Source organism: Ammospiza nelsoni, chromosome 15, assembly GCF_027579445.1.
Source record: "Ammospiza nelsoni isolate bAmmNel1 chromosome 15, bAmmNel1.pri, whole genome shotgun sequence".
NCBI classification, from domain to species: Eukaryota; Metazoa; Chordata; class Aves; order Passeriformes; family Passerellidae; genus Ammospiza; species Ammospiza nelsoni.
The window spans coordinates 20,011,248-20,152,510 of NC_080647.1; positions in this window are offsets into that span (position 1 = coordinate 20,011,248).

Consider the following 141,263-nt stretch of genomic DNA (forward strand, 5'->3'; position numbering starts at 1 on the left):
TAGGGCTAGGATTTTTAAAACTAGGAAGCCCTTAGCTCCAGGCACACTGCAGCTGTTCAAGGCATCCCAAGGGGAGTACAAAAGTGCAACAACATGGCAGCTTTCACAGCTTTTTCCTTGGCACCATCCCTATACCTAGGCTGATTTATCTGCCTAGGGTTAGGGTTAGGGTTAGGGTTCAGCCTAGGGCTTGGATTTCTTTAACCAGGAAGCCCTGAGTTCCAGGCTTACTTCATCTGCCAAAGGCATCCCAAAGGGAGTGCAGAAGTGCCACAACATGGCTGCTTTCACGGCTTTTCCCTTAGGAAGAACCCTAATACCCGGCTGATTTACCTTCCTAGGGTTACTGTTAGGCTTAGGCCTAGGACTTTTAAAACCAGGAAGCCCTGGGCTCCAGGCACACTGCAGCTGCGAAAGGCATCCCAAGGGGAGCGCAAAAGTGACGCAACTTGGCTGCCACCACTGATATTTCCATGAGAGCATCCCGAACCATAGGCTGATTTTCCTTCCTAGGGTTAAGGTTTGAGTTACGCCTAGGGTAAGGGTTCTATTAACCAGAAAGCCCTGAGTTCCAAGAACACAGCAGCTGCGAAGGACTAGCCAAGAAGAGCGCAAAAGTACCACAACATGCCTGCCTCCACAGCTTTTTCCTTGGGGACATGCCTAATTCCTGGCTGATTTGCCTTTCTCGTCTTAGGGTTGAGGTTCGGCCTAGGGCTAGGATTTTTAAAATCAGGAAGCCCTGAGTTCCAGGCACACTGGAGCTGTGAAAGGCATCCAAAAGGGAGTGCAAAAGTGCCACAACATGGCTGCTTTCACGGCTTTTTCCTTGGCAAGAAGCCTAACACCAGGCTGATTTCCCTTCCCAGGGTTACTGTTAGGCTTAGGCCTAGGGCTAGGATTTTTAAAACTAGGAAGCCCTTAGCTCCAGGCACACTGCAGCTGTTCAAGGCATCCCAAGGGGAGTACAAAAGTGCAACAACATGGCAGCTTTCACAGCTTTTTCCTTGGCACCATCCCTATACCTAGGCTGATTTATCTGCCTAGAGTTAGGGTTAGGGTTCAGCCTAGGGCTTGGATTTCTTTAACCAGGAAGCCCTGAGTTCCAGGCTTACTTCATCTGCCAAAGGCATCCCAAAGGGAGTGCAGAAGTGCCACAACATGGCTGCTTTCACGGCTTTTCCCTTAGGAAGAACCCTAATACCCGTCTGATTTACCTTCCTAGGGTTACTGTTAGGCTTAGGCCTAGGACTTTTAAAACCAGGAAGCCCTGGGCTCCAGGCACACTGCAGCTGCGAAAGGCATCCCAAGGGGAGCGCAAAAGTGACGCAACTTGGCTGCCACCACTGATATTTCCATGAGAGCATCCCGAACCATAGGCTGATTTTCCTTCCTAGGGTTAAGGTTTGAGTTACGCCTAGGGTAAGGGTTCTATTAACCAGAAAGCCCTGAGTTCCAAGAACACAGCAGCTGCGAAGGACTAGCCAAGAAGAGCGCAAAAGTACCACAACATGCCTGCCTCCACAGCTTTTTCCTTGGGGACATGCCTAATTCCTGGCTGATTTGCCTTTCTCGTCTTAGGGTTGAGGTTCGGCCTAGGGCTAGGATTTTTAAAATCAGGAAGCCCTGAGTTCCAGGCACACTGGAGCTGTGAAAGGCATCCAAAAGGGAGTGCAAAAGTGCCACAACATGGCTGCTTTCACGGCTTTTTCCTTGGCAAGAAGCCTAACACCAGGCTGATTTCCCTTCCCAGGGTTACTGTTAGGCTTAGGCCTAGGGCTAGGATTTTTAAAACTAGGAAGCCCTTAGCTCCAGGCACACTGCAGCTGTTCAAGGCATCCCAAGGGGAGTACAAAAGTGCAACAACATGGCAGCTTTCACAGCTTTTTCCTTGGCACCATCCCTATACCTAGGCTGATTTATCTGCCTAGGGTTAGGGTTAGGGTTCAGCCTAGGGCTTGGATTTCTTTAACCAGGAAGCCCTGAGTTCCAGGCTTACTTCATCTGCCAAAGGCATCCCAAAGGGAGTGCAGAAGTGCCACAACATGGCTGCTTTCACGGCTTTTCCCTTAGGAAGAACCCTAATACCCGGCTGATTTACCTTCCTAGGGTTACTGTTAGGCTTAGGCCTAGGACTTTTAAAACCAGGAAGCCCTGGGCTCCAGGCACACTGCAGCTGCGAAAGGCATCCCAGGGGGAGCGCAAAAGTGACGCAACTTGGCTGCCACCACTGATATTTCCATGAGAGCATCCCGAACCATAGGCTGATTTTCCTTCCTAGGGTTAAGGTTTGAGTTACGCCTAGGGTAAGAGTTCTATTAACCAGAAAGCCCTGAGTTCCAAGAACACAGCAGCTGCGAAGGACTAGCCAAGAAGAGCGCAAAAGTACCACAACATGCCTGCCTCCACAGCTTTTTCCTTGGGGACATGCCTAATTCCTGGCTGATTTGCCTTTCTCGTCTTAGGGCTGAGGTTCGGCCTAGGGCTAGGATTTTTAAAATCAGGAAGCCCTGAGTTCCAGGCACACTGGAGCTGTGAAAGGCATCCAAAAGGGAGTGCAAAAGTGCCACAACATGGCTGCTTTCACGGCTTTTTCCTTGGCAAGAAGCCTAACACCAGGCTGATTTGCCTTCCCAGGGTTACTGTTAGGCTTAGGCCTAGGGCTAGGATTTTTAAAACTAGGAAGCCCTTAGCTCCAGGCACACTGCAGCTGTTCAAGGCATCCCAAGGGGAGTACAAAAGTGCAACAACATGGCAGCTTTCACAGCTTTTTCCTTGGCACCATCCCTATACCTAGGCTGATTTATCTGCCTAGGGTTAGGGTTAGGGTTAGGGTTCAGCCTAGGGCTTGGATTTCTTTAACCAGGAAGCCCTGAGTTCCAGGCTTACTTCATCTGCCAAAGGCATCCCAAAGGGAGTGCAGAAGTGCCACAACATGGCTGCTTTCACGGCTTTTCCCTTAGGAAGAACCCTAATACCCGGCTGATTTACCTTCCTAGGGTTACTGTTAGGCTTAGGCCTAGGACTTTTAAAACCAGGAAGCCCTGGGCTCCAGGCACACTGCAGCTGCGAAAGGCATCCCAAGGGGAGCGCAAAAGTGACGCAACTTGGCTGCCACCACTGATATTTCCATGAGAGCATCCCGAACCATAGGCTGATTTTCCTTCCTAGGGTTAAGGTTTGAGTTACGCCTAGGGTAAGGGTTCTATTAACCAGAAAGCCCTGAGTTCCAAGAACACAGCAGCTGCGAAGGACTAGCCAAGAAGAGCGCAAAAGTACCACAACATGCCTGCCTCCACAGCTTTTTCCTTGGGGACATGCCTAATTCCTGGCTGATTTGCCTTTCTCGTCTTAGGGTTGAGGTTCAGCCTAGGGCTAGGATTTTTAAAATCAGGAAGCCCTGAGTTCCAGGCACACTGGAGCTGTGAAAGGCATCCAAAAGGGAGTGCAAAAGTGCCACAACATGGCTGCTTTCACGGCTTTTTCCTTGGCAAGAAGCCTAACACCAGGCTGATTTCCCTTCCCAGGGTTACTGTTAGGCTTAGGCCTAGGGCTAGGATTTTTAAAACTAGGAAGCCCTTAGCTCCAGGCACACTGCAGCTGTTCAAGGCATCCCAAGGGGAGTACAAAAGTGCAACAACATGGCAGCTTTCACAGCTTTTTCCTTGGCACCATCCCTATACCTAGGCTGATTTATCTGCCTAGGGTTAGGGTTAGGGTTCAGCCTAGGGCTTGGATTTCTTTAACCAGGAAGCCCTGAGTTCCAGGCTTACTTCATCTGCCAAAGGCATCCCAAAGGGAGTGCAGAAGTGCCACAACATGGCTGCTTTCACGGCTTTTCCCTTAGGAAGAACCCTAATACCCGGCTGATTTACCTTCCTAGGGTTACTGTTAGGCTTAGGCCTAGGACTTTTAAAACCAGGAAGCCCTGGGCTCCAGGCACACTGCAGCTGCGAAAGGCATCCCAGGGGGAGCGCAAAAGTGACGCAACTTGGCTGCCACCACTGATATTTCCATGAGAGCATCCCGAACCATAGGCTGATTTTCCTTCCTAGGGTTAAGGTTTGAGTTACGCCTAGGGTAAGAGTTCTATTAACCAGAAAGCCCTGAGTTCCAAGAACACAGCAGCTGCGAAGGACTAGCCAAGAAGAGCGCAAAAGTACCACAACATGCCTGCCTCCACAGCTTTTTCCTTGGGGACATGCCTAATTCCTGGCTGATTTGCCTTTCTCGTCTTAGGGCTGAGGTTCGGCCTAGGGCTAGGATTTTTAAAATCAGGAAGCCCTGAGTTCCAGGCACACTGGAGCTGTGAAAGGCATCCAAAAGGGAGTGCAAAAGTGCCACAACATGGCTGCTTTCACGGCTTTTTCCTTGGCAAGAAGCCTAACACCAGGCTGATTTGCCTTCCCAGGGTTACTGTTAGGCTTAGGCCTAGGGCTAGGATTTTTAAAACTAGGAAGCCCTTAGCTCCAGGCACACTGCAGCTGTTCAAGGCATCCCAAGGGGAGTACAAAAGTGCAACAACATGGCAGCTTTCACAGCTTTTTCCTTGGCACCATCCCTATACCTAGGCTGATTTATCTGCCTAGGGTTAGGGTTAGGGTTAGGGTTCAGCCTAGGGCTTGGATTTCTTTAACCAGGAAGCCCTGAGTTCCAGGCTTACTTCATCTGCCAAAGGCATCCCAAAGGGAGTGCAGAAGTGCCACAACATGGCTGCTTTCACGGCTTTTCCCTTAGGAAGAACCCTAATACCCGGCTGATTTACCTTCCTAGGGTTACTGTTAGGCTTAGGCCTAGGACTTTTAAAACCAGGAAGCCCTGGGCTCCAGGCACACTGCAGCTGCGAAAGGCATCCCAAGGGGAGCGCAAAAGTGACGCAACTTGGCTGCCACCACTGATATTTCCATGAGAGCATCCCGAACCATAGGCTGATTTTCCTTCCTAGGGTTAAGGTTTGAGTTACGCCTAGGGTAAGGGTTCTATTAACCAGAAAGCCCTGAGTTCCAAGAACACAGCAGCTGCGAAGGACTAGCCAAGAAGAGCGCAAAAGTACCACAACATGCCTGCCTCCACAGCTTTTTCCTTGGGGACATGCCTAATTCCTGGCTGATTTGCCTTTCTCGTCTTAGGGTTGAGGTTCAGCCTAGGGCTAGGATTTTTAAAATCAGGAAGCCCTGAGTTCCAGGCACACTGCAGCTGTGAAAGGCATCCAAAAGGGAGTGCAAAAGTGCCACAACATGGCTGCTTTCACGGCTTTTTCCTTGGCAAGAAGCCTAACACCAGGCTGATTTCCCTTCCCAGGGTTACTGTTAGGCTTAGGCCTAGGGCTAGGATTTTTAAAACTAGGAAGCCCTTAGCTCCAGGCACACTGCAGCTGTTCAAGGCATCCCAAGGGGAGTACAAAAGTGCAACAACATGGCAGCTTTCACAGCTTTTTCCTTGGCACCATCCCTATACCTAGGCTGATTTATCTGCCTAGGGTTAGGGTTAGGGTTCAGCCTAGGGCTTGGATTTCTTTAACCAGGAAGCCCTGAGTTCCAGGCTTACTTCATCTGCCAAAGGCATCCCAAAGGGAGTGCAGAAGTGCCACAACATGGCTGCTTTCACGGCTTTTCCCTTAGGAAGAACCCTAATACCCGGCTGATTTACCTTCCTAGGGTTACTGTTAGGCTTAGGCCTAGGACTTTTAAAACCAGGAAGCCCTGGGCTCCAGGCACACTGCAGCTGCGAAAGGCATCCCAAGGGGAGCGCAAAAGTGACGCAACTTGGCTGCCACCACTGATATTTCCATGAGAGCATCCCGAACCATAGGCTGATTTTCCTTCCTAGGGTTAAGGTTTGAGTTACGCCTAGGGTAAGGGTTCTATTAACCAGAAAGCCCTGAGTTCCAAGAACACAGCAGCTGCGAAGGACTAGCCAAGAAGAGCGCAAAAGTACCACAACATGCCTGCCTCCACAGCTTTTTCCTTGGGGACATGCCTAATTCCTGGCTGATTTGCCTTTCTCGTCTTAGGGTTGAGGTTCGGCCTAGGGCTAGGATTTTTAAAATCAGGAAGCCCTGAGTTCCAGGCACACTGGAGCTGTGAAAGGCATCCAAAAGGGAGTGCAAAAGTGCCACAACATGGCTGCTTTCACGGCTTTTTCCTTGGCAAGAAGCCTAACACCAGGCTGATTTCCCTTCCCAGGGTTACTGTTAGGCTTAGGCCTAGGGCTAGGATTTTTAAAACTAGGAAGCCCTTAGCTCCAGGCACACTGCAGCTGTTCAAGGCATCCCAAGGGGAGTACAAAAGTGCAACAACATGGCAGCTTTCACAGCTTTTTCCTTGGCACCATCCCTATACCTAGGCTGATTTATCTGCCTAGGGTTAGGGTTAGGGTTAGGGTTCAGCCTAGGGCTTGGATTTCTTTAACCAGGAAGCCCTGAGTTCCAGGCTTACTTCATCTGCCAAAGGCATCCCAAAGGGAGTGCAGAAGTGCCACAACATGGCTGCTTTCACGGCTTTTCCCTTAGGAAGAACCCTAATACCCGTCTGATTTACCTTCCTAGGGTTACTGTTAGGCTTAGGCCTAGGACTTTTAAAACCAGGAAGCCCTGGGCTCCAGGCACACTGCAGCTGCGAAAGGCATCCCAAGGGGAGCGCAAAAGTGACGCAACTTGGCTGCCACCACTGATATTTCCATGAGAGCATCCCGAACCATAGGCTGATTTTCCTTCCTAGGGTTAAGGTTTGAGTTACGCCTAGGGTAAGGGTTCTATTAACCAGAAAGCCCTGAGTTCCAAGAACACAGCAGCTGCGAAGGACTAGCCAAGAAGAGCGCAAAAGTACCACAACATGCCTGCCTCCACAGCTTTTTCCTTGGGGACATGCCTAATTCCTGGCTGATTTGCCTTTCTCGTCTTAGGGTTGAGGTTCGGCCTAGGGCTAGGATTTTTAAAATCAGGAAGCCCTGAGTTCCAGGCACACTGGAGCTGTGAAAGGCATCCAAAAGGGAGTGCAAAAGTGCCACAACATGGCTGCTTTCACGGCTTTTTCCTTGGCAAGAAGCCTAACACCAGGCTGATTTCCCTTCCCAGGGTTACTGTTAGGCTTAGGCCTAGGGCTAGGATTTTTAAAACTAGGAAGCCCTTAGCTCCAGGCACACTGCAGCTGTTCAAGGCATCCCAAGGGGAGTACAAAAGTGCAACAACATGGCAGCTTTCACAGCTTTTTCCTTGGCACCATCCCTATACCTAGGCTGATTTATCTGCCTAGAGTTAGGGTTAGGGTTCAGCCTAGGGCTTGGATTTCTTTAACCAGGAAGCCCTGAGTTCCAGGCTTACTTCATCTGCCAAAGGCATCCCAAAGGGAGTGCAGAAGTGCCACAACATGGCTGCTTTCACGGCTTTTCCCTTAGGAAGAACCCTAATACCCGTCTGATTTACCTTCCTAGGGTTACTGTTAGGCTTAGGCCTAGGACTTTTAAAACCAGGAAGCCCTGGGCTCCAGGCACACTGCAGCTGCGAAAGGCATCCCAAGGGGAGCGCAAAAGTGACGCAACTTGGCTGCCACCACTGATATTTCCATGAGAGCATCCCGAATCATAGGCTGATTTTCCTTCCTAGGCTTAAGGTTTGAGTTACGCCTAGGGTAAGGGTTCTATTAACCAGAAAGCCCTGAGTTCCAAGAACACAGCAGCTGCGAAGGACTAGCCAAGAAGAGCGCAAAAGTACCACAACATGCCTGCCTCCACAGCTTTTTCCTTGGGGACATGCCTAATTCCTGGCTGATTTGCCTTTCTCGTCTTAGGGTTGAGGTTCGGCCTAGGGCTAGGATTTTTAAAATCAGGAAGCCCTGAGTTCCAGGCACACTGGAGCTGTGAAAGGCATCCAAAAGGGAGTGCAAAAGTGCCACAACATGGCTGCTTTCACGGCTTTTTCCTTGGCAAGAAGCCTAACACCAGGCTGATTTCCCTTCCCAGGGTTACTGTTAGGCTTAGGCCTAGGGCTAGGATTTTTAAAACTAGGAAGCCCTTAGCTCCAGGCACACTGCAGCTGTTCAAGGCATCCCAAGGGGAGTACAAAAGTGCAACAACATGGCAGCTTTCACAGCTTTTTCCTTGGCACCATCCCTATACCTAGGCTGATTTATCTGCCTAGGGTTAGGGTTAGGGTTCAGCCTAGGGCTTGGATTTCTTTAACCAGGAAGCCCTGAGTTCCAGGCTTACTTCATCTGCCAAAGGCATCCCAAAGGGAGTGCAGAAGTGCCACAACATGGCTGCTTTCACGGCTTTTCCCTTAGGAAGAACCCTAATACCCGGCTGATTTACCTTCCTAGGGTTACTGTTAGGCTTAGGCCTAGGACTTTTAAAACCAGGAAGCCCTGGGCTCCAGGCACACTGCAGCTGCGAAAGGCATCCCAGGGGGAGCGCAAAAGTGACGCAACTTGGCTGCCACCACTGATATTTCCATGAGAGCATCCCGAACCATAGGCTGATTTTCCTTCCTAGGGTTAAGGTTTGAGTTACGCCTAGGGTAAGGGTTCTATTAACCAGAAAGCCCTGAGTTCCAAGAACACAGCAGCTGCGAAGGACTAGCCAAGAAGAGCGCAAAAGTACCACAACATGCCTGCCTCCACAGCTTTTTCCTTGGGGACATGCCTAATTCCTGGCTGATTTGCCTTTCTCGTCTTAGGGCTGAGGTTCGGCCTAGGGCTAGGATTTTTAAAATCAGGAAGCCCTGAGTTCCAGGCACACTGGAGCTGTGAAAGGCATCCAAAAGGGAGTGCAAAAGTGCCACAACATGGCTGCTTTCACGGCTTTTTCCTTGGCAAGAAGCCTAACACCAGGCTGATTTCCCTTCCCAGGGTTACTGTTAGGCTTAGGCCTAGGGCTAGGATTTTTAAAACTAGGAAGCCCTTAGCTCCAGGCACACTGCAGCTGTTCAAGGCATCCCAAGGGGAGTACAAAAGTGCAACAACATGGCAGCTTTCACAGCTTTTTCCTTGGCACCATCCCTATACCTAGGCTGATTTATCTGCCTAGGGTTAGGGTTAGGGTTAGGGTTCAGCCTAGGGCTTGGATTTCTTTAACCAGGAAGCCCTGAGTTCCAGGCTTACTTCATCTGCCAAAGGCATCCCAAAGGGAGTGCAGAAGTGCCACAACATGGCTGCTTTCACGGCTTTTCCCTTAGGAAGAACCCTAATACCCGGCTGATTTACCTTCCTAGGGTTACTGTTAGGCTTAGGCCTAGGACTTTTAAAACCAGGAAGCCCTGGGCTCCAGGCACACTGCAGCTGCGAAAGGCATCCCAAGGGGAGTGCAAAAGTGACGCAACTTGGCTGCCACCACTGATATTTCCATGAGAGCATCCCGAACCATAGGCTGATTTTCCTTCCTAGGGTTAAGGTTTGAGTTACGCCTAGGGTAAGGGTTCTATTAACCAGAAAGCCCTGAGTTCCAAGAACACAGCAGCTGCGAAGGACTAGCCAAGAAGAGCGCAAAAGTACCACAACATGCCTGCCTCCACAGCTTTTTCCTTGGGGACATGCCTAATTCCTGGCTGATTTGCCTTTCTCGTCTTAGGGTTGAGGTTCGGCCTAGGGCTAGGATTTTTAAAATCAGGAAGCCCTGAGTTCCAGGCACACTGGAGCTGTGAAAGGCATCCAAAAGGGAGTGCAAAAGTGCCACAACATGGCTGCTTTCACGGCTTTTTCCTTGGCAAGAAGCCTAACACCAGGCTGATTTCCCTTCCCAGGGTTACTGTTAGGCTTAGGCCTAGGGCTAGGATTTTTAAAACTAGGAAGCCCTTAGCTCCAGGCACACTGCAGCTGTTCAAGGCATCCCAAGGGGAGTACAAAAGTGCAACAACATGGCAGCTTTCACAGCTTTTTCCTTGGCACCATCCCTATACCTAGGCTGATTTATCTGCCTAGGGTTAGGGTTAGGGTTAGGGTTCAGCCTAGGGCTTGGATTTCTTTAACCAGGAAGCCCTGAGTTCCAGGCTTACTTCATCTGCCAAAGGCATCCCAAAGGGAGTGCAGAAGTGCCACAACATGGCTGCTTTCACGGCTTTTCCCTTAGGAAGAACCCTAATACCCGTCTGATTTACCTTCCTAGGGTTACTGTTAGGCTTAGGCCTAGGACTTTTAAAACCAGGAAGCCCTGGGCTCCAGGCACACTGCAGCTGCGAAAGGCATCCCAAGGGGAGCGCAAAAGTGACGCAACTTGGCTGCCACCACTGATATTTCCATGAGAGCATCCCGAACCATAGGCTGATTTTCCTTCCTAGGGTTAAGGTTTGAGTTACGCCTAGGGTAAGGGTTCTATTAACCAGAAAGCCCTGAGTTCCAAGAACACAGCAGCTGCGAAGGACTAGCCAAGAAGAGCGCAAAAGTACCACAACATGCCTGCCTCCACAGCTTTTTCCTTGGGGACATGCCTAATTCCTGGCTGATTTGCCTTTCTCGTCTTAGGGTTGAGGTTCGGCCTAGGGCTAGGATTTTTAAAATCAGGAAGCCCTGAGTTCCAGGCACACTGGAGCTGTGAAAGGCATCCAAAAGGGAGTGCAAAAGTGCCACAACATGGCTGCTTTCACGGCTTTTTCCTTGGCAAGAAGCCTAACACCAGGCTGATTTCCCTTCCCAGGGTTACTGTTAGGCTTAGGCCTAGGGCTAGGATTTTTAAAACTAGGAAGCCCTTAGCTCCAGGCACACTGCAGCTGTTCAAGGCATCCCAAGGGGAGTACAAAAGTGCAACAACATGGCAGCTTTCACAGCTTTTTCCTTGGCACCATCCCTATACCTAGGCTGATTTATCTGCCTAGAGTTAGGGTTAGGGTTCAGCCTAGGGCTTGGATTTCTTTAACCAGGAAGCCCTGAGTTCCAGGCTTACTTCATCTGCCAAAGGCATCCCAAAGGGAGTGCAGAAGTGCCACAACATGGCTGCTTTCACGGCTTTTCCCTTAGGAAGAACCCTAATACCCGTCTGATTTACCTTCCTAGGGTTACTGTTAGGCTTAGGCCTAGGACTTTTAAAACCAGGAAGCCCTGGGCTCCAGGCACACTGCAGCTGCGAAAGGCATCCCAAGGGGAGCGCAAAAGTGACGCAACTTGGCTGCCACCACTGATATTTCCATGAGAGCATCCCGAATCATAGGCTGATTTTCCTTCCTAGGCTTAAGGTTTGAGTTACGCCTAGGGTAAGGGTTCTATTAACCAGAAAGCCCTGAGTTCCAAGAACACAGCAGCTGCGAAGGACTAGCCAAGAAGAGCGCAAAAGTACCACAACATGCCTGCCTCCACAGCTTTTTCCTTGGGGACATGCCTAATTCCTGGCTGATTTGCCTTTCTCGTCTTAGGGTTGAGGTTCGGCCTAGGGCTAGGATTTTTAAAATCAGGAAGCCCTGAGTTCCAGGCACACTGGAGCTGTGAAAGGCATCCAAAAGGGAGTGCAAAAGTGCCACAACATGGCTGCTTTCACGGCTTTTTCCTTGGCAAGAAGCCTAACACCAGGCTGATTTCCCTTCCCAGGGTTACTGTTAGGCTTAGGCCTAGGGCTAGGATTTTTAAAACTAGGAAGCCCTTAGCTCCAGGCACACTGCAGCTGTTCAAGGCATCCCAAGGGGAGTACAAAAGTGCAACAACATGGCAGCTTTCACAGCTTTTTCCTTGGCACCATCCCTATACCTAGGCTGATTTATCTGCCTAGGGTTAGGGTTAGGGTTCAGCCTAGGGCTTGGATTTCTTTAACCAGGAAGCCCTGAGTTCCAGGCTTACTTCATCTGCCAAAGGCATCCCAAAGGGAGTGCAGAAGTGCCACAACATGGCTGCTTTCACGGCTTTTCCCTTAGGAAGAACCCTAATACCCGGCTGATTTACCTTCCTAGGGTTACTGTTAGGCTTAGGCCTAGGACTTTTAAAACCAGGAAGCCCTGGGCTCCAGGCACACTGCAGCTGCGAAAGGCATCCCAGGGGGAGCGCAAAAGTGACGCAACTTGGCTGCCACCACTGATATTTCCATGAGAGCATCCCGAACCATAGGCTGATTTTCCTTCCTAGGGTTAAGGTTTGAGTTACGCCTAGGGTAAGGGTTCTATTAACCAGAAAGCCCTGAGTTCCAAGAACACAGCAGCTGCGAAGGACTAGCCAAGAAGAGCGCAAAAGTACCACAACATGCCTGCCTCCACAGCTTTTTCCTTGGGGACATGCCTAATTCCTGGCTGATTTGCCTTTCTCGTCTTAGGGCTGAGGTTCGGCCTAGGGCTAGGATTTTTAAAATCAGGAAGCCCTGAGTTCCAGGCACACTGGAGCTGTGAAAGGCATCCAAAAGGGAGTGCAAAAGTGCCACAACATGGCTGCTTTCACGGCTTTTTCCTTGGCAAGAAGCCTAACACCAGGCTGATTTCCCTTCCCAGGGTTACTGTTAGGCTTAGGCCTAGGGCTAGGATTTTTAAAACTAGGAAGCCCTTAGCTCCAGGCACACTGCAGCTGTTCAAGGCATCCCAAGGGGAGTACAAAAGTGCAACAACATGGCAGCTTTCACAGCTTTTTCCTTGGCACCATCCCTATACCTAGGCTGATTTATCTGCCTAGGGTTAGGGTTAGGGTTAGGGTTCAGCCTAGGGCTTGGATTTCTTTAACCAGGAAGCCCTGAGTTCCAGGCTTACTTCATCTGCCAAAGGCATCCCAAAGGGAGTGCAGAAGTGCCACAACATGGCTGCTTTCACGGCTTTTCCCTTAGGAAGAACCCTAATACCCGGCTGATTTACCTTCCTAGGGTTACTGTTAGGCTTAGGCCTAGGACTTTTAAAACCAGGAAGCCCTGGGCTCCAGGCACACTGCAGCTGCGAAAGGCATCCCAAGGGGAGTGCAAAAGTGACGCAACTTGGCTGCCACCACTGATATTTCCATGAGAGCATCCCGAACCATAGGCTGATTTTCCTTCCTAGGGTTAAGGTTTGAGTTACGCCTAGGGTAAGGGTTCTATTAACCAGAAAGCCCTGAGTTCCAAGAACACAGCAGCTGCGAAGGACTAGCCAAGAAGAGCGCAAAAGTACCACAACATGCCTGCCTCCACAGCTTTTTCCTTGGGGACATGCCTAATTCCTGGCTGATTTGCCTTTCTCGTCTTAGGGTTGAGGTTCGGCCTAGGGCTAGGATTTTTAAAATCAGGAAGCCCTGAGTTCCAGGCACACTGGAGCTGTGAAAGGCATCCAAAAGGGAGTGCAAAAGTGCCACAACATGGCTGCTTTCACGGCTTTTTCCTTGGCAAGAAGCCTAACACCAGGCTGATTTCCCTTCCCAGGGTTACTGTTAGGCTTAGGCCTAGGGCTAGGATTTTTAAAACTAGGAAGCCCTTAGCTCCAGGCACACTGCAGCTGTTCAAGGCATCCCAAGGGGAGTACAAAAGTGCAACAACATGGCAGCTTTCACAGCTTTTTCCTTGGCACCATCCCTATACCTAGGCTGATTTATCTGCCTAGGGTTAGGGTTAGGGTTCAGCCTAGGGCTTGGATTTCTTTAACCAGGAAGCCCTGAGTTCCAGGCTTACTTCATCTGCCAAAGGCATCCCAAAGGGAGTGCAGAAGTGCCACAACATGGCTGCTTTCACGGCTTTTCCCTTAGGAAGAACCCTAATACCCGGCTGATTTACCTTCCTAGGGTTACTGTTAGGCTTAGGCCTAGGACTTTTAAAACCAGGAAGCCCTGGGCTCCAGGCACACTGCAGCTGCGAAAGGCATCCCAGGGGGAGCGCAAAAGTGACGCAACTTGGCTGCCACCACTGATATTTCCATGAGAGCATCCCGAACCATAGGCTGATTTTCCTTCCTAGGGTTAAGGTTTGAGTTACGCCTAGGGTAAGGGTTCTATTAACCAGAAAGCCCTGAGTTCCAAGAACACAGCAGCTGCGAAGGACTAGCCAAGAAGAGCGCAAAAGTACCACAACATGCCTGCCTCCACAGCTTTTTCCTTGGGGACATGCCTAATTCCTGGCTGATTTGCCTTTCTCGTCTTAGGGCTGAGGTTCGGCCTAGGGCTAGGATTTTTAAAATCAGGAAGCCCTGAGTTCCAGGCACACTGCAGCTGTGAAAGGCATCCAAAAGGGAGTGCAAAAGTGCCACAACATGGCTGCTTTCACGGCTTTTTCCTTGGCAAGAAGCCTAACACCAGGCTGATTTGCCTTCCCAGGGTTACTGTTAGGCTTAGGCCTAGGGCTAGGATTTTTAAAACTAGGAAGCCCTTAGCTCCAGGCACACTGCAGCTGTTCAAGGCATCCCAAGGGGAGTACAAAAGTGCAACAACATGGCAGCTTTCACAGCTTTTTCCTTGGCACCATCCCTATACCTAGGCTGATTTATCTGCCTAGGGTTAGGGTTAGGGTTAGGGTTCAGCCTAGGGCTTGGATTTCTTTAACCAGGAAGCCCTGAGTTCCAGGCTTACTTCATCTGCCAAAGGCATCCCAAAGGGAGTGCAGAAGTGCCACAACATGGCTGCTTTCACGGCTTTTCCCTTAGGAAGAACCCTAATACCCGGCTGATTTACCTTCCTAGGGTTACTGTTAGGCTTAGGCCTAGGACTTTTAAAACCAGGAAGCCCTGGGCTCCAGGCACACTGCAGCTGCGAAAGGCATCCCAAGGGGAGCGCAAAAGTGACGCAACTTGGCTGCCACCACTGATATTTCCATGAGAGCATCCCGAACCATAGGCTGATTTTCCTTCCTAGGGTTAAGGTTTGAGTTACGCCTAGGGTAAGGGTTCTATTAACCAGAAAGCCCTGAGTTCCAAGAACACAGCAGCTGCGAAGGACTAGCCAAGAAGAGCGCAAAAGTACCACAACATGCCTGCCTCCACAGCTTTTTCCTTGGGGACATGCCTAATTCCTGGCTGATTTGCCTTTCTCGTCTTAGGGTTGAGGTTCGGCCTAGGGCTAGGATTTTTAAAATCAGGAAGCCCTGAGTTCCAGGCACACTGGAGCTGTGAAAGGCATCCAAAAGGGAGTGCAAAAGTGCCACAACATGGCTGCTTTCACGGCTTTTTCCTTGGCAAGAAGCCTAACACCAGGCTGATTTGCCTTCCCAGGGTTACTGTTAGGCTTAGGCCTAGGGCTAGGATTTTTAAAACTAGGAAGCCCTTAGCTCCAGGCACACTGCAGCTGTTCAAGGCATCCCAAGGGGAGTACAAAAGTGCAACAACATGGCAGCTTTCACAGCTTTTTCCTTGGCACCATCCCTATACCTAGGCTGATTTATCTGCCTAGAGTTAGGGTTGGGGTTCAGCCTAGGGCTTGGATTTCTTTAACCAGGAAGCCCTGAGTTCCAGGCTTACTTCATCTGCCAAAGGCATCCCAAAGGGAGTGCAGAAGTGCCACAACATGGCTGCTTTCACGGCTTTTCCCTTAGGAAGAACCCTAATACCCGGCTGATTTACCTTCCTAGGGTTACTGTTAGGCTTAGGCCTAGGACTTTTAAAACCAGGAAGCCCTGGGCTCCAGGCACACTGCAGCTGCGAAAGGCATCCCAAGGGGAGCGCAAAAGTGACGCAACTTGGCTGCCACCACTGATATTTCCATGAGAGCATCCCGAACCATAGGCTGATTTTCCTTCCTAGGGTTAAGGTTTGAGTTACGCCTAGGGTAAGGGTTCTATTAACCAGAAAGCCCTGAGTTCCAAGAACACAGCAGCTGCGAAGGACTAGCCAAGAAGAGCGCAAAAGTACCACAACATGCCTGCCTCCACAGCTTTTTCCTTGGGGACATGCCTAATTCCTGGCTGATTTGCCTTTCTCGTCTTAGGGTTGAGGTTCGGCCTAGGGCTAGGATTTTTAAAATCAGGAAGCCCTGAGTTCCAGGCACACTGCAGCTGTGAAAGGCATCCAAAAGGGAGTGCAAAAGTGCCACAACATGGCTGCTTTCACGGCTTTTTCCTTGGCAAGAAGCCTAACACCAGGCTGATTTCCCTTCCCAGGGTTACTGTTAGGCTTAGGCCTAGGGCTAGGATTTTTAAAACTAGGAAGCCCTTAGCTCCAGGCACACTGCAGCTGTTCAAGGCATCCCAAGGGGAGTACAAAAGTGCAACAACATGGCAGCTTTCACAGCTTTTTCCTTGGCACCATCCCTATACCTAGGCTGATTTATCTGCCTAGAGTTAGGGTTAGGGTTCAGCCTAGGGCTTGGATTTCTTTAACCAGGAAGCCCTGAGTTCCAGGCTTACTTCATCTGCCAAAGGCATCCCAAAGGGAGTGCAGAAGTGCCACAACATGGCTGCTTTCACGGCTTTTCCCTTAGGAAGAACCCTAATACCCGGCTGATTTACCTTCCTAGGGTTACTGTTAGGCTTAGGCCTAGGACTTTTAAAACCAGGAAGCCCTGGGCTCCAGGCACACTGCAGCTGCGAAAGGCATCCCAGGGGGAGCGCAAAAGTGACGCAACTTGGCTGCCACCACTGATATTTCCATGAGAGCATCCCGAACCATAGGCTGATTTTCCTTCCTAGGGTTAAGGTTTGAGTTACGCCTAGGGTAAGGGTTCTATTAACCAGAAAGCCCTGAGTTCCAAGAACACAGCAGCTGCGAAGGACTAGCCAAGAAGAGCGCAAAAGTACCACAACATGCCTGCCTCCACAGCTTTTTCCTTGGGGACATGCCTAATTCCTGGCTGATTTGCCTTTCTCGTCTTAGGGCTGAGGTTCGGCCTAGGGCTAGGATTTTTAAAATCAGGAAGCCCTGAGTTCCAGGCACACTGGAGCTGTGAAAGGCATCCAAAAGGGAGTGCAAAAGTGCCACAACATGGCTGCTTTCACGGCTTTTTCCTTGGCAAGAAGCCTAACACCAGGCTGATTTGCCTTCCCAGGGTTACTGTTAGGCTTAGGCCTAGGGCTAGGATTTTTAAAACTAGGAAGCCCTTAGCTCCAGGCACACTGCAGCTGTTCAAGGCATCCCAAGGGGAGTACAAAAGTGCAACAACATGGCAGCTTTCACAGCTTTTTCCTTGGCACCATCCCTATACCTAGGCTGATTTATCTGCCTAGGGTTAGGGTTAGGGTTAGGGTTCAGCCTAGGGCTTGGATTCCTTTAACCAGGAAGCCCTGAGTTCCAGGCTTACTTCATCTGCCAAAGGCATCCCAAAGGGAGTGCAGAAGTGCCACAACATGGCTGCTTTCACGGCTTTTCCCTTAGGAAGAACCCTAATACCCGGCTGATTTACCTTCCTAGGGTTACTGTTAGGCTTAGGCCTAGGACTTTTAAAACCAGGAAGCCCTGGGCTCCAGGCACACTGCAGCTGCGAAAGGCATCCCAAGGGGAGCGCAAAAGTGACGCAACTTGGCTGCCACCACTGATATTTCCATGAGAGCATCCCGAACCATAGGCTGATTTTCCTTCCTAGGGTTAAGGTTTGAGTTACGCCTAGGGTAAGGGTTCTATTAACCAGAAAGCCCTGAGTTCCAAGAACACAGCAGCTGCGAAGGACTAGCCAAGAAGAGCGCAAAAGTACCACAACATGCCTGCCTCCACAGCTTTTTCCTTGGGGACATGCCTAATTCCTGGCTGATTTGCCTTTCTCGTCTTAGGGCTGAGGTTCGGCCTAGGGCTAGGATTTTTAAAATCAGGAAGCCCTGAGTTCCAGGCACACTGGAGCTGTGAAAGGCATCCAAAAGGGAGTGCAAAAGTGCCACAACATGGCTGCTTTCACGGCTTTTTCCTTGGCAAGAAGCCTAACACCAGGCTGATTTGCCTTCCCAGGGTTACTGTTAGGCTTAGGCCTAGGGCTAGGATTTTTAAAACTAGGAAGCCCTTAGCTCCAGGCACACTGCAGCTGTTCAAGGCATCCCAAGGGGAGTACAAAAGTGCAACAACATGGCAGCTTTCACAGCTTTTTCCTTGGCACCATCCCTATACCTAGGCTGATTTATCTGCCTAGGGTTAGGGTTAGGGTTCAGCCTAGGGCTTGGATTTCTTTAACCAGGAAGCCCTGAGTTCCAGGCTTACTTCATCTGCCAAAGGCATCCCAAAGGGAGTGCAGAAGTGCCACAACATGGCTGCTTTCACGGCTTTTCCCTTAGGAAGAACCCTAATACCCGGCTGATTTACCTTCCTAGGGTTACTGTTAGGCTTAGGCCTAGGACTTTTAAAACCAGGAAGCCCTGGGCTCCAGGCACACTGCAGCTGCGAAAGGCATCCCAAGGGGAGCGCAAAAGTGACGCAACTTGGCTGCCACCACTGATATTTCCATGAGAGCATCCCGAACCATAGGCTGATTTTCCTTCCTAGGGTTAAGGTTTGAGTTACGCCTAGGGTAAGGGTTCTATTAACCAGAAAGCCCTGAGTTCCAAGAACACAGCAGCTGCGAAGGACTAGCCAAGAAGAGCGCAAAAGTACCACAACATGCCTGCCTCCACAGCTTTTTCCTTGGGGACATGCCTAATTCCTGGCTGATTTGCCTTTCTCGTCTTAGGGTTGAGGTTCGGCCTAGGGCTAGGATTTTTAAAATCAGGAAGCCCTGAGTTCCAGGCACACTGGAGCTGTGAAAGGCATCCAAAAGGGAGTGCAAAAGTGCCACAACATGGCTGCTTTCACGGCTTTTTCCTTGGCAAGAAGCCTAACACCAGGCTGATTTCCCTTCCCAGGGTTACTGTTAGGCTTAGGCCTAGGGCTAGGATTTTTAAAACTAGGAAGCCCTTAGCTCCAGGCACACTGCAGCTGTTCAAGGCATCCCAAGGGGAGTACAAAAGTGCAACAACATGGCAGCTTTCACAGCTTTTTCCTTGGCACCATCCCTATACCTAGGCTGATTTATCTGCCTAGGGTTAGGGTTAGGGTTCAGCCTAGGGCTTGGATTTCTTTAACCAGGAAGCCCTGAGTTCCAGGCTTACTTCATCTGCCAAAGGCATCCCAAAGGGAGTGCAGAAGTGCCACAACATGGCTGCTTTCACGGCTTTTCCCTTAGGAAGAACCCTAATACCCGGCTGATTTACCTTCCTAGGGTTACTGTTAGGCTTAGGCCTAGGACTTTTAAAACCAGGAAGCCCTGGGCTCCAGGCACACTGCAGCTGCGAAAGGCATCCCAAGGGGAGCGCAAAAGTGACGCAACTTGGCTGCCACCACTGATATTTCCATGAGAGCATCCCGAACCATAGGCTGATTTTCCTTCCTAGGGTTAAGGTTTGAGTTACGCCTAGGGTAAGGGTTCTATTAACCAGAAAGCCCTGAGTTCCAAGAACACAGCAGCTGCGAAGGACTAGCCAAGAAGAGCGCAAAAGTACCACAACATGCCTGCCTCCACAGCTTTTTCCTTGGGGACATGCCTAATTCCTGGCTGATTTGCCTTTCTCGTCTTAGGGTTGAGGTTCGGCCTAGGGCTAGGATTTTTAAAATCAGGAAGCCCTGAGTTCCAGGCACACTGCAGCTGTGAAAGGCATCCAAAAGGGAGTGCAAAAGTGCCACAACATGGCTGCTTTCACGGCTTTTTCCTTGGCAAGAAGCCTAACACCAGGCTGATTTCCCTTCCCAGGGTTACTGTTAGGCTTAGGCCTAGGGCTAGGATTTTTAAAACTAGGAAGCCCTTAGCTCCAGGCACACTGCAGCTGTTCAAGGCATCCCAAGGGGAGTACAAAAGTGCAACAACATGGCAGCTTTCACAGCTTTTTCCTTGGCACCATCCCTATACCTAGGCTGATTTATCTGCCTAGAGTTAGGGTTAGGGTTCAGCCTAGGGCTTGGATTTCTTTAACCAGGAAGCCCTGAGTTCCAGGCTTACTTCATCTGCCAAAGGCATCCCAAAGGGAGTGCAGAAGTGCCACAACATGGCTGCTTTCACGGCTTTTCCCTTAGGAAGAACCCTAATACCCGGCTGATTTACCTTCCTAGGGTTACTGTTAGGCTTAGGCCTAGGACTTTTAAAACCAGGAAGCCCTGGGCTCCAGGCACACTGCAGCTGCGAAAGGCATCCCAAGGGGAGCGCAAAAGTGACGCAACTTGGCTGCCACCACTGATATTTCCATGAGAGCATCCCGAACCATAGGCTGATTTTCCTTCCTAGGGTTAAGGTTTGAGTTACGCCTAGGGTAAGGGTTCTATTAACCAGAAAGCCCTGAGTTCCAAGAACACAGCAGCTGCGAAGGACTAGCCAAGAAGAGCGCAAAAGTACAACAACATGCCTGCCTCCACAGCTTTTTCCTTGGGGACATGCCTAATTCCTGGCTGATTTGCCTTTCTCGTCTTAGGGTTGAGGTTCAGCCTAGGGCTAGGATTTTTAAAATCAGGAAGCCCTGAGTTCCAGGCACACTGGAGCTGTGAAAGGCATCCAAAAGGGAGTGCAAAAGTGCCACAACATGGCTGCTTTCACGGCTTTTTCCTTGGCAAGAAGCCTAACACCAGGCTGATTTCCCTTCCCAGGGTTACTGTTAGGCTTAGGCCTAGGGCTAGGATTTTTAAAACTAGGAAGCCCTTAGCTCCAGGCACACTGCAGCTGTTCAAGGCATCCCAAGGGGAGTACAAAAGTGCAACAACATGGCAGCTTTCACAGCTTTTTCCTTGGCACCATCCCTATACCTAGGCTGATTTATCTGCCTAGGGTTAGGGTTAGGGTTCAGCCTAGGGCTTGGATTTCTTTAACCAGGAAGCCCTGAGTTCCAGGCTTACTTCATCTGCCAAAGGCATCCCAAAGGGAGTGCAGAAGTGCCACAACATGGCTGCTTTCACGGCTTTTCCCTTAGGAAGAACCCTAATACCCGTCTGATTTACCTTCCTAGGGTTACTGTTAGGCTTAGGCCTAGGACTTTTAAAACCAGGAAGCCCTGGGCTCCAGGCACACTGCAGCTGCGAAAGGCATCCCAAGGGGAGCGCAAAAGTGACGCAACTTGGCTGCCACCACTGATATTTCCATGAGAGCATCCCGAACCATAGGCTGATTTTCCTTCCTAGGGTTAAGGTTTGAGTTACGCCTAGGGTAAGGGTTCTATTAACCAGAAAGCCCTGAGTTCCAAGAACACAGCAGCTGCGAAGGACTAGCCAAGAAGAGCGCAAAAGTACCACAACATGCCTGCCTCCACAGCTTTTTCCTTGGGGACATGCCTAATTCCTGGCTGATTTGCCTTTCTCGTCTTAGGGTTGGGGTTCGGCCTAGGGCTAGGATTTTTAAAATCAGGAAGCCCTGAGTTCCAGGCACACTGGAGCTGTGAAAGGCATCCAAAAGGGAGTGCAAAAGTGCCACAACATGGCTGCTTTCACGGCTTTTTCCTTGGCAAGAAGCCTAACACCAGGCTGATTTCCCTTCCCAGGGTTACTGTTAGGCTTAGGCCTAGGGCTAGGATTTTTAAAACTAGGAAGCCCTTAGCTCCAGGCACACTGCAGCTGTTCAAGGCATCCCAAGGGGAGTACAAAAGTGCAACAACATGGCAGCTTTCACAGCTTTTTCCTTGGCACCATCCCTATACCTAGGCTGATTTATCTGCCTAGGGTTAGGGTTAGGGTTCAGCCTAGGGCTTGGATTTCTTTAACCAGGAAGCCCTGAGTTCCAGGCTTACTTCATCTGCCAAAGGCATCCCAAAGGGAGTGCAGAAGTGCCACAACATGGCTGCTTTCACGGCTTTTCCCTTAGGAAGAACCCTAATACCCGGCTGATTTACCTTCCTAGGGTTACTGTTAGGCTTAGGCCTAGGACTTTTAAAACCAGGAAGCCCTGGGCTCCAGGCACACTGCAGCTGCGAAAGGCATCCCAGGGGGAGCGCAAAAGTGACGCAACTTGGCTGCCACCACTGATATTTCCATGAGAGCATCCCGAACCATAGGCTGATTTTCCTTCCTAGGGTTAAGGTTTGAGTTACGCCTAGGGTAAGGGTTCTATTAACCAGAAAGCCCTGAGTTCCAAGAACACAGCAGCTGCGAAGGACTAGCCAAGAAGAGCGCAAAAGTACCACAACATGCCTGCCTCCACAGCTTTTTCCTTGGGGACATGCCTAATTCCTGGCTGATTTGCCTTTCTCGTCTTAGGGCTGAGGTTCGGCCTAGGGCTAGGATTTTTAAAATCAGGAAGCCCTGAGTTCCAGGCACACTGGAGCTGTGAAAGGCATCCAAAAGGGAGTGCAAAAGTGCCACAACATGGCTGCTTTCACGGCTTTTTCCTTGGCAAGAAGCCTAACACCAGGCTGATTTCCCTTCCCAGGGTTACTGTTAGGCTTAGGCCTAGGGCTAGGATTTTTAAAACTAGGAAGCCCTTAGCTCCAGGCACACTGCAGCTGTTCAAGGCATCCCAAGGGGAGTACAAAAGTGCAACAACATGGCAGCTTTCACAGCTTTTTCCTTGGCACCATCCCTATACCTAGGCTGATTTATCTGCCTAGGGTTAGGGTTAGGGTTCAGCCTAGGGCTTGGATTTCTTTAACCAGGAAGCCCTGAGTTCCAGGCTTACTTCATCTGCCAAAGGCATCCCAAAGGGAGTGCAGAAGTGCCACAACATGGCTGCTTTCACGGCTTTTCCCTTAGGAAGAACCCTAATACCCGGCTGATTTACCTTCCTAGGGTTACTGTTAGGCTTAGGCCTAGGACTTTTAAAACCAGGAAGCCCTGGGCTCCAGGCACACTGCAGCTGCGAAAGGCATCCCAAGGGGAGCGCAAAAGTGACGCAACTTGGCTGCCACCACTGATATTTCCATGAGAGCATCCCGAACCATAGGCTGATTTTCCTTCCTAGGGTTAAGGTTTGAGTTACGCCTAGGGTAAGGGTTCTATTAACCAGAAAGCCCTGAGTTCCAAGAACACAGCAGCTGCGAAGGACTAGCCAAGAAGAGCGCAAAAGTACCACAACATGCCTGCCTCCACAGCTTTTTCCTTGGGGACATGCCTAATTCCTGGCTGATTTGCCTTTCTCGTCTTAGGGTTGAGGTTCGGCCTAGGGCTAGGATTTTTAAAATCAGGAAGCCCTGAGTTCCAGGCACACTGGAGCTGTGAAAGGCATCCAAAAGGGAGTGCAAAAGTGCCACAACATGGCTGCTTTCACGGCTTTTTCCTTGGCAAGAAGCCTAACACCAGGCTGATTTCCCTTCCCAGGGTTACTGTTAGGCTTAGGCCTAGGGCTAGGATTTTTAAAACTAGGAAGCCCTTAGCTCCAGGCACACTGCAGCTGTTCAAGGCATCCCAAGGGGAGTACAAAAGTGCAACAACATGGCAGCTTTCACAGCTTTTTCCTTGGCACCATCCCTATACCTAGGCTGATTTATCTGCCTAGAGTTAGGGTTAGGGTTCAGCCTAGGGCTTGGATTTCTTTAACCAGGAAGCCCTGAGTTCCAGGCTTACTTCATCTGCCAAAGGCATCCCAAAGGGAGTGCAGAAGTGCCACAACATGGCTGCTTTCACGGCTTTTCCCTTAGGAAGAACCCTAATACCCGTCTGATTTACCTTCCTAGGGTTACTGTTAGGCTTAGGCCTAGGACTTTTAAAACCAGGAAGCCCTGGGCTCCAGGCACACTGCAGCTGCGAAAGGCATCCCAAGGGGAGCGCAAAAGTGACGCAACTTGGCTGCCACCACTGATATTTCCATGAGAGCATCCCGAACCATAGGCTGATTTTCCTTCCTAGGGTTAAGGTTTGAGTTACGCCTAGGGTAAGGGTTCTATTAACCAGAAAGCCCTGAGTTCCAAGAACACAGCAGCTGCGAAGGACTAGCCAAGAAGAGCGCAAAAGTACCACAACATGCCTGCCTCCACAGCTTTTTCCTTGGGGACATGCCTAATTCCTGGCTGATTTGCCTTTCTCGTCTTAGGGTTGAGGTTCGGCCTAGGGCTAGGATTTTTAAAATCAGGAAGCCCTGAGTTCCAGGCACACTGCAGCTGTGAAAGGCATCCAAAAGGGAGTGCAAAAGTGCCACAACATGGCTGCTTTCACGGCTTTTTCCTTGGCAAGAAGCCTAACACCAGGCTGATTTCCCTTCCCAGGGTTACTGTTAGGCTTAGGCCTAGGGCTAGGATTTTTAAAACTAGGAAGCCCTTAGCTCCAGGCACACTGCAGCTGTTCAAGGCATCCCAAGGGGAGTACAAAAGTGCAACAACATGGCAGCTTTCACAGCTTTTTCCTTGGCACCATCCCTATACCTAGGCTGATTTATCTGCCTAGAGTTAGGGTTAGGGTTCAGCCTAGGGCTTGGATTTCTTTAACCAGGAAGCCCTGAGTTCCAGGCTTACTTCATCTGCCAAAGGCATCCCAAAGGGAGTGCAGAAGTGCCACAACATGGCTGCTTTCACGGCTTTTCCCTTAGGAAGAACCCTAATACCCGTCTGATTTACCTTCCTAGGGTTACTGTTAGGCTTAGGCCTAGGACTTTTAAAACCAGGAAGCCCTGGGCTCCAGGCACACTGCAGCTGCGAAAGGCATCCCAAGGGGAGCGCAAAAGTGACGCAACTTGGCTGCCACCACTGATATTTCCATGAGAGCATCCCGAACCATAGGCTGATTTTCCTTCCTAGGGTTAAGGTTTGAGTTACGCCTAGGGTAAGGGTTCTATTAACCAGAAAGCCCTGAGTTCCAAGAACACAGCAGCTGCGAAGGACTAGCCAAGAAGAGCGCAAAAGTACCACAACATGCCTGCCTCCACAGCTTTTTCCTTGGGGACATGCCTAATTCCTGGCTGATTTGCCTTTCTCGTCTTAGGGTTGGGGTTCGGCCTAGGGCTAGGATTTTTAAAATCAGGAAGCCCTGAGTTCCAGGCACACTGGAGCTGTGAAAGGCATCCAAAAGGGAGTGCAAAAGTGCCACAACATGGCTGCTTTCACGGCTTTTTCCTTGGCAAGAAGCCTAACACCAGGCTGATTTCCCTTCCCAGGGTTACTGTTAGGCTTAGGCCTAGGGCTAGGATTTTTAAAACTAGGAAGCCCTTAGCTCCAGGCACACTGCAGCTGTTCAAGGCATCCCAAGGGGAGTACAAAAGTGCAACAACATGGCAGCTTTCACAGCTTTTTCCTTGGCACCATCCCTATACCTAGGCTGATTTATCTGCCTAGAGTTAGGGTTAGGGTTCAGCCTAGGGCTTGGATTTCTTTAACCAGGAAGCCCTGAGTTCCAGGCTTACTTCATCTGCCAAAGGCATCCCAAAGGGAGTGCAGAAGTGCCACAACATGGCTGCTTTCACGGCTTTTCCCTTAGGAAGAACCCTAATACCCGTCTGATTTACCTTCCTAGGGTTACTGTTAGGCTTAGGCCTAGGACTTTTAAAACCAGGAAGCCCTGGGCTCCAGGCACACTGCAGCTGCGAAAGGCATCCCAAGGGGAGCGCAAAAGTGACGCAACTTGGCTGCCACCACTGATATTTCCATGAGAGCATCCCGAACCATAGGCTGATTTTCCTTCCTAGGGTTAAGGTTTGAGTTACGCCTAGGGTAAGGGTTCTATTAACCAGAAAGCCCTGAGTTCCAAGAACACAGCAGCTGCGAAGGACTAGCCAAGAAGAGCGCAAAAGTACCACAACATGCCTGCCTCCACAGCTTTTTCCTTGGGGACATGCCTAATTCCTGGCTGATTTGCCTTTCTCGTCTTAGGGTTGAGGTTCAGCCTAGGGCTAGGATTTTTAAAATCAGGAAGCCCTGAGTTCCAGGCACACTGGAGCTGTGAAAGGCATCCAAAAGGGAGTGCAAAAGTGCCACAACATGGCTGCTTTCACGGCTTTTTCCTTGGCAAGAAGCCTAACACCAGGCTGATTTCCCTTCCCAGGGTTACTGTTAGGCTTAGGCCTAGGGCTAGGATTTTTAAAACTAGGAAGCCCTTAGCTCCAGGCACACTGCAGCTGTTCAAGGCATCCCAAGGGGAGTACAAAAGTGCAACAACATGGCAGCTTTCACAGCTTTTTCCTTGGCACCATCCCTATACCTAGGCTGATTTATCTGCCTAGGGTTAGGGTTAGGGTTCAGCCTAGGGCTTGGATTTCTTTAACCAGGAAGCCCTGAGTTCCAGGCTTACTTCATCTGCCAAAGGCATCCCAAAGGGAGTGCAGAAGTGCCACAACATGGCTGCTTTCACGGCTTTTCCCTTAGGAAGAACCCTAATACCCGTCTGATTTACCTTCCTAGGGTTACTGTTAGGCTTAGGCCTAGGACTTTTAAAACCAGGAAGCCCTGGGCTCCAGGCACACTGCAGCTGCGAAAGGCATCCCAAGGGGAGCGCAAAAGTGACGCAACTTGGCTGCCACCACTGATATTTCCATGAGAGCATCCCGAACCATAGGCTGATTTTCCTTCCTAGGGTTAAGGTTTGAGTTACGCCTAGGGTAAGGGTTCTATTAACCAGAAAGCCCTGAGTTCCAAGAACACAGCAGCTGCGAAGGACTAGCCAAGAAGAGCGCAAAAGTACCACAACATGCCTGCCTCCACAGCTTTTTCCTTGGGGACATGCCTAATTCCTGGCTGATTTGCCTTTCTCGTCTTAGGGTTGGGGTTCGGCCTAGGGCTAGGATTTTTAAAATCAGGAAGCCCTGAGTTCCAGGCACACTGCAGCTGTGAAAGGCATCCAAAAGGGAGTGCAAAAGTGCCACAACATGGCTGCTTTCACGGCTTTTTCCTTGGCAAGAAGCCTAACACCAGGCTGATTTCCCTTCCGAGGGTTACTGTTAGGCTTAGGCCTAGGGCTAGGATTTTTAAAACTAGGAAGCCCTTAGCTCCAGGCACACTGCAGCTGTTCAAGGCATCCCAAGGGGAGTACAAAAGTGCAACAACATGGCAGCTTTCACAGCTTTTTCCTTGGCACCATCCCTATACCTAGGCTGATTTATCTGCCTAGAGTTAGGGTTAGGGTTCAGCCTAGGGCTTGGATTTCTTTAACCAGGAAGCCCTGAGTTCCAGGCTTACTTCATCTGCCAAAGGCATCCCAAAGGGAGTGCAGAAGTGCCACAACATGGCTGCTTTCACGGCTTTTCCCTTAGGAAGAACCCTAATACCCGTCTGATTTACCTTCCTAGGGTTACTGTTAGGCTTAGGCCTAGGACTTTTAAAACCAGGAAGCCCTGGGCTCCAGGCACACTGCAGCTGCGAAAGGCATCCCAGGGGGAGCGCAAAAGTGACGCAACTTGGCTGCCACCACTGATATTTCCATGAGAGCATCCCGAACCATAGGCTGATTTTCCTTCCTAGGGTTAAGGTTTGAGTTACGCCTAGGGTAAGGGTTCTATTAACCAGAAAGCCCTGAGTTCCAAGAACACAGCAGCTGCGAAGGACTAGCCAAGAAGAGCGCAAAAGTACCACAACATGCCTGCCTCCACAGCTTTTTCCTTGGGGACATGCCTAATTCCTGGCTGATTTGCCTTTCTCGTCTTAGGGCTGAGGTTCGGCCTAGGGCTAGGATTTTTAAAATCAGGAAGCCCTGAGTTCCAGGCACACTGGAGCTGTGAAAGGCATCCAAAAGGGAGTGCAAAAGTGCCACAACATGGCTGCTTTCACGGCTTTTTCCTTGGCAAGAAGCCTAACACCAGGCTGATTTGCCTTCCCAGGGTTACTGTTAGGCTTAGGCCTAGGGCTAGGATTTTTAAAACTAGGAAGCCCTTAGCTCCAGGCACACTGCAGCTGTTCAAGGCATCCCAAGGGGAGTACAAAAGTGCAACAACATGGCAGCTTTCACAGCTTTTTCCTTGGCACCATCCCTATACCTAGGCTGATTTATCTGCCTAGGGTTAGGGTTAGGGTTAGGGTTCAGCCTAGGGCTTGGATTCCTTTAACCAGGAAGCCCTGAGTTCCAGGCTTACTTCATCTGCCAAAGGCATCCCAAAGGGAGTGCAGAAGTGCCACAACATGGCTGCTTTCACGGCTTTTCCCTTAGGAAGAACCCTAATACCCGTCTGATTTAACTTCCTAGGGTTACTGTTAGGCTTAGGCCTAGGACTTTTAAAACCAGGAAGCCCTGGGCTCCAGGCACACTGCAGCTGCGAAAGGCATCCCAAGGGGAGCGCAAAAGTGACGCAACTTGGCTGCCACCACTGATATTTCCATGAGAGCATCCCGAACCATAGGCTGATTTTCCTTCCTAGGCTTAAGGTTTGAGTTACGCCTAGGGTAAGGGTTCTATTAACCAGAAAGCCCTGAGTTCCAAGAACACAGCAGCTGCGAAGGACTAGCCAAGAAGAGCGCAAAAGTACCACAACATGCCTGCCTCCACAGCTTTTTCCTTGGGGACATGCCTAATTCCTGGCTGATTTGCCTTTCTCGTCTTAGGGTTGAGGTTCGGCCTAGGGCTAGGATTTTTAAAATCAGGAAGCCCTGAGTTCCAGGCACACTGCAGCTGTGAAAGGCATCCAAAAGGGAGTGCAAAAGTGCCACAACATGGCTGCTTTCACGGCTTTTTCCTTGGCAAGAAGCCTAACACCAGGCTGATTTCCCTTCCCAGGGTTACTGTTAGGCTTAGGCCTAGGGCTAGGATTTTTAAAACTAGGAAGCCCTTAGCTCCAGGCACACTGCAGCTGTTCAAGGCATCCCAAGGGGAGTACAAAAGTGCAACAACATGGCAGCTTTCACAGCTTTTTCCTTGGCACCATCCCTATACCTAGGCTGATTTATCTGCCTAGAGTTAGGGTTAGGGTTCAGCCTAGGGCTTGGATTTCTTTAACCAGGAAGCCCTGAGTTCCAGGCTTACTTCATCTGCCAAAGGCATCCCAAAGGGAGTGCAGAAGTGCCACAACATGGCTGCTTTCACGGCTTTTCCCTTAGGAAGAACCCTAATACCCGTCTGATTTACCTTCCTAGGGTTACTGTTAGGCTTAGGCCTAGGACTTTTAAAACCAGGAAGCCCTGGGCTCCAGGCACACTGCAGCTGCGAAAGGCATCCCAAGGGGAGCGCAAAAGTGACGCAACTTGGCTGCCACCACTGATATTTCCATGAGAGCATCCCGAACCATAGGCTGATTTTCCTTCCTAGGGTTAAGGTTTGAGTTACGCCTAGGGTAAGGGTTCTATTAACCAGAAAGCCCTGAGTTCCAAGAACACAGCAGCTGCGAAGGACTAGCCAAGAAGAGCGCAAAAGTACCACAACATGCCTGCCTCCACAGCTTTTTCCTTGGGGACATGCCTAATTCCTGGCTGATTTGCCTTTCTCGTCTTAGGGTTGGGGTTCGGCCTAGGGCTAGGATTTTTAAAATCAGGAAGCCCTGAGTTCCAGGCACACTGGAGCTGTGAAAGGCATCCAAAAGGGAGTGCAAAAGTGCCACAACATGGCTGCTTTCACGGCTTTTTCCTTGGCAAGAAGCCTAACACCAGGCTGATTTCCCTTCCCAGGGTTACTGTTAGGCTTAGGCCTAGGGCTAGGATTTTTAAAACTAGGAAGCCCTTAGCTCCAGGCACACTGCAGCTGTTCAAGGCATCCCAAGGGGAGTACAAAAGTGCAACAACATGGCAGCTTTCACAGCTTTTTCCTTGGCACCATCCCTATACCTAGGCTGATTTATCTGCCTAGAGTTAGGGTTAGGGTTCAGCCTAGGGCTTGGATTTCTTTAACCAGGAAGCCCTGAGTTCCAGGCTTACTTCATCTGCCAAAGGCATCCCAAAGGGAGTGCAGAAGTGCCACAACATGGCTGCTTTCACGGCTTTTCCCTTAGGAAGAACCCTAATACCCGTCTGATTTACCTTCCTAGGGTTACTGTTAGGCTTAGGCCTAGGACTTTTAAAACCAGGAAGCCCTGGGCTCCAGGCACACTGCAGCTGCGAAAGGCATCCCAAGGGGAGCGCAAAAGTGACGCAACTTGGCTGCCACCACTGATATTTCCATGAGAGCATCCCGAACCATAGGCTGATTTTCCTTCCTAGGGTTAAGGTTTGAGTTACGCCTAGGGTAAGGGTTCTATTAACCAGAAAGCCCTGAGTTCCAAGAACACAGCAGCTGCGAAGGACTAGCCAAGAAGAGCGCAAAAGTACCACAACATGCCTGCCTCCACAGCTTTTTCCTTGGGGACATGCCTAATTCCTGGCTGATTTGCCTTTCTCGTCTTAGGGTTGAGGTTCGGCCTAGGGCTAGGATTTTTAAAATCAGGAAGCCCTGAGTTCCAGGCACACTGGAGCTGTGAAAGGCATCCAAAAGGGAGTGCAAAAGTGCCACAACATGGCTGCTTTCACGGCTTTTTCCTTGGCAAGAAGCCTAACACCAGGCTGATTTCCCTTCCCAGGGTTACTGTTAGGCTTAGGCCTAGGGCTAGGATTTTTAAAACTAGGAAGCCCTTAGCTCCAGGCACACTGCAGCTGTTCAAGGCATCCCAAGGGGAGTACAAAAGTGCAACAACATGGCAGCTTTCACAGCTTTTTCCTTGGCACCATCCCTATACCTAGGCTGATTTATCTGCCTAGGGTTAGGGTTAGGGTTCAGCCTAGGGCTTGGATTTCTTTAACCAGGAAGCCCTGAGTTCCAGGCTTACTTCATCTGCCAAAGGCATCCCAAAGGGAGTGCAGAAGTGCCACAACATGGCTGCTTTCACGGCTTTTCCCTTAGGAAGAACCCTAATACCCGGCTGATTTACCTTCCTAGGGTTACTGTTAGGCTTAGGCCTAGGACTTTTAAAACCAGGAAGCCCTGGGCTCCAGGCACACTGCAGCTGCGAAAGGCATCCCAAGGGGAGCGCAAAAGTGACGCAACTTGGCTGCCACCACTGATATTTCCATGAGAGCATCCCGAACCATAGGCTGATTTTCCTTCCTAGGGTTAAGGTTTGAGTTACGCCTAGGGTAAGGGTTCTATTAACCAGAAAGCCCTGAGTTCCAAGAACACAGCAGCTGCGAAGGACTAGCCAAGAAGAGCGCAAAAGTACCACAACATGCCTGCCTCCACAGCTTTTTCCTTGGGGACATGCCTAATTCCTGGCTGATTTGCCTTTCTCGTCTTAGGGTTGGGGTTCGGCCTAGGGCTAGGATTTTTAAAATCAGGAAGCCCTGAGTTCCAGGCACACTGCAGCTGTGAAAGGCATCCAAAAGGGAGTGCAAAAGTGCCACAACATGGCTGCTTTCACGGCTTTTTCCTTGGCAAGAAGCCTAACACCAGGCTGATTTCCCTTCCCAGGGTTACTGTTAGGCTTAGGCCTAGGGCTAGGATTTTTAAAACTAGGAAGCCCTTAGCTCCAGGCACACTGCAGCTGTTCAAGGCATCCCAAGGGGAGTACAAAAGTGCAACAACATGGCAGCTTTCACAGCTTTTTCCTTGGCACCATCCCTATACCTAGGCTGATTTATCTGCCTAGGGTTAGGGTTAGGGTTCAGCCTAGGGCTTGGATTTCTTTAACCAGGAAGCCCTGAGTTCCAGGCTTACTTCATCTGCCAAAGGCATCCCAAAGGGAGTGCAGAAGTGCCACAACATGGCTGCTTTCACGGCTTTTCCCTTAGGAAGAACCCTAATACCCGTCTGATTTACCTTCCTAGGGTTACTGTTAGGCTTAGGCCTAGGACTTTTAAAACCAGGAAGCCCTGGGCTCCAGGCACACTGCAGCTGCGAAAGGCATCCCAGGGGGAGCGCAAAAGTGACGCAACTTGGCTGCCACCACTGATATTTCCATGAGAGCATCCCGAACCATAGGCTGATTTTCCTTCCTAGGGTTAAGGTTTGAGTTACGCCTAGGGTAAGGGTTCTATTAACCAGAAAGCCCTGAGTTCCAAGAACACAGCAGCTGCGAAGGACTAGCCAAGAAGAGCGCAAAAGTACCACAACATGCCTGCCTCCACAGCTTTTTCCTTGGGGACATGCCTAATTCCTGGCTGATTTGCCTTTCTCGTCTTAGGGCTGAGGTTCGGCCTAGGGCTAGGATTTTTAAAATCAGGAAGCCCTGAGTTCCAGGCACACTGGAGCTGTGAAAGGCATCCAAAAGGGAGTGCAAAAGTGCCACAACATGGCTGCTTTCACGGCTTTTTCCTTGGCAAGAAGCCTAACACCAGGCTGATTTGCCTTCCCAGGGTTACTGTTAGGCTTAGGCCTAGGGCTAGGATTTTTAAAACTAGGAAGCCCTTAGCTCCAGGCACACTGCAGCTGTTCAAGGCATCCCAAGGGGAGTACAAAAGTGCAACAACATGGCAGCTTTCACAGCTTTTTCCTTGGCACCATCCCTATACCTAGGCTGATTTATCTGCCTAGGGTTAGGGTTAGGGTTAGGGTTCAGCCTAGGGCTTGGATTCCTTTAACCAGGAAGCCCTGAGTTCCAGGCTTACTTCATCTGCCAAAGGCATCCCAAAGGGAGTGCAGAAGTGCCACAACATGGCTGCTTTCACGGCTTTTCCCTTAGGAAGAACCCTAATACCCGGCTGATTTACCTTCCTAGGGTTACTGTTAGGCTTAGGCCTAGGACTTTTAAAACCAGGAAGCCCTGGGCTCCAGGCACACTGCAGCTGCGAAAGGCATCCCAAGGGGAGCGCAAAAGTGACGCAACTTGGCTGCCACCACTGATATTTCCATGAGAGCATCCCGAACCATAGGCTGATTTTCCTTCCTAGGGTTAAGGTTTGAGTTACGCCTAGGGTAAGGGTTCTATTAACCAGAAAGCCCTGAGTTCCAAGAACACAGCAGCTGCGAAGGACTAGCCAAGAAGAGCGCAAAAGTACCACAACATGCCTGCCTCCACAGCTTTTTCCTTGGGGACATGCCTAATTCCTGGCTGATTTGCCTTTCTCGTCTTAGGGCTGAGGTTCGGCCTAGGGCTAGGATTTTTAAAATCAGGAAGCCCTGAGTTCCAGGCACACTGGAGCTGTGAAAGGCATCCAAAAGGGAGTGCAAAAGTGCCACAACATGGCTGCTTTCACGGCTTTTTCCTTGGCAAGAAGCCTAACACCAGGCTGATTTGCCTTCCCAGGGTTACTGTTAGGCTTAGGCCTAGGGCTAGGATTTTTAAAACTAGGAAGCCCTTAGCTCCAGGCACACTGCAGCTGTTCAAGGCATCCCAAGGGGAGTACAAAAGTGCAACAACATGGCAGCTTTCACAGCTTTTTCCTTGGCACCATCCCTATACCTAGGCTGATTTATCTGCCTAGAGTTAGGGTTGGGGTTCAGCCTAGGGCTTGGATTTCTTTAACCAGGAAGCCCTGAGTTCCAGGCTTACTTCATCTGCCAAAGGCATCCCAAAGGGAGTGCAGAAGTGCCACAACATGGCTGCTTTCACGGCTTTTCCCTTAGGAAGAACTCTAATACCCGTCTGATTTACCTTCCTAGGGTTACTGTTAGGCTTAGGCCTAGGACTTTTAAAACCAGGAAGCCCTGGGCTCCAGGCACACTGCAGCTGCGAAAGGCATCCCAAGGGGAGCGCAAAAGTGACGCAACTTGGCTGCCACCACTGATATTTCCATGAGAGCATCCCGAACCATAGGCTGATTTTCCTTCCTAGGGTTAAGGTTTGAGTTACGCCTAGGGTAAGGGTTCTATTAACCAGAAAGCCCTGAGTTCCAAGAACACAGCAGCTGCGAAGGACTAGCCAAGAAGAGCGCAAAAGTACCACAACATGCCTGCCTCCACAGCTTTTTCCTTGGGGACATGCCTAATTCCTGGCTGATTTGCCTTTCTCGTCTTAGGGCTGAGGTTCGGCCTAGGGCTAGGATTTTTAAAATCAGGAAGCCCTGAGTTCCAGGCACACTGGAGCTGTGAAAGGCATCCAAAAGGGAGTGCAAAAGTGCCACAACATGGCTGCTTTCACGGCTTTTTCCTTGGCAAGAAGCCTAACACCAGGCTGATTTCCCTTCCCAGGGTTACTGTTAGGCTTAGGCCTAGGGCTAGGATTTTTAAAACTAGGAAGCCCTTAGCTCCAGGCACACTGCAGCTGTTCAAGGCATCCCAAGGGGAGTACAAAAGTGCAACAACATGGCAGCTTTCACAGCTTTTTCCTTGGCACCATCCCTATACCTAGGCTGATTTATCTGCCTAGGGTTAGGGTTAGGGTTAGGGTTCAGCCTAGGGCTTGGATTTCTTTAACCAGGAAGCCCTGAGTTCCAGGCTTACTTCATCTGCCAAAGGCATCCCAAAGGGAGTGCAGAAGTGCCACAACATGGCTGCTTTCACGGCTTTTCCCTTAGGAAGAACCCTAATACCCGGCTGATTTACCTTCCTAGGGTTACTGTTAGGCTTAGGCCTAGGACTTTTAAAACCAGGAAGCCCTGGGCTCCAGGCACACTGCAGCTGCGAAAGGCATCCCAAGGGGAGCGCAAAAGTGACGCAACTTGGCTGCCACCACTGATATTTCCATGAGAGCATCCCGAACCATAGGCTGATTTTCCTTCCTAGGGTTAAGGTTTGAGTTACGCCTAGGGTAAGGGTTCTATTAACCAGAAAGCCCTGAGTTCCAAGAACACAGCAGCTGCGAAGGACTAGCCAAGAAGAGCGCAAAAGTACCACAACATGCCTGCCTCCACAGCTTTTTCCTTGGGGACATGCCTAATTCCTGGCTGATTTGCCTTTCTCGTCTTAGGGTTGAGGTTCGGCCTAGGGCTAGGATTTTTAAAATCAGGAAGCCCTGAGTTCCAGGCACACTGCAGCTGTGAAAGGCATCCAAAAGGGAGTGCAAAAGTGCCACAACATGGCTGCTTTCACGGCTTTTTCCTTGGCAAGAAGCCTAACACCAGGCTGATTTCCCTTCCCAGGGTTACTGTTAGGCTTAGGCCTAGGGCTAGGATTTTTAAAACTAGGAAGCCCTTAGCTCCAGGCACACTGCAGCTGTTCAAGGCATCCCAAGGGGAGTACAAAAGTGCAACAACATGGCAGCTTTCACAGCTTTTTCCTTGGCACCATCCCTATACCTAGGCTGATTTATCTGCCTAGAGTTAGGGTTAGGGTTCAGCCTAGGGCTTGGATTTCTTTAACCAGGAAGCCCTGAGTTCCAGGCTTACTTCATCTGCCAAAGGCATCCCAAAGGGAGTGCAGAAGTGCCACAACATGGCTGCTTTCACGGCTTTTCCCTTAGGAAGAACCCTAATACCCGGCTGATTTACCTTCCTAGGGTTACTGTTAGGCTTAGGCCTAGGACTTTTAAAACCAGGAAGCCCTGGGCTCCAGGCACACTGCAGCTGCGAAAGGCATCCCAAGGGGAGCGCAAAAGTGACGCAACTTGGCTGCCACCACTGATATTTCCATGAGATCATCCCGAACCATAGGCTGATTTTCCTTCCTAGGGTTAAGGTTTGAGTTACGCCTAGGGTAAGGGTTCTATTAACCAGAAAGCCCTGAGTTCCAAGAACACAGCAGCTGCGAAGGACTAGCCAAGAAGAGCGCAAAAGTACCACAACATGCCTGCCTCCACAGCTTTTTCCTTGGGGACATGCCTAATTCCTGGCTGATTTGCCTTTCTCGTCTTAGGGTTGAGGTTCGGCCTAGGGCTAGGATTTTTAAAATCAGGAAGCCCTGAGTTCCAGGCACACTGGAGCTGTGAAAGGCATCCAAAAGGGAGTGCAAAAGTGCCACAACATGGCTGCTTTCACGGCTTTTTCCTTGGCAAGAAGCCTAACACCAGGCTGATTTCCCTTCCCAGGGTTACTGTTAGGCTTAGGCCTAGGGCTAGGATTTTTAAAACTAGGAAGCCCTTAGCTCCAGGCACACTGCAGCTGTTCAAGGCATCCCAAGGGGAGTACAAAAGTGCAACAACATGGCAGCTTTCACAGCTTTTTCCTTGGCACCATCCCTATACCTAGGCTGATTTATCTGCCTAGGGTTAGGGTTAGGGTTAGGGTTCAGCCTAGGGCTTGGATTTCTTTAACCAGGAAGCCCTGAGTTCCAGGCTTACTTCATCTGCCAAAGGCATCCCAAAGGGAGTGCAGAAGTGCCACAACATGGCTGCTTTCACGGCTTTTCCCTTAGGAAGAACCCTAATACCCATCTGATTTACCTTCCTAGGGTTACTGTTAGGCTTAGGCCTAGGACTTTTAAAACCAGGAAGCCCTGGGCTCCAGGCACACTGCAGCTGCGAAAGGCATCCCAAGGGGAGCGCAAAAGTGACGCAACTTGGCTGCCACCACTGATATTTCCATGAGAGCATCCCGAACCATAGGCTGATTTTCCTTCCTAGGGTTAAGGTTTGAGTTACGCCTAGGGTAAGGGTTCTATTAACCAGAAAGCCCTGAGTTCCAAGAACACAGCAGCTGCGAAGGACTAGCCAAGAAGAGCGCAAAAGTACCACAACATGCCTGCCTCCACAGCTTTTTCCTTGGGGACATGCCTAATTCCTGGCTGATTTGCCTTTCTCGTCTTAGGGCTGAGGTTCGGCCTAGGGCTAGGATTTTTAAAATCAGGAAGCCCTGAGTTCCAGGCACACTGGAGCTGTGAAAGGCATCCAAAAGGGAGTGCAAAAGTGCCACAACATGGCTGCTTTCACGGCTTTTTCCTTGGCAAGAAGCCTAACACCAGGCTGATTTCCCTTCCCAGGGTTACTGTTAGGCTTAGGCCTAGGGCTAGGATTTTTAAAACTAGGAAGCCCTTAGCTCCAGGCACACTGCAGCTGTTCAAGGCATCCCAAGGGGAGTACAAAAGTGCAACAACATGGCAGCTTTCACAGCTTTTTCCTTGGCACCATCCCTATACCTAGGCTGATTTATCTGCCTAGGGTTAGGGTTAGGGTTAGGGTTCAGCCTAGGGCTTGGATTTCTTTAACCAGGAAGCCCTGAGTTCCAGGCTTACTTCATCTGCCAAAGGCATCCCAAAGGGAGTGCAGAAGTGCCACAACATGGCTGCTTTCACGGCTTTTCCCTTAGGAAGAACCCTAATACCCGGCTGATTTACCTTCCTAGGGTTACTGTTAGGCTTAGGCCTAGGACTTTTAAAACCAGGAAGCCCTGGGCTCCAGGCACATTGCAGCTGCGAAAGGCATCCCAAGGGGAGCGCAAAAGTGACGCAACTTGGCTGCCACCACTGATATTTCCATGAGAGCATCCCGAACCATAGGCTGATTTTCCTTCCTAGGGTTAAGGTTTGAGTTACGCCTAGGGTAAGGGTTCTATTAACCAGAAAGCCCTGAGTTCCAAGAACACAGCAGCTGCGAAGGACTACCCAAGAAGAGTGCAAAAGTACCACAACATGCCTGCCTCCACAGCTTTTTCCTTGGGGACATGCCTAATTCCTGGCTGATTTGCCTTTCTCGTCTTAGGGTTGAGGTTCGGCCTAGGGCTAGGATTTTTAAAATCAGGAAGCCCTGAGTTCCAGGCACACTGCAGCTGTGAAAGGCATCCAAAAGGGAGTGCAAAAGTGCCACAACATGGCTGCTTTCACGGCTTTTTCCTTGGCAAGAAGCCTAACACCAGGCTGATTTCCCTTCCCAGGGTTACTGTTAGGCTTAGGCCTAGGGCTAGGATTTTTAAAACTAGGAAGCCCTTAGCTCCAGGCACACTGCAGCTGTTCAAGGCATCCCAAGGGGAGTACAAAAGTGCAACAACATGGCAGCTTTCACAGCTTTTTCCTTGGCACCATCCCTATACCTAGGCTGATTTATCTGCCTAGAGTTAGGGTTAGGGTTCAGCCTAGGGCTTGGATTTCTTTAACCAGGAAGCCCTGAGTTCCAGGCTTACTTCATCTGCCAAAGGCATCCCAAAGGGAGTGCAGAAGTGCCACAACATGGCTGCTTTCACGGCTTTTCCCTTAGGAAGAACCCTAATACCCGGCTGATTTACCTTCCTAGGGTTACTGTTAGGCTTAGGCCTAGGACTTTTAAAACCAGGAAGCCCTGGGCTCCAGGCACACTGCAGCTGCGAAAGGCATCCCAAGGGGAGCGCAAAAGTGACGCAACTTGGCTGCCACCACTGATATTTCCATGAGATCATCCCGAACCATAGGCTGATTTTCCTTCCTAGGGTTAAGGTTTGAGTTACGCCTAGGGTAAGGGTTCTATTAACCAGAAAGCCCTGAGTTCCAAGAACACAGCAGCTGCGAAGGACTAGCCAAGAAGAGCGCAAAAGTACCACAACATGCCTGCCTCCACAGCTTTTTCCTTGGGGACATGCCTAATTCCTGGCTGATTTGCCTTTCTCGTCTTAGGGTTGAGGTTCGGCCTAGGGCTAGGATTTTTAAAATCAGGAAGCCCTGAGTTCCAGGCACACTGCAGCTGTGAAAGGCATCCAAAAGGGAGTGCAAAAGTGCCACAACATGGCTGCTTTCACGGCTTTTTCCTTGGCAAGAAGCCTAACACCAGGCTGATTTCCCTTCCCAGGGTTACTGTTAGGCTTAGGCCTAGGGCTAGGATTTTTAAAACTAGGAAGCCCTTAGCTCCAGGCACACTGCAGCTGTTCAAGGCATCCCAAGGGGAGTACAAAAGTGCAACAACATGGCAGCTTTCACAGCTTTTTCCTTGGCACCATCCCTATACCTAGGCTGATTTATCTGCCTAGGGTTAGGGTTAGGGTTAGGGTTCAGCCTAGGGCTTGGATTTCTTTAACCAGGAAGCCCTGAGTTCCAGGCTTACTTCATCTGCCAAAGGCATCCCAAAGGGAGTGCAGAAGTGCCACAACATGGCTGCTTTCACGGCTTTTCCCTTAGGAAGAACCCTAATACCCGGCTGATTTACCTTCCTAGGGTTACTGTTAGGCTTAGGCCTAGGACTTTTAAAACCAGGAAGCCCTGGGCTCCAGGCACACTGCAGCTGCGAAAGGCATCCCAGGGGGAGCGCAAAAGTGACGCAACTTGGCTGCCACCACTGATATTTCCATGAGAGCATCCCGAACCATAGGCTGATTTTCCTTCCTAGGGTTAAGGTTTGAGTTACGCCTAGGGTAAGGGTTCTATTAACCAGAAAGCCCTGAGTTCCAAGAACACAGCAGCTGCGAAGGACTAGCCAAGAAGAGCGCAAAAGTACAACAAAATGCCTGCCTCCACAGCTTTTTCCTTGGGGACATGCCTAATTCCTGGCTGATTTGCCTTTCTCGTCTTAGGGTTGAGGTTCAGCCTAGGGCTAGGATTTTTAAAATCAGGAAGCCCTGAGTTCCAGGCACACTGGAGCTGTGAAAGGCATCCAAAAGGGAGTGCAAAAGTGCCACAACATGGCTGCTTTCACGGCTTTTTCCTTGGCAAGAAGCCTAACACCAGGCTGATTTCCCTTCCCAGGGTTACTGTTAGGCTTAGGCCTAGGGCTAGGATTTTTAAAACTAGGAAGCCCTTAGCTCCAGGCACACTGCAGCTGTTCAAGGCATCCCAAGGGGAGTACAAAAGTGCAACAACATGGCAGCTTTCACAGCTTTTTCCTTGGCACCATCCCTATACCTAGGCTGATTTATCTGCCTAGGGTTAGGGTTAGGGTTCAGCCTAGGGCTTGGATTTCTTTAACCAGGAAGCCCTGAGTTCCAGGCTTACTTCATCTGCCAAAGGCATCCCAAAGGGAGTGCAGAAGTGCCACAACATGGCTGCTTTCACGGCTTTTCCCTTAGGAAGAACCCTAATACCCGGCTGATTTACCTTCCTAGGGTTACTGTTAGGCTTAGGCCTAGGACTTTTAAAACCAGGAAGCCCTGGGCTCCAGGCACACTGCAGCTGCGAAAGGCTTCCCAAGGGCAGCGCAAAAGTGACGCAACTTGGCTGCCACCACTGATATTTCCATGAGAGCATCCCGAACCATAGGCTGATTTTCCTTCCTAGGCTTAAGGTTTGAGTTACGCCTAGGGTAAGGGTTCTATTAACCAGAAAGCCCTGAGTTCCAAGAACACAGCAGCTGCGAAGGACTAGCCAAGAAGAGCGCAAAAGTACCACAACATGCCTGCCTCCACAGCTTTTTCCTTGGGGACATGCCTAATTCCTGGCTGATTTGCCTTTCTCGTCTTAGGGTTGGGGTTCGGCCTAGGGCTAGGATTTTTAAAATCAGGAAGCCCTGAGTTCCAGGCACACTGGAGCTGTGAAAGGCATCCAAAAGGGAGTGCAAAAGTGCCACAACATGGCTGCTTTCACGGCCTTTTCCTTGGCAAGAAGCCTAACACCAGGCTGATTTCCCTTCCCAGGGTTACTGTTAGGCTTAGGCCTAGGGCTAGGATTTTTAAAACTAGGAAGCCCTTAGCTCCAGGCACACTGCAGCTGTTCAAGGCATCCCAAGGGGAGTACAAAAGTGCAACAACATGGCAGCTTTCACAGCTTTTTCCTTGGCACCATCCCTATACCTAGGCTGATTTATCTGCCTAGGGTTAGGGTTAGGGTTCAGCCTAGGGCTTGGATTTCTTTAACCAGGAAGCCCTGAGTTCCAGGCTTACTTCATCTGCCAAAGGCATCCCAAAGGGAGTGCAGAAGTGCCACAACATGGCTGCTTTCACGGCTTTTCCCTTAGGAAGAACCCTAATACCCGGCTGATTTACCTTCCTAGGGTTACTGTTAGGCTTAGGCCTAGGACTTTTAAAACCAGGAAGCCCTGGGCTCCAGGCACACTGCAGCTGCGAAAGGCATCCCAGGGGGAGCGCAAAAGTGACGCAACTTGGCTGCCACCACTGATATTTCCATGAGAGCATCCCGAACCATAGGCTGATTTTCCTTCCTAGGGTTAAGGTTTGAGTTACGCCTAGGGTAAGGGTTCTATTAACCAGAAAGCCCTGAGTTCCAAGAACACAGCAGCTGCGAAGGACTAGCCAAGAAGAGCGCAAAAGTACCACAACATGCCTGCCTCCACAGCTTTTTCCTTGGGGACATGCCTAATTCCTGGCTGATTTGCCTTTCTCGTCTTAGGGTTGGGGTTCGGCCTAGGGCTAGGATTTTTAAAATCAGGAAGCCCTGAGTTCCAGGCACACTGGAGCTGTGAAAGGCATCCAAAAGGGAGTGCAAAAGTGCCACAACATGGCTGCTTTCACGGCTTTTTCCTTGGCAAGAAGCCTAACACCAGGCTGATTTCCCTTCCCAGGGTTACTGTTAGGCTTAGGCCTAGGGCTAGGATTTTTAAAACTAGGAAGCCCTTAGCTCCAGGCACACTGCAGCTGTTCAAGGCATCCCAAGGGGAGTACAAAAGTGCAACAACATGGCAGCTTTCACAGCTTTTTCCTTGGCACCATCCCTATACCTAGGCTGATTTATCTGCCTAGAGTTAGGGTTAGGGTTCAGCCTAGGGCTTGGATTTCTTTAACCAGGAAGCCCTGAGTTCCAGGCTTACTTCATCTGCCAAAGGCATCCCAAAGGGAGTGCAGAAGTGCCACAACATGGCTGCTTTCACGGCTTTTCCCTTAGGAAGAACCCTAATACCCGGCTGATTTACCTTCCTAGGGTTACTGTTAGGCTTAGGCCTAGGACTTTTAAAACCAGGAAGCCCTGGGCTCCAGGCACACTGCAGCTGCGAAAGGCATCCCAAGGGGAGCGCAAAAGTGATGCAACTTGGCTGCCACCACTGATATTTCCATGAGAGCATCCCGAACCATAGGCTGATTTTCCTTCCTAGGGTTAAGGTTTGAGTTACGCCTAGGGTAAGGGTTCTATTAACCAGAAAGCCCTGAGTTCCAAGAACACAGCAGCTGCGAAGGACTAGCCAAGAAGAGCGCAAAAGTACCACAACATGCCTGCCTCCACAGCTTTTTCCTTGGGGACATGCCTAATTCCTGGCTGATTTGCCTTTCTCGTCTTAGGGTTGGGGTTCGGCCTAGGGCTAGGATTTTTAAAATCAGGAAGCCCTGAGTTCCAGGCACACTGGAGCTGTGAAAGGCATCCAAAAGGGAGTGCAAAAGTGCCACAACATGGCTGCTTTCACGGCTTTTTCCTTGGCAAGAAGCCTAACACCAGGCTGATTTCCCTTCCCAGGGTTACTGTTAGGCTTAGGCCTAGGGCTAGGATTTTTAAAACTAGGAAGCCCTTAGCTCCAGGCACACTGCAGCTGTTCAAGGCATCCCAAGGGGAGTACAAAAGTGCAACAACATGGCAGCTTTCACAGCTTTTTCCTTGGCACCATCCCTATACCTAGGCTGATTTATCTGCCTAGAGTTAGGGTTAGGGTTCAGCCTAGGGCTTGGATTTCTTTAACCAGGAAGCCCTGAGTTCCAGGCTTACTTCATCTGCCAAAGGCATCCCAAAGGGAGTGCAGAAGTGCCACAACATGGCTGCTTTCACGGCTTTTCCCTTTGGAAGAACCCTAATACCCGGCTGATTTACCTTCCTAGGGTTACTGTTAGGCTTAGGCCTAGGACTTTTAAAACCAGGAAGCCCTGGGCTCCAGGCACACTGCAGCTGCGAAAGGCATCCCAAGGGGAGCGCAAAAGTGACGCAACTTGGCTGCCACCACTGATATTTCCATGAGAGCATCCCGAACCATAGGCTGATTTTCCTTCCTAGGGTTAAGGTTTGAGTTACGCCTAGGGTAAGGGTTCTATTAACCAGAAAGCCCTGAGTTCCAAGAACACAGCAGCTGCGAAGGACTAGCCAAGAAGAGCGCAAAAGTACCACAACATGCCTGCCTCCACAGCTTTTTCCTTGGGGACATGCCTAATTCCTGGCTGATTTGCCTTTCTCGTCTTAGGGTTGGGGTTCGGCCTAGGGCTAGGATTTTTAAAATCAGGAAGCCCTGAGTTCCAGGCACACTGCAGCTGTGAAAGGCATCCAAAAGGGAGTGCAAAAGTGCCACAACATGGCTGCTTTCACGGCTTTTTCCTTGGCAAGAAGCCTAACACCAGGCTGATTTCCCTTCCCAGGGTTACTGTTAGGCTTAGGCCTAGGGCTAGGATTTTTAAAACTAGGAAGCCCTTAGCTCCAGGCACACTGCAGCTGTTCAAGGCATCCCAAGGGGAGTACAAAAGTGCAACAACATGGCAGCTTTCACAGCTTTTTCCTTGGCACCATCCCTATACCTAGGCTGATTTATCTGCCTAGGGTTAGGGTTAGGGTTAGGGTTCAGCCTAGGGCTTGGATTTCTTTAACCAGGAAGCCCTGAGTTCCAGGCTTACTTCATCTGCCAAAGGCATCCCAAAGGGAGTGCAGAAGTGCCACAACATGGCTGCTTTCACGGCTTTTCCCTTAGGAAGAACCCTAATACCCGGCTGATTTACCTTCCTAGGGTTACTGTTAGGCTTAGGCCTAGGACTTTTAAAACCAGGAAGCCCTGGGCTCCAGGCACACTGCAGCTGCGAAAGGCATCCCAAGGGGAGCGCAAAAGTGATGCAACTTGGCTGCCACCACTGATATTTCCATGAGATCATCCCGAACCATAGGCTGATTTTCCTTCCTAGGGTTAAGGTTTGAGTTACGCCTAGGGTAAGGGTTCTATTAACCAGAAAGCCCTGAGTTCCAAGAACACAGCAGCTGCGAAGGACTAGCCAAGAAGAGCGCAAAAGTACCACAACATGCCTGCCTCCACAGCTTTTTCCTTGGGGACATGCCTAATTCCTGGCTGATTTGCCTTTCTCGTCTTAGGGCTGGGGTTCGGCCTAGGGCTAGGATTTTTAAAATCAGGAAGCCCTGAGTTCCAGGCACACTGCAGCTGTGAAAGGCATCCAAAAGGGAGTGCAAAAGTGCCACAACATGGCTGCTTTCACGGCTTTTTCCTTGGCAAGAAGCCTAACACCAGGCTGATTTGCCTTCCCAGGGTTACTGTTAGGCTTAGGCCTAGGGCTAGGATTTTTAAAACTAGGAAGCCCTTAGCTCCAGGCACACTGCATCTGTTCAAGGCATCCCAAGGGGAGTACAAAAGTGCAACAACATGGCAGCTTTCACAGCTTTTTCCTTGGCACCATCCCTATACCTAGGCTGATTTATCTGCCTAGGGTTAGGGTTAGGGTTAGGGTTGAGCCTAGGGCTTGGATTTCTTTAACCAGGAAGCCCTGAGTTCCAGGCTTACTTCATCTGCCAAAGGCATCCCAAAGGGAGTGCAGAAGTGCCACAACATGGCTGCTTTCACGGCTTTTCCCTTAGGAAGAACCCTAATACCCGGCTGATTTACCTTCCTAGGGTTACTGTTAGGCTTAGGCCTAGGACTTTTAAAACCAGGAAGCCCTGGGCTCCAGGCACACTGCAGCTGCGAAAGGCATCCCAAGGGGAGCGCAAAAGTGACGCAACTTGGCTGCCACCACTGATATTTCCATGAGAGCATCCCGAACCATAGGCTGATTTTCCTTCCTAGGGTTAAGGTTTGAGTTACGCCTAGGGTAAGGGTTTTATTAACCAGAAAGCCCTGAGTTCCAAGAACACAGCAGCTGCGAAGGACTAGCCAAGAAGAGCGCAAAAGTACCACAACATGCCTGCCTCCACAGCTTTTTCCTTGGGGACATGCCTAATTCCTGGCTGATTTGCCTTTCTCGTCTTAGGGCTGAGGTTCGGCCTAGGGCTAGGATTTTTAAAATCAGGAAGCCCTGAGTTCCAGGCACACTGGAGCTGTGAAAGGCATCCAAAAGGGAGTGCAAAAGTGCCACAACATGGCTGCTTTCACGGCTTTTTCCTTGGCAAGAAGCCTAACACCAGGCTGATTTCCCTTCCCAGGGTTACTGTTAGGCTTAGGCCTAGGGCTAGGATTTTTAAAACTAGGAAGCCCTTAGCTCCAGGCACACTGCAGCTGTTCAAGGCATCCCAAGGGGAGTACAAAAGTGCAACAACATGGCAGCTTTCACAGCTTTTTCCTTGGCACCATCCCTATACCTAGGCTGATTTATCTGCCTAGGGTTAGGGTTAGGGTTAGGGTTCAGCCTAGGGCTTGGATTCCTTTAACCAGGAAGCCCTGAGTTCCAGGCTTACTTCATCTGCCAAAGGCATCCCAAAGGGAGTGCAGAAGTGCCACAACATGGCTGCTTTCACGGCTTTTCCCTTAGGAAGAACCCTAATACCCGGCTGATTTACCTTCCTAGGGTTACTGTTAGGCTTAGGCCTAGGACTTTTAAAACCAGGAAGCCCTGGGCTCCAGGCACACTGCAGCTGCGAAAGGCATCCCAAGGGGAGCGCAAAAGTGACGCAACTTGGCTGCCACCACTGATATTTCCATGAGAGCATCCCGAACCATAGGCTGATTTTCCTTCCTAGGGTTAAGGTTTGAGTTACGCCTAGGGTAAGGGTTCTATTAACCAGAAAGCCCTGAGTTCCAAGAACACAGCAGCTGCGAAGGACTAGCCAAGAAGAGCGCAAAAGTACCACAACATGCCTGCCTCCACAGCTTTTTCCTTGGGGACATGCCTAATTCCTGGCTGATTTGCCTTTCTCGTCTTAGGGTTGGGGTTCGGCCTAGGGCTAGGATTTTTAAAATCAGGAAGCCCTGAGTTCCAGGCACACTGGAGCTGTGAAAGGCATCCAAAAGGGAGTGCAAAAGTGCCACAACATGGCTGCTTTCACGGCTTTTTCCTTGGCAAGAAGCCTAACACCAGGCTGATTTCCCTTCCCAGGGTTACTGTTAGGCTTAGGCCTAGGGCTAGGATTTTTAAAACTAGGAAGCCCTTAGCTCCAGGCACACTGCAGCTGTTCAAGGCATCCCAAGGGGAGTACAAAAGTGCAACAACATGGCAGCTTTCACAGCTTTTTCCTTGGCACCATCCCTATACCTAGGCTGATTTATCTGCCTAGGGTTAGGGTTAGGGTTAGGGTTCAGCCTAGGGCTTGGATTTCTTTAACCAGGAAGCCCTGAGTTCCAGGCTTACTTCATCTGCCAAAGGCATCCCAAAGGGAGTGCAGAAGTGCCACAACATGGCTGCTTTCACGGCTTTTCCCTTAGGAAGAACCCTAATACCCGGCTGATTTACCTTCCTAGGGTTACTGTTAGGCTTAGGCCTAGGACTTTTAAAACCAGGAAGCCCTGGGCTCCAGGCACACTGCAGCTGCGAAAGGCATCCCAAGGGGAGCGCAAAAGTGACGCAACTTGGCTGCCACCACTGATATTTCCATGAGAGCATCCCGAACCATAGGCTGATTTTCCTTCCTAGGGTTAAGGTTTGAGTTACGCCTAGGGTAAGGGTTCTATTAACCAGAAAGCCCTGAGTTCCAAGAACACAGCAGCTGCGAAGGACTAGCCAAGAAGAGCGCAAAAGTACCACAACATGCCTGCCTCCACAGCTTTTTCCTTGGGGACATGCCTAATTCCTGGCTGATTTGCCTTTCTCGTCTTAGGGTTGGGGTTCAGCCTAGGGCTAGGATTTTTAAAATCAGGAAGCCCTGAGTTCCAGGCACACTGGAGCTGTGAAAGGCATCCAAAAGGGAGTGCAAAAGTGCCACAACATGGCTGCTTTCACGGCTTTTTCCTTGGCAAGAAGCCTAACACCAGGCTGATTTCCCTTCCCAGGGTTACTGTTAGGCTTAGGCCTAGGGCTAGGATTTTTAAAACTAGGAAGCCCTTAGCTCCAGGCACACTGCAGCTGTTCAAGGCATCCCAAGGGGAGTACAAAAGTGCAACAACATGGCAGCTTTCACAGCTTTTTCCTTGGCACCATCCCTATACCTAGGCTGATTTATCTGCCTAGGGTTAGGGTTAGGGTTCAGCCTAGGGCTTGGATTTCTTTAACCAGGAAGCCCTGAGTTCCAGGCTTACTTCATCTGCCAAAGGCATCCCAAAGGGAGTGCAGAAGTGCCACAACATGGCTGCTTTCACGGCTTTTCCCTTAGGAAGAACCCTAATACCCGGCTGATTTACCTTCCTAGGGTTACTGTTAGGCTTAGGCCTAGGACTTTTAAAACCAGGAAGCCCTGGGCTCCAGGCACACTGCAGCTGCGAAAGGCATCCCAGGGGGAGCGCAAAAGTGACGCAACTTGGCTGCCACCACTGATATTTCCATGAGAGCATCCCGAACCATAGGCTGATTTTCCTTCCTAGGGTTAAGGTTTGAGTTACGCCTAGGGTAAGGGTTCTATTAACCAGAAAGCCCTGAGTTCCAAGAACACAGCAGCTGCGAAGGACTAGCCAAGAAGAGCGCAAAAGTACCACAACATGCCTGCCTCCACAGCTTTTTCCTTGGGGACATGCCTAATTCCTGGCTGATTTGCCTTTCTCGTCTTAGGGTTGGGGTTCGGCCTAGGGCTAGGATTTTTAAAATCAGGAAGCCCTGAGTTCCAGGCACACTGGAGCTGTGAAAGGCATCCAAAAGGGAGTGCAAAAGTGCCACAACATGGCTGCTTTCACGGCTTTTTCCTTGGCAAGAAGCCTAACACCAGGCTGATTTCCCTTCCCAGGGTTACTGTTAGGCTTAGGCCTAGGGCTAGGATTTTTAAAACTAGGAAGCCCTTAGCTCCAGGCACACTGCAGCTGTTCAAGGCATCCCAAGGGGAGTACAAAAGTGCAACAACATGGCAGCTTTCACAGCTTTTTCCTTGGCACCATCCCTATACCTAGGCTGATTTATCTGCCTAGAGTTAGGGTTAGGGTTCAGCCTAGGGCTTGGATTTCTTTAACCAGGAAGCCCTGAGTTCCAGGCTTACTTCATCTGCCAAAGGCATCCCAAAGGGAGTGCAGAAGTGCCACAACATGGCTGCTTTCACGGCTTTTCCCTTAGGAAGAACCCTAATACCCGGCTGATTTACCTTCCTAGGGTTACTGTTAGGCTTAGGCCTAGGACTTTTAAAACCAGGAAGCCCTGGGCTCCAGGCACACTGCAGCTGCGAAAGGCATCCCAAGGGGAGCGCAAAAGTGACGCAACTTGGCTGCCACCACTGATATTTCCATGAGAGCATCCCGAACCATAGGCTGATTTTCCTTCCTAGGGTTAAGGTTTGAGTTACGCCTAGGGTAAGGGTTCTATTAACCAGAAAGCCCTGAGTTCCAAGAACACAGCAGCTGCGAAGGACTAGCCAAGAAGAGCGCAAAAGTACCACAACATGCCTGCCTCCACAGCTTTTTCCTTGGGGACATGCCTAATTCCTGGCTGATTTGCCTTTCTCGTCTTAGGGCTGGGGTTCGGCCTAGGGCTAGGATTTTTAAAATCAGGAAGCCCTGAGTTCCAGGCACACTGGAGCTGTGAAAGGCATCCAAAAGGGAGTGCAAAAGTGCCACAACATGGCTGCTTTCACGGCTTTTTCCTTGGCAAGAAGCCTAACACCAGGCTGATTTCCCTTCCCAGGGTTACTGTTAGGCTTAGGCCTAGGGCTAGGATTTTTAAAACTAGGAAGCCCTTAGCTCCAGGCACACTGCATCTGTTCAAGGCATCCCAAGGGGAGTACAAAAGTGCAACAACATGGCAGCTTTCACAGCTTTTTCCTTGGCACCATCCCTATACCTAGGCTGATTTATCTGCCTAGAGTTAGGGTTAGGGTTCAGCCTAGGGCTTGGATTTCTTTAACCAGGAAGCCCTGAGTTCCAGGCTTACTTCATCTGCCAAAGGCATCCCAAAGGGAGTGCAGAAGTGCCACAACATGGCTGCTTTCACGGCTTTTCCCTTAGGAAGAACCCTAATACCCGGCTGATTTACCTTCCTAGGGTTACTGTTAGGCTTAGGCCTAGGACTTTTAAAACCAGGAAGCCCTGGGCTCCAGGCACACTGCAGCTGCGAAAGGCATCCCAGGGGGAGCGCAAAAGTGACGCAACTTGGCTGCCACCACTGATATTTCCATGAGAGCATCCCGAACCATAGGCTGATTTTCCTTCCTAGGCTTAAGGTTTGAGTTACGCCTAGGGTAAGGGTTCTATTAACCAGAAAGCCCTGAGTTCCAAGAACACAGCAGCTGCGAAGGACTAGCCAAGAAGAGCGCAAAAGTACCACAACATGCCTGCCTCCACAGCTTTTTCCTTGGGGACATGCCTAATTCCTGGCTGATTTGCCTTTCTCGTCTTAGGGTTGGGGTTCGGCCTAGGGCTAGGATTTTTAAAATCAGGAAGCCCTGAGTTCCAGGCACACTGGAGCTGTGAAAGGCATCCAAAAGGGAGTGCAAAAGTGCCACAACATGGCTGCTTTCACGGCTTTTTCCTTGGCAAGAAGCCTAACACCAGGCTGATTTCCCTTCCCAGGGTTACTGTTAGGCTTAGGCCTAGGGCTAGGATTTTTAAAACTAGGAAGCCCTTAGCTCCAGGCACACTGCAGCTGTTCAAGGCATCCCAAGGGGAGTACAAAAGTGCAACAACATGGCAGCTTTCACAGCTTTTTCCTTGGCACCATCCCTATACCTAGGCTGATTTATCTGCCTAGGGTTAGGGTTAGGGTTAGGGTTCAGCCTAGGGCTTGGATTTCTTTAACCAGGAAGCCCTGAGTTCCAGGCTTACTTCATCTGCCAAAGGCATCCCAAAGGGAGTGCAGAAGTGCCACAACATGGCTGCTTTCACGGCTTTTCCCTTAGGAAGAACCCTAATACCCGGCTGATTTACCTTCCTAGGGTTACTGTTAGGCTTAGGCCTAGGACTTTTAAAACCAGGAAGCCCTGGGCTCCAGGCACACTGCAGCTGCGAAAGGCATCCCAAGGGGAGCGCAAAAGTGACGCAACTTGGCTGCCACCACTGATATTTCCATGAGAGCATCCCGAACCATAGGCTGATTTTCCTTCCTAGGGTTAAGGTTTGAGTTACGCCTAGGGTAAGGGTTCTATTAACCAGAAAGCCCTGAGTTCCAAGAACACAGCAGCTGCGAAGGACTAGCCAAGAAGAGCGCAAAAGTACCACAACATGCCTGCCTCCACAGCTTTTTCCTTGGGGACATGCCTAATTCCTGGCTGATTTGCCTTTCTCGTCTTAGGGCTGAGGTTCGGCCTAGGGCTAGGATTTTTAAAATCAGGAAGCCCTGAGTTCCAGGCACACTGCAGCTGTGAAAGGCATCCAAAAGGGAGTGCAAAAGTGCCACAACATGGCTGCTTTCACGGCTTTTTCCTTGGCAAGAAGCCTAACACCAGGCTGATTTCCCTTCCCAGGGTTACTGTTAGGCTTAGGCCTAGGGCTAGGATTTTTAAAACTAGGAAGCCCTTAGCTCCAGGCACACTGCAGCTGTTCAAGGCATCCCAAGGGGAGTACAAAAGTGCAACAACATGGCAGCTTTCACAGCTTTTTCCTTGGCACCATCCCTATACCTAGGCTGATTTATCTGCCTAGGGTTAGGGTTAGGGTTAGGGTTTAGCCTAGGGCTTGGATTCCTTTAACCAGGAAGCCCTGAGTTCCAGGCTTACTTCATCTGCCAAAGGCATCCCAAAGGGAGTGCAGAAGTGCCACAACATGGCTGCTTTCACGGCTTTTCCCTTAGGAAGAACCCTAATACCCGGCTGATTTACCTTCCTAGGGTTACTGTTAGGCTTAGGCCTAGGACTTTTAAAACCAGGAAGCCCTGGGCTCCAGGCACACTGCAGCTGCGAAAGGCATCCCAGGGGGAGCGCAAAAGTGACGCAACTTGGCTGCCACCACTGATATTTCCATGAGAGCATCCCGAACCATAGGCTGATTTTCCTTCCTAGGGTTAAGGTTTGAGTTACGCCTAGGGTAAGGGTTCTATTAACCAGAAAGCCCTGAGTTCCAAGAACACAGCAGCTGCGAAGGACTAGCCAAGAAGAGCGCAAAAGTACCACAACATGCCTGCCTCCACAGCTTTTTCCTTGGGGACATGCCTAATTCCTGGCTGATTTGCCTTTCTCGTCTTAGGGCTGAGGTTCGGCCTAGGGCTAGGATTTTTAAAATCAGGAAGCCCTGAGTTCCAGGCACACTGGAGCTGTGAAAGGCATCCAAAAGGGAGTGCAAAAGTGCCACAACATGGCTGCTTTCACGGCTTATTCCTTGGCAAGAAGCCTAACACCAGGCTGATTTCCCTTCCCAGGGTTACTGTTAGGCTTAGGCCTAGGGCTAGGATTTTTAAAACTAGGAAGCCCTTAGCTCCAGGCACACTGCAGCTGTTCAAGGCATCCCAAGGGGAGTACAAAAGTGCAACAACATGGCAGCTTTCACAGCTTTTTCCTTGGCACCATCCCTATACCTAGGCTGATTTATCTGCCTAGGGTTAGGGTTAGGGTTAGGGTTCAGCCTAGGGCTTGGATTCCTTTAACCAGGAAGCCCTGAGTTCCAGGCTTACTTCATCTGCCAAAGGCATCCCAAAGGGAGTGCAGAAGTGCCACAACATGGCTGCTTTCACGGCTTTTCCCTTAGGAAGAACCCTAATACCCGGCTGATTTACCTTCCTAGGGTTACTGTTAGGCTTAGGCCTAGGACTTTTAAAACCAGGAAGCCCTGGGCTCCAGGCACACTGCAGCTGCGAAAGGCATCCCAAGGGGAGCGCAAAAGTGACGCAACTTGGCTGCCACCACTGATATTTCCATGAGAGCATCCCGAACCATAGGCTGATTTTCCTTCCTAGGGTTAAGGTTTGAGTTACGCCTAGGGTAAGGGTTCTATTAACCAGAAAGCCCTGAGTTCCAAGAACACAGCAGCTGCGAAGGACTAGCCAAGAAGAGCGCAAAAGTACCACAACATGCCTGCCTCCACAGCTTTTTCCTTGGGGACATGCCTAATTCCTGGCTTATTTGCCTTTCTCGTCTTAGGGTTGAGGTTCGGCCTAGGGCTAGGATTTTTAGAATCAGGAAGCCCTGAGTTCCAGGCACACTGGAGCTGTGAAAGGCATCCAAAAGGGAGTGCAAAAGTGCCACAACATGGCTGCTTTCACGGCTTTTTCCTTGGCAAGAAGCCTAACACCAGGCTGATTTCCCTTCCCAGGGTTACTGTTAGGCTTAGGCCTAGGGCTAGGATTTTTAAAACTAGGAAGCCCTTAGCTCCAGGCACACTGCAGCTGTTCAAGGCATCCCAAGGGGAGTACAAAAGTGCAACAACATGGCAGCTTTCACAGCTTTTTCCTTGGCACCATCCCTATACCTAGGCTGATTTATCTGCCTAGAGTTAGGGTTAGGGTTCAGCCTAGGGCTTGGATTTCTTTAACCAGGAAGCCCTGAGTTCCAGGCTTACTTCATCTGCCAAAGGCATCCCAAAGGGAGTGCAGAAGTGCCACAACATGGCTGCTTTCACGGCTTTTCCCTTAGGAAGAACCCTAATACCCGGCTGATTTACCTTCCTAGGGTTACTGTTAGGCTTAGGCCTAGGACTTTTAAAACCAGGAAGCCCTGGGCTCCAGGCACACTGCAGCTGCGAAAGGCATCCCAAGGGGAGCGCAAAAGTGACGCAACTTGGCTGCCACCACTGATATTTCCATGAGAGCATCCCGAACCATAGGCTGATTTTCCTTCCTAGGGTTAAGGTTTGAGTTACGCCTAGGGTAAGGGTTCTATTAACCAGAAAGCCCTGAGTTCCAAGAACACAGCAGCTGCGAAGGACTAGCCAAGAAGAGCGCAAAAGTACCACAACATGCCTGCCTCCACAGCTCTTTCCTTGGGGACATGCCTAATTCCTGGCTGATTTGCCTTTCTCGTCTTAGGGCTGGGGTTCGGCCTAGGGCTAGGATTTTTAAAATCAGGAAGCCCTGAGTTCCAGGCACACTGGAGCTGTGAAAGGCATCCAAAAGGGAGTGCAAAAGTGCCACAACATGGCTGCTTTCACGGCTTTTTCCTTGGCAAGAAGCCTAACACCAGGCTGATTTCCCTTCCCAGGGTTACTGTTAGGCTTAGGCCTAGGGCTAGGATTTTTAAAACTAGGAAGCCCTTAGCTCCAGGCACACTGCATCTGTTCAAGGCATCCCAAGGGGAGTACAAAAGTGCAACAACATGGCAGCTTTCACAGCTTTTTCCTTGGCACCATCCCTATACCTAGGCTGATTTATCTGCCTAGGGTTAGGGTTAGGGTTAGGGTTCAGCCTAGGGCTTGGATTTCTTTAACCAGGAAGCCCTGAGTTCCAGGCTTACTTCATCTGCCAAAGGCATCCCAAAGGGAGTGCAGAAGTGCCACAACATGGCTGCTTTCACGGCTTTTCCCTTAGGAAGAACCCTAATACCCGGCTGATTTACCTTCCTAGGGTTACTGTTAGGCTTAGGCCTAGGACTTTTAAAACCAGGAAGCCCTGGGCTCCAGGCACACTGCAGCTGCGAAAGGCATCCCAAGGGGAGCGCAAAAGTGACGCAACTTGGCTGCCACCACTGATATTTCCATGAGAGCATCCCGAACCATAGGCTGATTTTCCTTCCTAGGGTTAAGGTTTGAGTTACGCCTAGGGTAAGGGTTCTATTAACCAGAAAGCCCTGAGTTCCAAGAACACAGCAGCTGCGAAGGACTAGCCAAGAAGAGCGCAAAAGTACCACAACATGCCTGCCTCCACAGCTTTTTCCTTGGGGACATGCCTAATTCCTGGCTGATTTGCCTTTCTCGTCTTAGGGTTGGGGTTCAGCCTAGGGCTAGGATTTTTAAAATCAGGAAGCCCTGAGTTCCAGGCACACTGGAGCTGTGAAAGGCATCCAAAAGGGAGTGCAAAAGTGCCACAACATGGCTGCTTTCACGGCTTTTTCCTTGGCAAGAAGCCTAACACCAGGCTGATTTCCCTTCCCAGGGTTACTGTTAGGCTTAGGCCTAGGGCTAGGATTTTTAAAACTAGGAAGCCCTTAGCTCCAGGCACACTGCAGCTGTTCAAGGCATCCCAAGGGGAGTACAAAAGTGCAACAACATGGCAGCTTTCACAGCTTTTTCCTTGGCACCATCCCTATACCTAGGCTGATTTATCTGCCTAGGGTTAGGGTTAGGGTTCAGCCTAGGGCTTGGATTTCTTTAACCAGGAAGCCCTGAGTTCCAGGCTTACTTCATCTGCCAAAGGCATCCCAAAGGGAGTGCAGAAGTGCCACAACATGGCTGCTTTCACGGCTTTTCCCTTAGGAAGAACCCTAATACCCGTCTGATTTACCTTCCTAGGGTTACTGTTAGGCTTAGGCCTAGGACTTTTAAAACCAGGAAGCCCTGGGCTCCAGGCACACTGCAGCTGCGAAAGGCATCCCAAGGGGAGCGCAAAAGTGACGCAACTTGGCTGCCACCACTGATATTTCCATGAGAGCATCCCGAACCATAGGCTGATTTTCCTTCCTAGGGTTAAGGTTTGAGTTACGCCTAGGGTAAGGGTTCTATTAACCAGAAAGCCCTGAGTTCCAAGAACACAGCAGCTGCGAAGGACTAGCCAAGAAGAGCGCAAAAGTACCACAACATGCCTGCCTCCACAGCTTTTTCCTTGGGGACATGCCTAATTCCTGGCTGATTTGCCTTTCTCGTCTTAGGGCTGAGGTTCGGCCTAGGGCTAGGATTTTTAAAATCAGGAAGCCCTGAGTTCCAGGCACACTGGAGCTGTGAAAGGCATCCAAAAGGGAGTGCAAAAGTGCCACAACATGGCTGCTTTCACGGCTTTTTCCTTGGCAAGAAGCCTAACACCAGGCTGATTTCCCTTCCCAGGGTTACTGTTAGGCTTAGGCCTAGGGCTAGGATTTTTAAAACTAGGAAGCCCTTAGCTCCAGGCACACTGCAGCTGTTCAAGGCATCCCAAGGGGAGTACAAAAGTGCAACAACATGGCAGCTTTCACAGCTTTTTCCTTGGCACCATCCCTATACCTAGGCTGATTTATCTGCCTAGAGTTAGGGTTAGGGTTCAGCCTAGGGCTTGGATTTCTTTAACCAGGAAGCCCTGAGTTCCAGGCTTACTTCATCTGCCAAAGGCATCCCAAAGGGAGTGCAGAAGTGCCACAACATGGCTGCTTTCACGGCTTTTCCCTTAGGAAGAACCCTAATACCCGGCTGATTTACCTTCCTAGGGTTACTGTTAGGCTTAGGCCTAGGACTTTTAAAACCAGGAAGCCCTGGGCTCCAGGCACACTGCAGCTGCGAAAGGCATCCCAAGGGGAGCGCAAAAGTGACGCAACTTGGCTGCCACCACTGATATTTCCATGAGAGCATCCCGAACCATAGGCTGATTTTCCTTCCTAGGGTTAAGGTTTGAGTTACGCCTAGGGTAAGGGTTCTATTAACCAGAAAGCCCTGAGTTCCAAGAACACAGCAGCTGCGAAGGACTAGCCAAGAAGAGCGCAAAAGTACCACAACATGCCTGCCTCCACAGCTCTTTCCTTGGGGACATGCCTAATTCCTGGCTGATTTGCCTTTCTCGTCTTAGGGCTGGGGTTCGGCCTAGGGCTAGGATTTTTAAAATCAGGAAGCCCTGAGTTCCAGGCACACTGGAGCTGTGAAAGGCATCCAAAAGGGAGTGCAAAAGTGCCACAACATGGCTGCTTTCACGGCTTTTTCCTTGGCAAGAAGCCTAACACCAGGCTGATTTCCCTTCCCAGGGTTACTGTTAGGCTTAGGCCTAGGGCTAGGATTTTTAAAACTAGGAAGCCCTTAGCTCCAGGCACACTGCAGCTGTTCAAGGCATCCCAAGGGGAGTACAAAAGTGCAACAACATGGCAGCTTTCACAGCTTTTTCCTTGGCACCATCCCTATACCTAGGCTGATTTATCTGCCTAGAGTTAGGGTTAGGGTTCAGCCTAGGGCTTGGATTTCTTTAACCAGGAAGCCCTGAGTTCCAGGCTTACTTCATCTGCCAAAGGCATCCCAAAGGGAGTGCAGAAGTGCCACAACATGGCTGCTTTCACGGCTTTTCCCTTAGGAAGAACCCTAATACCCGGCTGATTTACCTTCCTAGGGTTACTGTTAGGCTTAGGCCTAGGACTTTTAAAACCAGGAAGCCCTGGGCTCCAGGCACACTGCAGCTGCGAAAGGCATCCCAAGGGGAGCGCAAAAGTGACGCAACTTGGCTGCCACCACTGATATTTCCATGAGAGCATCCCGAACCATAGGCTGATTTTCCTTCCTAGGGTTAAGGTTTGAGTTACGCCTAGGGTAAGGGTTCTATTAACCAGAAAGCCCTGAGTTCCAAGAACACAGCAGCTGCGAAGGACTAGCCAAGAAGAGCGCAAAAGTACCACAACATGCCTGCCTCCACAGCTTTTTCCTTGGGGACATGCCTAATTCCTGGCTGATTTGCCTTTCTCGTCTTAGGGCTGGGGTTCGGCCTAGGGCTAGGATTTTTAAAATCAGGAAGCCCTGAGTTCCAGGCACACTGGAGCTGTGAAAGGCATCCAAAAGGGAGTGCAAAAGTGCCACAACATGGCTGCTTTCACGGCTTTTTCCTTGGCAAGAAGCCTAACACCAGGCTGATTTCCCTTCCCAGGGTTACTGTTAGGCTTAGGCCTAGGGCTAGGATTTTTAAAACTAGGAAGCCCTTAGCTCCAGGCACACTGCATCTGTTCAAGGCATCCCAAGGGGAGTACAAAAGTGCAACAACATGGCAGCTTTCACAGCTTTTTCCTTGGCACCATCCCTATACCTAGGCTGATTTATCTGCCTAGAGTTAGGGTTAGGGTTCAGCCTAGGGCTTGGATTTCTTTAACCAGGAAGCCCTGAGTTCCAGGCTTACTTCATCTGCCAAAGGCATCCCAAAGGGAGTGCAGAAGTGCCACAACATGGCTGCTTTCACGGCTTTTCCCTTAGGAAGAACCCTAATACCCGGCTGATTTACCTTCCTAGGGTTACTGTTAGGCTTAGGCCTAGGACTTTTAAAACCAGGAAGCCCTGGGCTCCAGGCACACTGCAGCTGCGAAAGGCATCCCAGGGGGAGCGCAAAAGTGACGCAACTTGGCTGCCACCACTGATATTTCCATGAGAGCATCCCGAACCATAGGCTGATTTTCCTTCCTAGGCTTAAGGTTTGAGTTACGCCTAGGGTAAGGGTTCTATTAACCAGAAAGCCCTGAGTTCCAAGAACACAGCAGCTGCGAAGGACTAGCCAAGAAGAGCGCAAAAGTACCACAACATGCCTGCCTCCACAGCTTTTTCCTTGGGGACATGCCTAATTCCTGGCTGATTTGCCTTTCTCGTCTTAGGGTTGGGGTTCGGCCTAGGGCTAGGATTTTTAAAATCAGGAAGCCCTGAGTTCCAGGCACACTGGAGCTGTGAAAGGCATCCAAAAGGGAGTGCAAAAGTGCCACAACATGGCTGCTTTCACGGCTTTTTCCTTGGCAAGAAGCCTAACACCAGGCTGATTTCCCTTCCCAGGGTTACTGTTAGGCTTAGGCCTAGGGCTAGGATTTTTAAAACTAGGAAGCCCTTAGCTCCAGGCACACTGCAGCTGTTCAAGGCATCCCAAGGGGAGTACAAAAGTGCAACAACATGGCAGCTTTCACAGCTTTTTCCTTGGCACCATCCCTATACCTAGGCTGATTTATCTGCCTAGGGTTAGGGTTAGGGTTAGGGTTCAGCCTAGGGCTTGGATTTCTTTAACCAGGAAGCCCTGAGTTCCAGGCTTACTTCATCTGCCAAAGGCATCCCAAAGGGAGTGCAGAAGTGCCACAACATGGCTGCTTTCACGGCTTTTCCCTTAGGAAGAACCCTAATACCCGGCTGATTTACCTTCCTAGGGTTACTGTTAGGCTTAGGCCTAGGACTTTTAAAACCAGGAAGCCCTGGGCTCCAGGCACACTGCAGCTGCGAAAGGCATCCCAAGGGGAGCGCAAAAGTGACGCAACTTGGCTGCCACCACTGATATTTCCATGAGAGCATCCCGAACCATAGGCTGATTTTCCTTCCTAGGGTTAAGGTTTGAGTTACGCCTAGGGTAAGGGTTCTATTAACCAGAAAGCCCTGAGTTCCAAGAACACAGCAGCTGCGAAGGACTAGCCAAGAAGAGCGCAAAAGTACCACAACATGCCTGCCTCCACAGCTTTTTCCTTGGGGACATGCCTAATTCCTGGCTGATTTGCCTTTCTCGTCTTAGGGCTGAGGTTCGGCCTAGGGCTAGGATTTTTAAAATCAGGAAGCCCTGAGTTCCAGGCACACTGCAGCTGTGAAAGGCATCCAAAAGGGAGTGCAAAAGTGCCACAACATGGCTGCTTTCACGGCTTTTTCCTTGGCAAGAAGCCTAACACCAGGCTGATTTCCCTTCCCAGGGTTACTGTTAGGCTTAGGCCTAGGGCTAGGATTTTTAAAACTAGGAAGCCCTTAGCTCCAGGCACACTGCAGCTGTTCAAGGCATCCCAAGGGGAGTACAAAAGTGCAACAACATGGCAGCTTTCACAGCTTTTTCCTTGGCACCATCCCTATACCTAGGCTGATTTATCTGCCTAGGGTTAGGGTTAGGGTTAGGGTTTAGCCTAGGGCTTGGATTCCTTTAACCAGGAAGCCCTGAGTTCCAGGCTTACTTCATCTGCCAAAGGCATCCCAAAGGGAGTGCAGAAGTGCCACAACATGGCTGCTTTCACGGCTTTTCCCTTAGGAAGAACCCTAATACCCGGCTGATTTACCTTCCTAGGGTTACTGTTAGGCTTAGGCCTAGGACTTTTAAAACCAGGAAGCCCTGGGCTCCAGGCACACTGCAGCTGCGAAAGGCATCCCAGGGGGAGCGCAAAAGTGACGCAACTTGGCTGCCACCACTGATATTTCCATGAGAGCATCCCGAACCATAGGCTGATTTTCCTTCCTAGGGTTAAGGTTTGAGTTACGCCTAGGGTAAGGGTTCTATTAACCAGAAAGCCCTGAGTTCCAAGAACACAGCAGCTGCGAAGGACTAGCCAAGAAGAGCGCAAAAGTACCACAACATGCCTGCCTCCACAGCTTTTTCCTTGGGGACATGCCTAATTCCTGGCTGATTTGCCTTTCTCGTCTTAGGGCTGAGGTTCGGCCTAGGGCTAGGATTTTTAAAATCAGGAAGCCCTGAGTTCCAGGCACACTGGAGCTGTGAAAGGCATCCAAAAGGGAGTGCAAAAGTGCCACAACATGGCTGCTTTCACGGCTTTTTCCTTGGCAAGAAGCCTAACACCAGGCTGATTTCCCTTCCCAGGGTTACTGTTAGGCTTAGGCCTAGGGCTAGGATTTTTAAAACTAGGAAGCCCTTAGCTCCAGGCACACTGCAGCTGTTCAAGGCATCCCAAGGGGAGTACAAAAGTGCAACAACATGGCAGCTTTCACAGCTTTTTCCTTGGCACCATCCCTATACCTAGGCTGATTTATCTGCCTAGGGTTAGGGTTAGGGTTAGGGTTCAGCCTAGGGCTTGGATTCCTTTAACCAGGAAGCCCTGAGTTCCAGGCTTACTTCATCTGCCAAAGGCATCCCAAAGGGAGTGCAGAAGTGCCACAACATGGCTGCTTTCACGGCTTTTCCCTTAGGAAGAACCCTAATACCCGGCTGATTTACCTTCCTAGGGTTACTGTTAGGCTTAGGCCTAGGACTTTTAAAACCAGGAAGCCCTGGGCTCCAGGCACACTGCAGCTGCGAAAGGCATCCCAAGGGGAGCGCAAAAGTGACGCAACTTGGCTGCCACCACTGATATTTCCATGAGAGCATCCCGAACCATAGGCTGATTTTCCTTCCTAGGGTTAAGGTTTGAGTTACGCCTAGGGTAAGGGTTCTATTAACCAGAAAGCCCTGAGTTCCAAGAACACAGCAGCTGCGAAGGACTAGCCAAGAAGAGCGCAAAAGTACCACAACATGCCTGCCTCCACAGCTTTTTCCTTGGGGACATGCCTAATTCCTGGCTGATTTGCCTTTCTCGTCTTAGGGTTGAGGTTCGGCCTAGGGCTAGGATTTTTAAAATCAGGAAGCCCTGAGTTCCAGGCACACTGGAGCTGTGAAAGGCATCCAAAAGGGAGTGCAAAAGTGCCACAACATGGCTGCTTTCACGGCTTTTTCCTTGGCAAGAAGCCTAACACCAGGCTGATTTCCCTTCCCAGGGTTACTGTTAGGCTTAGGCCTAGGGCTAGGATTTTTAAAACTAGGAAGCCCTTAGCTCCAGGCACACTGCAGCTGTTCAAGGCATCCCAAGGGGAGTACAAAAGTGCAACAACATGGCAGCTTTCACAGCTTTTTCCTTGGCACCATCCCTATACCTAGGCTGATTTATCTGCCTAGAGTTAGGGTTAGGGTTCAGCCTAGGGCTTGGATTTCTTTAACCAGGAAGCCCTGAGTTCCAGGCTTACTTCATCTGCCAAAGGCATCCCAAAGGGAGTGCAGAAGTGCCACAACATGGCTGCTTTCACGGCTTTTCCCTTAGGAAGAACCCTAATACCCGGCTGATTTACCTTCCTAGGGTTACTGTTAGGCTTAGGCCTAGGACTTTTAAAACCAGGAAGCCCTGGGCTCCAGGCACACTGCAGCTGCGAAAGGCATCCCAAGGGGAGCGCAAAAGTGACGCAACTTGGCTGCCACCACTGATATTTCCATGAGAGCATCCCGAACCATAGGCTGATTTTCCTTCCTAGGGTTAAGGTTTGAGTTACGCCTAGGGTAAGGGTTCTATTAACCAGAAAGCCCTGAGTTCCAAGAACACAGCAGCTGCGAAGGACTAGCCAAGAAGAGCGCAAAAGTACCACAACATGCCTGCCTCCACAGCTCTTTCCTTGGGGACATGCCTAATTCCTGGCTGATTTGCCTTTCTCGTCTTAGGGCTGGGGTTCGGCCTAGGGCTAGGATTTTTAAAATCAGGAAGCCCTGAGTTCCAGGCACACTGGAGCTGTGAAAGGCATCCAAAAGGGAGTGCAAAAGTGCCACAACATGGCTGCTTTCATGGCTTTTTCCTTGGCAAGAAGCCTAACACCAGGCTGATTTCCCTTCCCAGGGTTACTGTTAGGCTTAGGCCTAGGGCTAGGATTTTTAAAACTAGGAAGCCCTTAGCTCCAGGCACACTGCATCTGTTCAAGGCATCCCAAGGGGAGTACAAAAGTGCAACAACATGGCAGCTTTCACAGCTTTTTCCTTGGCACCATCCCTATACCTAGGCTGATTTATCTGCCTAGGGTTAGGGTTAGGGTTAGGGTTCAGCCTAGGGCTTGGATTTCTTTAACCAGGAAGCCCTGAGTTCCAGGCTTACTTCATCTGCCAAAGGCATCCCAAAGGGAGTGCAGAAGTGCCACAACATGGCTGCTTTCACGGCTTTTCCCTTAGGAAGAACCCTAATACCCGGCTGATTTACCTTCCTAGGGTTACTGTTAGGCTTAGGCCTAGGACTTTTAAAACCAGGAAGCCCTGGGCTCCAGGCACACTGCAGCTGCGAAAGGCATCCCAAGGGGAGCGCAAAAGTGACGCAACTTGGCTGCCACCACTGATATTTCCATGAGAGCATCCCGAACCATAGGCTGATTTTCCTTCCTAGGGTTAAGGTTTGAGTTACGCCTAGGGTAAGGGTTCTATTAACCAGAAAGCCCTGAGTTCCAAGAACACAGCAGCTGCGAAGGACTAGCCAAGAAGAGCGCAAAAGTACCACAACATGCCTGCCTCCACAGCTTTTTCCTTGGGGACATGCCTAATTCCTGGCTGATTTGCCTTTCTCGTCTTAGGGTTGGGGTTCAGCCTAGGGCTAGGATTTTTAAAATCAGGAAGCCCTGAGTTCCAGGCACACTGGAGCTGTGAAAGGCATCCAAAAGGGAGTGCAAAAGTGCCACAACATGGCTGCTTTCACGGCTTTTTCCTTGGCAAGAAGCCTAACACCAGGCTGATTTCCCTTCCCAGGGTTACTGTTAGGCTTAGGCCTAGGGCTAGGATTTTTAAAACTAGGAAGCCCTTAGCTCCAGGCACACTGCAGCTGTTCAAGGCATCCCAAGGGGAGTACAAAAGTGCAACAACATGGCAGCTTTCACAGCTTTTTCCTTGGCACCATCCCTATACCTAGGCTGATTTATCTGCCTAGGGTTAGGGTTAGGGTTCAGCCTAGGGCTTGGATTTCTTTAACCAGGAAGCCCTGAGTTCCAGGCTTACTTCATCTGCCAAAGGCATCCCAAAGGGAGTGCAGAAGTGCCACAACATGGCTGCTTTCACGGCTTTTCCCTTAGGAAGAACCCTAATACCCGTCTGATTTACCTTCCTAGGGTTACTGTTAGGCTTAGGCCTAGGACTTTTAAAACCAGGAAGCCCTGGGCTCCAGGCACACTGCAGCTGCGAAAGGCATCCCAAGGGGAGCGCAAAAGTGACGCAACTTGGCTGCCACCACTGATATTTCCATGAGAGCATCCCGAACCATAGGCTGATTTTCCTTCCTAGGGTTAAGGTTTGAGTTACGCCTAGGGTAAGGGTTCTATTAACCAGAAAGCCCTGAGTTCCAAGAACACAGCAGCTGCGAAGGACTAGCCAAGAAGAGCGCAAAAGTACCACAACATGCCTGCCTCCACAGCTTTTTCCTTGGGGACATGCCTAATTCCTGGCTGATTTGCCTTTCTCGTCTTAGGGCTGAGGTTCGGCCTAGGGCTAGGATTTTTAAAATCAGGAAGCCCTGAGTTCCAGGCACACTGGAGCTGTGAAAGGCATCCAAAAGGGAGTGCAAAAGTGCCACAACATGGCTGCTTTCACGGCTTTTTCCTTGGCAAGAAGCCTAACACCAGGCTGATTTCCCTTCCCAGGGTTACTGTTAGGCTTAGGCCTAGGGCTAGGATTTTTAAAACTAGGAAGCCCTTAGCTCCAGGCACACTGCAGCTGTTCAAGGCATCCCAAGGGGAGTACAAAAGTGCAACAACATGGCAGCTTTCACAGCTTTTTCCTTGGCACCATCCCTATACCTAGGCTGATTTATCTGCCTAGAGTTAGGGTTGGGGTTCAGGCTAGGGCTTGGATTTCTTTAACCAGGAAGCCCTGAGTTCCAGGCTTACTTCATCTGCCAAAGGCATCCCAAAGGGAGTGCAGAAGTGCCACAACATGGCTGCTTTCACGGCTTTTCCCTTAGGAAGAACCCTAATACCCGGCTGATTTACCTTCCTAGGGTTACTGTTAGGCTTAGGCCTAGGACTTTTAAAACCAGGAAGCCCTGGGCTCCAGGCACACTGCAGCTGCGAAAGGCATCCCAAGGGGAGCGCAAAAGTGACGCAACTTGGCTGCCACCACTGATATTTCCATGAGAGCATCCCGAACCATAGGCTGATTTTCCTTCCTAGGGTTAAGGTTTGAGTTACGCCTAGGGTAAGGGTTCTATTAACCAGAAAGCCCTGAGTTCCAAGAACACAGCAGCTGCGAAGGACTAGCCAAGAAGAGCGCAAAAGTACCACAACATGCCTGCCTCCACAGCTTTTTCCTTGGGGACATGCCTAATTCCTGGCTGATTTGCCTTTCTCGTCTTAGGGTTGAGGTTCAGCCTAGGGCTAGGATTTTTAAAATCAGGAAGCCCTGAGTTCCAGGCACACTGGAGCTGTGAAAGGCATCCAAAAGGGAGTGCAAAAGTGCCACAACATGGCTGCTTTCACGGCTTTTTCCTTGGCAAGAAGCCTAACACCAGGCTGATTTCCCTTCCCAGGGTTACTGTTAGGCTTAGGCCTAGGGCTAGGATTTTTAAAACTAGGAAGCCCTTAGCTCCAGGCACACTGCAGCTGTTCAAGGCATCCCAAGGGGAGTACAAAAGTGCAACAACATGGCAGCTTTCACAGCTTTTTCCTTGGCACCATCCCTATACCTAGGCTGATTTATCTGCCTAGAGTTAGGGTTAGGGTTCAGCCTAGGGCTTGGATTTCTTTAACCAGGAAGCCCTGAGTTCCAGGCTTACTTCATCTGCCAAAGGCATCCCAAAGGGAGTGCAGAAGTGCCACAACATGGCTGCTTTCACGGCTTTTCCCTTAGGAAGAACCCTAATACCCGGCTGATTTACCTTCCTAGGGTTACTGTTAGGCTTAGGCCTAGGACTTTTAAAACCAGGAAGCCCTGGGCTCCAGGCACACTGCAGCTGCGAAAGGCATCCCAAGGGGAGCGCAAAAGTGACGCAACTTGGCTGCCACCACTGATATTTCCATGAGAGCATCCCGAACCATAGGCTGATTTTCCTTCCTAGGGTTAAGGTTTGAGTTACGCCTAGGGTAAGGGTTCTATTAACCAGAAAGCCCTGAGTTCCAAGAACACAGCAGCTGCGAAGGACTAGCCAAGAAGAGCGCAAAAGTACCACAACATGCCTGCCTCCACAGCTCTTTCCTTGGGGACATGCCTAATTCCTGGCTGATTTGCCTTTCTCGTCTTAGGGCTGGGGTTCGGCCTAGGGCTAGGATTTTTAAAATCAGGAAGCCCTGAGTTCCAGGCACACTGGAGCTGTGAAAGGCATCCAAAAGGGAGTGCAAAAGTGCCACAACATGGCTGCTTTCACGGCTTTTTCCTTGGCAAGAAGCCTAACACCAGGCTGATTTCCCTTCCCAGGGTTACTGTTAGGCTTAGGCCTAGGGCTAGGATTTTTAAAACTAGGAAGCCCTTAGCTCCAGGCACACTGCATCTGTTCAAGGCATCCCAAGGGGAGTACAAAAGTGCAACAACATGGCAGCTTTCACAGCTTTTTCCTTGGCACCATCCCTATACCTAGGCTGATTTATCTGCCTAGGGTTAGGGTTAGGGTTAGGGTTCAGCCTAGGGCTTGGATTTCTTTAACCAGGAAGCCCTGAGTTCCAGGCTTACTTCATCTGCCAAAGGCATCCCAAAGGGAGTGCAGAAGTGCCACAACATGGCTGCTTTCACGGCTTTTCCCTTAGGAAGAACCCTAATACCCGGCTGATTTACCTTCCTAGGGTTACTGTTAGGCTTAGGCCTAGGACTTTTAAAACCAGGAAGCCCTGGGCTCCAGGCACACTGCAGCTGCGAAAGGCATCCCAGGGGGAGCGCAAAAGTGACGCAACTTGGCTGCCACCACTGATATTTCCATGAGAGCATCCCGAACCATAGGCTGATTTTCCTTCCTAGGGTTAAGGTTTGAGTTACGCCTAGGGTAAGGGTTCTATTAACCAGAAAGCCCTGAGTTCCAAGAACACAGCAGCTGCGAAGGACTAGCCAAGAAGAGCGCAAAAGTACCACAACATGCCTGCCTCCACAGCTTTTTCCTTGGGGACATGCCTAATTCCTGGCTGATTTGCCTTTCTCGTCTTAGGGTTGAGGTTCGGCCTAGGGCTAGGATTTTTAGAATCAGGAAGCCCTGAGTTCCAGGCACACTGGAGCTGTGAAAGGCATCCAAAAGGGAGTGCAAAAGTGCCACAACATGGCTGCTTTCACGGCTTTTTCCTTGGCAAGAAGCCTAACACCAGGCTGATTTCCCTTCCCAGGGTTACTGTTAGGCTTAGGCCTAGGGCTAGGATTTTTAAAACTAGGAAGCCCTTAGCTCCAGGCACACTGCAGCTGTTCAAGGCATCCCAAGGGGAGTACAAAAGTGCAACAACATGGCAGCTTTCACAGCTTTTTCCTTGGCACCATCCCTATACCTAGGCTGATTTATCTGCCTAGGGTTAGGGTTAGGGTTCAGCCTAGGGCTTGGATTTCTTTAACCAGGAAGCCCTGAGTTCCAGGCTTACTTCATCTGCCAAAGGCATCCCAAAGGGAGTGCAGAAGTGCCACAACATGGCTGCTTTCACGGCTTTTCCCTTAGGAAGAACCCTAATACCCGGCTGATTTACCTTCCTAGGGTTACTGTTAGGCTTAGGCCTAGGACTTTTAAAACCAGGAAGCCCTGGGCTCCAGGCACACTGCAGCTGCGAAAGGCATCCCAGGGGGAGCGCAAAAGTGACGCAACTTGGCTGCCACCACTGATATTTCCATGAGAGCATCCCGAACCATAGGCTGATTTTCCTTCCTAGGCTTAAGGTTTGAGTTACGCCTAGGGTAAGGGTTCTATTAACCAGAAAGCCCTGAGTTCCAAGAACACAGCAGCTGCGAAGGACTAGCCAAGAAGAGCGCAAAAGTACCACAACATGCCTGCCTCCACAGCTTTTTCCTTGGGGACATGCCTAATTCCTGGCTGATTTGCCTTTCTCGTCTTAGGGCTGAGGTTCGGCCTAGGGCTAGGATTTTTAAAATCAGGAAGCCCTGAGTTCCAGGCACACTGCAGCTGTGAAAGGCATCCAAAAGGGAGTGCAAAAGTGCCACAACATGGCTGCTTTCACGGCTTTTTCCTTGGCAAGAAGCCTAACACCAGGCTGATTTCCCTTCCCAGGGTTACTGTTAGGCTTAGGCCTAGGGCTAGGATTTTTAAAACTAGGAAGCCCTTAGCTCCAGGCACACTGCAGCTGTTCAAGGCATCCCAAGGGGAGTACAAAAGTGCAACAACATGGCAGCTTTCACAGCTTTTTCCTTGGCACCATCCCTATACCTAGGCTGATTTATCTGCCTAGGGTTAGGGTTAGGGTTCAGCCTAGGGCTTGGATTTCTTTAACCAGGAAGCCCTGAGTTCCAGGCTTACTTCATCTGCCAAAGGCATCCCAAAGGGAGTGCAGAAGTGCCACAACATGGCTGCTTTCACGGCTTTTCCCTTAGGAAGAACCCTAATACCCGGCTGATTTACCTTCCTAGGGTTACTGTTAGGCTTAGGCCTAGGACTTTTAAAACCAGGAAGCCCTGGGCTCCAGGCACACTGCAGCTGCGAAAGGCATCCCAAGGGGAGCGCAAAAGTGACGCAACTTGGCTGCCACCACTGATATTTCCATGAGAGCATCCCGAACCATAGGCTGATTTTCCTTCCTAGGGTTAAGGTTTGAGTTACGCCTAGGGTAAGGGTTCTATTAACCAGAAAGCCCTGAGTTCCAAGAACACAGCAGCTGCGAAGGACTAGCCAAGAAGAGCGCAAAAGTACCACAACATGCCTGCCTCCACAGCTTTTTCCTTGGGGACATGCCTAATTCCTGGCTGATTTGCCTTTCTCGTCTTAGGGTTGAGGTTCGGCCTAGGGCTAGGATTTTTAAAATCAGGAAGCCCTGAGTTCCAGGCACACTGGAGCTGTGAAAGGCATCCAAAAGGGAGTGCAAAAGTGCCACAACATGGCTGCTTTCACGGCTTTTTCCTTGGCAAGAAGCCTAACACCAGGCTGATTTCCCTTCCCAGGGTTACTGTTAGGCTTAGGCCTAGGGCTAGGATTTTTAAAACTAGGAAGCCCTTAGCTCCAGGCACACTGCAGCTGTTCAAGGCATCCCAAGGGGAGTACAAAAGTGCAACAACATGGCAGCTTTCACAGCTTTTTCCTTGGCACCATCCCTATACCTAGGCTGATTTATCTGCCTAGAGTTAGGGTTAGGGTTCAGCCTAGGGCTTGGATTTCTTTAACCAGGAAGCCCTGAGTTCCAGGCTTACTTCATCTGCCAAAGGCATCCCAAAGGGAGTGCAGAAGTGCCACAACATGGCTGCTTTCACGGCTTTTCCCTTAGGAAGAACCCTAATACCCGGCTGATTTACCTTCCTAGGGTTACTGTTAGGCTTAGGCCTAGGACTTTTAAAACCAGGAAGCCCTGGGCTCCAGGCACACTGCAGCTGCGAAAGGCATCCCAAGGGGAGCGCAAAAGTGACGCAACTTGGCTGCCACCACTGATATTTCCATGAGAGCATCCCGAACCATAGGCTGATTTTCCTTCCTAGGGTTAAGGTTTGAGTTACGCCTAGGGTAAGGGTTCTATTAACCAGAAAGCCCTGAGTTCCAAGAACACAGCAGCTGCGAAGGACTAGCCAAGAAGAGCGCAAAAGTACCACAACATGCCTGCCTCCACAGCTTTTTCCTTGGGGACATGCCTAATTCCTGGCTGATTTGCCTTTCTCGTCTTAGGGTTGAGGTTCGGCCTAGGGCTAGGATTTTTAGAATCAGGAAGCCCTGAGTTCCAGGCACACTGGAGCTGTGAAAGGCATCCAAAAGGGAGTGCAAAAGTGCCACAACATGGCTGCTTTCACGGCTTTTTCCTTGGCAAGAAGCCTAACACCAGGCTGATTTCCCTTCCCAGGGTTACTGTTAGGCTTAGGCCTAGGGCTAGGATTTTTAAAACTAGGAAGCCCTTAGCTCCAGGCACACTGCAGCTGTTCAAGGCATCCCAAGGGGAGTACAAAAGTGCAACAACATGGCAGCTTTCACAGCTTTTTCCTTGGCACCATCCCTATACCTAGGCTGATTTATCTGCCTAGAGTTAGGGTTAGGGTTCAGCCTAGGGCTTGGATTTCTTTAACCAGGAAGCCCTGAGTTCCAGGCTTACTTCATCTGCCAAAGGCATCCCAAAGGGAGTGCAGAAGTGCCACAACATGGCTGCTTTCACGGCTTTTCCCTTAGGAAGAACCCTAATACCCGGCTGATTTACCTTCCTAGGGTTACTGTTAGGCTTAGGCCTAGGACTTTTAAAACCAGGAAGCCCTGGGCTCCAGGCACACTGCAGCTGCGAAAGGCATCCCAAGGGGAGCGCAAAAGTGACGCAACTTGGCTGCCACCACTGATATTTCCATGAGAGCATCCCGAACCATAGGCTGATTTTCCTTCCTAGGCTTAAGGTTTGAGTTACGCCTAGGGTAAGGGTTCTATTAACCAGAAAGCCCTGAGTTCCAAGAACACAGCAGCTGCGAAGGACTAGCCAAGAAGAGCGCAAAAGTACCACAACATGCCTGCCTCCACAGCTTTTTCCTTGGGGACATGCCTAATTCCTGGCTGATTTGCCTTTCTCGTCTTAGGGTTGAGGTTCGGCCTAGGGCTAGGATTTTTAGAATCAGGAAGCCCTGAGTTCCAGGCACACTGGAGCTGTGAAAGGCATCCAAAAGGGAGTGCAAAAGTGCCACAACATGGCTGCTTTCACGGCTTTTTCCTTGGCAAGAAGCCTAACACCAGGCTGATTTCCCTTCCCAGGGTTACTGTTAGGCTTAGGCCTAGGGCTAGGATTTTTAAAACTAGGAAGCCCTTAGCTCCAGGCACACTGCAGCTGTTCAAGGCATCCCAAGGGGAGTACAAAAGTGCAACAACATGGCAGCTTTCACAGCTTTTTCCTTGGCACCATCCCTATACCTAGGCCGATTTATCTGCCTAGGGTTAGGGTTAGGGTTCAGCCTAGGGCTTGGATTTCTTTAACCAGGAAGCCCTGAGTTCCAGGCTTACTTCATCTGCCAAAGGCATCCCAAAGGGAGTGCAGAAGTGCCACAACATGGCTGCTTTCACGGCTTTTCCCTTAGGAAGAACCCTAATACCCGGCTGATTTACCTTCCTAGGGTTACTGTTAGGCTTAGGCCTAGGACTTTTAAAACCAGGAAGCCCTGGGCTCCAGGCACACTGCAGCTGCGAAAGGCATCCCAAGGGGAGCGCAAAAGTGACGCAACTTGGCTGCCACCACTGATATTTCCATGAGAGCATCCCGAACCATAGGCTGATTTTCCTTCCTAGGGTTAAGGTTTGAGTTACGCCTAGGGTAAGGGTTCTATTAACCAGAAAGCCCTGAGTTCCAAGAACACAGCAGCTGCGAAGGACTAGCCAAGAAGAGCGCAAAAGTACCACAACATGCCTGCCTCCACAGCTCTTTCCTTGGGGACATGCCTAATTCCTGGCTGATTTGCCTTTCTCGTCTTAGGGCTGGGGTTCGGCCTAGGGCTAGGATTTTTAAAATCAGGAAGCCCTGAGTTCCAGGCACACTGGAGCTGTGAAAGGCATCCAAAAGGGAGTGCAAAAGTGCCACAACATGGCTGCTTTCACGGCTTTTTCCTTGGCAAGAAGCCTAACACCAGGCTGATTTCCCTTCCCAGGGTTACTGTTAGGCTTAGGCCTAGGGCTAGGATTTTTAAAACTAGGAAGCCCTTAGCTCCAGGCACACTGCAGCTGTTCAAGGCATCCCAAGGGGAGTACAAAAGTGCAACAACATGGCAGCTTTCACAGCTTTTTCCTTGGCACCATCCCTATACATAGGCTGATTTATCTGCCTAGAGTTAGGGTTAGGGTTCAGCCTAGGGCTTGGATTTCTTTAACCAGGAAGCCCTGAGTTCCAGGCTTACTTCATCTGCCAAAGGCATCCCAAAGGGAGTGCAGAAGTGCCACAACATGGCTGCTTTCACGGCTTTTCCCTTAGGAAGAACCCTAATACCCGGCTGATTTACCTTCCTAGGGTTACTGTTAGGCTTAGGCCTAGGACTTTTAAAACCAGGAAGCCCTGGGCTCCAGGCACATTGCAGCTGCGAAAGGCATCCCAGGGGGAGCGCAAAAGTGACGCAACTTGGCTGCCACCACTGATATTTCCATGAGAGCATCCCGAACCATAGGCTGATTTTCCTTCCTAGGGTTAAGGTTTGAGTTACGCCTAGGGTAAGGGTTCTATTAACCAGAAAGCCCTGAGTTCCAAGAACACAGCAGCTGCGAAGGACTACCCAAGAAGAGTGCAAAAGTACCACAACATGCCTGCCTCCACAGCTTTTTCCTTGGGGACATGCCTAATTCCTGGCTGATTTGCCTTTCTCGTCTTAGGGTTGAGGTTCGGCCTAGGGCTAGGATTTTTAAAATCAGGAAGCCCTGAGTTCCAGGCACACTGCAGCTGTGAAAGGCATCCAAAAGGGAGTGCAAAAGTGCCACAACATGGCTGCTTTCACGGCTTTTTCCTTGGCAAGAAGCCTAACACCAGGCTGATTTCCCTTCCCAGGGTTACTGTTAGGCTTAGGCCTAGGGCTAGGATTTTTAAAACTAGGAAGCCCTTAGCTCCAGGCACACTGCAGCTGTTCAAGGCATCCCAAGGGGAGTACAAAAGTGCAACAACATGGCAGCTTTCACAGCTTTTTCCTTGGCACCATCCCTATACCTAGGCTGATTTATCTGCCTAGGGTTAGGGTTAGGGTTAGGGTTCAGCCTAGGGCTTGGATTTCTTTAACCAGGAAGCCCTGAGTTCCAGGCTTACTTCATCTGCCAAAGGCATCCCAAAGGGAGTGCAGAAGTGCCACAACATGGCTGCTTTCACGGCTTTTCCCTTAGGAAGAACCCTAATACCCGGCTGATTTACCTTCCTAGGGTTACTGTTAGGCTTAGGCCTAGGACTTTTAAAACCAGGAAGCCCTGGGCTCCAGGCACACTGCAGCTGCGAAAGGCATCCCAAGGGGAGCGCAAAAGTGACGCAACTTGGCTGCCACCACTGATATTTCCATGAGAGCATCCCGAACCATAGGCTGATTTTCCTTCCTAGGCTTAAGGTTTGAGTTACGCCTAGGGTAAGGGTTCTATTAACCAGAAAGCCCTGAGTTCCAAGAACACAGCAGCTGCGAAGGACTAGCCAAGAAGAGCGCAAAAGTACCACAACATGCCTGCCTCCACAGCTTTTTCCTTGGGGACATGCCTAATTCCTGGCTGATTTGCCTTTCTCGTCTTAGGGTTGGGGTTCGGCCTAGGGCTAGGATTTTTAAAATCAGGAAGCCCTGAGTTCCAGGCACACTGGAGCTGTGAAAGGCATCCAAAAGGGAGTGCAAAAGTGCCACAACATGGCTGCTTTCACGGCTTTTTCCTTGGCAAGAAGCCTAACACCAGGCTGATTTCCCTTCCCAGGGTTACTGTTAGGCTTAGGCCTAGGGCTAGGATTTTTAAAACTAGGAAGCCCTTAGCTCCAGGCACACTGCAGCTGTTCAAGGCATCCCAAGGGGAGTACAAAAGTGCAACAACATGGCAGCTTTCACAGCTTTTTCCTTGGCACCATCCCTATACCTAGGCTGATTTATCTGCCTAGAGTTAGGGTTAGGGTTCAGCCTAGGGCTTGGATTTCTTTAACCAGGAAGCCCTGAGTTCCAGGCTTACTTCATCTGCCAAAGGCATCCCAAAGGGAGTGCAGAAGTGCCACAACATGGCTGCTTTCACGGCTTTTCCCTTAGGAAGAACCCTAATACCCGGCTGATTTACCTTCCTAGGGTTACTGTTAGGCTTAGGCCTAGGACTTTTAAAACCAGGAAGCCCTGGGCTCCAGGCACACTGCAGCTGCGAAAGGCATCCCAAGGGGAGCGCAAAAGTGACGCAACTTGGCTGCCACCACTGATATTTCCATGAGAGCATCCCGAACCATAGGCTGATTTTCCTTCCTAGGGTTAAGGTTTGAGTTACGCCTAGGGTAAGGGTTCTATTAACCAGAAAGCCCTGAGTTCCAAGAACACAGCAGCTGCGAAGGACTAGCCAAGAAGAGTGCAAAAGTACCACAACATGCCTGCCTCCACAGCTTTTTCCTTGGGGACATGCCTAATTCCTGGCTGATTTGCCTTTCTCGTCTTAGGGTTGAGGTTCGGCCTAGGGCTAGGATTTTTAAAATCAGGAAGCCCTGAGTTCCAGGCACACTGGAGCTGTGAAAGGCATCCAAAAGGGAGTGCAAAAGTGCCACAACATGGCTGCTTTCACGGCTTTTTCCTTGGCAAGAAGCCTAACACCAGGCTGATTTCCCTTCCCAGGGTTACTGTTAGGCTTAGGCCTAGGGCTAGGATTTTTAAAACTAGGAAGCCCTTAGCTCCAGGCACACTGCAGCTGTTCAAGGCATCCCAAGGGGAGTACAAAAGTGCAACAACATGGCAGCTTTCACAGCTTTTTCCTTGGCACCATCCCTATACCTAGGCTGATTTATCTGCCTAGAGTTAGGGTTAGGGTTCAGCCTAGGGCTTGGATTTCTTTAACCAGGAAGCCCTGAGTTCCAGGCTTACTTCATCTGCCAAAGGCATCCCAAAGGGAGTGCAGAAGTGCCACAACATGGCTGCTTTCACGGCTTTTCCCTTAGGAAGAACCCTAATACCCGGCTGATTTACCTTCCTAGGGTTACTGTTAGGCTTAGGCCTAGGACTTTTAAAACCAGGAAGCCCTGGGCTCCAGGCACACTGCAGCTGCGAAAGGCATCCCAAGGGGAGCGCAAAAGTGACGCAACTTGGCTGCCACCACTGATATTTCCATGAGAGCATCCCGAACCATAGGCTGATTTTCCTTCCTAGGGTTAAGGTTTGAGTTACGCCTAGGGTAAGGGTTCTATTAACCAGAAAGCCCTGAGTTCCAAGAACACAGCAGCTGCGAAGGACTAGCCAAGAAGAGTGCAAAAGTACCACAACATGCCTGCCTCCACAGTTTTTTCCTTGGGGACATGCCTAATTCCTGGCTGATTTGCCTTTCTCGTCTTAGGGTTGAGGTTCGGCCTAGGGCTAGGATTTTTAAAATCAGGAAGCCCTGAGTTCCAGGCACACTGGAGCTGTGAAAGGCATCCAAAAGGGAGTGCAAAAGTGCCACAACATGGCTGCTTTCACGGCTTTTTCCTTGGCAAGAAGCCTAACACCAGGCTGATTTCCCTTCCCAGGGTTACTGTTAGGCTTAGGCCTAGGGCTAGGATTTTTAAAACTAGGAAGCCCTTAGCTCCAGGCACACTGCAGCTGTTCAAGGCATCCCAAGGGGAGTACAAAAGTGCAACAACATGGCAGCTTTCACAGCTTTTTCCTTGGCACCATCCCTATACCTAGGCTGATTTATCTGCCTAGAGTTAGGGTTAGGGTTCAGCCTAGGGCTTGGATTTCTTTAACCAGGAAGCCCTGAGTTCCAGGCTTACTTCATCTGCCAAAGGCATCCCAAAGGGAGTGCAGAAGTGCCACAACATGGCTGCTTTCACGGCTTTTCCCTTAGGAAGAACCCTAATACCCGGCTGATTTACCTTCCTAGGGTTACTGTTAGGCTTAGGCCTAGGACTTTTAAAACCAGGAAGCCCTGGGCTCCAGGCACACTGCAGCTGCGAAAGGCATCCCAAGGGGAGCGCAAAAGTGACGCAACTTGGCTGCCACCACTGATATTTCCATGAGAGCATCCCGAACCATAGGCTGATTTTCCTTCCTAGGCTTAAGGTTTGAGTTACGCCTAGGGTAAGGGTTCTATTAACCAGAAAGCCCTGAGTTCCAAGAACACAGCAGCTGCGAAGGACTAGCCAAGAAGAGCGCAAAAGTACCACAACATGCCTGCCTCCACAGCTTTTTCCTTGGGGACATGCCTAATTCCTGGCTGATTTGCCTTTCTCGTCTTAGGGTTGAGGTTCGGCCTAGGGCTAGGATTTTTAGAATCAGGAAGCCCTGAGTTCCAGGCACACTGGAGCTGTGAAAGGCATCCAAAAGGGAGTGCAAAAGTGCCACAACATGGCTGCTTTCACGGCTTTTTCCTTGGCAAGAAGCCTAACACCAGGCTGATTTCCCTTCCCAGGGTTACTGTTAGGCTTAGGCCTAGGGCTAGGATTTTTAAAACTAGGAAGCCCTTAGCTCCAGGCACACTGCAGCTGTTCAAGGCATCCCAAGGGGAGTACAAAAGTGCAACAACATGGCAGCTTTCACAGCTTTTTCCTTGGCACCATCCCTATACCTAGGCTGATTTATCTGCCTAGGGTTAGGGTTAGGGTTAGGGTTCAGCCTAGGGCTTGGATTTCTTTAACCAGGAAGCCCTGAGTTCCAGGCTTACTTCATCTGCCAAAGGCATCCCAAAGGGAGTGCAGAAGTGCCACAACATGGCTGCTTTCACCGCTTTTCCCTTAGGAAGAACCCTAATACCCGGCTGATTTACCTTCCTAGGGTTACTGTTAGGCTTAGGCCTAGGACTTTTAAAACCAGGAAGCCCTGGGCTCCAGGCACATTGCAGCTGCGAAAGGCATCCCAGGGGGAGCGCAAAAGTGACGCAACTTGGCTGCCACCACTGATATTTCCATGAGAGCATCCCGAACCATAGGCTGATTTTCCTTCCTAGGCTTAAGGTTTGAGTTACGCCTAGGGTAAGGGTTCTATTAACCAGAAAGCCCTGAGTTCCAAGAACACAGCAGCTGCGAAGGACTAGCCAAGAAGAGTGCAAAAGTACCACAACATGCCTGCCTCCACAGCTTTTTCCTTGGGGACATGCCTAATTCCTGGCTGATTTGCCTTTCTCGTCTTAGGGTTGAGGTTCGGCCTAGGGCTAGGATTTTTAAAATCAGGAAGCCCTGAGTTCCAGGCACACTGGAGCTGTGAAAGGCATCCAAAAGGGAGTGCAAAAGTGCCACAACATGGCTGCTTTCACGGCTTTTTCCTTGGCAAGAAGATTAACACCAGGCTGATTTCCCTTCCCAGGGTTACTGTTAGGCTTAGGCCTAGGGCTAGGATTTTTAAAACTAGGAAGCCCTTAGCTCCAGGCACACTGCAGCTGTTCAAGGCATCCCAAGGGGAGTACAAAAGTGCAACAACATGGCAGCTTTCACAGCTTTTTCCTTGGCACCATCCCTATACCTAGGCTGATTTATCTGCCTAGAGTTAGGGTTAGGGTTCAGCCTAGGGCTTGGATTTCTTTAACCAGGAAGCCCTGAGTTCCAGGCTTACTTCATCTGCCAAAGGCATCCCAAAGGGAGTGCAGAAGTGCCACAACATGGCTGCTTTCACGGCTTTTCCCTTAGGAAGAACCCTAATACCCGGCTGATTTACCTTCCTAGGGTTACTGTTAGGCTTAGGCCTAGGACTTTTAAAACCAGGAAGCCCTGGGCTCCAGGCACACTGCAGCTGCGAAAGGCATCCCAAGGGGAGCGCAAAAGTGACGCAACTTGGCTGCCACCACTGATATTTCCATGAGAGCATCCCGAACCATAGGCTGATTTTCCTTCCTAGGGTTAAGGTTTGAGTTACGCCTAGGGTAAGGGTTCTATTAACCAGAAAGCCCTGAGTTCCAAGAACACAGCAGCTGCGAAGGACTAGCCAAGAAGAGCGCAAAAGTACCACAACATGCCTGCCTCCACAGCTTTTTCCTTGGGGACATGCCTAATTCCTGGCTGATTTGCCTTTCTCGTCTTAGGGTTGAGGTTCGGCCTAGGGCTAGGATTTTTAGAATCAGGAAGCCCTGAGTTCCAGGCACACTGGAGCTGTGAAAGGCATCCAAAAGGGAGTGCAAAAGTGCCACAACATGGCTGCTTTCACGGCTTTTTCCTTGGCAAGAAGCCTAACACCAGGCTGATTTCCCTTCCCAGGGTTACTGTTAGGCTTAGGCCTAGGGCTAGGATTTTTAAAACTAGGAAGCCCTTAGCTCCAGGCACACTGCAGCTGTTCAAGGCATCCCAAGGGGAGTACAAAAGTGCAACAACATGGCAGCTTTCACAGCTTTTTCCTTGGCACCATCCCTATACCTAGGCCGATTTATCTGCCTAGGGTTAGGGTTAGGGTTCAGCCTAGGGCTTGGATTTCTTTAACCAGGAAGCCCTGAGTTCCAGGCTTACTTCATCTGCCAAAGGCATCCCAAAGGGAGTGCAGAAGTGCCACAACATGGCTGCTTTCACGGCTTTTCCCTTAGGAAGAACCCTAATACCCGGCTGATTTACCTTCCTAGGGTTACTGTTAGGCTTAGGCCTAGGACTTTTAAAACCAGGAAGCCCTGGGCTCCAGGCACACTGCAGCTGCGAAAGGCATCCCAAGGGGAGCGCAAAAGTGACGCAACTTGGCTGCCACCACTGATATTTCCATGAGAGCATCCCGAACCATAGGCTGATTTTCCTTCCTAGGGTTAAGGTTTGAGTTACGCCTAGGGTAAGGGTTCTATTAACCAGAAAGCCCTGAGTTCCAAGAACACAGCAGCTGCGAAGGACTAGCCAAGAAGAGCGCAAAAGTACCACAACATGCCTGCCTCCACAGCTTTTTCCTTGGGGACATGCCTAATTCCTGGCTGATTTGCCTTTCTCGTCTTAGGGTTGGGGTTCGGCCTAGGGCTAGGATTTTTAAAATCAGGAAGCCCTGAGTTCCAGGCACACTGGAGCTGTGAAAGGCATCCAAAAGGGAGTGCAAAAGTGCCACAACATGGCTGCTTTCACGGCTTTTTCCTTGGCAAGAAGCCTAACACCAGGCTGATTTCCCTTCCCAGGGTTACTGTTAGGCTTAGGCCTAGGGCTAGGATTTTTAAAACTAGGAAGCCCTTAGCTCCAGGCACACTGCAGCTGTTCAAGGCATCCCAAGGGGAGTACAAAAGTGCAACAACATGGCAGCTTTCACAGCTTTTTCCTTGGCACCATCCCTATACCTAGGCTGATTTATCTGCCTAGGGTTAGGGTTAGGGTTAGGGTTCAGCCTAGGGCTTGGATTTCTTTAACCAGGAAGCCCTGAGTTCCAGGCTTACTTCATCTGCCAAAGGCATCCCAAAGGGAGTGCAGAAGTGCCACAACATGGCTGCTTTCACGGCTTTTCCCTTAGGAAGAACCCTAATACCCGGCTGATTTACCTTCCTAGGGTTACTGTTAGGCTTAGGCCTAGGACTTTTAAAACCAGGAAGCCCTGGGCTCCAGGCACACTGCAGCTGCGAAAGGCATCCCAAGGGGAGCGCAAAAGTGACGCAACTTGGCTGCCACCACTGATATTTCCATGAGAGCATCCCGAACCATAGGCTGATTTTCCTTCCTAGGGTTAAGGTTTGAGTTACGCCTAGGGTAAGGGTTCTATTAACCAGAAAGCCCTGAGTTCCAAGAACACAGCAGCTGCGAAGGACTAGCCAAGAAGAGTGCAAAAGTACCACAACATGCCTGCCTCCACAGCTTTTTCCTTGGGGACATGCCTAATTCCTGGCTGATTTGCCTTTCTCGTCTTAGGGTTGAGGTTCGGCCTAGGGCTAGGATTTTTAAAATCAGGAAGCCCTGAGTTCCAGGCACACTGCAGCTGTGAAAGGCATCCAAAAGGGAGTGCAAAAGTGCCACAACATGGCTGCTTTCACGGCTTTTTCCTTGGCAAGAAGCCTAACACCAGGCTGATTTCCCTTCCCAGGGTTATTGTTAGGCTTAGGCCTAGGGCTAGGATTTTTAAAACTAGGAAGCCCTTAGCTCCAGGCACACTGCAGCTGTTCAAGGCATCCCAAGGGGAGTACAAAAGTGCAACAACATGGCAGCTTTCACAGCTTTTTCCTTGGCACCATCCCTATACCTAGGCTGATTTATCTGCCTAGAGTTAGGGTTAGGGTTCAGCCTAGGGCTTGGATTTCTTTAACCAGGAAGCCCTGAGTTCCAGGCTTACTTCATCTGCCAAAGGCATCCCAAAGGGAGTGCAGAAGTGCCACAACATGGCTGCTTTCACGGCTTTTCCCTTAGGAAGAACCCTAATACCCGGCTGATTTACCTTCCTAGGGTTACTGTTAGGCTTAGGCCTAGGACTTTTAAAACCAGGAAGCCCTGGGCTCCAGGCACACTGCAGCTGCGAAAGGCATCCCAAGGGGAGCGCAAAAGTGACGCAACTTGGCTGCCACCACTGATATTTCCATGAGAGCATCCCGAACCATAGGCTGATTTTCCTTCCTAGGCTTAAGGTTTGAGTTACGCCTAGGGTAAGGGTTCTATTAACCAGAAAGCCCTGAGTTCCAAGAACACAGCAGCTGCGAAGGACTAGCCAAGAAGAGCGCAAAAGTACCACAACATGCCTGCCTCCACAGCTTTTTCCTTGGGGACATGCCTAATTCCTGGCTGATTTGCCTTTCTCGTCTTAGGGTTGAGGTTCGGCCTAGGGCTAGGATTTTTAGAATCAGGAAGCCCTGAGTTCCAGGCACACTGGAGCTGTGAAAGGCATCCAAAAGGGAGTGCAAAAGTGCCACAACATGGCTGCTTTCACGGCTTTTTCCTTGGCAAGAAGCCTAACACCAGGCTGATTTCCCTTCCCAGGGTTACTGTTAGGCTTAGGCCTAGGGCTAGGATTTTTAAAACTAGGAAGCCCTTAGCTCCAGGCACACTGCAGCTGTTCAAGGCATCCCAAGGGGAGTACAAAAGTGCAACAACATGGCAGCTTTCACAGCTTTTTCCTTGGCACCATCCCTATACCTAGGCCGATTTATCTGCCTAGGGTTAGGGTTAGGGTTCAGCCTAGGGCTTGGATTTCTTTAACCAGGAAGCCCTGAGTTCCAGGCTTACTTCATCTGCCAAAGGCATCCCAAAGGGAGTGCAGAAGTGCCACAACATGGCTGCTTTCACGGCTTTTCCCTTAGGAAGAACCCTAATACCCGGCTGATTTACCTTCCTAGGGTTACTGTTAGGCTTAGGCCTAGGACTTTTAAAACCAGGAAGCCCTGGGCTCCAGGCACATTGCAGCTGCGAAAGGCATCCCAGGGGGAGCGCAAAAGTGACGCAACTGCCTGCCACCACTGATATTTCCATGAGAGCATCCCGAACCATAGGCTGATTTTCCTTCCTAGGGTTAAGGTTTGAGTTACGCCTAGGGTAAGGGTTCTATTAACCAGAAAGCCCTGAGTTCCAAGAACACAGCAGCTGCGAAGGACTACCCAAGAAGAGTGCAAAAGTACCACAACATGCCTGCCTCCACAGCTTTTTCCTTGGGGACATGCCTAATTCCTGGCTGATTTGCCTTTCTCGTCTTAGGGTTGAGGTTCGGCCTAGGGCTAGGATTTTTAAAATCAGGAAGCCCTGAGTTCCAGGCACACTGCAGCTGTGAAAGGCATCCAAAAGGGAGTGCAAAAGTGCCACAACATGGCTGCTTTCACGGCTTTTTCCTTGGCAAGAAGCCTAACACCAGGCTGATTTCCCTTCCCAGGGTTACTGTTAGGCTTAGGCCTAGGGCTAGGATTTTTAAAACTAGGAAGCCCTTAGCTCCAGGCACACTGCAGCTGTTCAAGGCATCCCAAGGGGAGTACAAAAGTGCAACAACATGGCAGCTTTCACAGCTTTTTCCTTGGCACCATCCCTATACCTAGGCTGATTTATCTGCCTAGGGTTAGGGTTAGGGTTAGGGTTCAGCCTAGGGCTTGGATTTCTTTAACCAGGAAGCCCTGAGTTCCAGGCTTACTTCATCTGCCAAAGGCATCCCAAAGGGAGTGCAGAAGTGCCACAACATGGCTGCTTTCACGGCTTTTCCCTTAGGAAGAACCCTAATACCCGGCTGATTTACCTTCCTAGGGTTACTGTTAGGCTTAGGCCTAGGACTTTTAAAACCAGGAAGCCCTGGGCTCCAGGCACACTGCAGCTGCGAAAGGCATCCCAGGGGGAGCGCAAAAGTGACGCAACTTGGCTGCCACCACTGATATTTCCATGAGAGCATCCCGAACCATAGGCTGATTTTCCTTCCTAGGCTTAAGGTTTGAGTTACGCCTAGGGTAAGGGTTCTATTAACCAGAAAGCCCTGAGTTCCAAGAACACAGCAGCTGCGAAGGACTAGCCAAGAAGAGCGCAAAAGTACCACAACATGCCTGCCTCCACAGCTTTTTCCTTGGGGACATGCCTAATTCCTGGCTGATTTGCCTTTCTCGTCTTAGGGTTGGGGTTCGGCCTAGGGCTAGGATTTTTAAAATCAGGAAGCCCTGAGTTCCAGGCACACTGGAGCTGTGAAAGGCATCCAAAAGGGAGTGCAAAAGTGCCACAACATGGCTGCTTTCACGGCTTTTTCCTTGGCAAGAAGCCTAACACCAGGCTGATTTCCCTTCCCAGGGTTACTGTTAGGCTTAGGCCTAGGGCTAGGATTTTTAAAACTAGGAAGCCCTTAGCTCCAGGCACACTGCAGCTGTTCAAGGCATCCCAAGGGGAGTACAAAAGTGCAACAACATGGCAGCTTTCACAGCTTTTTCCTTGGCACCATCCCTATACCTAGGCTGATTTATCTGCCTAGAGTTAGGGTTAGGGTTCAGCCTAGGGCTTGGATTTCTTTAACCAGGAAGCCCTGAGTTCCAGGCTTACTTCATCTGCCAAAGGCATCCCAAAGGGAGTGCAGAAGTGCCACAACATGGCTGCTTTCACGGCTTTTCCCTTAGGAAGAACCCTAATACCCGGCTGATTTACCTTCCTAGGGTTACTGTTAGGCTTAGGCCTAGGACTTTTAAAACCAGGAAGCCCTGGGCTCCAGGCACACTGCAGCTGCGAAAGGCATCCCAAGGGGAGCGCAAAAGTGACGCAACTTGGCTGCCACCACTGATATTTCCATGAGAGCATCCCGAACCATAGGCTGATTTTCCTTCCTAGGGTTAAGGTTTGAGTTACGCCTAGGGTAAGGGTTCTATTAACCAGAAAGCCCTGAGTTCCAAGAACACAGCAGCTGCGAAGGACTAGCCAAGAAGAGTGCAAAAGTACCACAACATGCCTGCCTCCACAGCTTTTTCCTTGGGGACATGCCTAATTCCTGGCTGATTTGCCTTTCTCGTCTTAGGGTTGAGGTTCGGCCTAGGGCTAGGATTTTTAAAATCAGGAAGCCCTGAGTTCCAGGCACACTGGAGCTGTGAAAGGCATCCAAAAGGGAGTGCAAAAGTGCCACAACATGGCTGCTTTCACGGCTTTTTCCTTGGCAAGAAGCCTAACACCAGGCTGATTTCCCTTCCCAGGGTTACTGTTAGGCTTAGGCCTAGGGCTAGGATTTTTAAAACTAGGAAGCCCTTAGCTCCAGGCACACTGCAGCTGTTCAAGGCATCCCAAGGGGAGTACAAAAGTGCAACAACATGGCAGCTTTCACAGCTTTTTCCTTGGCACCATCCCTATACCTAGGCTGATTTATCTGCCTAGGGTTAGGGTTAGGGTTCAGCCTAGGGCTTGGATTTCTTTAACCAGGAAGCCCTGAGTTCCAGGCTTACTTCATCTGCCAAAGGCATCCCAAAGGGAGTGCAGAAGTGCCACAACATGGCTGCTTTCACGGCTTTTCCCTTAGGAAGAACCCTAATACCCGGCTGATTTACCTTCCTAGGGTTACTGTTAGGCTTAGGCCTAGGACTTTTAAAACCAGGAAGCCCTGGGCTCCAGGCACACTGCAGCTGCGAAAGGCATCCCAAGGGGAGCGCAAAAGTTACGCAACTTGGCTGCCACCACTGATATTTCCATGAGAGCATCCCGAACCATAGGCTGATTTTCCTTCCTAGGGTTAAGGTTTGAGTTACGCCTAGGGTAAGGGTTCTATTAACCAGAAAGCCCTGAGTTCCAAGAACACAGCAGCTGCGAAGGACTAGCCAAGAAGAGCGCAAAAGTACCACAACATGCCTGCCTCCACAGCTTTTTCCTTGGGGACATGCCTAATTCCTGGCTGATTTGCCTTTCTCGTCTTAGGGTTGGGGTTCGGCCTAGGGCTAGGATTTTTAAAATCAGGAAGCCCTGAGTTCCAGGCACACTGGAGCTGTGAAAGGCATCCAAAAGGGAGTGCAAAAGTGCCACAACATGGCTGCTTTCACGGCTTTTTCCTTGGCAAGAAGCCTAACACCAGGCTGATTTCCCTTCCCAGGGTTACTGTTAGGCTTAGGCCTAGGGCTAGGATTTTTAAAACTAGGAAGCCCTTAGCTCCAGGCACACTGCAGCTGTTCAAGGCATCCCAAGGGGAGTACAAAAGTGCAACAACATGGCAGCTTTCACAGCTTTTTCCTTGGCACCATCCCTATACCTAGGCTGATTTATCTGCCTAGGGTTAGGGTTAGGGTTCAGCCTAGGGCTTGGATTTCTTTAACCAGGAAGCCCTGAGTTCCAGGCTTACTTCATCTGCCAAAGGCATCCCAAAGGGAGTGCAGAAGTGCCACAACATGGCTGCTTTCACGGCTTTTCCCTTAGGAAGAACCCTAATACCCGGCTGATTTACCTTCCTAGGGTTACTGTTAGGCTTAGGCCTAGGACTTTTAAAACCAGGAAGCCCTGGGCTCCAGGCACACTGCAGCTGCGAAAGGCATCCCAAGGGGAGCGCAAAAGTGACGCAACTTGGCTGCCACCACTGATATTTCCATGAGAGCATCCCGAACCATAGGCTGATTTTCCTTCCTAGGGTTAAGGTTTGAGTTACGCCTAGGGTAAGGGTTCTATTAACCAGAAAGCCCTGAGTTCCAAGAACACAGCAGCTGCGAAGGACTAGCCAAGAAGAGCGCAAAAGTACCACAACATGCCTGCCTCCACAGCTTTTTCCTTGGGGACATGCCTAATTCCTGGCTGATTTGCCTTTCTCGTCTTAGGGCTGGGGTTCGGCCTAGGGCTAGGATTTTTAAAATCAGGAAGCCCTGAGTTCCAGGCACACTGCAGCTGTGAAAGGCATCCAAAAGGGAGTGCAAAAGTGCCACAACATGGCTGCTTTCACGGCTTTTTCCTTGGCAAGAAGCCTAACACCAGGCTGATTTCCCTTCCCAGGGTTACTGTTAGGCTTAGGCCTAGGGCTAGGATTTTTAAAACTAGGAAGCCCTTAGCTCCAGGCACACTGCAGCTGTTCAAGGCATCCCAAGGGGAGTACAAAAGTGCAACAACATGGCAGCTTTCACAGCTTTTTCCTTGGCACCATCCCTATACCTAGGCTGATTTATCTGCCTAGGGTTAGGGTCAGGGTTCAGCCTAGGGCTTGGATTTCTTTAACCAGGAAGCCCTGAGTTCCAGGCTTACTTCATCTGCCAAAGGCATCCCAAAGGGAGTGCAGAAGTGCCACAACATGGCTGCTTTCACGGCTTTTCCCTTAGGAAGAACCCTAATACCCGGCTGATTTACCTTCCTAGGGTTACTGTTAGGCTTAGGCCTAGGACTTTTAAAACCAGGAAGCCCTGGGCTCCAGGCACACTGCAGCTGCGAAAGGCATCCCAAGGGGAGCGCAAAAGTGACGCAACTTGGCTGCCACCACTGATATTTCCATGAGATCATCCCGAACCATAGGCTGATTTTCCTTCCTAGGGTTAAGGTTTGAGTTACGCCTAGGGTAAGGGTTCTATTAACCAGAAAGCCCTGAGTTCCAAGAACACAGCAGCTGCGAAGGACTAGCCAAGAAGAGCGCAAAAGTACCACAACATGCCTGCCTCCACAGCTTTTTCCTTGGGGACATGCCTAATTCCTGGCTGATTTGCCTTTCTCGTCTTAGGGTTGAGGTTCGGCCTAGGGCTAGGATTTTTAAAATCAGGAAGCCCTGAGTTCCAGGCACACTGGAGCTGTGAAAGGCATCCAAAAGGGAGTGCAAAAGTGCCACAACATGGCTGCTTTCACGGCTTTTTCCTTGGCAAGAAGCCTAACACCAGGCTGATTTCCCTTCCCAGGGTTACTGTTAGGCTTAGGCCTAGGGCTAGGATTTTTAAAACTAGGAAGCCCTTAGCTCCAGGCACACTGCAGCTGTTCAAGGCATCCCAAGGGGAGTACAAAAGTGCAACAACATGGCAGCTTTCACAGCTTTTTCCTTGGCACCATCCCTATACCTAGGCTGATTTATCTGCCTAGAGTTAGGGTTAGGGTTCAGCCTAGGGCTTGGATTTCTTTAACCAGGAAGCCCTGAGTTCCAGGCTTACTTCATCTGCCAAAGGCATCCCAAAGGGAGTGCAGAAGTGCCACAACATGGCTGCTTTCACGGCTTTTCCCTTAGGAAGAACCCTAATACCCGGCTGATTTACCTTCCTAGGGTTACTGTTAGGCTTAGGCCTAGGACTTTTAAAACCAGGAAGCCCTGGGCTCCAGGCACACTGCAGCTGCGAAAGGCATCCCAAGGGGAGCGCAAAAGTGACGCAACTTGGCTGCCACCACTGATATTTCCATGAGAGCATCCCGAACCATAGGCTGATTTTCCTTCCTAGGGTTAAGGTTTGAGTTACGCCTAGGGTAAGGGTTCTATTAACCAGAAAGCCCTGAGTTCCAAGAACACAGCAGCTGCGAAGGACTAGCCAAGAAGAGCGCAAAAGTACCACAACATGCCTGCCTCCACAGCTTTTTCCTTGGGGACATGCCTAATTCCTGGCTGATTTGCCTTTCTCGTCTTAGGGTTGAGGTTCGGCCTAGGGCTAGGATTTTTAAAATCAGGAAGCCCTGAGTTCCAGGCACACTGGAGCTGTGAAAGGCATCCAAAAGGGAGTGCAAAAGTGCCACAACATGGCTGCTTTCACGGCTTTTTCCTTGGCAAGAAGCCTAACACCAGGCTGATTTCCCTTCCCAGGGTTACTGTTAGGCTTAGGCCTAGGGCTAGGATTTTTAAAACTAGGAAGCCCTTAGCTCCAGGCACACTGCAGCTGTTCAAGGCATCCCAAGGGGAGTACAAAAGTGCAACAACATGGCAGCTTTCACAGCTTTTTCCTTGGCACCATCCCTATACCTAGGCTGATTTATCTGCCTAGAGTTAGGGTTAGGGTTCAGCCTAGGGCTTGGATTTCTTTAACCAGGAAGCCCTGAGTTCCAGGCTTACTTCATCTGCCAAAGGCATCCCAAAGGGAGTGCAGAAGTGCCACAACATGGCTGCTTTCACGGCTTTTCCCTTAGGAAGAACCCTAATACCCGGCTGATTTACCTTCCTAGGGTTACTGTTAGGCTTAGGCCTAGGACTTTTAAAACCAGGAAGCCCTGGGCTCCAGGCACACTGCAGCTGCGAAAGGCATCCCAAGGGGAGCGCAAAAGTGACGCAACTTGGCTGCCACCACTGATATTTCCATGAGAGCATCCCGAACCATAGGCTGATTTTCCTTCCTAGGCTTAAGGTTTGAGTTACGCCTAGGGTAAGGGTTCTATTAACCAGAAAGCCCTGAGTTCCAAGAACACAGCAGCTGCGAAGGACTAGCCAAGAAGAGCGCAAAAGTACCACAACATGCCTGCCTCCACAGCTTTTTCCTTGGGGACATGCCTAATTCCTGGCTGATTTGCCTTTCTCGTCTTAGGGTTGAGGTTCGGCCTAGGGCTAGGATTTTTAAAATCAGGAAGCCCTGAGTTCCAGGCACACTGGAGCTGTGAAAGGCATCCAAAAGGGAGTGCAAAAGTGCCACAACATGGCTGCTTTCACGGCTTTTTCCTTGGCAAGAAGCCTAACACCAGGCTGATTTCCCTTCCCAGGGTTACTGTTAGGCTTAGGCCTAGGGCTAGGATTTTTAAAACTAGGAAGCCCTTAGCTCCAGGCACACTGCAGCTGTTCAAGGCATCCCAAGGGGAGTACAAAAGTGCAACAACATGGCAGCTTTCACAGCTTTTTCCTTGGCACCATCCCTATACCTAGGCTGATTTATCTGCCTAGAGTTAGGGTTAGGGTTCAGCCTAGGGCTTGGATTTCTTTAACCAGGAAGCCCTGAGTTCCAGGCTTACTTCATCTGCCAAAGGCATCCCAAAGGGAGTGCAGAAGTGCCACAACATGGCTGCTTTCACGGCTTTTCCCTTAGGAAGAACCCTAATACCCGGCTGATTTACCTTCCTAGGGTTACTGTTAGGCTTAGGCCTAGGACTTTTAAAACCAGGAAGCCCTGGGCTCCAGGCACACTGCAGCTGCGAAAGGCATCCCAAGGGGAGCGCAAAAGTGACGCAACTTGGCTGCCACCACTGATATTTCCATGAGAGCATCCCGAACCATAGGCTGATTTTCCTTCCTAGGGTTAAGGTTTGAGTTACGCCTAGGGTAAGGGTTCTATTAACCAGAAAGCCCTGAGTTCCAAGAACACAGCAGCTGCGAAGGACTAGCCAAGAAGAGCGCAAAAGTACCACAACATGCCTGCCTCCACAGCTTTTTCCTTGGGGACATGCCTAATTCCTGGCTGATTTGCCTTTCTCGTCTTAGGGTTGAGGTTCGGCCTAGGGCTAGGATTTTTAAAATCAGGAAGCCCTGAGTTCCAGGCACACTGGAGCTGTGAAAGGCATCCAAAAGGGAGTGCAAAAGTGCCACAACATGGCTGCTTTCACGGCTTTTTCCTTGGCAAGAAGCCTAACACCAGGCTGATTTCCCTTCCCAGGGTTACTGTTAGGCTTAGGCCTAGGGCTAGGATTTTTAAAACTAGGAAGCCCTTAGCTCCAGGCACACTGCAGCTGTTCAAGGCATCCCAAGGGGAGTACAAAAGTGCAACAACATGGCAGCTTTCACAGCTTTTTCCTTGGCACCATCCCTATACCTAGGCTGATTTATCTGCCTAGAGTTAGGGTTAGGGTTCAGCCTAGGGCTTGGATTTCTTTAACCAGGAAGCCCTGAGTTCCAGGCTTACTTCATCTGCCAAAGGCATCCCAAAGGGAGTGCAGAAGTGCCACAACATGGCTGCTTTCACGGCTTTTCCCTTAGGAAGAACCCTAATACCCGGCTGATTTACCTTCCTAGGGTTACTGTTAGGCTTAGGCCTAGGACTTTTAAAACCAGGAAGCCCTGGGCTCCAGGCACACTGCAGCTGCGAAAGGCATCCCAAGGGGAGCGCAAAAGTGACGCAACTTGGCTGCCACCACTGATATTTCCATGAGAGCATCCCGAACCATAGGCTGATTTTCCTTCCTAGGCTTAAGGTTTGAGTTACGCCTAGGGTAAGGGTTCTATTAACCAGAAAGCCCTGAGTTCCAAGAACACAGCAGCTGCGAAGGACTAGCCAAGAAGAGCGCAAAAGTACCACAACATGCCTGCCTCCACAGCTTTTTCCTTGGGGACATGCCTAATTCCTGGCTGATTTGCCTTTCTCGTCTTAGGGTTGAGGTTCGGCCTAGGGCTAGGATTTTTAAAATCAGGAAGCCCTGAGTTCCAGGCACACTGGAGCTGTGAAAGGCATCCAAAAGGGAGTGCAAAAGTGCCACAACATGGCTGCTTTCACGGCTTTTTCCTTGGCAAGAAGCCTAACACCAGGCTGATTTCCCTTCCCAGGGTTACTGTTAGGCTTAGGCCTAGGGCTAGGATTTTTAAAACTAGGAAGCCCTTAGCTCCAGGCACACTGCAGCTGTTCAAGGCATCCCAAGGGGAGTACAAAAGTGCAACAACATGGCAGCTTTCACAGCTTTTTCCTTGGCACCATCCCTATACCTAGGCTGATTTATCTGCCTAGAGTTAGGGTTAGGGTTCAGCCTAGGGCTTGGATTTCTTTAACCAGGAAGCCCTGAGTTCCAGGCTTACTTCATCTGCCAAAGGCATCCCAAAGGGAGTGCAGAAGTGCCACAACATGGCTGCTTTCACGGCTTTTCCCTTAGGAAGAACCCTAATACCCGGCTGATTTACCTTCCTAGGGTTACTGTTAGGCTTAGGCCTAGGACTTTTAAAACCAGGAAGCCCTGGGCTCCAGGCACACTGCAGCTGCGAAAGGCATCCCAAGGGGAGCGCAAAAGTGACGCAACTTGGCTGCCACCACTGATATTTCCATGAGAGCATCCCGAACCATAGGCTGATTTTCCTTCCTAGGCTTAAGGTTTGAGTTACGCCTAGGGTAAGGGTTCTATTAACCAGAAAGCCCTGAGTTCCAAGAACACAGCAGCTGCGAAGGACTAGCCAAGAAGAGCGCAAAAGTACCACAACATGCCTGCCTCCACAGCTTTTTCCTTGGGGACATGCCTAATTCCTGGCTGATTTGCCTTTCTCGTCTTAGGGTTGAGGTTCGGCCTAGGGCTAGGATTTTTAAAATCAGGAAGCCCTGAGTTCCAGGCACACTGGAGCTGTGAAAGGCATCCAAAAGGGAGTGCAAAAGTGCCACAACATGGCTGCTTTCACGGCTTTTTCCTTGGCAAGAAGCCTAACACCAGGCTGATTTCCCTTCCCAGGGTTACTGTTAGGCTTAGGCCTAGGGCTAGGATTTTTAAAACTAGGAAGCCCTTAGCTCCAGGCACACTGCAGCTGTTCAAGGCATCCCAAGGGGAGTACAAAAGTGCAACAACATGGCAGCTTTCACAGCTTTTTCCTTGGCACCATCCCTATACCTAGGCTGATTTATCTGCCTAGAGTTAGGGTTAGGGTTCAGCCTAGGGCTTGGATTTCTTTAACCAGGAAGCCCTGAGTTCCAGGCTTACTTCATCTGCCAAAGGCATCCCAAAGGGAGTGCAGAAGTGCCACAACATGGCTGCTTTCACGGCTTTTCCCTTAGGAAGAACCCTAATACCCGGCTGATTTACCTTCCTAGGGTTACTGTTAGGCTTAGGCCTAGGACTTTTAAAACCAGGAAGCCCTGGGCTCCAGGCACACTGCAGCTGCGAAAGGCATCCCAAGGGGAGCGCAAAAGTGACGCAACTTGGCTGCCACCACTGATATTTCCATGAGAGCATCCCGAACCATAGGCTGATTTTCCTTCCTAGGCTTAAGGTTTGAGTTACGCCTAGGGTAAGGGTTCTATTAACCAGAAAGCCCTGAGTTCCAAGAACACAGCAGCTGCGAAGGACTAGCCAAGAAGAGCGCAAAAGTAGCACAACATGCCTGCCTCCACAGCTTTTTCCTTGGGGACATGCCTAATTCCTGGCTGATTTGCCTTTCTCGTCTTAGGGTTGAGGTTCGGCCTAGGGCTAGGATTTTTAAAATCAGGAAGCCCTGAGTTCCAGGCACACTGCAGCTGTGAAAGGCATCCAAAAGGGAGTGCAAAAGTGCCACAACATGGCTGCTTTCACGGCTTTTTCCTTGGCAAGAAGCCTAACACCAGGCTGATTTCCCTTTCCAGGGTTACTGTTAGGCTTAGGCCTAGGGCTAGGATTTTTAAAACTAGGAAGCCCTTAGCTCCAGGCACACTGCAGCTGTTCAAGGCATCCCAAGGGGAGTACAAAAGTGCAACAACATGGCAGCTTTCACAGCTTTTTCCTTGGCACCATCCCTATACCTAGGCTGATTTATCTGCCTAGAGTTAGGGTTAGGGTTCAGCCTAGGGCTTGGATTTCTTTAACCAGGAAGCCCTGAGTTCCAGGCTTACTTCATCTGCCAAAGGCATCCCAAAGGGAGTGCAGAAGTGCCACAACATGGCTGCTTTCACGGCTTTTCCCTTAGGAAGAACCCTAATACCCGGCTGATTTACCTTCCTAGGGTTACTGTTAGGCTTAGGCCTAGGACTTTTAAAACCAGGAAGCCCTGGGCTCCAGGCACACTGCAGCTGCGAAAGGCATCCCAAGGGGAGCGCAAAAGTGACGCAACTTGGCTGCCACCACTGATATTTCCATGAGAGCATCCCGAACCATAGGCTGATTTTCCTTCCTAGGGTTAAGGTTTGAGTTACGCCTAGGGTAAGGGTTCTATTAACCAGAAAGCCCTGAGTTCCAAGAACACAGCAGCTGCGAAGGACTAGCCAAGAAGAGCGCAAAAGTACCACAACATGCCTGCCTCCACAGCTTTTTCCTTGGGGACATGCCTAATTCCTGGCTGATTTGCCTTTCTCGTCTTAGGGTTGGGGTTCGGCCTAGGGCTAGGATTTTTAAAATCAGGAAGCCCTGAGTTCCAGGCACACTGGAGCTGTGAAAGGCATCCAAAAGGGAGTGCAAAAGTGCCACAACATGGCTGCTTTCACGGCTTTTTCCTTGGCAAGAAGCCTAACACCAGGCTGATTTCCCTTCCCAGGGTTACTGTTAGGCTTAGGCCTAGGGCTAGGATTTTTAAAACTAGGAAGCCCTTAGCTCCAGGCACACTGCAGCTGTTCAAGGCATCCCAAGGGGAGTACAAAAGTGCAACAACATGGCAGCTTTCACAGCTTTTTCCTTGGCACCATCCCTATACCTAGGCTGATTTATCTGCCTAGAGTTAGGGTTAGGGTTCAGCCTAGGGCTTGGATTTCTTTAACCAGGAAGCCCTGAGTTCCAGGCTTACTTCATCTGCCAAAGGCATCCCAAAGGGAGTGCAGAAGTGCCACAACATGGCTGCTTTCACGGCTTTTCCCTTAGGAAGAACCCTAATACCCGGCTGATTTACCTTCCTAGGGTTACTGTTAGGCTTAGGCCTAGGACTTTTAAAACCAGGAAGCCCTGGGCTCCAGACACACTGCAGCTGCGAAAGGCATCCCAAGGGGAGCGCAAAAGTGACTCAACTTGGCTGCCACCACTGATATTTCCATGAGAGCATCCCGAACCATAGGCTGATTTTCCTTCCTAGGGTTAAGGTTTGAGTTACGCCTAGGGTAAGGGTTCTATTAACCAGAAAGCCCTGAGTTCCAAGAACACAGCAGCTGCGAAGGACTAGCCAAGAAGAGCGCAAAAGTACCACAACATGCCTGCCTCCACAGCTTTTTCCTTGGGGACATGCCTAATTCCTGGCTGATTTGCCTTTCTCGTCTTAGGGTTGAGGTTCGGCCTAGGGCTAGGATTTTTAAAATCAGGAAGCCCTGAGTTCCAGGCACACTGGAGCTGTGAAAGGCATCCAAAAGGGAGTGCAAAAGTGCCACAACATGGCTGCTTTCACGGCTTTTTCCTTGGCAAGAAGCCTAACACCAGGCTGATTTCCCTTCCCAGGGTTACTGTTAGGCTTAGGCCTAGGGCTAGGATTTTTAAAACTAGGAAGCCCTTAGCTCCAGGCACACTGCAGCTGTTCAAGGCATCCCAAGGGGAGTACAAAAGTGCAACAACATGGCAGCTTTCACAGCTTTTTCCTTGGCACCATCCCTATACCTAGGCTGATTTATCTGCCTAGAGTTAGGGTTAGGGTTCAGCCTAGGGCTTGGATTTCTTTAACCAGGAAGCCCTGAGTTCCAGGCTTACTTCATCTGCCAAAGGCATCCCAAAGGGAGTGCAGAAGTGCCACAACATGGCTGCTTTCACGGCTTTTCCCTTAGGAAGAACCCTAATACCCGGCTGATTTACCTTCCTAGGGTTACTGTTAGGCTTAGGCCTAGGACTTTTAAAACCAGGAAGCCCTGGGCTCCAGGCACACTGCAGCTGCGAAAGGCATCCCAAGGGGAGCGCAAAAGTGACGCAGCTTGGCTGCCACCACTGATATTTCCATGAGAGCATCCCGAACCATAGGCTGATTTTCCTTCCTAGGCTTAAGGTTTGAGTTACGCCTAGGGTAAGGGTTCTATTAACCAGAAAGCCCTGAGTTCCAAGAACACAGCAGCTGCGAAGGACTAGCCAAGAAGAGCGCAAAAGTACCACAACATGCCTGCCTCCACAGCTTTTTCCTTGGGGACATGCCTAATTCCTGGCTGATTTGCCTTTCTCGTCTTAGGGTTGGGGTTCGGCCTAGGGCTAGGATTTTTAAAATCAGGAAGCCCTGAGTTCCAGGCACACTGGAGCTGTGAAAGGCATCCAAAAGGGAGTGCAAAAGTGCCACAACATGGCTGCTTTCACGGCTTTTTCCTTGGCAAGAAGCCTAACACCAGGCTGATTTCCCTTCCCAGGGTTACTGTTAGGCTTAGGCCTAGGGCTAGGATTTTTAAAACTAGGAAGCCCTTAGCTCCAGGCACACTGCAGCTGTTCAAGGCATCCCAAGGGGAGTACAAAAGTGCAACAACATGGCAGCTTTCACAGCTTTTTCCTTGGCACCATCCCTATACCTAGGCTGATTTATCTGCCTAGAGTTAGGGTTAGGGTTCAGCCTAGGGCTTGGATTTCTTTAACCAGGAAGCCCTGAGTTCCAGGCTTACTTCATCTGCCAAAGGCATCCCAAAGGGAGTGCAGAAGTGCCACAACATGGCTGCTTTCACGGCTTTTCCCTTAGGAAGAACCCTAATACCCGGCTGATTTACCTTCCTAGGGTTACTGTTAGGCTTAGGCCTAGGACTTTTAAAACCAGGAAGCCCTGGGCTCCAGGCACACTGCAGCTGCGAAAGGCATCCCAAGGGGAGCGCAAAAGTGACGCAACTTGGCTGCCACCACTGATATTTCCATGAGAGCATCCCGAACCATAGGCTGATTTTCCTTCCTAGGGTTAAGGTTTGAGTTACGCCTAGGGTAAGGGTTCTATTAACCAGAAAGCCCTGAGTTCCAAGAACACAGCAGCTGCGAAGGACTAGCCAAGAAGAGCGCAAAAGTACCACAACATGCCTGCCTCCACAGCTTTTTCCTTGGGGACATGCCTAATTCCTGGCTGATTTGCCTTTCTCGTCTTAGGGTTGAGGTTCGGCCTAGGGCTAGGATTTTTAAAATCAGGAAGCCCTGAGTTCCAGGCACACTGGAGCTGTGAAAGGCATCCAAAAGGGAGTGCAAAAGTGCCACAACATGGCTGCTTTCACGGCTTTTTCCTTGGCAAGAAGCCTAACACCAGGCTGATTTCCCTTCCCAGGGTTACTGTTAGGCTTAGGCCTAGGGCTAGGATTTTTAAAACTAGGAAGCCCTTAGCTCCAGGCACACTGCAGCTGTTCAAGGCATCCCAAGGGGAGTACAAAAGTGCAACAACATGGCAGCTTTCACAGCTTTTTCCTTGGCACCATCCCTATACCTAGGCTGATTTATCTGCCTAGAGTTAGGGTTAGGGTTCAGCCTAGGGCTTGGATTTCTTTAACCAGGAAGCCCTGAGTTCCAGGCTTACTTCATCTGCCAAAGGCATCCCAAAGGGAGTGCAGAAGTGCCACAACATGGCTGCTTTCACGGCTTTTCCCTTAGGAAGAACCCTAATACCCGGCTGATTTACCTTCCTAGGGTTACTGTTAGGCTTAGGCCTAGGACTTTTAAAACCAGGAAGCCCTGGGCTCCAGACACACTGCAGCTGCGAAAGGCATCCCAAGGGGAGCGCAAAAGTGACGCAACTTGGCTGCCACCACTGATATTTCCATGAGAGCATCCCGAACCATAGGCTGATTTTCCTTCCTAGGGTTAAGGTTTGAGTTACGCCTAGGGTAAGGGTTCTATTAACCAGAAAGCCCTGAGTTCCAAGAACACAGCAGCTGCGAAGGACTAGCCAAGAAGAGCGCAAAAGTACCACAACATGCCTGCCTCCACAGCTTTTTCCTTGGGGACATGCCTAATTCCTGGCTGATTTGCCTTTCTCGTCTTAGGGTTGAGGTTCAGCCTAGGGCTAGGATTTTTAAAATCAGGAAGCCCTGAGTTCCAGGCACACTGGAGCTGTGAAAGGCATCCAAAAGGGAGTGCAAAAGTGCCACAACATGGCTGCTTTCATGGCTTTTTCCTTGGCAAGAAGCCTAACACCAGGCTGATTTCCCTTCCCAGGGTTACTGTTAGGCTTAGGCCTAGGGCTAGGATTTTTAAAACTAGGAAGCCCTTAGCTCCAGGCACACTGCAGCTGTTCAAGGCATCCCAAGGGGAGTACAAAAGTGCAACAACATGGCAGCTTTCACAGCTTTTTCCTTGGCACCATCCCTATATCTAGGCTGATTTATCTGCCTAGAGTTAGGGTTAGGGTTCAGCCTAGGGCTTGGATTTCTTTAACCAGGAAGCCCTGAGTTCCAGGCTTACTTCATCTGCCAAAGGCATCCCAAAGGGAGTGCAGAAGTGCCACAACATGGCTGCTTTCACGGCTTTTCCCTTAGGAAGAACCCTAATACCCGGCTGATTTACCTTCCTAGGGTTACTGTTAGGCTTAGGCCTAGGACTTTTAAAACCAGGAAGCCCTGGGCTCCAGGCACACTGCAGCTGCGAAAGGCATCCCAAGGGGAGCGCAAAAGTGACGCAACTTGGCTGCCACCACTGATATTTCCATGAGAGCATCCCGAACCATAGGCTGATTTTCCTTCCTAGGGTTAAGGTTTGAGTTACGCCTAGGGTAAGGGTTCTATTAACCAGAAAGCCCTGAGTTCCAAGAACACAGCAGCTGCGAAGGACTAGCCAAGAAGAGTGCAAAAGTACCACAACATGCCTGCCTCCACAGCTTTTTCCTTGGGGACATGCCTAATTCCTGGCTGATTTGCCTTTCTCATCTTAGGGTTGAGGTTCGGCCTAGGGCTAGGATTTTTAAAATCAGGAAGCCCTGAGTTCCAGGCACACTGGAGCTGTGAAAGGCATCCAAAAGGGAGTGCAAAAGTGCCACAACATGGCTGCTTTCACGGCTTTTTCCTTGGCAAGAAGCCTAACACCAGGCTGATTTCCCTTCCCAGGGTTACTGTTAGGCTTAGGCCTAGGGCTAGGATTTTTAAAACTAGGAAGCCCTTAGCTCCAGGCACACTGCAGCTGTTCAAGGCATCCCAAGGGGAGTACAAAAGTGCAACAACATGGCAGCTTTCACAGCTTTTTCCTTGGCACCATCCCTATACCTAGGCTGATTTATCTGCCTAGGGTTAGGGTTAGGGTTCAGCCTAGGGCTTGGATTTCTTTAACCAGGAAGCCCTGAGTTCCAGGCTTACTTCATCTGCCAAAGGCATCCCAAAGGGAGTGCAGAAGTGCCACAACATGGCTGCTTTCACGGCTTTTCCCTTAGGAAGAACCCTAATACCCGGCTGATTTACCTTCCTAGGGTTACTGTTAGGCTTAGGCCTAGGACTTTTAAAACCAGGAAGCCCTGGGCTCCAGGCACACTGCAGCTGCGAAAGGCATCCCAAGGGGAGCGCAAAAGTGACGCAACTTGGCTGCCACCACTGATATTTCCATGAGAGCATCCCGAACCATAGGCTGATTTTCCTTCCTAGGCTTAAGGTTTGAGTTACGCCTAGGGTAAGGGTTCTATTAACCAGAAAGCCCTGAGTTCCAAGAACACAGCAGCTGCGAAGGACTAGCCAAGAAGAGCGCAAAAGTACCACAACATGCCTGCCTCCACAGCTTTTTCCTTGGGGACATGCCTAATTCCTGGCTGATTTGCCTTTCTCGTCTTAGGGTTGAGGTTCGGCCTAGGGCTAGGATTTTTAAAATCAGGAAGCCCTGAGTTCCAGGCACACTGGAGCTGTGAAAGGCATCCAAAAGGGAGTGCAAAAGTGCCACAACATGGCTGCTTTCATGGCTTTTTCCTTGGCAAGAAGCCTAACACCAGGCTGATTTCCCTTCCCAGGGTTACTTTTAGGCTTAGGCCTAGGGCTAGGATTTTTAAAACTAGGAAGCCCTTAGCTCCAGGCACACTGCAGCTGTTCAAGGCATCCCAAGGGGAGTACAAAAGTGCAACAACATGGCAGCTTTCACAGCTTTTTCCTTGGCACCATCCCTATATCTAGGCTGATTTATCTGCCTAGAGTTAGGGTTAGGGTTCAGCCTAGGGCTTGGATTTCTTTAACCAGGAAGCCCTGAGTTCCAGGCTTACTTCATCTGCCAAAGGCATCCCAAAGGGAGTGCAGAAGTGCCACAACATGGCTGCTTTCACGGCTTTTCCCTTAGGAAGAACCCTAATACCCGGCTGATTTACCTTCCTAGGGTTACTGTTAGGCTTAGGCCTAGGACTTTTAAAACCAGGAAGCCCTGGGCTCCAGGCACACTGCAGCTGCGAAAGGCATCCCAAGGGGAGCGCAAAAGTGACGCAACTTGGCTGCCACCACTGATATTTCCATGAGAGCATCCCGAACCATAGGCTGATTTTCCTTCCTAGGGTTAAGGTTTGAGTTACGCCTAGGGTAAGGGTTCTATTAACCAGAAAGCCCTGAGTTCCAAGAACACAGCAGCTGCGAAGGACTAGCCAAGAAGAGTGCAAAAGTACCACAACATGCCTGCCTCCACAGCTTTTTCCTTGGGGACATGCCTAATTCCTGGCTGATTTGCCTTTCTCATCTTAGGGTTGAGGTTCGGCCTAGGGCTAGGATTTTTAAAATCAGGAAGCCCTGAGTTCCAGGCACACTGGAGCTGTGAAAGGCATCCAAAAGGGAGTGCAAAAGTGCCACAACATGGCTGCTTTCACGGCTTTTTCCTTGGCAAGAAGCCTAACACCAGGCTGATTTCCCTTCCCAGGGTTACTGTTAGGCTTAGGCCTAGGGCTAGGATTTTTAAAACTAGGAAGCCCTTAGCTCCAGGCACACTGCAGCTGTTCAAGGCATCCCAAGGGGAGTACAAAAGTGCAACAACATGGCAGCTTTCACAGCTTTTTCCTTGGCACCATCCCTATACCTAGGCTGATTTATCTGCCTAGGGTTAGGGTTAGGGTTAGGGTTCAGCCTAGGGCTTGGATTTCTTTAACCAGGAAGCCCTGAGTTCCAGGCTTACTTCATCTGCCAAAGGCATCCCAAAGGGAGTGCAGAAGTGCCACAACATGGCTGCTTTCACGGCTTTTCCCTTAGGAAGAACCCTAATACCCGGCTGATTTACCTTCCTAGGGTTACTGTTAGGCTTAGGCCTAGGACTTTTAAAACCAGGAAGCCCTGGGCTCCAGGCACACTGCAGCTGCGAAAGGCATCCCAAGGGGAGCGCAAAAGTGACGCAACTTGGCTGCCACCACTGATATTTCCATGAGAGCATCCCGAACCATAGGCTGATTTTCCTTCCTAGGCTTAAGGTTTGAGTTACGCCTAGGGTAAGGGTTCTATTAACCAGAAAGCCCTGAGTTCCAAGAACACAGCAGCTGCGAAGGACTAGCCAAGAAGAGCGCAAAAGTACCACAACATGCCTGCCTCCACAGCTTTTTCCTTGGGGACATGCCTAATTCCTGGCTGATTTGCCTTTCTCGTCTTAGGGTTGAGGTTCGGCCTAGGGCTAGGATTTTTAAAATCAGGAAGCCCTGAGTTCCAGGCACACTGGAGCTGTGAAAGGCATCCAAAAGGGAGTGCAAAAGTGCCACAACATGGCTGCTTTCACGGCTTTTTCCTTGGCAAGAAGCCTAACACCAGGCTGATTTCCCTTCCCAGGGTTACTGTTAGGCTTAGGCCTAGGGCTAGGATTTTTAAAACTAGGAAGCCCTTAGCTCCAGGCACACTGCAGCTGTTCAAGGCATCCCAAGGGGAGTACAAAAGTGCAACAACATGGCAGCTTTCACAGCTTTTTCCTTGGCACCATCCCTATACCTAGGCTGATTTATCTGCCTAGGGTTAGGGTTAGGGTTAGGGTTCAGCCTAGGGCTTGGATTTCTTTAACCAGGAAGCCCTGAGTTCCAGGCTTACTTCATCTGCCAAAGGCATCCCAAAGGGAGTGCAGAAGTGCCACAACATGGCTGCTTTCACGGCTTTTCCCTTAGGAAGAACCCTAATACCCGGCTGATTTACCTTCCTAGGGTTACTGTTAGGCTTAGGCCTAGGACTTTTAAAACCAGGAAGCCCTGGGCTCCAGGCACACTGCAGCTGCGAAAGGCATCCCAAGGGGAGCGCAAAAGTGACGCAACTTGGCTGCCACCACTGATATTTCCATGAGAGCATCCCGAACCATAGGCTGATTTTCCTTCCTAGGGTTAAGGTTTGAGTTACGCCTAGGGTAAGGGTTCTATTAACCAGAAAGCCCTGAGTTCCAAGAACACAGCAGCTGCGAAGGACTAGCCAAGAAGAGCGCAAAAGTACCACAACATGCCTGCCTCCACAGCTTTTTCCTTGGGGACATGCCTAATTCCTGGCTGATTTGCCTTTCTCGTCTTAGGGTTGAGGTTCGGCCTAGGGCTAGGATTTTTAAAATCAGGAAGCCCTGAGTTCCAGGCACACTGGAGCTGTGAAAGGCATCCAAAAGGGAGTGCAAAAGTGCCACAACATGGCTGCTTTCACGGCTTTTTCCTTGGCAAGAAGCCTAACACCAGGCTGATTTCCCTTCCCAGGGTTACTGTTAGGCTTAGGCCTAGGGCTAGGATTTTTAAAACTAGGAAGCCCTTAGCTCCAGGCACACTGCAGCTGTTCAAGGCATCCCAAGGGGAGTACAAAAGTGCAACAACATGGCAGCTTTCACAGCTTTTTCCTTGGCACCATCCCTATACCTAGGCTGATTTATCTGCCTAGAGTTAGGGTTAGGGTTCAGCCTAGGGCTTGGATTTCTTTAACCAGGAAGCCCTGAGTTCCAGGCTTACTTCATCTGCCAAAGGCATCCCAAAGGGAGTGCAGAAGTGCCACAACATGGCTGCTTTCACGGCTTTTCCCTTTGGAAGAACCCTAATACCCGGCTGATTTACCTTCCTAGGGTTACTGTTAGGCTTAGGCCTAGGACTTTTAAAACCAGGAAGCCCTGGGCTCCAGGCACACTGCAGCTGCGAAAGGCATCCCAAGGGGAGCGCAAAAGTGACGCAACTTGGCTGCCACCACTGATATTTCCATGAGAGCATCCCGAACCATAGGCTGATTTTCCTTCCTAGGGTTAAGGTTTGAGTTACGCCTAGGGTAAGGGTTCTATTAACCAGAAAGCCCTGAGTTCCAAGAACACAGCAGCTGCGAAGGACTAGCCAAGAAGAGCGCAAAAGTACCACAACATGCCTGCCTCCACAGCTTTTTCCTTGGGGACATGCCTAATTCCTGGCTGATTTGCCTTTCTCGTCTTAGGGTTGAGGTTCGGCCTAGGGCTAGGATTTTTAAAATCAGGAAGCCCTGAGTTCCAGGCACACTGGAGCTGTGAAAGGCATCCAAAAGGGAGTGCAAAAGTGCCACAACATGGCTGCTTTCACGGCTTTTTCCTTGGCAAGAAGCCTAACACCAGGCTGATTTCCCTTCCCAGGGTTACTGTTAGGCTTAGGCCTAGGGCTAGGATTTTTAAAACTAGGAAGCCCTTAGCTCCAGGCACACTGCAGCTGTTCAAGGCATCCCAAGGGGAGTACAAAAGTGCAACAACATGGCAGCTTTCACAGCTTTTTCCTTGGCACCATCCCTATACCTAGGCTGATTTATCTGCCTAGGGTTAGGGTTAGGGTTAGGGTTCAGCCTAGGGCTTGGATTTCTTTAACCAGGAAGCCCTGAGTTCCAGGCTTACTTCATCTGCCAAAGGCATCCCAAAGGGAGTGCAGAAGTGCCACAACATGGCTGCTTTCACGGCTTTTCCCTTAGGAAGAACCCTAATACCCGGCTGATTTACCTTCCTAGGGTTACTGTTAGGCTTAGGCCTAGGACTTTTAAAACCAGGAAGCCCTGGGCTCCAGGCACACTGCAGCTGCGAAAGGCATCCCAAGGGGAGCGCAAAAGTGACGCAACTTGGCTGCCACCACTGATATTTCCATGAGAGCATCCCGAACCATAGGCTGATTTTCCTTCCTAGGGTTAAGGTTTGAGTTACGCCTAGGGTAAGGGTTCTATTAACCAGAAAGCCCTGAGTTCCAAGAACACAGCAGCTGCGAAGGACTAGCCAAGAAGAGCGCAAAAGTACCACAACATGCCTGCCTCCACAGCTTTTTCCTTGGGGACATGCCTAATTCCTGGCTGATTTGCCTTTCTCGTCTTAGGGTTGAGGTTCGGCCTAGGGCTAGGATTTTTAAAATCAGGAAGCCCTGAGTTCCAGGCACACTGGAGCTGTGAAAGGCATCCAAAAGGGAGTGCAAAAGTGCCACAACATGGCTGCTTTCACGGCTTTTTCCTTGGCAAGAAGCCTAACACCAGGCTGATTTCCCTTCCCAGGGTTACTGTTAGGCTTAGGCCTAGGGCTAGGATTTTTAAAACTAGGAAGCCCTTAGCTCCAGGCACACTGCAGATGTTCAAGGCATCCCAAGGGGAGTACAAAAGTGCAACAACATGGCAGCTTTCACAGCTTTTTCCTTGGCACCATCCCTATACCTAGGCTGATTTATCTGCCTAGAGTTAGGGTTAGGGTTAGGGTTCAGCCTAGGGCTTGGATTTCTTTAACCAGGAAGCCCTGAGTTCCAGGCTTACTTCATCTGCCAAAGGCATCCCAAAGGGAGTGCAGAAGTGCCACAACATGGCTGCTTTCACGGCTTTTCCCTTAGGAAGAACCCTAATACCCGGCTGATTTACCTTCCTAGGGTTACTGTTAGGCTTAGGCCTAGGACTTTTAAAACCAGGAAGCCCTGGGCTCCAGGCACACTGCAGCTGCGAAAGGCATCCCAAGGGGAGCGCAAAAGTGACGCAACTTGGCTGCCACCACTGATATTTCCATGAGAGCATCCCGAACCATAGGCTGATTTTCCTTCCTAGGGTTAAGGTTTGAGTTACGCCTAGGGTAAGGGTTCTATTAACCAGAAAGCCCTGAGTTCCAAGAACACAGCAGCTGCGAAGGACTAGCCAAGAAGAGCGCAAAAGTACCACAACATGCCTGCCTCCACAGCTTTTTCCTTGGGGACATGCCTAATTCCTGGCTGATTTGCCTTTCTCGTCTTAGGGTTGGGGTTCGGCCTAGGGCTAGGATTTTTAAAATCAGGAAGCCCTGAGTTCCAGGCACACTGGAGCTGTGAAAGGCATCCAAAAGGGAGTGCAAAAGTGCCACAACATGGCTGCTTTCACGGCTTTTTCCTTGGCAAGAAGCCTAACACCAGGCTGATTTCCCTTCCCAGGGTTACTGTTAGGCTTAGGCCTAGGGCTAGGATTTTTAAAACTAGGAAGCCCTTAGCTCCAGGCACACTGCAGCTGTTCAAGGCATCCCAAGGGGAGTACAAAAGTGCAACAACATGGCAGCTTTCACAGCTTTTTCCTTGGCACCATCCCTATACCTAGGCTGATTTATCTGCCTAGGGTTAGGGTTAGGGTTCAGCCTAGGGCTTGGATTTCTTTAACCAGGAAGCCCTGAGTTCCAGGCTTACTTCATCTGCCAAAGGCATCCCAAAGGGAGTGCAGAAGTGCCACAACATGGCTGCTTTCACGGCTTTTCCCTTAGGAAGAACCCTAATACCCGGCTGATTTACCTTCCTAGGGTTACTGTTAGGCTTAGGCCTAGGACTTTTAAAACCAGGAAGCCCTGGGCTCCAGGCACACTGCAGCTGCGAAAGGCATCCCAAGGGGAGCGCAAAAGTGACGCAACTTGGCTGCCACCACTGATATTTCCATGAGAGCATCCCGAACCATAGGCTGATTTTCCTTCCTAGGGTTAAGGTTTGAGATACGCCTAGGGTAAGGGTTCTATTAACCAGAAAGCCCTGAGTTCCAAGAACACAGCAGCTGCGAAGGACTAGCCAAGAAGAGCGCAAAAGTACCACAACATGCCTGCCTCCACAGCTTTTTCCTTGGGGACATGCCTAATTCCTGGCTGATTTGCCTTTCTCGTCTTAGGGTTGAGGTTCGGCCTAGGGCTAGGATTTTTAGAATCAGGAAGCCCTGAGTTCCAGGCACACTGGAGCTGTGAAAGGCATCCAAAAGGGAGTGCAAAAGTGCCACAACATGGCTGCTTTCACGGCTTTTTCCTTGGCAAGAAGCCTAACACCAGGCTGATTTCCCTTCCCAGGGTTACTGTTAGGCTTAGGCCTAGGGCTAGGATTTTTAAAACTAGGAAGCCCTTAGCTCCAGGCACACTGCAGCTGTTCAAGGCATCCCAAGGGGAGTACAAAAGTGCAACAACATGGCAGCTTTCACAGCTTTTTCCTTGGCACCATCCCTATACCTAGGCTGATTTATCTGCCTAGGGTTAGGGTTAGGGTTAGGGTTCAGCCTAGGGCTTGGATTTCTTTAACCAGGAAGCCCTGAGTTCCAGGCTTACTTCATCTGCCAAAGGCATCCCAAAGGGAGTGCAGAAGTGCCACAACATGGCTGCTTTCACGGCTTTTCCCTTAGGAAGAACCCTAATACCCGGCTGATTTACCTTCCTAGGGTTACTGTTAGGCTTAGGCCTAGGACTTTTAAAACCAGGAAGCCCTGGGCTCCAGGCACACTGCAGCTGCGAAAGGCATCCCAAGGGGAGCGCAAAAGTGACGCAACTTGGCTGCCACCACTGATATTTCCATGAGAGCATCCCGAACCATAGGCTGATTTTCCTTCCTAGGGTTAAGGTTTGAGTTACGCCTAGGGTAAGGGTTCTATTAACCAGAAAGCCCTGAGTTCCAAGAACACAGCAGCTGCGAAGGACTAGCCAAGAAGAGCGCAAAAGTACCACAACATGCCTGCCTCCACAGCTTTTTCCTTGGGGACATGCCTAATTCCTGGCTGATTTGCCTTTCTCGTCTTAGGGCTGGGGTTCGGCCTAGGGCTAGGATTTTTAAAATCAGGAAGCCCTGAGTTCCAGGCACACTGGAGCTGTGAAAGGCATCCAAAAGGGAGTGCAAAAGTGCCACAACATGGCTGCTTTCACGGCTTTTTCCTTGGCAAGAAGCCTAACACCAGGCTGATTTCCCTTCCCAGGGTTACTGTTAGGCTTAGGCCTAGGGCTAGGATTTTTAAAACTAGGAAGCCCTTAGCTCCAGGCACACTGCATCTGTTCAAGGCATCCCAAGGGGAGTACAAAAGTGCAACAACATGGCAGCTTTCACAGCTTTTTCCTTGGCACCATCCCTATACCTAGGCTGATTTATCTGCCTAGGGTTAGGGTTAGGGTTCAGCCTAGGGCTTGGATTTCTTTAACCAGGAAGCCCTGAGTTCCAGGCTTACTTCATCTGCCAAAGGCATCCCAAAGGGAGTGCAGAAGTGCCACAACATGGCTGCTTTCACGGCTTTTCCCTTAGGAAGAACCCTAATACCCGGCTGATTTACCTTCCTAGGGTTACTGTTAGGCTTAGGCCTAGGACTTTTAAAACCAGGAAGCCCTGGGCTCCAGGCACACTGCAGCTGCGAAAGGCATCCCAAGGGGAGCGCAAAAGTGACGCAACTTGGCTGCCACCACTGATATTTCCATGAGATCATCCCGAACCATAGGCTGATTTTCCTTCCTAGGGTTAAGGTTTGAGTTACGCCTAGGGTAAGGGTTCTATTAACCAGAAAGCCCTGAGTTCCAAGAACACAGCAGCTGCGAAGGACTAGCCAAGAAGAGCGCAAAAGTACCACAACATGCCTGCCTCCACAGCTTTTTCCTTGGGGACATGCCTAATTCCTGGCTGATTTGCCTTTCTCGTCTTAGGGTTGAGGTTCGGCCTAGGGCTAGGATTTTTAAAATCAGGAAGCCCTGAGTTCCAGGCACACTGCAGCTGTGAAAGGCATCCAAAAGGGAGTGCAAAAGTGCCACAACATGGCTGCTTTCACGGCTTTTTCCTTGGCAAGAAGCCTAACACCAGGCTGATTTCCCTTCCCAGGGTTACTGTTAGGCTTAGGCCTAGGGCTAGGATTTTTAAAACTAGGAAGCCCTTAGCTCCAGGCACACTGCAGCTGTTCAAGGCATCCCAAGGGGAGTACAAAAGTGCAACAACATGGCAGCTTTCACAGCTTTTTCCTTGGCACCATCCCTATACCTAGGCTGATTTATCTGCCTAGAGTTAGGGTTAGGGTTCAGCCTAGGGCTTGGATTTCTTTAACCAGGAAGCCCTGAGTTCCAGGCTTACTTCATCTGCCAAAGGCATCCCAAAGGGAGTGCAGAAGTGCCACAACATGGCTGCTTTCACGGCTTTTCCCTTAGGAAGAACCCTAATACCCGGCTGATTTACCTTCCTAGGGTTACTGTTAGGCTTAGGCCTAGGACTTTTAAAACCAGGAAGCCCTGGGCTCCAGGCACACTGCAGCTGCGAAAGGCATCCCAGGGGGAGCGCAAAAGTGACGCAACTTGGCTGCCACCACTGATATTTCCATGAGATCATCCCGAACCATAGGCTGATTTTCCTTCCTAGGGTTAAGGTTTGAGTTACGCCTAGGGTAAGGGTTCTATTAACCAGAAAGCCCTGAGTTCCAAGAACACAGCAGCTGCGAAGGACTAGCCAAGAAGAGCGCAAAAGTACCACAACATGCCTGCCTCCACAGCTTTTTCCTTGGGGACATGCCTAATTCCTGGCTGATTTGCCTTTCTCGTCTTATGGTTGAGGTTCGGCCTAGGGCTAGGATTTTTAAAATCAGGAAGCCCTGAGTTCCAGGCACACTGGAGCTGTGAAAGGCATCCAAAAGGGAGTGCAAAAGTGCCACAACATGGCTGCTTTCATGGCTTTTTCCTTGGCAAGAAGCCTAACACCAGGCTGATTTCCCTTCCCAGGGTTACTGTTAGGCTTAGGCCTAGGGCTAGGATTTTTAAAACTAGGAAGCCCTTAGCTCCAGGCACACTGCAGCTGTTCAAGGCATCCCAAGGGGAGTACAAAAGTGCAACAACATGGCAGCTTTCACAGCTTTTTCCTTGGCACCATCCCTATATCTAGGCTGATTTATCTGCCTAGAGTTAGGGTTAGGGTTCAGCCTAGGGCTTGGATTTCTTTAACCAGGAAGCCCTGAGTTCCAGGCTTACTTCATCTGCCAAAGGCATCCCAAAGGGAGTGCAGAAGTGCCACAACATGGCTGCTTTCACGGCTTTTCCCTTAGGAAGAACCCTAATACCCGGCTGATTTACCTTCCTAGGGTTACTGTTAGGCTTAGGCCTAGGACTTTTAAAACCAGGAAGCCCTGGGCTCCAGGCACACTGCAGCTGCAAAAGGCATCCCAAGGGGAGCGCAAAAGTGACGCAACTTGGCTGCCACCACTGATATTTCCATGAGAGCATCCCGAACCATAGGCTGATTTTCCTTCCTAGGGTTAAGGTTTGAGTTACGCCTAGGGTAAGGGTTCTATTAACCAGAAAGCCCTGAGTTCCAAGAACACAGCAGCTGCGAAGGACTACCCAAGAAGAGTGCAAAAGTACCACAACATGCCTGCCTCCACAGCTTTTTCCTTGGGGACATGCCTAATTCCTGGCTGATTTGCCTTTCTCATCTTAGGGTTGAGGTTCGGCCTAGGGCTAGGATTTTTAAAATCAGGAAGCCCTGAGTTCCAGGCACACTGGAGCTGTGAAAGGCATCCAAAAGGGAGTGCAAAAGTGCCACAACATGGCTGCTTTCACGGCTTTTTCCTTGGCAAGAAGCCTAACACCAGGCTGATTTCCCTTCCCAGGGTTACTGTTAGGCTTAGGCCTAGGGCTAGGATTTTTAAAACTAGGAAGCCCTTAGCTCCAGGCACACTGCAGCTGTTCAAGGCATCCCAAGGGGAGTACAAAAGTGCAACAACATGGCAGCTTTCACAGCTTTTTCCTTGGCACCATCCCTATACCTAGGCTGATTTATCTGCCTAGGGTTAGGGTTAGGGTTAGGGTTCAGCCTAGGGCTTGGATTTCTTTAACCAGGAAGCCCTGAGTTCCAGGCTTACTTCATCTGCCAAAGGCATCCCAAAGGGAGTGCAGAAGTGCCACAACATGGCTGCTTTCACGGCTTTTCCCTTAGGAAGAACCCTAATACCCGGCTGATTTACCTTCCTAGGGTTACTGTTAGGCTTAGGCCTAGGACTTTTAAAACCAGGAAGCCCTGGGCTCCAGGCACACTGCAGCTGCGAAAGGCATCCCAAGGGGAGCGCAAAAGTGACGCAACTTGGCTGCCACCACTGATATTTCCATGAGAGCATCCCGAACCATAGGCTGATTTTCCTTCCTAGGCTTAAGGTTTGAGTTACGCCTAGGGTAAGGGTTCTATTAACCAGAAAGCCCTGAGTTCCAAGAACACAGCAGCTGCGAAGGACTAGCCAAGAAGAGCGCAAAAGTACCACAACATGCCTGCCTCCACAGCTTTTTCCTTGGGGACATGCCTAATTCCTGGCTGATTTGCCTTTCTCGTCTTAGGGTTGAGGTTCGGCCTAGGGCTAGGATTTTTAAAATCAGGAAGCCCTGAGTTCCAGGCACACTGGCGCTGTGAAAGGCATCCAAAAGGGAGTGCAAAAGTGCCACAACATGGCTGCTTTCACGGCTTTTTCCTTGGCAAGAAGCCTAACACCAGGCTGATTTCCCTTCCCAGGGTTACTGTTAGGCTTAGGCCTAGGGCTAGGATTTTTAAAACTAGGAAGCCCTTAGCTCCAGGCACACTGCAGCTGTTCAAGGCATCCCAAGGGGAGTACAAAAGTGCAACAACATGGCAGCTTTCACAGCTTTTTCCTTGGCACCATCCCTATACCTAGGCTGATTTATCTGCCTAGGGTTAGGGTTAGGGTTAGGGTTCAGCCTAGGGCTTGGATTTCTTTAACCAGGAAGCCCTGAGTTCCAGGCTTACTTCATCTGCCAAAGGCATCCCAAAGGGAGTGCAGAAGTGCCACAACATGGCTGCTTTCACGGCTTTTCCCTTAGGAAGAACCCTAATACCCGGCTGATTTACCTTCCTAGGGTTACTGTTAGGCTTAGGCCTAGGACTTTTAAAACCAGGAAGCCCTGGGCTCCAGGCACACTGCAGCTGCGAAAGGCATCCCAAGGGGAGCGCAAAAGTGACGCAACTTGGCTGCCACCACTGATATTTCCATGAGAGCATCCCGAACCATAGGCTGATTTTCCTTCCTAGGGTTAAGGTTTGAGTTACGCCTAGGGTAAGGGTTCTATTAACCAGAAAGCCCTGAGTTCCAAGAACACAGCAGCTGCGAAGGACTAGCCAAGAAGAGCGCAAAAGTACCACAACATGCCTGCCTCCACAGCTTTTTCCTTGGGGACATGCCTAATTCCTGGCTGATTTGCCTTTCTCGTCTTAGGGTTGAGGTTCGGCCTAGGGCTAGGATTTTTAAAATCAGGAAGCCCTGAGTTCCAGGCACACTGGAGCTGTGAAAGGCATCCAAAAGGGAGTGCAAAAGTGCCACAACATGGCTGCTTTCACGGCTTTTTCCTTGGCAAGAAGCCTAACACCAGGCTGATTTCCCTTCCCAGGGTTACTGTTAGGCTTAGGCCTAGGGCTAGGATTTTTAAAACTAGGAAGCCCTTAGCTCCAGGCACACTGCAGCTGTTCAAGGCATCCCAAGGGGAGTACAAAAGTGCAACAACATGGCAGCTTTCACAGCTTTTTCCTTGGCACCATCCCTATACCTAGGCTGATTTATCTGCCTAGAGTTAGGGTTAGGGTTCAGCCTAGGGCTTGGATTTCTTTAACCAGGAAGCCCTGAGTTCCAGGCTTACTTCATCTGCCAAAGGCATCCCAAAGGGAGTGCAGAAGTGCCACAACATGGCTGCTTTCACGGCTTTTCCCTTAGGAAGAACCCTAATACCCGGCTGATTTACCTTCCTAGGGTTACTGTTAGGCTTAGGCCTAGGACTTTTAAAACCAGGAAGCCCTGGGCTCCAGGCACACTGCAGCTGCGAAAGGCATCCCAAGGGGAGCGCAAAAGTGACGCAACTTGGCTGCCACCACTGATATTTCCATGAGAGCATCCCGAACCATAGGCTGATTTTCCTTCCTAGGGTTAAGGTTTGAGTTACGCCTAGGGTAAGGGTTCTATTAACCAGAAAGCCCTGAGTTCCAAGAACACAGCAGCTGCGAAGGACTAGCCAAGAAGAGCGCAAAAGTACCACAACATGCCTGCCTCCACAGCTTTTTCCTTGGGGACATGCCTAATTCCTGGCTGATTTGCCTTTCTCGTCTTAGGGTTGAGGTTCGGCCTAGGGCTAGGATTTTTAAAATCAGGAAGCCCTGAGTTCCAGGCACACTGGAGCTGTGAAAGGCATCCAAAAGGGAGTGCAAAAGTGCCACAACATGGCTGCTTTCACGGCTTTTTCCTTGGCAAGAAGCCTAACACCAGGCTGATTTCCCTTCCCAGGGTTACTGTTAGGCTTAGGCCTAGGGCTAGGATTTTTAAAACTAGGAAGCCCTTAGCTCCAGGCACACTGCAGCTGTTCAAGGCATCCCAAGGGGAGTACAAAAGTGCAACAACATGGCAGCTTTCACAGCTTTTTCCTTGGCACCATCCCTATACCTAGGCTGATTTATCTGCCTAGGGTTAGGGTTAGGGTTAGGGTTCAGCCTAGGGCTTGGATTTCTTTAACCAGGAAGCCCTGAGTTCCAGGCTTACTTCATCTGCCAAAGGCATCCCAAAGGGAGTGCAGAAGTGCCACAACATGGCTGCTTTCACGGCTTTTCCCTTAGGAAGAACCCTAATACCCGGCTGATTTACCTTCCTAGGGTTACTGTTAGGCTTAGGCCTAGGACTTTTAAAACCAGGAAGCCCTGGGCTCCAGGCACACTGCAGCTGCGAAAGGCATCCCAGGGGGAGCGCAAAAGTGACGCAACTTGGCTGCCACCACTGATATTTCCATGAGATCATCCCGAACCATAGGCTGATTTTCCTTCCTAGGGTTAAGGTTTGAGTTACGCCTAGGGTAAGGGTTCTATTAACCAGAAAGCCCTGAGTTCCAAGAACACAGCAGCTGCGAAGGACTAGCCAAGAAGAGCGCAAAAGTACCACAACATGCCTGCCTCCACAGCTTTTTCCTTGGGGACATGCCTAATTCCTGGCTGATTTGCCTTTCTCGTCTTAGGGTTGAGGTTCGGCCTAGGGCTAGGATTTTTAAAATCAGGAAGCCCTGAGTTCCAGGCACACTGGAGCTGTGAAAGGCATCCAAAAGGGAGTGCAAAAGTGCCACAACATGGCTGCTTTCACGGCTTTTTCCTTGGCAAGAAGCCTAACACCAGGCTGATTTCCCTTCCCAGGGTTACTGTTAGGCTTAGGCCTAGGGCTAGGATTTTTAAAACTAGGAAGCCCTTAGCTCCAGGCACACTGCAGCTGTTCAAGGCATCCCAAGGGGAGTACAAAAGTGCAACAACATGGCAGCTTTCACAGCTTTTTCCTTGGCACCATCCCTATACCTAGGCTGATTTATCTGCCTAGGGTTAGGGTTAGGGTTAGGGTTCAGCCTAGGGCTTGGATTTCTTTAACCAGGAAGCCCTGAGTTCCAGGCTTACTTCATCTGCCAAAGGCATCCCAAAGGGAGTGCAGAAGTGCCACAACATGGCTGCTTTCACGGCTTTTCCCTTAGGAAGAACCCTAATACCCGGCTGATTTACCTTCCTAGGGTTACTGTTAGGCTTAGGCCTAGGACTTTTAAAACCAGGAAGCCCTGGGCTCCAGGCACACTGCAGCTGCGAAAGGCATCCCAAGGGGAGCGCAAAAGTGACGCAACTTGGCTGCCACCACTGATATTTCCATGAGAGCATCCCGAACCATAGGCTGATTTTCCTTCCTAGGGTTAAGGTTTGAGTTACGCCTAGGGTAAGGGTTCTATTAACCAGAAAGCCCTGAGTTCCAAGAACACAGCAGCTGCGAAGGACTAGCCAAGAAGAGCGCAAAAGTACCACAACATGCCTGCCTCCACAGCTTTTTCCTTGGGGACATGCCTAATTCCTGGCTGATTTGCCTTTCTCGTCTTAGGGTTGAGGTTCGGCCTAGGGCTAGGATTTTTAAAATCAGGAAGCCCTGAGTTCCAGGCACACTGGAGCTGTGAAAGGCATCCAAAAGGGAGTGCAAAAGTGCCACAACATGGCTGCTTTCACGGCTTTTTCCTTGGCAAGAAGCCTAACACCAGGCTGATTTCCCTTCCCAGGGTTACTGTTAGGCTTAGGCCTAGGGCTAGGATTTTTAAAACTAGGAAGCCCTTAGCTCCAGGCACACTGCAGCTGTTCAAGGCATCCCAAGGGGAGTACAAAAGTGCAACAACATGGCAGCTTTCACAGCTTTTTCCTTGGCACCATCCCTATACCTAGGCTGATTTATCTGCCTAGGGTTAGGGTTAGGGTTCAGCCTAGGGCTTGGATTTCTTTAACCAGGAAGCCCTGAGTTCCAGGCTTACTTCATCTGCCAAAGGCATCCCAAAGGGAGTGCAGAAGTGCCACAACATGGCTGCTTTCACGGCTTTTCCCTTAGGAAGAACCCTAATACCCGGCTGATTTACCTTCCTAGGGTTACTGTTAGGCTTAGGCCTAGGACTTTTAAAACCAGGAAGCCCTGGGCTCCAGGCACACTGCAGCTGCGAAAGGCATCCCAAGGGGAGCGCAAAAGTGACGCAACTTGGCTGCCACCACTGATATTTCCATGAGATCATCCCGAACCATAGGCTGATTTTCCTTCCTAGGCTTAAGGTTTGAGTTACGCCTAGGGTAAGGGTTCTATTAACCAGAAAGCCCTGAGTTCCAAGAACACAGCAGCTGCGAAGGACTAGCCAAGAAGAGCGCAAAAGTACCACAACATGCCTGCCTCCACAGCTTTTTCCTTGGGGACATGCCTAATTCCTGGCTGATTTGCCTTTCTCGTCTTAGGGTTGAGGTTCGGCCTAGGGCTAGGATTTTTAAAATCAGGAAGCCCTGAGTTCCAGGCACACTGGAGCTGTGAAAGGCATCCAAAAGGGAGTGCAAAAGTGCCACAACATGGCTGCTTTCACGGCTTTTTCCTTGGCAAGAAGCCTAACACCAGGCTGATTTCCCTTCCCAGGGTTACTGTTAGGCTTAGGCCTAGGGCTAGGATTTTTAAAACTAGGAAGCCCTTAGCTCCAGGCACACTGCAGCTGTTCAAGGCATCCCAAGGGGAGTACAAAAGTGCAACAACATGGCAGCTTTCACAGCTTTTTCCTTGGCACCATCCCTATACCTAGGCTGATTTATCTGCCTAGGGTTAGGGTTAGGGTTCAGCCTAGGGCTTGGATTTCTTTAACCAGGAAGCCCTGAGTTCCAGGCTTACTTCATCTGCCAAAGGCATCCCAAAGGGAGTGCAGAAGTGCCACAACATGGCTGCTTTCACGGCTTTTCCCTTAGGAAGAACCCTAATACCCGGCTGATTTACCTTCCTAGGGTTACTGTTAGGCTTAGGCCTAGGACTTTTAAAACCAGGAAGCCCTGGGCTCCAGGCACACTGCAGCTGCGAAAGGCATCCCAAGGGGAGCGCAAAAGTGACGCAACTTGGCTGCCACCACTGATATTTCCATGAGAGCATCCCGAACCATAGGCTGATTTTCCTTCCTAGGGTTAAGGTTTGAGTTACGCCTAGGGTAAGGGTTCTATTAACCAGAAAGCCCTGAGTTCCAAGAACACAGCAGCTGCGAAGGACTAGCCAAGAAGAGCGCAAAAGTACCACAACATGCCTGCCTCCACAGCTTTTTCCTTGGGGACATGCCTAATTCCTGGCTGATTTGCCTTTCTCGTCTTAGGGCTGGGGTTCGGCCTAGGGCTAGGATTTTTAAAATCAGGAAGCCCTGAGTTCCAGGCACACTGCAGCTGTGAAAGGCATCCAAAAGGGAGTGCAAAAGTGCCACAACATGGCTGCTTTCACGGCTTTTTCCTTGGCAAGAAGCCTAACACCAGGCTGATTTCCCTTCCCAGGGTTACTGTTAGGCTTAGGCCTAGGGCTAGGATTTTTAAAACTAGGAAGCCCTTAGCTCCAGGCACACTGCAGCTGTTCAAGGCATCCCAAGGGGAGTACAAAAGTGCAACAACATGGCAGCTTTCACAGCTTTTTCCTTGGCACCATCCCTATACCTAGGCTGATTTATCTGCCTAGGGTTAGGGTTAGGGTTCAGCCTAGGGCTTGGATTTCTTTAACCAGGAAGCCCTGAGTTCCAGGCTTACTTCATCTGCCAAAGGCATCCCAAAGGGAGTGCAGAAGTGCCACAACATGGCTGCTTTCACGGCTTTTCCCTTAGGAAGAACCCTAATACCCGGCTGATTTACCTTCCTAGGGTTACTGTTAGGCTTAGGCCTAGGACTTTTAAAACCAGGAAGCCCTGGGCTCCAGGCACACTGCAGCTGCGAAAAGCATCCCAGGGGGAGCGCAAAAGTGACGCAACTTGGCTGCCACCACTGATATTTCCATGAGAGCATCCCGAACCATAGGCTGATTTTCCTTCCTAGGGTTGAGGTTTGAGTTACGCCTAGGGTAAGGGTTCTATTAACCAGAAAGCCCTGAGTTCCAAGAACACAGCAGCTGCGAAGGACTAGCCAAGAAGAGCGCAAAAGTACCACAACATGCCTGCCTCCACAGCTTTTTCCTTGGGGACATGCCTAATTCCTGGCTGATTTGCCTTTCTCGTCTTAGGGTTGAGGTTCGGCCTAGGGCTAGGATTTTTAAAATCAGGAAGCCCTGAGTTCCAGGCACACTGGAGCTGTGAAAGGCATCCAAAAGGGAGTGCAAAAGTGCCACAACATGGCTGCTTTCACGGCTTTTTCCTTGGCAAGAAGCCTAACACCAGGCTGATTTCCCTTCCCAGGGTTACTGTTAGGCTTAGGCCTAGGGCTAGGATTTTTAAAACTAGGAAGCCCTTAGCTCCAGGCACACTGCAGCTGTTCAAGGCATCCCAAGGGGAGTACAAAAGTGCAACAACATGGCAGCTTTCACAGCTTTTTCCTTGGCACCATCCCTATACCTAGGCTGATTTATCTGCCTAGAGTTAGGGTTAGGGTTCAGCCTAGGGCTTGGATTTCCTTAACCAGGAAGCCCTGAGTTCCAGGCTTACTTCATCTGCCAAAGGCATCCCAAAGGGAGTGCAGAAGTGCCACAACATGGCTGCTTTCATGGCTTTTCCCTTAGGAAGAACCCTAATACCCGGCTGATTTACCTTCCTAGGGTTACTGTTAGGCTTAGGCCTAGGACTTTTAAAACCAGGAAGCCCTGGGCTCCAGGCACACTGCAGCTGCGAAAGGCATCCCAGGGGGAGCGCAAAAGTGACGCAACTTGGCTGCCACCACTGATATTTCCATGAGATCATCCCGAACCATAGGCTGATTTTCCTTCCTAGGGTTAAGGTTTGAGTTACGCCTAGGGTAAGGGTTCTATTAACCAGAAAGCCCTGAGTTCCAAGAACACAGCAGCTGCGAAGGACTACCCAAGAAGAGCGCAAAAGTACCACAACATGCCTGCCTCCACAGCTTTTTCCTTGGGGACATGCCTAATTCCTGGCTGATTTGCCTTTCTCGTCTTAGGGTTGAGGTTCAGCCTAGGGCTAGGATTTTTAAAATCAGGAAGCCCTGAGTTCCAGGCACACTGGAGCTGTGAAAGGCATCCAAAAGGGAGTGCAAAAGTGCCACAACATGGCTGCTTTCATGGCTTTTTCCTTGGCAAGAAGCCTAACACCAGGCTGATTTCCCTTCCCAGGGTTACTGTTAGGCTTAGGCCTAGGGCTAGGATTTTTAAAACTAGGAAGCCCTTAGCTCCAGGCACACTGCAGCTGTTCAAGGCATCCCAAGGGGAGTACAAAAGTGCAACAACATGGCAGCTTTCACAGCTTTTTCCTTGGCACCATCCCTATATCTAGGCTGATTTATCTGCCTAGAGTTAGGGTTAGGGTTCAGCCTAGGGCTTGGATTTCTTTAACCAGGAAGCCCTGAGTTCCAGGCTTACTTCATCTGCCAAAGGCATCCCAAAGGGAGTGCAGAAGTGCCACAACATGGCTGCTTTCACGGCTTTTCCCTTAGGAAGAACCCTAATACCCGGCTGATTTACCTTCCTAGGGTTACTGTTAGGCTTAGGCCTAGGACTTTTAAAACCAGGAAGCCCTGGGCTCCAGGCACACTGCAGCTGCGAAAGGCATCCCAAGGGGAGCGCAAAAGTGACGCAACTTGGCTGCCACCACTGATATTTCCATGAGAGCATCCCGAACCATAGGCTGATTTTCCTTCCTAGGGTTAAGGTTTGAGTTACGCCTAGGGTAAGGGTTCTATTAACCAGAAAGCCCTGAGTTCCAAGAACACAGCAGCTGCGAAGGACTACCCAAGAAGAGTGCAAAAGTACCACAACATGCCTGCCTCCACAGCTTTTTCCTTGGGGACATGCCTAATTCCTGGCTGATTTGCCTTTCTCATCTTAGGGTTGAGGTTCGGCCTAGGGCTAGGATTTTTAAAATCAGGAAGCCCTGAGTTCCAGGCACACTGGAGCTGTGAAAGGCATCCAAAAGGGAGTGCAAAAGTGCCACAACATGGCTGCTTTCACGGCTTTTTCCTTGGCAAGAAGCCTAACACCAGGCTGATTTCCCTTCCCAGGGTTACTGTTAGGCTTAGGCCTAGGGCTAGGATTTTTAAAACTAGGAAGCCCTTAGCTCCAGGCACACTGCAGCTGTTCAAGGCATCCCAAGGGGAGTACAAAAGTGCAACAACATGGCAGCTTTCACAGCTTTTTCCTTGGCACCATCCCTATACCTAGGCTGATTTATCTGCCTAGGGTTAGGGTTAGGGTTAGGGTTCAGCCTAGGGCTTGGATTTCTTTAACCAGGAAGCCCTGAGTTCCAGGCTTACTTCATCTGCCAAAGGCATCCCAAAGGGAGTGCAGAAGTGCCACAACATGGCTGCTTTCACGGCTTTTCCCTTAGGAAGAACCCTAATACCCGGCTGATTTACCTTCCTAGGGTTACTGTTAGGCTTAGGCCTAGGACTTTTAAAACCAGGAAGCCCTGGGCTCCAGGCACACTGCAGCTGCGAAAGGCATCCCAAGGGGAGCGCAAAAGTGACGCAACTTGGCTGCCACCACTGATATTTCCATGAGAGCATCCCGAACCATAGGCTGATTTTCCTTCCTAGGGTTAAGGTTTGAGTTACGCCTAGGGTAAGGGTTCTATTAACCAGAAAGCCCTGAGTTCCAAGAACACAGCAGCTGCGAAGGACTAGCCAAGAAGAGCGCAAAAGTACCACAACATGCCTGCCTCCACAGCTTTTTCCTTGGGGACATGCCTAATTCCTGGCTGATTTGCCTTTCTCGTCTTAGGGTTGAGGTTCGGCCTAGGGCTAGGATTTTTAAAATCAGGAAGCCCTGAGTTCCAGGCACACTGGAGCTGTGAAAGGCATCCAAAAGGGAGTGCAAAAGTGCCACAACATGGCTGCTTTCACGGCTTTTTCCTTGGCAAGAAGCCTAACACCAGGCTGATTTCCCTTCCCAGGGTTACTGTTAGGCTTAGGCCTAGGGCTAGGATTTTTAAAACTAGGAAGCCCTTAGCTCCAGGCACACTGCAGCTGTTCAAGGCATCCCAAGGGGAGTACAAAAGTGCAACAACATGGCAGCTTTCACAGCTTTTTCCTTGGCACCATCCCTATACCTAGGCTGATTTATCTGCCTAGGGTTAGGGTTAGGGTTAGGGTTCAGCCTAGGGCTTGGATTTCTTTAACCAGGAAGCCCTGAGTTCCAGGCTTACTTCATCTGCCAAAGGCATCCCAAAGGGAGTGCAGAAGTGCCACAACATGGCTGCTTTCACGGCTTTTCCCTTAGGAAGAACCCTAATACCCGGCTGATTTACCTTCCTAGGGTTACTGTTAGGCTTAGGCCTAGGACTTTTAAAACCAGGAAGCCCTGGGCTCCAGGCACACTGCAGCTGCGAAAGGCATCCCAAGGGGAGCGCAAAAGTGACGCAACTTGGCTGCCACCACTGATATTTCCATGAGAGCATCCCGAACCATAGGCTGATTTTCCTTCCTAGGGTTAAGGTTTGAGATACGCCTAGGGTAAGGGTTCTATTAACCAGAAAGCCCTGAGTTCCAAGAACACAGCAGCTGCGAAGGACTAGCCAAGAAGAGCGCAAAAGTACCACAACATGCCTGCCTCCACAGCTTTTTCCTTGGGGACATGCCTAATTCCTGGCTGATTTGCCTTTCTCGTCTTAGGGTTGAGGTTCGGCCTAGGGCTAGGATTTTTAAAATCAGGAAGCCCTGAGTTCCAGGCACACTGGAGCTGTGAAAGGCATCCAAAAGGGAGTGCAAAAGTGCCACAACATGGCTGCTTTCACGGCTTTTTCCTTGGCAAGAAGCCTAACACCAGGCTGATTTCCCTTCCCAGGGTTACTGTTAGGCTTAGGCCTAGGGCTAGGATTTTTAAAACTAGGAAGCCCTTAGCTCCAGGCACACTGCAGCTGTTCAAGGCATCCCAAGGGGAGTACAAAAGTGCAACAACATGGCAGCTTTCACAGCTTTTTCCTTGGCACCATCCCTATACCTAGGCTGATTTATCTGCCTAGAGTTAGGGTTAGGGTTCAGCCTAGGGCTTGGATTTCTTTAACCAGGAAGCCCTGAGTTCCAGGCTTACTTCATCTGCCAAAGGCATCCCAAAGGGAGTGCAGAAGTGCCACAACATGGCTGCTTTCACGGCTTTTCCCTTTGGAAGAACCCTAATACCCGGCTGATTTACCTTCCTAGGGTTACTGTTAGGCTTAGGCCTAGGACTTTTAAAACCAGGAAGCCCTGGGCTCCAGGCACACTGCAGCTGCGAAAGGCATCCCAAGGGGAGCGCAAAAGTGACGCAACTTGGCTGCCACCACTGATATTTCCATGAGAGCATCCCGAACCATAGGCTGATTTTCCTTCCTAGGGTTAAGGTTTGAGTTACGCCTAGGGTAAGGGTTCTATTAACCAGAAAGCCCTGAGTTCCAAGAACACAGCAGCTGCGAAGGACTAGCCAAGAAGAGCGCAAAAGTACCACAACATGCCTGCCTCCACAGCTTTTTCCTTGGGGACATGCCTAATTCCTGGCTGATTTGCCTTTCTCGTCTTAGGGTTGAGGTTCGGCCTAGGGCTAGGATTTTTAAAATCAGGAAGCCCTGAGTTCCAGGCACACTGGAGCTGTGAAAGGCATCCAAAAGGGAGTGCAAAAGTGCCACAACATGGCTGCTTTCACGGCTTTTTCCTTGGCAAGAAGCCTAACACCAGGCTGATTTCCCTTCCCAGGGTTACTGTTAGGCTTAGGCCTAGGGCTAGGATTTTTAAAACTAGGAAGCCCTTAGCTCCAGGCACACTGCAGCTGTTCAAGGCATCCCAAGGGGAGTACAAAAGTGCAACAACATGGCAGCTTTCACAGCTTTTTCCTTGGCACCATCCCTATACCTAGGCTGATTTATCTGCCTAGGGTTAGGGTTAGGGTTAGGGTTCAGCCTAGGGCTTGGATTTCTTTAACCAGGAAGCCCTGAGTTCCAGGCTTACTTCATCTGCCAAAGGCATCCCAAAGGGAGTGCAGAAGTGCCACAACATGGCTGCTTTCACGGCTTTTCCCTTAGGAAGAACCCTAATACCCGGCTGATTTACCTTCCTAGGGTTACTGTTAGGCTTAGGCCTAGGACTTTTAAAACCAGGAAGCCCTGGGCTCCAGGCACACTGCAGCTGCGAAAGGCATCCCAAGGGGAGCGCAAAAGTGACGCAACTTGGCTGCCACCACTGATATTTCCATGAGAGCATCCCGAACCATAGGCTGATTTTCCTTCCTAGGGTTAAGGTTTGAGTTACGCCTAGGGTAAGGGTTCTATTAACCAGAAAGCCCTGAGTTCCAAGAACACAGCAGCTGCGAAGGACTAGCCAAGAAGAGCGCAAAAGTACCACAACATGCCTGCCTCCACAGCTTTTTCCTTGGGGACATGCCTAATTCCTGGCTGATTTGCCTTTCTCGTCTTAGGGTTGAGGTTCGGCCTAGGGCTAGGATTTTTAAAATCAGGAAGCCCTGAGTTCCAGGCACACTGGAGCTGTGAAAGGCATCCAAAAGGGAGTGCAAAAGTGCCACAACATGGCTGCTTTCACGGCTTTTTCCTTGGCAAGAAGCCTAACACCAGGCTGATTTCCCTTCCCAGGGTTACTGTTAGGCTTAGGCCTAGGGCTAGGATTTTTAAAACTAGGAAGCCCTTAGCTCCAGGCACACTGCAGCTGTTCAAGGCATCCCAAGGGGAGTACAAAAGTGCAACAACATGGCAGCTTTCACAGCTTTTTCCTTGGCACCATCCCTATACCTAGGCTGATTTATCTGCCTAGGGTTAGGGTTAGGGTTAGGGTTCAGCCTAGGGCTTGGATTTCTTTAACCAGGAAGCCCTGAGTTCCAGGCTTACTTCATCTGCCAAAGGCATCCCAAAGGGAGTGCAGAAGTGCCACAACATGGCTGCTTTCACCGCTTTTCCCTTAGGAAGAACCCTAATACCCGGCTGATTTACCTTCCTAGGGTTACTGTTAGGCTTAGGCCTAGGACTTTTAAAACCAGGAAGCCCTGGGCTCCAGGCACACTGCAGCTGCGAAAGGCATCCCAAGGGGAGCGCAAAAGTGACGCAACTTGGCTGCCACCACTGATATTTCCATGAGAGCATCCCGAACCATAGGCTGATTTTCCTTCCTAGGCTTAAGGTTTGAGTTACGCCTAGGGTAAGGGTTCTATTAACCAGAAAGCCCTGAGTTCCAAGAACACAGCAGCTGCGAAGGACTAGCCAAGAAGAGCGCAAAAGTACCACAACATGCCTGCCTCCACAGCTTTTTCCTTGGGGACATGCCTAATTCCTGGCTGATTTGCCTTTCTCGTCTTAGGGTTGAGGTTCGGCCTAGGGCTAGGATTTTTAAAATCAGGAAGCCCTGAGTTCCAGGCACACTGCAGCTGTGAAAGGCATCCAAAAGGGAGTGCAAAAGTGCCACAACATGGCTGCTTTCATGGCTTTTTCCTTGGCAAGAAGCCTAACACCAGGCTGATTTCCCTTCCCAGGGTTACTGTTAGGCTTAGGCCTAGGGCTAGGATTTTTAAAACTAGGAAGCCCTTAGCTCCAGGCACACTGCAGATGTTCAAGGCATCCCAAGGGGAGTACAAAAGTGCAACAACATGGCAGCTTTCACAGCTTTTTCCTTGGCACCATCCCTATACCTAGGCTGATTTATCTGCCTAGAGTTAGGGTTAGGGTTAGGGTTCAGCATAGGGCTTGGATTTCTTTAACCAGGAAGCCCTGAGTTCCAGGCTTACTTCATCTGCCAAAGGCATCCCAAAGGGAGTGCAGAAGTGCCACAACATGGCTGCTTTCACGGCTTTTCCCTTAGGAAGAACCCTAATACCCGGCTGATTTACCTTCCTAGGGTTACTGTTAGGCTTAGGCCTAGGACTTTTAAAACCAGGAAGCCCTGGGCTCCAGGCACACTGCAGCTGCGAAAGGCATCCCAAGGGGAGCGCAAAAGTGACGCAACTTGGCTGCCACCACTGATATTTCCATGAGAGCATCCCGAACCATAGGCTGATTTTCCTTCCTAGGGTTAAGGTTTGAGTTACGCCTAGGGTAAGGGTTCTATTAACCAGAAAGCCCTGAGTTCCAAGAACACAGCAGCTGCGAAGGACTAGCCAAGAAGAGCGCAAAAGTACCACAACATGCCTGCCTCCACAGCTTTTTCCTTGGGGACATGCCTAATTCCTGGCTGATTTGCCTTTCTCGTCTTAGGGTTGGGGTTCGGCCTAGGGCTAGGATTTTTAAAATCAGGAAGCCCTGAGTTCCAGGCACACTGGAGCTGTGAAAGGCATCCAAAAGGGAGTGCAAAAGTGCCACAACATGGCTGCTTTCACGGCTTTTTCCTTGGCAAGAAGCCTAACACCAGGCTGATTTCCCTTCCCAGGGTTACTGTTAGGCTTAGGCCTAGGGCTAGGATTTTTAAAACTAGGAAGCCCTTAGCTCCAGGCACACTGCAGCTGTTCAAGGCATCCCAAGGGGAGTACAAAAGTGCAACAACATGGCAGCTTTCACAGCTTTTTCCTTGGCACCATCCCTATACCTAGGCTGATTTATCTGCCTAGGGTTAGGGTTAGGGTTCAGCCTAGGGCTTGGATTTCTTTAACCAGGAAGCCCTGAGTTCCAGGCTTACTTCATCTGCCAAAGGCATCCCAAAGGGAGTGCAGAAGTGCCACAACATGGCTGCTTTCACGGCTTTTCCCTTAGGAAGAACCCTAATACCCGGCTGATTTACCTTCCTAGGGTTACTGTTAGGCTTAGGCCTAGGACTTTTAAAACCAGGAAGCCCTGGGCTCCAGGCACACTGCAGCTGCGAAAGGCATCCCAAGGGGAGCGCAAAAGTGACGCAACTTGGCTGCCACCACTGATATTTCCATGAGAGCATCCCGAACCATAGGCTGATTTTCCTTCCTAGGGTTAAGGTTTGAGTTACGCCTAGGGTAAGGGTTCTATTAACCAGAAAGCCCTGAGTTCCAAGAACACAGCAGCTGCGAAGGACTAGCCAAGAAGAGCGCAAAAGTACCACAACATGCCTGCCTCCACAGCTTTTTCCTTGGGGACATGCCTAATTCCTGGCTGATTTGCCTTTCTCGTCTTAGGGTTGAGGTTCGGCCTAGGGCTAGGATTTTTAAAATCAGGAAGCCCTGAGTTCCAGGCACACTGGAGCTGTGAAAGGCATCCAAAAGGGAGTGCAAAAGTGCCACAACATGGCTGCTTTCACGGCTTTTTCCTTGGCAAGAAGCCTAACACCAGGCTGATTTCCCTTCCCAGGGTTACTGTTAGGCTTAGGCCTAGGGCTAGGATTTTTAAAACTAGGAAGCCCTTAGCTCCAGGCACACTGCAGCTGTTCAAGGCATCCCAAGGGGAGTACAAAAGTGCAACAACATGGCAGCTTTCACAGCTTTTTCCTTGGCACCATCCCTATACCTAGGCTGATTTATCTGCCTAGGGTTAGGGTTAGGGTTCAGCCTAGGGCTTGGATTTCTTTAACCAGGAAGCCCTGAGTTCCAGGCTTACTTCATCTGCCAAAGGCATCCCAAAGGGAGTGCAGAAGTGCCACAACATGGCTGCTTTCACGGCTTTTCCCTTAGGAAGAACCCTAATACCCGGCTGATTTACCTTCCTAGGGTTACTGTTAGGCTTAGGCCTAGGACTTTTAAAACCAGGAAGCCCTGGGCTCCAGGCACACTGCAGCTGCGAAAGGCATCCCAAGGGGAGCGCAAAAGTGACGCAACTTGGCTGCCACCACTGATATTTCCATGAGAGCATCCCGAACCATAGGCTGATTTTCCTTCCTAGGGTTAAGGTTTGAGTTACGCCTAGGGTAAGGGTTCTATTAACCAGAAAGCCCTGAGTTCCAAGAACACAGCAGCTGCGAAGGACTAGCCAAGAAGAGCGCAAAAGTACCACAACATGCCTGCCTCCACAGCTTTTTCCTTGGGGACATGCCTAATTCCTGGCTGATTTGCCTTTCTCGTCTTAGGGCTGGGGTTCGGCCTAGGGCTAGGATTTTTAAAATCAGGAAGCCCTGAGTTCCAGGCACACTGGAGCTGTGAAAGGCATCCAAAAGGGAGTGCAAAAGTGCCACAACATGGCTGCTTTCACGGCTTTTTCCTTGGCAAGAAGCCTAACACCAGGCTGATTTCCCTTCCCAGGGTTACTGTTAGGCTTAGGCCTAGGGCTAGGATTTTTAAAACTAGGAAGCCCTTAGCTCCAGGCACACTGCAGCTGTTCAAGGCATCCCAAGGGGAGTACAAAAGTGCAACAACATGGCAGCTTTCACAGCTTTTTCCTTGGCACCATCCCTATACCTAGGCTGATTTATCTGCCTAGGGTTAGGGTTAGGGTTCAGCCTAGGGCTTGGATTTCTTTAACCAGGAAGCCCTGAGTTCCAGGCTTACTTCATCTGCCAAAGGCATCCCAAAGGGAGTGCAGAAGTGCCACAACATGGCTGCTTTCACGGCTTTTCCCTTAGGAAGAACCCTAATACCCGGCTGATTTACCTTCCTAGGGTTACTGTTAGGCTTAGGCCTAGGACTTTTAAAACCAGGAAGCCCTGGGCTCCAGGCACACTGCAGCTGCGAAAGGCATCCCAAGGGGAGCGCAAAAGTGACGCAACTTGGCTGCCACCACTGATATTTCCATGAGATCATCCCGAACCATAGGCTGATTTTCCTTCCTAGGGTTAAGGTTTGAGTTACGCCTAGGGTAAGGGTTCTATTAACCAGAAAGCCCTGAGTTCCAAGAACACAGCAGCTGCGAAGGACTAGCCAAGAAGAGCGCAAAAGTACCACAACATGCCTGCCTCCACAGCTTTTTCCTTGGGGACATGCCTAATTCCTGGCTGATTTGCCTTTCTCGTCTTAGGGTTGAGGTTCGGCCTAGGGCTAGGATTTTTAAAATCAGGAAGCCCTGAGTTCCAGGCACACTGGAGCTGTGAAAGGCATCCAAAAGGGAGTGCAAAAGTGCCACAACATGGCTGCTTTCACGGCTTTTTCCTTGGCAAGAAGCCTAACACCAGGCTGATTTCCCTTCCCAGGGTTACTGTTAGGCTTAGGCCTAGGGCTAGGATTTTTAAAACTAGGAAGCCCTTAGCTCCAGGCACACTGCAGCTGTTCAAGGCATCCCAAGGGGAGTACAAAAGTGCAACAACATGGCAGCTTTCACAGCTTTTTCCTTGGCACCATCCCTATACCTAGGCTGATTTATCTGCCTAGAGTTAGGGTTAGGGTTCAGCCTAGGGCTTGGATTTCTTTAACCAGGAAGCCCTGAGTTCCAGGCTTACTTCATCTGCCAAAGGCATCCCAAAGGGAGTGCAGAAGTGCCACAACATGGCTGCTTTCACGGCTTTTCCCTTAGGAAGAACCCTAATACCCGGCTGATTTACCTTCCTAGGGTTACTGTTAGGCTTAGGCCTAGGACTTTTAAAACCAGGAAGCCCTGGGCTCCAGGCACACTGCAGCTGCGAAAGGCATCCCAGGGGGAGCGCAAAAGTGACGCAACTTGGCTGCCACCACTGATATTTCCATGAGATCATCCCGAACCATAGGCTGATTTTCCTTCCTAGGGTTAAGGTTTGAGTTACGCCTAGGGTAAGGGTTCTATTAACCAGAAAGCCCTGAGTTCCAAGAACACAGCAGCTGCGAAGGACTACCCAAGAAGAGCGCAAAAGTACCACAACATGCCTGCCTCCACAGCTTTTTCCTTGGGGACATGCCTAATTCCTGGCTGATTTGCCTTTCTCGTCTTAGGGCTGGGGTTCGGCCTAGGGCTAGGATTTTTAAAATCAGGAAGCCCTGAGTTCCAGGCACACTGCAGCTGTGAAAGGCATCCAAAAGGGAGTGCAAAAGTGCCACAACATGGCTGCTTTCACGGCTTTTTCCTTGGCAAGAAGCCTAACACCAGGCTGATTTCCCTTCCCAGGGTTACTGTTAGGCTTAGGCCTAGGGCTAGGATTTTTAAAACTAGGAAGCCCTTAGCTCCAGGCACGCTGCAGCTGTTCAAGGCATCCCAAGGGGAGTACAAAAGTGCAACAACATGGCAGCTTTCACAGCTTTTTCCTTGGCACCATCCCTATACCTAGGCTGATTTATCTGCCTAGGGTTAGGGTTAGGGTTCAGCCTAGGGCTTGGATTTCTTTAACCAGGAAGCCCTGAGTTCCAGGCTTACTTCATCTGCCAAAGGCATCCCAAAGGGAGTGCAGAAGTGCCACAACATGGCTGCTTTCACGGCTTTTCCCTTAGGAAGAACCCTAATACCCGGCTGATTTACCTTCCTAGGGTTACTGTTAGGCTTAGGCCTAGGACTTTTAAAACCAGGAAGCCCTGGGCTCCAGGCACACTGCAGCTGCGAAAGGCATCCCAAGGGGAGCGCAAAAGTGACGCAACTTGGCTGCCACCACTGATATTTCCATGAGAGCATCCCGAACCATAGGCTGATTTTCCTTCCTAGGCTTAAGGTTTGAGTTACGCCTAGGGTAAGGGTTCTATTAACCAGAAAGCCCTGAGTTCCAAGAACACAGCAGCTGCGAAGGACTAGCCAAGAAGAGCGCAAAAGTACCACAACATGCCTGCCTCCACAGCTTTTTCCTTGGGGACATGCCTAATTCCTGGCTGATTTGCCTTTCTCGTCTTAGGGCTGGGGTTCGGCCTAGGGCTAGGATTTTTAAAATCAGGAAGCCCTGAGTTCCAGGCACACTGCAGCTGTGAAAGGCATCCAAAAGGGAGTGCAAAAGTGCCACAACATGGCTGCTTTCACGGCTTTTTCCTTGGCAAGAAGCCTAACACCAGGCTGATTTCCCTTCCCAGGGTTACTGTTAGGCTTAGGCCTAGGGCTAGGATTTTTAAAACTAGGAAGCCCTTAGCTCCAGGCACACTGCAGCTGTTCAAGGCATCCCAAGGGGAGTACAAAAGTGCAACAACATGGCAGCTTTCACAGCTTTTTCCTTGGCACCATCCCTATACCTAGGCTGATTTATCTGCCTAGGGTTAGGGTTAGGGTTCAGCCTAGGGCTTGGATTTCTTTAACCAGGAAGCCCTGAGTTCCAGGCTTACTTCATCTGCCAAAGGCATCCCAAAGGGAGTGCAGAAGTGCCACAACATGGCTGCTTTCACGGCTTTTCCCTTAGGAAGAACCCTAATACCCGTCTGATTTACCTTCCTAGGGTTACTGTTAGGCTTAGGCCTAGGACTTTTAAAACCAGGAAGCCCTGGGCTCCAGGCACACTGCAGCTGCGAAAGGCATCCCAAGGGGAGCGCAAAAGTGACGCAACTTGGCTGCCACCACTGATATTTCCATGAGAGCATCCCGAACCATAGGCTGATTTTCCTTCCTAGGGTTAAGGTTTGAGTTACGCCTAGGGTAAGGGTTCTATTAACCAGAAAGCCCTGAGTTCCAAGAACACAGCAGCTGCGAAGGACTAGCCAAGAAGAGCGCAAAAGTACCACAACATGCCTGCCTCCACAGCTTTTTCCTTGGGGACATGCCTAATTCCTGGCTGATTTGCCTTTCTCGTCTTAGGTTTGAGGTTCGGCCTAGGGCTAGGATTTTTAAAATCAGGAAGCCCTGAGTTCCAGGCACACTGGAGCTGTGAAAGGCATCCAAAAGGGAGTGCAAAAGTGCCACAACATGGCTGCTTTCATGGCTTTTTCCTTGGCAAGAAGCCTAACACCAGGCTGATTTCCCTTCCCAGGGTTACTGTTAGGCTTAGGCCTAGGGCTAGGATTTTTAAAACTAGGAAGCCCTTAGCTCCAGGCACACTGCAGCTGTTCAAGGCATCCCAAGGGGAGTACAAAAGTGCAACAACATGGCAGCTTTCACAGCTTTTTCCTTGGCACCATCCCTATACCTAGGCTGATTTATCTGCCTAGAGTTAGGGTTAGGGTTCAGCCTAGGGCTTGGATTTCTTTAACCAGGAAGCCCTGAGTTCCAGGCTTACTTCATCTGCCAAAGGCATCCCAAAGGGAGTGCAGAAGTGCCACAACATGGCTGCTTTCACGGCTTTTCCCTTAGGAAGAACCCTAATACCCGGCTGATTTACCTTCCTAGGGTTACTGTTAGGCTTAGGCCTAGGACTTTTAAAACCAGGAAGCCCTGGGCTCCAGGCACACTGCAGCTGCGAAAGGCATCCCAGGGGGAGCGCAAAAGTGACGCAACTTGGCTGCCACCACTGATATTTCCATGAGATCATCCCGAACCATAGGCTGATTTTCCTTCCTAGGGTTAAGGTTTGAGTTACGCCTAGGGTAAGGGTTCTATTAACCAGAAAGCCCTGAGTTCCAAGAACACAGCAGCTGCGAAGGACTACCCAAGAAGAGCGCAAAAGTACCACAACATGCCTGCCTCCACAGCTTTTTCCTTGGGGACATGCCTAATTCCTGGCTGATTTGCCTTTCTCGTCTTAGGGTTGAGGTTCAGCCTAGGGCTAGGATTTTTAAAATCAGGAAGCCCTGAGTTCCAGGCACACTGGAGCTGTGAAAGGCATCCAAAAGGGAGTGCAAAAGTGCCACAACATGGCTGCTTTCATGGCTTTTTCCTTGGCAAGAAGCCTAACACCAGGCTGATTTCCCTTCCCAGGGTTACTGTTAGGCTTAGGCCTAGGGCTAGGATTTTTAAAACTAGGAAGCCCTTAGCTCCAGGCACACTGCAGCTGTTCAAGGCATCCCAAGGGGAGTACAAAAGTGCAACAACATGGCAGCTTTCACAGCTTTTTCCTTGGCACCATCCCTATATCTAGGCTGATTTATCTGCCTAGAGTTAGGGTTAGGGTTCAGCCTAGGGCTTGGATTTCTTTAACCAGGAAGCCCTGAGTTCCAGGCTTACTTCATCTGCCAAAGGCATCCCAAAGGGAGTGCAGAAGTGCCACAACATGGCTGCTTTCACGGCTTTTCCCTTAGGAAGAACCCTAATACCCGGCTGATTTACCTTCCTAGGGTTACTGTTAGGCTTAGGCCTAGGACTTTTAAAACCAGGAAGCCCTGGGCTCCAGGCACACTGCAGCTGCGAAAGGCATCCCAAGGGGAGCGCAAAAGTGACGCAACTTGGCTGCCACCACTGATATTTCCATGAGAGCATCCCGAACCATAGGCTGATTTTCCTTCCTAGGGTTAAGGTTTGAGTTACGCCTAGGGTAAGGGTTCTATTAACCAGAAAGCCCTGAGTTCCAAGAACACAGCAGCTGCGAAGGACTAGCCAAGAAGAGCGCAAAAGTACCACAACATGCCTGCCTCCACAGCTTTTTCCTTGGGGACATGCCTAATTCCTGGCTGATTTGCCTTTCTCGTCTTAGGGCTGGGGTTCGGCCTAGGGCTAGGATTTTTAAAATCAGGAAGCCCTGAGTTCCAGGCACACTGCAGCTGTGAAAGGCATCCAAAAGGGAGTGCAAAAGTGCCACAACATGGCTGCTTTCACGGCTTTTTCCTTGGCAAGAAGCCTAACACCAGGCTGATTTCCCTTCCCAGGGTTACTGTTAGGCTTAGGCCTAGGGCTAGGATTTTTAAAACTAGGAAGCCCTTAGCTCCAGGCACACTGCAGCTGTTCAAGGCATCCCAAGGGGAGTACAAAAGTGCAACAACATGGCAGCTTTCACAGCTTTTTCCTTGGCACCATCCCTATACCTAGGCTGATTTATCTGCCTAGGGTTAGGGTTAGGGTTCAGCCTAGGGCTTGGATTTCTTTAACCAGGAAGCCCTGAGTTCCAGGCTTACTTCATCTGCCAAAGGCATCCCAAAGGGAGTGCAGAAGTGCCACAACATGGCTGCTTTCACGGCTTTTCCCTTAGGAAGAACCCTAATACCCGGCTGATTTACCTTCCTAGGGTTACTGTTAGGCTTAGGCCTAGGACTTTTAAAACCAGGAAGCCCTGGGCTCCAGGCACACTGCAGCTGCGAAAGGCATCCCAAGGGGAGCGCAAAAGTGACGCAACTTGGCTGCCACCACTGATATTTCCATGAGATCATCCCGAACCATAGGCTGATTTTCCTTCCTAGGGTTAAGGTTTGAGTTACGCCTAGGGTAAGGGTTCTATTAACCAGAAAGCCCTGAGTTCCAAGAACACAGCAGCTGCGAAGGACTAGCCAAGAAGAGCGCAAAAGTACCACAACATGCCTGCCTCCACAGCTTTTTCCTTGGGGACATGCCTAATTCCTGGCTGATTTGCCTTTCTCGTCTTAGGGTTGAGGTTCGGCCTAGGGCTAGGATTTTTAAAATCAGGAAGCCCTGAGTTCCAGGCACACTGGAGCTGTGAAAGGCATCCAAAAGGGAGTGCAAAAGTGCCACAACATGGCTGCTTTCACGGCTTTTTCCTTGGCAAGAAGCCTAACACCAGGCTGATTTCCCTTCCCAGGGTTACTGTTAGGCTTAGGCCTAGGGCTAGGATTTTTAAAACTAGGAAGCCCTTAGCTCCAGGCACACTGCAGCTGTTCAAGGCATCCCAAGGGGAGTACAAAAGTGCAACAACATGGCAGCTTTCACAGCTTTTTCCTTGGCACCATCCCTATACCTAGGCTGATTTATCTGCCTAGAGTTAGGGTTAGGGTTCAGCCTAGGGCTTGGATTTCTTTAACCAGGAAGCCCTGAGTTCCAGGCTTACTTCATCTGCCAAAGGCATCCCAAAGGGAGTGCAGAAGTGCCACAACATGGCTGCTTTCACGGCTTTTCCCTTAGGAAGAACCCTAATACCCGGCTGATTTACCTTCCTAGGGTTACTGTTAGGCTTAGGCCTAGGACTTTTAAAACCAGGAAGCCCTGGGCTCCAGGCACACTGCAGCTGCGAAAGGCATCCCAGGGGGAGCGCAAAAGTGACGCAACTTGGCTGCCACCACTGATATTTCCATGAGATCATCCCGAACCATAGGCTGATTTTCCTTCCTAGGGTTAAGGTTTGAGTTACGCCTAGGGTAAGGGTTCTATTAACCAGAAAGCCCTGAGTTCCAAGAACACAGCAGCTGCGAAGGACTACCCAAGAAGAGCGCAAAAGTACCACAACATGCCTGCCTCCACAGCTTTTTCCTTGGGGACATGCCTAATTCCTGGCTGATTTGCCTTTCTCGTCTTAGGGTTGAGGTTCAGCCTAGGGCTAGGATTTTTAAAATCAGGAAGCCCTGAGTTCCAGGCACACTGGAGCTGTGAAAGGCATCCAAAAGGGAGTGCAAAAGTGCCACAACATGGCTGCTTTCATGGCTTTTTCCTTGGCAAGAAGCCTAACACCAGGCTGATTTCCCTTCCCAGGGTTACTGTTAGGCTTAGGCCTAGGGCTAGGATTTTTAAAACTAGGAAGCCCTTAGCTCCAGGCACACTGCAGCTGTTCAAGGCATCCCAAGGGGAGTACAAAAGTGCAACAACATGGCAGCTTTCACAGCTTTTTCCTTGGCACCATCCCTATATCTAGGCTGATTTATCTGCCTAGAGTTAGGGTTAGGGTTCAGCCTAGGGCTTGGATTTCTTTAACCAGGAAGCCCTGAGTTCCAGGCTTACTTCATCTGCCAAAGGCATCCCAAAGGGAGTGCAGAAGTGCCACAACATGGCTGCTTTCACGGCTTTTCCCTTAGGAAGAACCCTAATACCCGGCTGATTTACCTTCCTAGGGTTACTGTTAGGCTTAGGCCTAGGACTTTTAAAACCAGGAAGCCCTGGGCTCCAGGCACACTGCAGCTGCGAAAGGCATCCCAAGGGGAGCGCAAAAGTGACGCAACTTGGCTGCCACCACTGATATTTCCATGAGAGCATCCCGAACCATAGGCTGATTTTCCTTCCTAGGGTTAAGGTTTGAGTTACGCCTAGGGTAAGGGTTCTATTAACCAGAAAGCCCTGAGTTCCAAGAACACAGCAGCTGCGAAGGACTACCCAAGAAGAGTGCAAAAGTACCACAACATGCCTGCCTCCACAGCTTTTTCCTTGGGGACATGCCTAATTCCTGGCTGATTTGCCTTTCTCATCTTAGGGTTGAGGTTCGGCCTAGGGCTAGGATTTTTAAAATCAGGAAGCCCTGAGTTCCAGGCACACTGGAGCTGTGAAAGGCATCCAAAAGGGAGTGCAAAAGTGCCACAACATGGCTGCTTTCACGGCTTTTTCCTTGGCAAGAAGCCTAACACCAGGCTGATTTCCCTTCCCAGGGTTACTGTTAGGCTTAGGCCTAGGGCTAGGATTTTTAAAACTAGGAAGCCCTTAGCTCCAGGCACACTGCAGCTGTTCAAGGCATCCCAAGGGGAGTACAAAAGTGCAACAACATGGCAGCTTTCACAGCTTTTTCCTTGGCACCATCCCTATACCTAGGCTGATTTATCTGCCTAGGGTTAGGGTTAGGGTTAGGGTTCAGCCTAGGGCTTGGATTTCTTTAACCAGGAAGCCCTGAGTTCCAGGCTTACTTCATCTGCCAAAGGCATCCCAAAGGGAGTGCAGAAGTGCCACAACATGGCTGCTTTCACGGCTTTTCCCTTAGGAAGAACCCTAATACCCGGCTGATTTACCTTCCTAGGGTTACTGTTAGGCTTAGGCCTAGGACTTTTAAAACCAGGAAGCCCTGGGCTCCAGGCACACTGCAGCTGCGAAAGGCATCCCAAGGGGAGCGCAAAAGTGACGCAACTTGGCTGCCACCACTGATATTTCCATGAGAGCATCCCGAACCATAGGCTGATTTTCCTTCCTAGGGTTAAGGTTTGAGTTACGCCTAGGGTAAGGGTTCTATTAACCAGAAAGCCCTGAGTTCCAAGAACACAGCAGCTGCGAAGGACTAGCCAAGAAGAGCGCAAAAGTACCACAACATGCCTGCCTCCACAGCTTTTTCCTTGGGGACATGCCTAATTCCTGGCTGATTTGCCTTTCTCGTCTTAGGGTTGAGGTTCGGCCTAGGGCTAGGATTTTTAAAATCAGGAAGCCCTGAGTTCCAGGCACACTGGAGCTGTGAAAGGCATCCAAAAGGGAGTGCAAAAGTGCCACAACATGGCTGCTTTCACGGCTTTTTCCTTGGCAAGAAGCCTAACACCAGGCTGATTTCCCTTCCCAGGGTTACTGTTAGGCTTAGGCCTAGGGCTAGGATTTTTAAAACTAGGAAGCCCTTAGCTCCAGGCACACTGCAGCTGTTCAAGGCATCCCAAGGGGAGTACAAAAGTGCAACAACATGGCAGCTTTCACAGCTTTTTCCTTGGCACCATCCCTATACCTAGGCTGATTTATCTGCCTAGGGTTAGGGTTAGGGTTAGGGTTCAGCCTAGGGCTTGGATTTCTTTAACCAGGAAGCCCTGAGTTCCAGGCTTACTTCATCTGCCAAAGGCATCCCAAAGGGAGTGCAGAAGTGCCACAACATGGCTGCTTTCACCGCTTTTCCCTTAGGAAGAACCCTAATACCCGGCTGATTTACCTTCCTAGGGTTACTGTTAGGCTTAGGCCTAGGACTTTTAAAACCAGGAAGCCCTGGGCTCCAGGCACACTGCAGCTGCGAAAGGCATCCCAAGGGGAGCGCAAAAGTGACGCAACTTGGCTGCCACCACTGATATTTCCATGAGAGCATCCCGAACCATAGGCTGATTTTCCTTCCTAGGGTTAAGGTTTGAGATACGCCTAGGGTAAGGGTTCTATTAACCAGAAAGCCCTGAGTTCCAAGAACACAGCAGCTGCGAAGGACTAGCCAAGAAGAGCGCAAAAGTACCACAACATGCCTGCCTCCACAGCTTTTTCCTTGGGGACATGCCTAATTCCTGGCTGATTTGCCTTTCTCGTCTTAGGGTTGAGGTTCGGCCTAGGGCTAGGATTTTTAAAATCAGGAAGCCCTGAGTTCCAGGCACACTGGAGCTGTGAAAGGCATCCAAAAGGGAGTGCAAAAGTGCCACAACATGGCTGCTTTCACGGCTTTTTCCTTGGCAAGAAGCCTAACACCAGGCTGATTTCCCTTCCCAGGGTTACTGTTAGGCTTAGGCCTAGGGCTAGGATTTTTAAAACTAGGAAGCCCTTAGCTCCAGGCACACTGCAGCTGTTCAAGGCATCCCAAGGGGAGTACAAAAGTGCAACAACATGGCAGCTTTCACAGCTTTTTCCTTGGCACCATCCCTATACCTAGGCTGATTTATCTGCCTAGAGTTAGGGTTAGGGTTCAGCCTAGGGCTTGGATTTCTTTAACCAGGAAGCCCTGAGTTCCAGGCTTACTTCATCTGCCAAAGGCATCCCAAAGGGAGTGCAGAAGTGCCACAACATGGCTGCTTTCACGGCTTTTCCCTTTGGAAGAACCCTAATACCCGGCTGATTTACCTTCCTAGGGTTACTGTTAGGCTTAGGCCTAGGAGTTTTAAAACCAGGAAGCCCTGGGCTCCAGGCACACTGCAGCTGCGAAAGGCATCCCAAGGGGAGCGCAAAAGTGACGCAACTTGGCTGCCACCACTGATATTTCCATGAGAGCATCCCGAACCATAGGCTGATTTTCCTTCCTAGGGTTAAGGTTTGAGTTACGCCTAGGGTAAGGGTTCTATTAACCAGAAAGCCCTGAGTTCCAAGAACACAGCAGCTGCGAAGGACTAGCCAAGAAGAGCGCAAAAGTACCACAACATGCCTGCCTCCACAGCTTTTTCCTTGGGGACATGCCTAATTCCTGGCTGATTTGCCTTTCTCGTCTTAGGGTTGAGGTTCGGCCTAGGGCTAGGATTTTTAAAATCAGGAAGCCCTGAGTTCCAGGCACACTGGAGCTGTGAAAGGCATCCAAAAGGGAGTGCAAAAGTGCCACAACATGGCTGCTTTCACGGCTTTTTCCTTGGCAAGAAGCCTAACACCAGGCTGATTTCCCTTCCCAGGGTTACTGTTAGGCTTAGGCCTAGGGCTAGGATTTTTAAAACTAGGAAGCCCTTAGCTCCAGGCACACTGCAGCTGTTCAAGGCATCCCAAGGGGAGTACAAAAGTGCAACAACATGGCAGCTTTCACAGCTTTTTCCTTGGCACCATCCCTATACCTAGGCTGATTTATCTGCCTAGGGTTAGGGTTAGGGTTAGGGTTCAGCCTAGGGCTTGGATTTCTTTAACCAGGAAGCCCTGAGTTCCAGGCTTACTTCATCTGCCAAAGGCATCCCAAAGGGAGTGCAGAAGTGCCACAACATGGCTGCTTTCACGGCTTTTCCCTTAGGAAGAACCCTAATACCCGGCTGATTTACCTTCCTAGGGTTACTGTTAGGCTTAGGCCTAGGACTTTTAAAACCAGGAAGCCCTGGGCTCCAGGCACACTGCAGCTGCGAAAGGCATCCCAAGGGGAGCGCAAAAGTGACGCAACTTGGCTGCCACCACTGATATTTCCATGAGAGCATCCCGAACCATAGGCTGATTTTCCTTCCTAGGGTTAAGGTTTGAGTTACGCCTAGGGTAAGGGTTCTATTAACCAGAAAGCCCTGAGTTCCAAGAACACAGCAGCTGCGAAGGACTAGCCAAGAAGAGCGCAAAAGTACCACAACATGCCTGCCTCCACAGCTTTTTCCTTGGGGACATGCCTAATTCCTGGCTGATTTGCCTTTCTCGTCTTAGGGTTGAGGTTCGGCCTAGGGCTAGGATTTTTAAAATCAGGAAGCCCTGAGTTCCAGGCACACTGGAGCTGTGAAAGGCATCCAAAAGGGAGTGCAAAAGTGCCACAACATGGCTGCTTTCACGGCTTTTTCCTTGGCAAGAAGCCTAACACCAGGCTGATTTCCCTTCCCAGGGTTACTGTTAGGCTTAGGCCTAGGGCTAGGATTTTTAAAACTAGGAAGCCCTTAGCTCCAGGCACACTGCAGCTGTTCAAGGCATCCCAAGGGGAGTACAAAAGTGCAACAACATGGCAGCTTTCACAGCTTTTTCCTTGGCACCATCCCTATACCTAGGCTGATTTATCTGCCTAGGGTTAGGGTTAGGGTTAGGGTTCAGCCTAGGGCTTGGATTTCTTTAACCAGGAAGCCCTGAGTTCCAGGCTTACTTCATCTGCCAAAGGCATCCCAAAGGGAGTGCAGAAGTGCCACAACATGGCTGCTTTCACGGCTTTTCCCTTAGGAAGAACCCTAATACCCGGCTGATTTACCTTCCTAGGGTTACTGTTAGGCTTAGGCCTAGGACTTTTAAAACCAGGAAGCCCTGGGCTCCAGGCACACTGCAGCTGCGAAAGGCATCCCAAGGGGAGCGCAAAAGTGACGCAACTTGGCTGCCACCACTGATATTTCCATGAGAGCATCCCGAACCATAGGCTGATTTTCCTTCCTAGGGTTAAGGTTTGAGTTACGCCTAGGGTAAGGGTTCTATTAACCAGAAAGCCCTGAGTTCCAAGAACACAGCAGCTGCGAAGGACTAGCCAAGAAGAGCGCAAAAGTACCACAACATGCCTGCCTCCACAGCTTTTTCCTTGGGGACATGCCTAATTCCTGGCTGATTTGCCTTTCTCGTCTTAGGGTTGAGGTTCGGCCTAGGGCTAGGATTTTTAAAATCAGGAAGCCCTGAGTTCCAGGCACACTGGAGCTGTGAAAGGCATCCAAAAGGGAGTGCAAAAGTGCCACAACATGGCTGCTTTCACGGCTTTTTCCTTGGCAAGAAGCCTAACACCAGGCTGATTTCCCTTCCCAGGGTTACTGTTAGGCTTAGGCCTAGGGCTAGGATTTTTAAAACTAGGAAGCCCTTAGCTCCAGGCACACTGCAGATGTTCAAGGCATCCCAAGGGGAGTACAAAAGTGCAACAACATGGCAGCTTTCACAGCTTTTTCCTTGGCACCATCCCTATACCTAGGCTGATTTATCTGCCTAGAGTTAGGGTTAGGGTTAGGGTTCAGCCTAGGGCTTGGATTTCTTTAACCAGGAAGCCCTGAGTTCCAGGCTTACTTCATCTGCCAAAGGCATCCCAAAGGGAGTGCAGAAGTGCCACAACATGGCTGCTTTCACGGCTTTTCCCTTAGGAAGAACCCTAATACCCGGCTGATTTACCTTCCTAGGGTTACTGTTAGGCTTAGGCCTAGGACTTTTAAAACCAGGAAGCCCTGGGCTCCAGGCACACTGCAGCTGCGAAAGGCATCCCAAGGGGAGCGCAAAAGTGACGCAACTTGGCTGCCACCACTGATATTTCCATGAGAGCATCCCGAACCATAGGCTGATTTTCCTTCCTAGGGTTAAGGTTTGAGTTACACCTAGGGTAAGGGTTCTATTAACCAGAAAGCCCTGAGTTCCAAGAACACAGCAGCTGCGAAGGACTAGCCAAGAAGAGCGCAAAAGTACCACAACATGCCTGCCTCCACAGCTTTTTCCTTGGGGACATGCCTAATTCCTGGCTGATTTGCCTTTCTCGTCTTAGGGTTGGGGTTCGGCCTAGGGCTAGGATTTTTAAAATCAGGAAGCCCTGAGTTCCAGGCACACTGGAGCTGTGAAAGGCATCCAAAAGGGAGTGCAAAAGTGCCACAACATGGCTGCTTTCACGGCTTTTTCCTTGGCAAGAAGCCTAACACCAGGCTGATTTCCCTTCCCAGGGTTACTGTTAGGCTTAGGCCTAGGGCTAGGATTTTTAAAACTAGGAAGCCCTTAGCTCCAGGCACACTGCAGCTGTTCAAGGCATCCCAAGGGGAGTACAAAAGTGAACAACATGGCAGCTTTCACAGCTTTTTCCTTGGCACCATCCCTATACCTAGGCTGATTTATCTGCCTAGGGTTAGGGTTAGGGTTCAGCCTAGGGCTTGGATTTCTTTAACCAGGAAGCCCTGAGTTCCAGGCTTACTTCATCTGCCAAAGGCATCCCAAAGGGAGTGCAGAAGTGCCACAACATGGCTGCTTTCACGGCTTTTCCCTTAGGAAGAACCCTAATACCCGGCTGATTTACCTTCCTAGGGTTACTGTTAGGCTTAGGCCTAGGACTTTTAAAACCAGGAAGCCCTGGGCTCCAGGCACACTGCAGCTGCGAAAGGCATCCCAAGGGGAGCGCAAAAGTGACGCAACTTGGCTGCCACCACTGATATTTCCATGAGAGCATCCCGAACCATAGGCTGATTTTCCTTCCTAGGGTTAAGGTTTGAGTTACGCCTAGGGTAAGGGTTCTATTAACCAGAAAGCCCTGAGTTCCAAGAACACAGCAGCTGCGAAGGACTAGCCAAGAAGAGCGCAAAAGTACCACAACATGCCTGCCTCCACAGCTTTTTCCTTGGGGACATGCCTAATTCCTGGCTGATTTGCCTTTCTCGTCTTAGGGCTGGGGTTCGGCCTAGGGCTAGGATTTTTAAAATCAGGAAGCCCTGAGTTCCAGGCACACTGGAGCTGTGAAAGGCATCCAAAAGGGAGTGCAAAAGTGCCACAACATGGCTGCTTTCACGGCTTTTTCCTTGGCAAGAAGCCTAACACCAGGCTGATTTCCCTTCCCAGGGTTACTGTTAGGCTTAGGCCTAGGGCTAGGATTTTTAAAACTAGGAAGCCCTTAGCTCCAGGCACACTGCAGCTGTTCAAGGCATCCCAAGGGGAGTACAAAAGTGCAACAACATGGCAGCTTTCACAGCTTTTTCCTTGGCACCATCCCTATACCTAGGCTGATTTATCTGCCTAGGGTTAGGGTTAGGGTTCAGCCTAGGGCTTGGATTTCTTTAACCAGGAAGCCCTGAGTTCCAGGCTTACTTCATCTGCCAAAGGCATCCCAAAGGGAGTGCAGAAGTGCCACAACATGGCTGCTTTCACGGCTTTTCCCTTAGGAAGAACCCTAATACCCGTCTGATTAACCTTCCTAGGGTTACTGTTAGGCTTAGGCCTAGGACTTTTAAAACCAGGAAGCCCTGGGCTCCAGGCACACTGCAGCTGCGAAAGGCATCCCAAGGGGAGCGCAAAAGTGACGCAACTTGGCTGCCACCACTGATATTTCCATGAGATCATCCCGAACCATAGGCTGATTTTCCTTCCTAGGGTTAAGGTTTGAGTTACGCCTAGGGTAAGGGTTCTATTAACCAGAAAGCCCTGAGTTCCAAGAACACAGCAGCTGCGAAGGACTAGCCAAGAAGAGCGCAAAAGTACCACAACATGCCTGCCTCCACAGCTTTTTCCTTGGGGACATGCCTAATTCCTGGCTGATTTGCCTTTCTCGTCTTAGGGTTGAGGTTCGGCCTAGGGCTAGGATTTTTAAAATCAGGAAGCCCTGAGTTCCAGGCACACTGGAGCTGTGAAAGGCATCCAAAAGGGAGTGCAAAAGTGCCACAACATGGCTGCTTTCACGGCTTTTTCCTTGGCAAGAAGCCTAACACCAGGCTGATTTCCCTTCCCAGGGTTACTGTTAGGCTTAGGCCTAGGGCTAGGATTTTTAAAACTAGGAAGCCCTTAGCTCCAGGCACACTGCAGCTGTTCAAGGCATCCCAAGGGGAGTACAAAAGTGCAACAACATGGCAGCTTTCACAGCTTTTTCCTTGGCACCATCCCTATACCTAGGCTGATTTATCTGCCTAGAGTTAGGGTTAGGGTTCAGCCTAGGGCTTGGATTTCTTTAACCAGGAAGCCCTGAGTTCCAGGCTTACTTCATCTGCCAAAGGCATCCCAAAGGGAGTGCAGAAGTGCCACAACATGGCTGCTTTCACGGCTTTTCCCTTAGGAAGAACCCTAATACCCGGCTGATTTACCTTCCTAGGGTTACTGTTAGGCTTAGGCCTAGGACTTTTAAAACCAGGAAGCCCTGGGCTCCAGGCACACTGCAGCTGCGAAAGGCATCCCAGGGGGAGCGCAAAAGTGACGCAACTTGGCTGCCACCACTGATATTTCCATGAGATCATCCCGAACCATAGGCTGATTTTCCTTCCTAGGGTTAAGGTTTGAGTTACGCCTAGGGTAAGGGTTCTATTAACCAGAAAGCCCTGAGTTCCAAGAACACAGCAGCTGCGAAGGACTACCCAAGAAGAGCGCAAAAGTACCACAACATGCCTGCCTCCACAGCTTTTTCCTTGGGGACATGCCTAATTCCTGGCTGATTTGCCGTTCTCGTCTTAGGGCTGGGGTTCGGCCTAGGGCTAGGATTTTTAAAATCAGGAAGCCCTGAGTTCCAGGCACACTGGAGCTGTGAAAGGCATCCAAAAGGGAGTGCAAAAGTGCCACAACATGGCTGCTTTCACGGCTTTTTCCTTGGCAAGAAGCCTAACACCAGGCTGATTTCCCTTCCCAGGGTTACTGTTAGGCTTAGGCCTAGGGCTAGGATTTTTAAAACTAGGAAGCCCTTAGCTCCAGGCACGCTGCAGCTGTTCAAGGCATCCCAAGGGGAGTACAAAAGTGCAACAACATGGCAGCTTTCACAGCTTTTTCCTTGGCACCATCCCTATACCTAGGCTGATTTATCTGCCTAGGGTTAGGGTTAGGGTTCAGCCTAGGGCTTGGATTTCTTTAACCAGGAAGCCCTGAGTTCCAGGCTTACTTCATCTGCCAAAGGCATCCCAAAGGGAGTGCAGAAGTGCCACAACATGGCTGCTTTCACGGCTTTTCCCTTAGGAAGAACCCTAATACCCGGCTGATTTACCTTCCTAGGGTTACTGTTAGGCTTAGGCCTAGGACTTTTAAAACCAGGAAGCCCTGGGCTCCAGGCACACTGCAGCTGCGAAAGGCATCCCAAGGGGAGCGCAAAAGTGACGCAACTTGGCTGCCACCACTGATATTTCCATGAGAGCATCCCGAACCATAGGCTGATTTTCCTTCCTAGGGTTAAGGTTTGAGTTACGCCTAGGGTAAGGGTTCTATTAACCAGAAAGCCCTGAGTTCCAAGAACACAGCAGCTGCGAAGGACTAGCCAAGAAGAGCGCAAAAGTACCACAACATGCCTGCCTCCACAGCTTTTTCCTTGGGGACATGCCTAATTCCTGGCTGATTTGCCTTTCTCGTCTTAGGGTTGAGGTTCGGCCTAGGGCTAGGATTTTTAAAATCAGGAAGCCCTGAGTTCCAGGCACACTGGAGCTGTGAAAGGCATCCAAAAGGGAGTGCAAAAGTGCCACAACATGGCTGCTTTCATGGCTTTTTCCTTGGCAAGAAGCCTAACACCAGGCTGATTTCCCTTCCCAGGGTTACTGTTAGGCTTAGGCCTAGGGCTAGGATTTTTAAAACTAGGAAGCCCTTAGCTCCAGGCACACTGCAGCTGTTCAAGGCATCCCAAGGGGAGTACAAAAGTGCAACAACATGGCAGCTTTCACAGCTTTTTCCTTGGCACCATCCCTATACCTAGGCTGATTTATCTGCCTAGGGTTAGGGTTAGGGTTAGGGTTCAGCCTAGGGCTTGGATTTCTTTAACCAGGAAGCCCTGAGTTCCAGGCTTACTTCATCTGCCAAAGGCATCCCAAAGGGAGTGCAGAAGTGCCACAACATGGCTGCTTTCACGGCTTTTCCCTTAGGAAGAACCCTAATACCCGGCTGATTTACCTTCCTAGGGTTACTGTTAGGCTTAGGCCTAGGACTTTTAAAACCAGGAAGCCCTGGGCTCCAGGCACACTGCAGCTGCGAAAGGCATCCCAAGGGGAGCGCAAAAGTGACGCAACTTGGCTGCCACCACTGATATTTCCATGAGATCATCCCGAACCATAGGCTGATTTTCCTTCCTAGGGTTAAGGTTTGAGTTACGCCTAGGGTAAGGGTTCTATTAACCAGAAAGCCCTGAGTTCCAAGAACACAGCAGCTGCGAAGGACTACCCAAGAAGAGCGCAAAAGTACCACAACATGCCTGCCTCCACAGCTTTTTCCTTGGGGACATGCCTAATTCCTGGCTGATTTGCCGTTCTCGTCTTAGGGCTGGGGTTCGGCCTAGGGCTAGGATTTTTAAAATCAGGAAGCCCTGAGTTCCAGGCACACTGGAGCTGTGAAAGGCATCCAAAAGGGAGTGCAAAAGTGCCACAACATGGCTGCTTTCACGGCTTTTTCCTTGGCAAGAAGCCTAACACCAGGCTGATTTGCCTTCCCAGGGTTACTGTTAGGCTTAGGCCTAGGGCTAGGATTTTTAAAACTAGGAAGCCCTTAGCTCCAGGCACACTGCAGCTGTTCAAGGCATCCCAAGGGGAGTACAAAAGTGCAACAACATGGCAGCTTTCACAGCTTTTTCCTTGGCACCATCCCTATACCTAGGCTGATTTATCTGCCTAGGGTTAGGGTTAGGGTTAGGGTTCAGCCTAGGGCTTGGATTTCTTTAACCAGGAAGCCCTGAGTTCCAGGCTTACTTCATCTGCCAAAGGCATCCCAAAGGGAGTGCAGAAGTGCCACAACATGGCTGCTTTCACGGCTTTTCCCTTAGGAAGAACCCTAATACCCGGCTGATTTACCTTCCTAGGGTTACTGTTAGGCTTAGGCCTAGGACTTTTAAAACCAGGAAGCCCTGGGCTCCAGGCACACTGCAGCTGCGAAAGGCATCCCAGGGGGAGCGCAAAAGTGACGCAACTTGGCTGCCACCACTGATATTTCCATGAGATCATCCCGAACCATAGGCTGATTTTCCTTCCTAGGGTTAAGGTTTGAGTTACGCCTAGGGTAAGGGTTCTATTAACCAGAAAGCCCTGAGTTCCAAGAACACAGCAGCTGCGAAGGACTACCCAAGAAGAGCGCAAAAGTACCACAACATGCCTGCCTCCACAGCTTTTTCCTTGGGGACATGCCTAATTCCTGGCTGATTTGCCTTTCTCGTCTTAGGGTTGGGGTTCGGCCTAGGGCTAGGATTTTTAAAATCAGGAAGCCCTGAGTTCCAGGCACACTGGAGCTGTGAAAGGCATCCAAAAGGGAGTGCAAAAGTGCCACAACATGGCTGCTTTCACGGCTTTTTCCTTGGCAAGAAGCCTAACACCAGGCTGATTTCCCTTCCCAGGGTTACTGTTAGGCTTAGGCCTAGGGCTAGGATTTTTAAAACTAGGAAGCCCTTAGCTCCAGGCACACTGCAGCTGTTCAAGGCATCCCAAGGGGAGTACAAAAGTGCAACAACATGGCAGCTTTCACAGCGTTTTCCTTGGCACCATCCCTATACCTAGGCTGATTTATCTGCCTAGAGTTAGGGTTAGGGTTCAGCCTAGGGCTTGGATTTCTTTAACCAGGAAGCCCTGAGTTCCAGGCTTACTTCATCTGCCAAAGGCATCCCAAAGGGAGTGCAGAAGTGCCACAACATGGCTGCTTTCACGGCTTTTCCCTTAGGAAGAACCCTAATACCCGGCTGATTTACCTTCCTAGGGTTACTGTTAGGCTTAGGCCTAGGACTTTTAAAACCAGGAAGCCCTGGGCTCCAGGAACACTGCAGCTGCGAAAGGCATCCCAAGGGGAGCGCAAAAGTGACGCAACTTGGCTGCCACCACTGATATTTCCATGAGAGCATCCCGAACCATAGGCTGATTTTCCTTCCTAGGGTTAAGGTTTGAGTTACGCCTAGGGTAAGGGTTCTATTAACCAGAAAGCCCTGAGTTCCAAGAACACAGCAGCTGCGAAGGACTACCCAAGAAGAGCGCAAAAGTACCACAACATGCCTGTCTCCACAGCTTTTTCCTTGGGGACATGCCTAATTCCTGGCTGATTTGCCTTTCTCGTCTTAGGGTTGGGGTTCGGCCTAGGGCTAGGATTTTTAAAATCAGGAAGCCCTGAGTTCCAGGCACACTGGAGCTGTGAAAGGCATCCAAAAGGGAGTGCAAAAGTGCCACAACATGGCTGCTTTCATGGCTTTTTCCTTGGCAAGAAGCCTAACACCAGGCTGATTTCCCTTCCCAGGGTTACTGTTAGGCTTAGGCCTAGGGCTAGGATTTTTAAAACTAGGAAGCCCTTAGCTCCAGGCACACTGCAGCTGTTCAAGGCATCCCAAGGGGAGTACAAAAGTGCAACAACATGGCAGCTTTCACAGCTTTTTCCTTGGCACCATCCCTATACCTAGGCTGATTTATCTGCCTAGGGTTAGGGTTAGGGTTAGGGTTCAGCCTAGGGCTTGGATTTCTTTAACCAGGAAGCCCTGAGTTCCAGGCTTACTTCATCTGCCAAAGGCATCCCAAAGGGAGTGCAGAAGTGCCACAACATGGCTGCTTTCACGGCTTTTCCCTTAGGAAGAACCCTAATACCCGGCTGATTTACCTTCCTAGGGTTACTGTTAGGCTTAGGCCTAGGACTTTTAAAACCAGGAAGCCCTGGGCTCCAGGCACACTGCAGCTGCGAAAGGCATCCCAAGGGGAGCGCAAAAGTGACGCAACTTGGCTGCCACCACTGATATTTCCATGAGATCATCCCGAACCATAGGCTGATTTTCCTTCCTAGGGTTAAGGTTTGAGTTACGCCTAGGGTAAGGGTTCTATTAACCAGAAAGCCCTGAGTTCCAAGAACACAGCAGCTGCGAAGGACTAGCCAAGAAGAGCGCAAAAGTACCACAACATGCCTGCCTCCACAGCTTTTTCCTTGGGGACATGCCTAATTCCTGGCTGATTTGCCTTTCTCGTCTTAGGGCTGGGGTTCGGCCTAGGGCTAGGATTTTTAAAATCAGGAAGCCCTGAGTTCCAGGCACACTGCAGCTGTGAAAGGCATCCAAAAGGGAGTGCAAAAGTGCCACAACATGGCTGCTTTCACGGCTTTTTCCTTGGCAAGAAGCCTAACACCAGGCTGATTTCCCTTCCCAGGGTTACTGTTAGGCTTAGGCCTAGGGCTAGGATTTTTAAAACTAGGAAGCCCTTAGCTCCAGGCACACTGCAGCTGTTCAAGGCATCCCAAGGGGAGTACAAAAGTGCAACAACATGGCAGCTTTCACAGCTTTTTCCTTGGCACCATCCCTATACCTAGGCTGATTTATCTGCCTAGGGTTAGGGTTAGGGTTAGGGTTCAGCCTAGGGCTTGGATTTCTTTAACCAGGAAGCCCTGAGTTCCAGGCTTACTTCATCTGCCAAAGGCATCCCAAAGGGAGTGCAGAAGTGCCACAACATGGCTGCTTTCACGGCTTTTCCCTTAGGAAGAACACTAATACCCGGCTGATTTACCTTCCTAGGGTTACTGTTAGGCTTAGGCCTAGGACTTTTAAAACCAGGAAGC